The sequence below is a fragment of the Plecotus auritus genome, assembly GCF_963455305.1.
Source record: "Plecotus auritus genome assembly, chromosome: 9".
In the NCBI taxonomy this organism is placed as follows: Eukaryota; Metazoa; Chordata; class Mammalia; order Chiroptera; family Vespertilionidae; genus Plecotus; species Plecotus auritus.
In genome coordinates this window covers 60,796,065-60,940,243 of record NC_137783.1, presented here as the reverse complement: position 1 = coordinate 60,940,243, position 144,179 = coordinate 60,796,065, and the positions used below count along the sequence as shown (strand labels likewise).

The 144,179-nt window shown below is 45.4% G+C and overlaps 1 protein-coding gene and 1 pseudogene across 2 annotated transcripts; one reads left to right on the top strand and one right to left on the bottom strand.

The window, feature by feature from the left end:
• The first annotated feature begins 47,290 nt into the window (after nt 1–47,290).
• On the top strand, nt 47,291–48,019 carry LOC308233521 (small ribosomal subunit protein eS6-like; annotated as a pseudogene). Its single transcript has one exon. The product of its transcript is annotated as a small ribosomal subunit protein eS6-like (transcript).
• A 28,926-nt stretch (nt 48,020–76,945) lies between these two features.
• On the bottom strand, nt 76,946–127,332 carry PTPN20 (protein tyrosine phosphatase non-receptor type 20; the record flags this gene model as incomplete). Its single annotated transcript, XM_080640564.1, has 7 exons — nt 76,946–77,032; nt 77,852–77,914; nt 86,278–86,493; nt 90,176–90,510; nt 117,611–117,701; nt 120,639–120,787; nt 127,239–127,332. 7 exons carry the CDS (start codon nt 127,330–127,332, stop codon nt 76,946–76,948), a joined length of 1,035 nt encoding a protein of 344 aa, XP_080496690.1.
• Nucleotides 127,333–144,179: the final 16,847 nt, after the last annotated feature.

Genomic DNA, 144,179 nt, shown 5'->3' with positions numbered 1-144,179 from the left:
AAACAATTATAAATCATATCCTATCTAATAAAAGAGAAACATGCAAATTGATCATACCTCTGCTACACCCACAAGCCACCCCCACCAGCCAATAAGGAGCGAGTATGCAAATTAACACAACCAAGATGACTGTGGCCATGGAGTTGGAGCCAGCCAGAGGCTTGGGTTGCAATGGAGGAAGCCAAGCTTCCCGCCTGCCCTAGGCTGCACTGGCCTCCGCTCAAGGCTACAAAGTTTCAATTATAGAAGACTAGAGGCCAGGTGCATAAAATTCGTGCACGGGTGGGGTGTGTCCCTCAGCCCAGCCTGCACCCTCTCCAATCTGGGACCCCTTGAGGGATGTCTGACTGCCCGTTTAGGCCCTATCCTGGTAGGATTGGGCCTAAATAGGCAGTTGGACAGCCCTCTCACAATCCAAGACTGCTGGCTCCCATCTGCTCGCCGGCCTGCCTTTCTGATTGCCCCTAACCACTTCTGCCTGCCAGCCTGATCACCCCCTAACCACTCCCCTGACAGCCTGATTGCCCCTAACTGCCCTCCCCTGCAAGCCTGGTTCCCCCTTACTGCCCTCCCCTGCAGGCTTGACTGCCCCCACCCCCAACTGCCCTCCCCTACAGGCTTGGTCACCCCTAACTGCCCTCCCCTGCAAGCCTGGTTCCCCCCAACTGCCCTCCCCTGCAGGCTTGACCGCCCCCATCCCCAACTGCCCTCCCTTGCATGCCTGGTCCCTCCCAACTGCCCTCCCCTGCTGGCCACTTGTGGCAGTCATCTTGTGTCCACATGGGGCAGCCATCTTTGACCACATGGGGGCAGCCATCTTGTGTGTTGGAGTGATGGTCAATTTGCATATTACTCTTTTATTAGATATGATAAATAAATCCCAGATACCTGCTCCAGCCGGCCTGGCCTATGCTTGGGTCACCGGGGGGTGTGGCCGGCCTGCAAACCACCACAGGCCCCTCGCCCAGGCTACTCCATGCCCCACGGGAACCCCCACCATGATCTGGGACACCCTTCAGGGCAAACGAGCCAGCCCCCACCCGTACACCAGGCCTCTATTCTATCTAATAAAAGAGTAATATGCAAATTGACTGTCACTCCAACACAGAAGATAGCTGCCCCCATGTGGTCAAAGATGGCTGCCCCATGTGGACACAAGATGGCCACCACAAGATGTCTGGCAGGGGAGGGCAGTTGGGAGGGACCAGGCCTGCAAGGGAGGGCAGTTGTGGGAGGGCGATCAGGCCAGCAGGGTAGGGCAATTGGGAGGGACCAGGCCTGCAAGGGAGGGCAGTTGGGTGCAATCAAGCCTGCAGGGGAGGGCAGTTAGGGGTGATCAGGCCAGCAGAGGAGGGAAGTTGGGGGTGACTGGGCCTGCAGGAAAGGGCAATTGGGGGGGGACCCAGGCCTGCAGGGGAGAGCAGTTGGGGGGGGACCAGACCTGCAGTGGAGGGTAGTTGGGGGATGGGGGACCAGACCAGCAGGAGAGAGCAGTTAGGGGTGATGAGGCTGGCAGGGGAGGGCAGTTAGGGGGGACCAGGCCTGCAGGGGAGGGTAGTTGGGGTTGATCAAGCCTGCAGGGGAGGGCAGTTAGGGGTTACCAGGCCAGCAGAGGAGGGAAGTTGGGGGCGACCGGGCCTGCAGGGAAAGGCAGTTGGGGGGGACCCAGGCCTGCAGGGGAGAGCAGTTGGGTGGGACCAGACCTGCAGGAGACGGCAGTTGCGGGTGACCAGGCCTGCAGGGAAGGGCAGTTGGGAGGGACCAGGCCTGCAGGGAAGGGCAGTTAGGGGTGACCAGGCCAGCAGGGGAGGGCAGTTAGGGACAATCGGGCTGGTAGGGCAGCAGTTAGGCATCAATCAGGCTGGCAGGGGAGTGGTTAGGATGTGATCAGGCTGGCAGGCAGAAGCGGTTAGGGGCAATCAGGAAGGCAGGCAGGCGAGCAGTTGGGAGCCAGCAGCCCTGGATTGTGAGAGGGATCCCAGATTGGAGAGGATGCAGGCTGGGCTGAGGGACACACACACCGTGCACGAATTTCATGCACTGGGCCTCTAGTATTTTATAAAGGTCTTGTATTTAAAATATGTGACTATTACAACTTAATAGTAAAAAGACAAATAACCCAATTTAAAAATGGGCAAAGGAGCCCTGGCTAGTGTGGCTCAGTTGCTTGGGCACCATCCTCTGTCAGGGTTTGATTCCTGGTCAGGTCACATGCCTTGGTTGCAGGCTCAATTTCCAGTAGGGGACATGCAGGAGGCAGCAGACCAATGATTCACTCTCACATTGATGTTTCTCTTTCTCCCTCTCCCTTCCTCTCTCTCTCTAAAAATCAATAAAAATGTTTTTTAATGGGCAAAGAATCTGAGTAGACATTTCTGCAAAGAATATATACAAATGGCCAATAAGCTTGTGAAAAGATACTCAACATAATTAGCCATCAGGGAAATGAAAAGCAAAACCGTAATGAGATACCACTTCACACCCACTAGGATGGCTATAATTAAAAAGTCAGATAATAAGCATGTGCTGACAAAATTAGAACCCTCATAAAGTGTGGATAGGAGTGTCAAATGGTTCAGCTGCTATGGAAAATGGCCTGCAGTTCCTCTAAAGGTTAATCAGAGTTATCATATGACCCAACAAGTCCACCCCTAGGTATATACTCAAGAAAAATGGAAACACATGTCCACACAGAGACTTGTGTATAAATGTCAATAACATCATCTTTCAAGACAGCCAAAAGGTGGAAACAACCCAAATGTCTACCAAAAGATGAACAGATGGACAACATTTGGTGTGACCATGCAATGATACATTATTCAGCCATAAAGGAATGGAGCACAGTGTGGATGAACCTTGAAAGCATGATGCCAAGGGAAAGAAGCCAGTCTTCAGAGACCACATGTTGCGAGGTTTCATTTATGTGAATGGCAAGAACAGACAAATACACAGGGACGGAAGGTAATTTGGTGGTTTCCTGCAGCCGATGCGATGGAAGAATTATAACTTAAGGGGTGCAAGGGTGCTTTTTGGGGTGATGAAAATGTCCTAAAATTTATGGTTGCATAACTGTAACTATATCAAAACCATTGAACTGTACATTTTAAGTGGGTGGATTGTATGGCAGTGTATTATATCTCAATAAAGCTGTTTTTGTTAAATATCTGTGGTTTGCTTGACACTGTAATTACTTTGATCCCTCCCCAGCCCAGTTATAGATTCTATGCACTGAGAGCTGGCTGAAACACTCTGCCTACCCAGGCTTCTGCATCGCCAGCCCCTCCACCCTCCTGCAGTACCATTGCTTTTATATTGATTCTCTTTGCTTCCTGGAAGCCAAGCCAAGCCCACCCGAGTGGCAATAGCAGAGTGTGATGGGGTGCAGGTCTATCTAGAGGCCTGCCAGTAGCCCCAGTACATATCTGACCCCAGCGTGTGAGGGGAGCCTGTCTGAGGCCCACTTTTCTCTGCTCCAGCCCAGATGGTCAGGACTTCAAGTATGCCTGTGCCGAGGTCACATATTTAGGCCCTTTGAGCTGGCAGAGCAGGGGTAGATCTGCATCTCACTCGGCAGACAAGTTGCAATTCAAACCGCACGATTCAGGAAGGACCCAGAGGAAGAAAGCCAGGGTTGCATGACAAAGATTCTCTAGTATTTCCAGGTTAGAGCTGAGAGTTGGCACTGATACTCAGGAGCCACGCTTTCCCGCCCTGCGGATGCCAGTGGCTTGCAGAGTGTGCAGAAGAAACAGGGTTTGCTGACTCCAAGGAACCTGGATCGGAACCCGTGCCTGAGTTGCCAATGCAAGCTGGGCTCTCTTCTCAGGAGTCCTCAGCCTTTCCTTGCTCCACCCGACTTTCCACAATCCATCAAAAGACACCAGTCAGCTGCGGCCGTGAGGGAGCCCAGGAATGTCTAGACAGAGCCATCCACACAGCCGCAGTGGAGGCCGCACAGGGGCATCATCGGACAAATAACCAGAGGGAAGAAGGGAGACATCCGTTATGCTCAATTGGATAGTACGTCCCGAAATTCTGTCCTTGCTGGAATTTCAGAATGCAGCCTTATTTGGAAGTGTGGCTGTTCAGGGTGTAACTAGTTGAGTGTGCATGCAGTCACACTGAAGTAGAGTGGCCCTTTCCACAATACAGAAGTGTCCTACGAGGAGAGGACGAGACACAGAGAGACACGTGGGAAGAATGCCGGTGGCAAGAGACTAGGATTGGAGTGATCTTCTTCAAGCCAGGAACATGGAGGATTCCTAGCACCGTTAGATGCTGATTGAGAGGCAGAGGTCGGGGTCCCCGCCTGGGACCTCAGAGGCTGCATGCCCGCCACATCGGAACTTCGGACTCTGGCCTCCAGAACTGGGAACACCATCCTGCTGGCCCGGGCTACCCAGTCCATGTGGTTTGTTATGGCGCCTCGGAAACCATGGAATGCGTCTCTATTCCTGATGCCCACAGGTTTCTACCCCAGGATGAGCATAGACAGCAGGAATTACTGATTCAACCAATGCTGACGGAGCAGCCGAGAGTCAGGCTTGGGCTGGGCCCTGAGGACAGTGGTGAGCAAAGTGCACAGCATTCTGTCCTGACGCCACGACTCCGTGGGTGAGGCAGACATTGCATAAACAACTGCAATAGGAGGTCACAATCCATCCCTTGAGCTACACTGGACCTCATGGAGAGCACAGTGCGCTTCAGGCAGGGGGCTAGCCTGAGGGAGCCCCGCACTGCGAAGGGAGGGGGGCGCGGAGGGGCCGTGCAGAGCCAGGAGCAGGTGCTCTGTGCTGCGGGTTGAGCCTTTCCCTCCTGTAAGGTGCAGTGGAGCATGAAGGAGGAGGGCACCAGGTTAAGCTCAGGGAAGCCTGTGGGCAGAGTGAGTGGTGCGTGTGAACGACCCAATTGAGACAGAGCACAGATTGGTACAGTGGAGGACCTGGGAATCCCATTTAGCTGGAGGGCCAACAGTAAATTGGAGATGAACAGAGAGGCTGCTGAAGGAGTTAGGGGGTCAAAGAGACGTGGTAGGACAGGACCCCCTTCATCTACCCGCCCTGTGGTGATGGAGTCGGCCCAGGCCCTGCCCAGTTGGTGGGGCCGGCACGAGGGCCCCCTGTACCACACCGCCTGGGATAAAGGTCTGTGGTCCTTGGCACCTGCCACGTCAACACTTCCTGGTCGCTCTGACCTGCTGTATGGTGTCTAGATGTTCAACACCTGCCCTCTCCTCCCCACTGTTACTAAAAGGACTGTTTCTCCAGTTCACAGAGGCTGGGAGCACAGACGCCTTTGCTGTCCCTCCTCAGCACCCAGCACATGCAGTGCAGGCCCCTGAGCCCAGGCAGGGCAAAGCATGCCTCAGCAGACAGCACACGTGTGCCTTCCCTCTGCTGTTAGCTAAGCAGCTTCTACCCTCTCGGTTCCCTCAGAAGTTGGTCTAGGGCTGCTCTGACCACAGGGAAATAGCCCAATAAATCCAGGTGGACGGCAGCTGTACCTCGCTTTCCCTCTGAGCAGTTAGAGCTTGCACCCATCTCCTGGGAATGGGTGATGTCCCCTGGCTCGCCCCCTCCACCTCCAGGAGATGTACAATGCAGGCTTCGCTGTGGCCTCTGACAGACTCCTCATTGCTGGCAGATGAGAACTTTGTCTGCGATTCTTTTATGGTTAAACTATCAACAGTGGCTAATACACATCTATTGAGACCATGGGCAACAGATATGAATTCATTAAAGTAGCATCTTTCCAAATCCTGTATGTAAATAAATGTCACTCATCAATCTCCCACTAATCTCCCCGGCTGCTAGGCTATCGGAAGTAGCTCTCAGAGGAAACAACAGTTTTGCCTTCTCCCTTGACATGGAAAATCAAAACCAAAGCAACACTAACCATGCACTCTTCAAGGAAAAGCAACAATGGTCCACAATTGGAGCTGCGAGCAGGCCATGTTCTGTGCGTGGGGAGGTGTTACGCCGCACCTGGACCCCTTTCATTCCTGAGTCTAGTTATCATTCAGCACAGCACCTGTGGGAGCTGGACATGGCCTTGATCTGGTTGCTCTCTGCTGTGCCTGAGGCGGCTCGGCTGTGCCTGGCCTGTCTCCTGTAGTGGTTGTCACACACAGACGGTGCAGTTCAGAGTCTTCATGAACAACTGGATCCTTTGCTCCAGATTAAGCCGTCCCTCGGTCCCAGCACCTCCCTAAAAGGCCTTAGTGCAAAGAGGCCCCAATGGAAGGAGGCGGCTCAGAGCACTCACTCCCTTGATGTGAGCAATGCTTGTTCAGGCTTCCGCGCCAGGAGGCCCAGGCACCCTTCCACTGGAGGAACAACTCTCTCTCTTTCCTTGGCTTTGATTCACATCATAGGGTTGACCCCAAGATCTCAGGAGCCAATACCTGGGTCCAGAAGCTCCCCCACCCAGGCAGCCCTGCAGACTGGACAGCAGGAGCCATCCCTCTAAGGACAACATAGGTGTTCCCAAATCTCATATCCAGAGGACACAGGCTCAGTGCTCCCAGGCCCCATGCACAAAGCAAAAAACACTGATGGCAACTCAGTAACAGCAGCATTTCAGATTTGGAGGGTTCTCAAGAGACCTCTCAGACGGCCCCAGAGTCTTTCCCCAGGCCCAGCTCTGTGACCCAGAGATGAAGGACCAAGCTCTGCGAGCCCTCCCCTCAGGAACAGATGGAAACGTACGCTGGAGTGGCACCAAAGGACCTGGCACGTGTGTGAGAGGTGGCAGGTCCTCGTGGCAGGGCAGGCATGACAAGGGGCAGTTGAAGAGGCAGGCCGTGGCACAGAACAAGAGAAGCGGAATTGTTTGCTTATTTGTTTGTATGTTTGTTTTTATCTGTTTTCCATCACTTTGGATGTGAAGAGGAAAGAAGGAAGATTGAATTACTATCAAACGTGAAAGCTGAGGGTTGACAGAAGGTGTAAGTGGAGGTGGAGGAGGCAACAGAAAGGGGCATGGAAAAGACCATGGGATGGGATTCCACCCCACATCTCCCGGATGCACCTCAAAGGAGGGGTGCATCCCCTGCAGAGACAGGGCCTGAGAAAGGCAAAAAGGATAGAGACCCACTGAGGTTTGTGTTGGAGGGAAAGGAATCTTGAAGCCTCACTTTGACGGATGTAAATTGTTCACCAGTTATCACATTGAGCTTTCTGGAGTAGACTCCTTCCATTTCGTTTTGAAGTTTTCTCTGAACTTTCTATCCTCTCTCCAGTGAAAAAGATAGAAGAAAGGAAGAAAGAAAGAAAGAAAGAAAGAAAGAAAGAAAGAAAGAAAGAAAGGAAGGAAGGAAGGAAGGAAGGAAGGAAAAAAGGAAGGAAGGAAGGAAGACCACCTCCAAAGAAAATATCACTATCCCTTAAAATAGTTTGTACCCCTGGCACCATACGTAGTCATTACAATATTATTGGGGGTGGGGGAACACTGCCTAACCACTATGCTATACATTTGAAACTAATACAAAATAATCTTGAATATAAACTGTACTTGAAAAAAAAGTAAAGGGAATCTTCCATTTAAAAAATAGTTTGTGCAAATTAATAAGAAAAAAATTAAAAAGGAACTGCAAGACTTTTTAATATCTATGCATATAAAAGCCTAAGCAACTGAACAACCAGTCGACCAGTCGCTGTGATGCACGTTGACCACCAGGGGGCAGATGCTCAATGCAGGAGCTGCCCCCTCATGGTCAGTGTGCTCCCATGGTGGAAGCACCACTCAGCTGATCTACGGGCACCAGATGCAAAGCTCACAGCTGGCCGCCGCAGCCCGGAGACCACAGCGGAGTGGCAGCAAGTCTACTGAGCTGTGGCTGCAGGCACAGCAGGGCTGGGATGAGCAGGAGCGGCAGGCAGTGTTGGACTGCTGGTTTCAGCCCAATCCCCACAGGCTACAACAAGGGACCCCCCGGTGTATGAATCCGTGCACTGGGCCTCTAGTATATCTATAATAATCTATAATAATAAAAGTATAATATGATAATTAGACTAGACAGCCAAATGACCTTCTGGATGACCTTCTGGACAAAGCTGGGGCTGCAAGGGCTGAGCCCCTTGCACAAATTTCATGCATCAGGCCTCTATATATATGTACTAGAGGCCTAATGCATGAAATTCATGCACATTAAAAGGAAATTAATTAGAGGAAATATTTTAATATTGCTATTTGCCCTTTCTCTATAATAGAAGTGTTAGAGATGAAAGAAAATTAGTAAGATGTATATGAAAATATTCCTCCTGTCAGAGTCTGGCGTGTGCCATGGGACCCAGAGTGAAGTCCCCGTCCAACCACACGCACCTTGAAATCGCGCAAGACCCAGACCTGGCCAGCCCCACCCCCATTGGGCGAGATCCAGATCCGGCCAGCCCCACCCCCATCAAGCCCCACCGGGGGGGGGGGGGGGGTGCACAGCCTTAGGTCCCCATCAAGCCCCACTGGGCAGTGGGTACAGCCTCAGGTCCCCCGGTGAACACCAGGTGGGGGGCACAACCTTAGGTCCCCCAGTGCACGCCGGGTGGCGGGCGCAGCCACAGCTCCCCTGCCCTGCCCCAGCTCCATGCAGCTTCAGGTCCCTGCTGATGGCTCCTTACAGGAACCCTGCCTCTACTGTGGGCACAGCCATCTTGTGACGGTGTGATGGTTAATTTGCATATTACCTCTTTATTATATAAGATATGGTTTATTGATTTTTTTTAGACAGAAAGGAAGGGATAGGAAGAGAGAAAAACATCAATGTGACCCCCTCTACTGGGGATCAAGCCTGCAATCTGGGCTTGTGCCCTGACTGGGAATAGAACAGTCAGCCTTTTGGTGCAAGGGATGATGCTCAACCAACTGAGCCATACCTGACAGGGCAAAATGCAAGACATTTTTACAAAGAGGACTCTGTTTTCAGCTGTAATATGTAAAGAGCTTGGAAAGGTATCACTCCCTTTCTCACAATATGACAATCTGGACAAGCTGGGAATCGATGAGTTTTCTGGGACCCAGCAGAGAACCCATGTTGCAGGACAATCCACCATCGGGAATAGGGGAGACAGATGAGTCCAGGGTCCCCGTCGAGCTCTGTTCATCTGGAGCAGAAGCCACTGGAGCCGTAAGTGAGTAGCAAGGCTTAAGGGGGCTTTTGAACAAATTACTGGAGGCTGAGTGTGGATTAGAGTGAAAGTGAGAAACTCCTACAGAGCTGCAGTCTCGGGGGGACCATACTTTTATGAGCTTCACTTCTAGGGACCCCACCAGGTTGTTACACTGATGAGCTGAGAAAGCTTGCCCTGGCTCTGGCAGGGGCAGGGAACTGACTTTCTACCAAAGAAGTGACATTCTGTATGGAAAGGGAGGAAGAAGAAAAGAGGAGCCTCCCAGGGAGGAACCTGCCAACATCCCCTCAGCCAGATGTTCAAGGTCACAGCAACGTGATCAGTCATGTGGATAGCAGGTGCCCTTGAATGATGTGGCAACAACGGCTGGGTTTTGCTGCTTTGATCAGTAGAGTGGAGGTGACACTGCTGGTTCCGTCCAGCCTATAGGGAGCAGCAGGGTCTGCTTCCTCTCTCTAAGCCTGAGTTGCCACATGAGAGGTCTGACCATCTGGAGGTCGCCGTGCTGTGAGGAAGCCCAGGCTTGCATATGGAAAGAGAGGACGATGCTTGACCAGCTCTGACAGTTCCAGCCCCCAGCATTTCGCGTCTTCCTAGCTGAGTTCCCAGTCATCATCGACCAAACACAAGTCATGCTACTACTTTCTGTCCCAATTCCTAATCCTACAGTCACAACATGTAATAATAATAACATTGATTTTGGCCACTAAATTTAGGGGCAGTTTGTCATGCAATAATAGCTAACTGGAACAATTTGGGGTAAGGGGCAATAAAACTAGGAGGAAGGCGGATGAAGGTGTGTATGAGGGGGTGGTGGAAGGAAAGTGGGTGTGGTTAAGAAGGCAACAGGAGGAATGTTATACTGATGGAACTGTGGATACATGAGATAAAATTGCACGCGCGCACACACACACACACAGAAATTAATGGGCAGATAAGATCCTGGATTGCCTCGGTGTCGCTACACTGACTATAATACTGGACTGCAGCTCTGCAAGATGTTACCGCTGAGGACACTTGGGGAAAGGCACACAGGGTACGCCAGCATTGTTTACAACTACATGTGAAGCTACAGTTATCGCAACAAAAATGCAATTAAACCATTCTGAAGCACCACAGTCAAATCTAGATCACAACAAAACAAATAGTTTCAGTGGTATTTGAATCTCATCCTTCCATTTTGGTAAAAGAAAACCAAATCAAATCCCATGTATTTGAATTCATCTTTGGATGAGCATAAACTGCTAATGCCAGTTACCTAAGGATGCTGGTTGGGAGGTTCTCTTAAATATCTCTGTGTTGCTACATTAAGATATGGTTTTATAATAAAAAAATAAATGTTTAAAAGAGCTAAATGCAGTCAAATACTCTATCTCTAGTTGGCATACATATCTCCAAATGTATGCCAATTATCTATACAAATAAAAAGGTAATATGCTAATTAGACTGGGTCAACCAGACATCTTCTGGACGTCCGACTTCCTTCCAGACAAAGCCACGGTGGCAGAGGCCAAGGCAGAGGGGGTTAGGGGCGATCAGGCCGGCAGGGGAGCAAGCAGTTAGGGGTGATCAGGCCGCAAGGAAGCAAGTGGTTGGGGGCGATCAGGCCAGCAGGCGAGGGCAGTTGGGGGAGATCAGGCTGACAGGGGAGGGCAGTTAGGTGGCAATCAGGCCGGCAGGGGAGTGCTTAGGGGGCGGCGATCAGGCCGGCAGGGGAGCAAGCAGTTAGGGGTGATCAGGCCACAAGGAAGCAAGCAGTTGGGGGTGATCAGGCCCCAAGGAAGCAAGCAGTTGGGGGCGATCAGGCCAGCAGGGGAGGGCAGTTGGGGGAGATCAGGCCAGCAAGGGAGGGCAATTGGGGGCAATCAGGCCAGCAGGGGAAGGCAGTTGGGGGTGATCAGGCTGGCAGGGGAGGGCAGTTAGGTGGCAATCAGGCTGGCAGGGGAGTGGTTAGGGGGGCGATCAGGCTGGCAGGCATAGGCAGTTAGGGGCAATCAGGCAGGCAGGCAGGTGAGCGGTTAGGAGCCAGTGGTCCTGGATTGGAGAGGGTACAGGCCAGGCTGAGGGCCCCCTCCCCCCTGCATGCATGAATTTCATGCACCAGTCCTCTAGTATCTCAATAAAACTGGCGTTGGATAAAAATAAAGGAGTTAAATGAAAAAAACAAAATCATAAAAATTTAGCAAAAAATAAATTATTTTTACAACTTTAGGGTGTGGGTTCCCTTCCCCAGAAAGGAAGATTCAACACACAGAAGCAATAAAGGAAACAACTGACAGATTAATCTCAAAAAAATAAAAAAAAATTTCCAGTGATCAAAACACATAATACATTTTACAAACTAATAGCATGAGAATTTCTAACAAACAAAGGACTAATAATCAAAAATAAAAATCACAAAAAGAAAACAATCCACTAGGAAAATGGGTAAGGAGTTTGAGCAGATCCTGAGAGAAGAGTATTGCGTGTTGATGCTAAAGTGGGGCTTCGCAGCCGTGGTTTGGGCTGAGCCTCCAAAGGCCAAGGACAATACAGAAGGTGCCAACTAACCCCAGGGTTTAAATGCTGGACCCCTGATTCCGGCCCTGCTGAAGGGACATCTAGTCACTCACCTCCAATCGTGTGCGCCAGAGGGAGATAGAGCAGCTGGTCCCTCCTCCAAGTTCACTAAAATGATAGCAGAAAAGGGGGAAATGAGGCAAAAACTTTGATGGAGAAAGGAAATAGAGAGGAAGCAACAGTAACTGCACCTTGGAAACAGGGAAGCAGCTGCATGAGGGGTCATGATGCTGCAGATTTGAGGTGAAGTCTAACCAGGTGGGGGTAAGCCTGGAGGCCAACCCGAGGATGCCAGGGTACACAGGGACTGGGATTAGAGCAAAGGTATTTCTGTGGGTCACAGTGTGGGTGAGGCTGAAAGCAAAGGGTTGGACAAATAGTGCTATAAGACCTGGGCCCGTGGTCCCTTACCACATCTATCCAGGTGAGAAACACTTCCCCATCAACCTGGCAAAAGACAGGGCTCCGCTCTCTACAAGAGGGAGCCAGGGTGTCTGGACTCAGGACCCAGCCCAGGTGCAGGTGAGGGCACCAGGCTGCCAATGGGGGTGAAGTCCTGAAACCCACACACACCTCTCCATCACCCAAAGACTAGGAACCAAGCATACCATCCTTAAACAGGATTCTGCATGATGCTTCTTGGGGGCCACGCCAGCCCAGTGGGATTTATGTAGAGGCTGGCCTTTCTGCACCCCAACAATGCCCGACAAAGCCCCGCCCAGACGCAGAGCTGGCGGGGTGCCTGCAGAGACAGAAACTGTGAAAGAGTGAAAAGAGCTGGAGGAAACAGAGACACCTGAGGAACAGGAAACGGGGGTGTTAATACGAGTGCTATTCCAGGAGATAAGATAGCCCATCCATGAAATGAGAGCTGGCTGCTTAAAACGCAGTGACAGTAAATTTTAAAGGGGTCATTCCGAATTTTAAAAGTATTCTTGGAAATTAAAACAGCAGATATCCAAAACAATAGCATAAAAGAAACATCAAAAAAAGGTTAAGAGACATCTTCCAAAAGATAGGACACTACAAACAAAGAAATAGGAGAGAAGAGAGAAAAACTGCAATAATTAGAGTATCAGCCCAAGAGGTTCATAAACAGGGAGGCTTAGAATGGAGACCAGAGAAAATACATGGGGCGACAGGCGTTGTAGAAAATAATAAAAGAAAAGGTACCAGGTTGCGAGTAACAGTCAGGAGCCTGCCATGGGAAAGCCCACTGAGCCCCCACGTGACATGAGGGCACACAGCACAGATGGAAAGGGATCCCTGAGAGGTTCGGGGTGGGGCGGGGGAAGGAGGCGCCTCACAGAAGGAAGAGGGAAGAACAGCATCTCAGCAGCAGCTCCGATACCCAGCACACAGTGGCCAGGGCTGCAGAGGTGGAGGGTCAAGATGGCTAAGCTGCCAACCCAACGTGGGATGGTGGCTCAGTCCACGTGCAAGATCTCAAACACTCTGACCCTGACGCGGAGCATTTCTCAGGACACTGTTGGAGGGGGTGCTTCGCAAACAGGAGAGAAAACCAACACGGGACGTTGGAGTCAGCAAACAGAGACCCAGCCCAGGGAAGCTGGGCCCCCAGAACCCCAAAATCACAGGGGGTAGAGCGCAGAGATAGCCAGTCCCTATCAGACGGCGCCTGGAAGGGTGTTGTGTCCACAGGGGAGGAAGATGAGCCCACAGCCCACGTGGAGACCCCTCATCCCAAGCCCAGGAAGGAATGGGGAGCGAAACCTAAACAAAGGGGAAACTTGGCAGCCCTTTATTCCAAGCAAAACAAGAAGTTGTAGTGCATGGCGTGCTGGGAGCGATAAGAGCCTGGCCAGGATTCTGTAAGTGCCGAACACTGATTTGGCCAAAGCTGCTCTCTGATTACCATGAAGGGCTCCGGAGGCGCAGCAGGTGTGTGCAGAGGTGTGTGTGTGGTGTGTGTGTGTGGGGGGGGGGGGCAGGGTGACGGGGCGGGGGAGCACAGAGCTGGGCCCCTCTTCCATGGTAGGGGTTCATTAACTAGCATTAAACTGGAAAACCGAGGCATCGCAGCCTGAGCGTGTTATTTAAAGTGAGGAGGAAAGCACAGAGGAATCAGCCAGAAGAATTCAGAGCCAGGCCTCTGGAGAGGGGATCGGGCTCGGGAGGGAACGCTGGTTTTCATTATAAGCCTTGCACAGCCATTCAACTTTTAAAACTATGTACATGTATGACTTTGATAAACATAAATTAAAAAGGAAAAAAAAAAACTACCAAAGAAACAACAAGGAAATGCTTACATGGGTGAAGTCAGCACATTTCAAATCTTTAACCAGCATATCTCCAATGTGTGGGTAAGTCACTGTGCATTTGGGGCACAGACCAAAAGGGGCCGCATTCCACAGCATTCTTTGAAGTCCTGCTTATTATCTTTAAAAATCACACACAAGTTTTATTGCCTCATGACACATCGCTGTTTGTTTTTATAGCGCATGGCAGGGTTTTCCTTTCCTGCTGCCCCTCTGCCTCCAGGTCAGACGCTCACCCAGGCAGGACGGAGAAGGTGTGGCAAGGTCCAGCAGCCGCAGGATGCTGGCTGAGGAGGGGGCGATGCCTACTCATCTCCTCCTGCTCAGGGCCAATGCTGTGGAGACTCTGCTCCTGTCTGCTCCCTGTAAGGCCCAGGATGGTCCCTCTCAGCGGGAGGCTTGCCTGGCAACCTCCAGGTAAGAGCAGAGGGAGATAGGAAATGAAGGGGTGAGCGTGGGGGTGGAGAGGCATCTTGGTCTTACTGGGGAGATGAAGGTCCCCCCAGGCTAGACCTCAAGCTCCACAGCAGGGAGAGGAACCAGGAAGGCAAACTCTGTGGAGTGGAGTGGGAAGCCCAGCCTGTCCCCACATCCTCTTGTGAATTCTGCATCGCGCAATGTGACAGCTCCAGCAGCTCCTCCTGTGTCTCGCACCACGACAGGCATTTCAAAATAAACCATGTTTTCACTTAGTTACCCATTGCTGTCAATTGATGTGTCATGTTTACCCTGAGGTTCAGCACCCAGTTCTGTCTGACAGAGCAGCGTAGAGCTCACAAACAGGAAAACAATGAAATCAAGGGGTAGTGGATGGACAAGCCGGGGTGCAGGATGATAGACTGAGGTGTGACTTGGGGCAGCCCTATGTCCCCTCTCCTGTTCCGGACTTGAAGTTGACCTGGTGCTCCCCCCTCACGGGAGCGTTGCCAAGAGCAGGCAGCAGATCCCCCAGGGGTGACCCATTCCTGGCCACATTCTGTCCTTAGAGCCTGAAGGTGGGAGGAGAGGTGTCAGCTGCCAAAACCACAGGGCAGAGAGATTGCCCCCTGGGAGGATCAGCAGAGCAGAGCAGGGCCCGCCTGCCTTGCTGTCACCACCACAGGGAGGGGACAGGGCCATGAGGGGAGTGGCTGTTCAGGGAGCCCCACTCAGGCGCGGGACTACCTGCTCTGGCGCAGGTCTCCGTGACCCTGTGACCCCGTGACCCTGTGACCCCGTGACCCCGGGCTGGTGGGGAGTCAGCACAGCAGCATAGCGAGGGCGGGAGGGCTGCCCCAGTATCCTGCCTGTGCAGGCCCTCCCTCCCACATCTTCCGGAGCGCCCATGCAGAGGCGTCTCTGTAGCTGAGAGCGACTCCTTCCAGCCCAGCAGAAGCACCCAAATTAATAGGCCAGGGGTGCCTCCATGCACCTGTTCTCCTTGTTCCTGTGGCATCGCAGGCCGACTCCTCACCTGTGTGGGGCTGGGACCGGGGTTCCCATCCCCCACACACAGGTGCTTCAGGGTGTTGCTCAAGGTCCAGACATCGTATTCCAGAGGCAGCCGTCACAGCTGGCACTTTGGTGAGACGCACGGCTTCTGGAAGGTGAGAGTTCCTGGGACAGAGAAGAAGCTGAGGAGGGGGAGGCTGTGAGACGCACAGGGTGAGTGCCGGGCCCCGCTGTCTGGGGCTGAACATACACAGACCCCAGTGGGCGAGCTGCAGGCCCCTGGTGCTTGGTACAGGCAGTGTCACTTGATCCTCACAGCCCCGGGGCTGGGAATCCTTCCTCTGTGACCCTGAGCCTCAGGCGCCGGCTCCCAGGCCAGCTCTTCTCCTCTGGGCAGCTTCGGGGGCTCCCCTCTCACAGGCTGGTGAGGAGCCAAAGCAACACTGTGTGAGGCCTTTGCACCTGGAGAGCATGGAGCAAATCTTGGGTTCTAGATTTTGTGGTCTGTCACGTCGCTGATAACCCCCGCGGCTTCTCTTGGCTCTGCTGCCCCAGGGCTGCAGATTCAGGTGGTGATCCAGGCCTGCTGCCTCTTCTCAGACACACGTTCCCCTTTGATGATTTCATCCTCGGCATGGCTCCAATTACCATCCATCGCCGGGTTTATGCATCCGGCTAGACTGTGTGTGGGGGTCCCCCAGGCATGTCTCACTCACAGGCCCACCAGAACCACCGCATGCTCTTCACCAGGTCTGTTTCCCCCCCAGCGCCCTCTACCCCAGTCCCTGACGTGTCTTCCTGACACCGCCCAGTCTCCAGGCCTGAGAACATGTCCTGGCTCCATCCCCTTCTCCCCATCTGCACAGGCCAACCAGCTTCATGCGGGGTTACTGCCAAGGCCCCTTAACCCACCTCCACTTTCGCCCCATCAAATCCATTCTATGGACTAACTAGTAGAATAGTTTTCAAACACAAATCAGATCATTTCACTTCTTCACTTAAAGCCCTTTAAATCTTTGATACGTTTGGAAAGAAATCCGGATTCCTGGTGTGGCTCGTGGCTCCATGGGCTGGCCTGCCCTTGGCAGGGCTCTGGACGGTCCTTCGTGCCTGGGACCCCTCTCAGCACTCAGAGACCTGCTCCTTCTCTCTGGGCCCCTTGCATGTCTTTCTCTGGCCTCTTGTTCCCACTCTTTGACCTAAGGCCTTCAGCCACCCTCGGGCTCCCCCAGCCCTCCACACAAGCCGAACTTCCCGACTCCTTGCTCCCATGCAATCTCAGACTGAAAAAGCGTTTTGTTTTTTTTTTGTGATTATGCTTTTAATTTCCTTGTATTTTGGTGACTGTCGTCCGCATGATTATGGCCCGTGAACACAGAAATCCCTTCAGCCTATTCCTGCCTCTGCCCCAGGGCCTTGCACAGGGCTAGTATCTGGCAGAGTTAGAAATATCCATTGAGCCCTAGCCAATTTGGCTCAGTGGATACAGCATCGGCCTGCGGACTGAAGGGTCCCAGGTTCGATTCCGGCCAAGGGCACATGCCTGGGTTTCGGGCTCGATCCCCAGTAGGGGGCGTGCAGGAGGCAGCCAATCAATGATTCTCTCTCATCGTTGATGTTTCTGTCTCTATCCCTCACCCTTCCTCTCTAAAATCAATAAAAAAATATTTAAAAAAAAAGAAATATCAATTGAATGGACTACTTGGAGATGGCTATTAAGAGAGTTATAAAAACATTGACTTCATTGATTTTAATAGGCTTTTTTAGAGAAGTTTTAGGTACACAGGAAAGTGTAGTAGTGTACAGAGACTTCCCATATGCCTCTGACCCCAAACGCACGGCCTCCCCCATTTTCAACATCCCCCACCGGAGGGCTACACTTGTTATAATCATTGAGCCTCCACTGAACATCATGGTCACCCAGAGCCCATAGTTTACATTGGGTTCACCCTTCATATTGTACATTCTCTGGGTTTGGACTAATGAGTAATGACAAGTATCCACCGTCCCAGGTCCAGAGTGTCTCCACTCCCTAAACAGCCTCTGTGCTCCTCTCACTCACCCCAGAGCCAGCCCCTAGCAACCACTCATCTGTTTACTGTCTCCATAGTTTTGCCTTTCCCACAATGCTACATAGTTGGAATCATGCAGTATGCATATTTTTTACTCATTTTTTAAATCAGGTTGTTCTTTTCCTTTTTGTTGAGTTTTAATAGATCTGTGTATATTAAGGATATTGATAAGTCCTTTATTAGATATGTCTATAGAAATATTTTGTCCCAGTCTATGCTGAGTCTTTTCATTTTCTTGAATTATTGATTTTTAAAGAGTTTGTAAAATAGATAGGCCCACGGCCTTCTTCTTAGTTCTTGAACCCATGCACAGTCACAGATCTGGAGGCACGAGAGAGCCTCAACAGGAGAGAGCAGGTTTGTCAGACCTACGAGTATCTTCTCAGTTGCCCTGATCAGCTCAACAGTGAAAGTGTTCGAGCCCATCATGGCCGGCCTGCTAAAGCCACAGCTGCCCCTCTTGGGTCTCCTGGTCTGGCCAGTGCCCAGGCCAAGGCTTTGGGGTAGAAAGGCCAGAAGTCCTTTGGATAGAGACTCCACAGGGCAGAATGGGGCTGAATGGACCGCAGGGAGCACTGGGGGCCTTGGGCGTTTGGGATCCAGCTATGGAGAAATTCAGTTGGGAATACATTATTTAGACTATAATTTGGAAAAATGTTTTTAAAATGTTGCAATAAAATAAATGAGAAGTTATAGTTTTTGAATTTTGACAGAGATATGATTTTGTCCTACCTAAATTTTTAATTAAGAAACAGAAAAAATCAGATAAAAATTAATAAAATATAAGAAACTTTTAAAGATGGGTGATGGAATCAATAGAAATTATTGCTAATCAAGTTAAATTTTTAAATATTCACCTTTTACCATGAAGAGGAAGAGATAAATAGCTAATAAAAATAAGTAAGCTATTTGGAGTGTTTAATTATCTAATTAATTAAAAGGAGTGAGTCCTACAAAGATATTGGGAAGGTATTTAAATTTCTTGCTGAACTGACAATGAAAACACAAAAATCTAAAATCATAAATGCCATTATAACATGGACCTAGATTTGAATATCGTCATTGAGAGACTATTTAAGAATAATAACCATGCAGAACTTGAAATGCCCTAAAATCTTAAAGCTCAGATATCATAAACGCTTGATACAAGTGTTCCCAAAATATGATACTATAATGTACATGTCATTACCAATGAGCTATAAAGTTGAAAGCATTTTTTAAACTAACAAAAAAAAAGTTTAAATATTTTTGATCAGCCATCCCCGGAAGAAAGATTTAATTATCTTTTTATTATGACCAAAGAAAATTATTGTCACATGAAGAGGAGAATAAAGAATACACACTCAGAAATGCAAGGAAAACATCAAAGAAATATGTCTAAAAGTTAAATAAAAATAATATTTTTGAAAGGTTCTGTGATGTTTATGTTGTTTGTCAGCTGTTTAAAAATTCGTAATTTATTGTAATTCTTATCTAATTTTAAATGAATGATCACTTTTATACCTAATTTTGTATTCATACATTTGTGTTCTTTTTCTTAAAGAAGTCCCTCAAATGGAATAAGGAATACTAGAACCTAGGTCTGTGGTGACTGACTTGGAGACGAAGGGGGCTGAGAGCCCTTTTCATTAGCAAAACTGAAAAGCATCACCTGGGAAATCTTACTGCCCCAGACAGATGCCAGGGGGAAACTCCCCCCTGGCCAACCAGCCCAGGGACAGCTGTGGAATCGGACCCCTCCCTGTGGGCAGCGAGCCCTCTGTCCCTGTGGGGGGCCCTGCCGGGGAGCTCCTGCTTCAAGTGGACACTGGCCCAGCACCCAGCCATTGGATATCTAGGCATCAGACAACTGGAGTCACTTTCGGCCCTGAATCTTCTTTGAAGACCAAGGTGGGTCTTCACTCCTTACACTCCTAGATTGCAAGCAGTGGCTCCACTTTCTGGAGGACAAGTTGGCAATAAATACTCAACATTCGCACCTTTCATCCCAGTGAGTCCCCTGCCAGGAATCTGTGAACAGAGATGGTGAGAAATGCAGACAAGTATGTAAGCAAAATGAAGTCCCCATGCATCACAAGCCACCGTGGTGATAACATAGCAGCAGCGTGTTAATATCCCTCCGCTATGTGTCCTGCAGCTAGGCATCCATAACTGGAAGAAACTGACCAGAGTGTTTGCTAATGGCTTCTGAGTGATACAATTTGGAGTTGACTGTTAACTTTCTTCTTTATGAATCGGTGTGATGAACACAGATAACTGATAATCGGAAGAAAACGACTTTGGTGGATGAACAGTTGTGGAAGGGACTCAGTCAGACATAGGTGCTGACATACCTGCTCCCACAGGAATCTTAGTACCTATTGGTCGTTTTATTTTTTTATCCTCACCTGGGAATATGCTTTCATTGATTTTTAGAGAGAGGGGAAGGGAGAGAGAGAGAGAAAAAAAAAACAAACAAACATTGGCTTGAGAGAGAAAACATCGATCAGTGCCTCTGGTAGGTGCCTCGACCGGGGATCAAACCTGAAACCTTTGGTCTATGGGACGATGCTCCAACCAACTGAGCTCCCTGGCCAGGGTTGTCTTTCTTTAAAATAAATGGCTCTAGCAGACAAAGAAATGGGTCCACCTCCCTCCTTCCTCCAGGTTCCCTGGAGCCTCTGCTTAGACACTAACTTTGTAATGCTCTCCTGAACTTGGAGCAGACTTCTGCAAGATTCCTTGCATTCTGGTATGGGGGCACCACTTCCCAGAGAGGACAGGCTATTAGTCAAAGCCTCTTGGGCAGCCAGACCATCCCTTGTTTCTCATGTTGGCAAGAGCCATGCAGATGCCTGGACCAGGAAGTCTAAGAGGCCTACCCTGTGCCCTCCTCCAGCAGGGCAGCCCTTGGCCTGAGCAGAGAAACTCACCTCACTACTCTGCAAAGTGGGGAGATGGGAGTGAGAGATCCCTGGGGACCCTGGTTGTGCCCTGGAGCACCTCCACCCCGAAGGTGCGTCCCGGGAGCCACAGGAGGACCGGAGCCCACCCATCCAGTGTCATTGTCAGTGTCACTCACCCTGAAATCACCCTACATCCTAGAGTGCAGCATTCTATTCTCCTGGAGCCTCTTGAAATAAGCCTGGGATTATGGCAATGCATAAACTAAACATGACATGGAGCGTAACTTTTAAACAAAGATGAGGAAGGGGAAAGGAGCCAAAAATAGTACATGCAACTGTGCCCTGGTCTGTACATGGTGCCCTGTATGTGTGGGAGAAGCTGGCACTGAGTCTTCGCCTCGGAGCCGGGAGCAGGAGAGCAGACTGGGCCTCGGCTCAGGGCTGGGACTGGGGCTACCACCAGCACGCTGGGGTCCCAGTCACACCAGCCATTTGCAGGATCTGCCCTCACAGGACTGTTCCTGGGACTCGGTGCCACAGGAGTCTCCACTGGCCAGGGGAACCCTGGGTCCCAGTCCCCACAGCAGAGGGTCCCAGGAGAAAAAGGAAGGCCAGCAGAGGCCAGGCAGAGGAAGGGCAGCAAGTTGGGAGCACAGGGTGGGCTCAGGGCACTTCAGAGGCCACCAGCCAGGGAGGCAGCCCCCTGAACTGGTTGCCTGAACACAGTGGGCCCAGGTACGCCCCCCACTCCCCCAGAGGCTCTGCATCTACACCTCGGATGTCCCATAACTGGGCTTTTCCACCAACAGGTATGGAATGAGGTGGAGCAGCCGACCAGGGCTCTGCTCAGTCCGAAGCTGAGTTCGCAGGCCAGGTCCTGGCAGGGAGGAACCATCTGCTGCGGAGGCAGCTCTGGGTGCAGCCTCCAGCGTGCTGGGAAGATGTCCAGTCTGAGCAGACGGCAATGTCTCGGGGAAGTGGGGAATAGGAGATCGTGGGGGAGGCACCACTCACAGCATCGCAGTGGCAATGGTGGATTTGCAGAGCGCCGGGAAACCATGGTCATGTTTTGGTCACAGCTCTCATGGGGCATTTTCCCCGCATCACCTGTTCTTAAGCCTTCCAAACCACCCACTCGGACGCTACCCATCACCAGCCTACAATGACGTACACTGGGCTGGGTATTCCCAACCACATCTCCACCTGTGCCCAGCAGCCCCTCAGCCCAGGCCATGCCCACCTGAGGGCCCACACCGGATACATGAAGCCAATCTGCTGTGAGATGCAGGAAAAGTGGTATGCAAAGCTCTGATATTTATCACTTTCCAAATTCATCATGGCTTAGTCTTCCAACATGGAAAATATGGTTTTGAATTCATCGTTGATATATCCCAAAGCCCAGCTCATGGGTCCTGGGGAAGGGCAGGCCCCGCATAGAGGGCAGCACCTGAGGCCCACGGCCAGGTGAAGAGGGCTGAGTCTTCCTGCTGCTGAGAAAGGCATTGGCCTTGCCCTCCTACTGGTCATCGGCAGAAGTCCTCCCGGCTGTGGGGTCCTCTCCCTGCCCATGCCCAGGCTGCTGAGGCCTTCCTGCTGGCCTCCCCTGGCAGACAGGGCTCCATGGGCAGGAGACAGAGCAGCAGCCACTATAGAAAGCCTTTGTGAGCAGCAGGTATGTGCCAGCACTGTGAGCACAGGGCACTGGCCAGCTCCGGCATGAGTCAAGAGAGGCAGGTCCTGGAAGGGGAGAGGTGGTGAGAGTGGTCAGGTCTGTGGGGAGGGGACCCTCCCGCTGCTCTCAGGTCAGACTAGAGCCATAGGCCCCAGGAGCCCAGCTGCCTGATGGCCATCTGCTTCCTCGTTCTCATTCTCAATCTCTCTTTCTGTCTCTGTCTATCTCGGTGTATCTCTGGCTCCATCTCGTTCTCCTTCTACTTCTCTCTGTCTGTCTCTGCTTCTCTATCAGTTTCTTTCCCTCTGTCTGCCTCTATCTCCGTCTCTCTCCTTCTTCCTTTCCTCTTCTTCTCTTTCTGTGTCTATTTCACTGTCCCTCTCTGTCTCTCTGTCCCCTCTCCACCACCCTCACCTGCAGCAGTTGCTCTGTGCCCAGGACCACCTGGGGCCTGGCGGGGTGGGTCCTGCCCCCTGCTCAGCCCGCTCTGGAGCCTGAGGGTCCCAGTAGCTCTTCCTCGGACCCCTGCTCCCTGCCTCTGATTCTACCCCTGACCATGGTTCCCCACTCCCAAACAAGCCACATCCTGCTGGGAGGCCCTGGGGCCACAGAGCCGCTGAGAATGGAGGCCACAATGTGTGCTGGGTGTCCAGACCTGGGAGAAGCCCCCTGGCCTCCACGTTCCACGTGGCTCTTCCTGTGTGGATGGACTGGGACACCTTGGCTTGTTATAGCTTTCTGTCCAAACCTGGCTCTGATGCCTTCTCTTCAGGGTCTGTGGTGCCTTTCCCAGGGTGGAGCAGAGCTGAGGGGGCCAGGACCCAGGCTGCGCCAGTTGTGACATCTGTCGTGTTGTGAGCAGGGAAGATGATAAGGTGAAGACAACTTGTTAGGTAGGATCAGAGCTAGGTTACCACCTAGGGCCTAGGCGATGCCAGAGAGGAGTATGCACTCAGACATATACAGATAAGCATCCTGGTGGTTGAGAGGGTTCCCGGAGGCGGGTCATTTGGTGACAGAGCGCCCCCTGCTGGCCATGCCGACGCTTCTGCTCCAGGCAGGTACTCTGCTGCAGGATAGAGGGGCCAGGAGGAGTGCTGGGATGGGGGATGTACACTCAGGACCATTTCTCTCTGTGTGTGTCACACACACTGACACCTCTCTTGAGAACCCCATCTGCCCATTGGAACCACCAACAAACCAGTCACAGTCAACAAATTCCTAAGCACCTCCTATATGCAGACATTGCCCCGTGCTCATCCCGTCCGGGGGCTCACCCCGGGGCATTCATTCCTGCCTTCAATTTGCCATGGAGCCTTCTGTTCCACCTCCAATAGCCCCACCCCTCGGAGCTGGTCCTTTCCCCTGGCCCCTAGTGCAGGTCCCTGGCCCCAGGTCCTCATGCCCCCACCAGGACAAGTGACCACCAATAGCCCGACTGGGTGCCCTGCCTCTGTGCTGGCCTGTACCTGCCCAGCCCAGCCTGCACATCTCTTTACACTCCACACGCTGCCACTGCCCGCTCACACATCTGCCTCCTTGAGAAAGACCAGACTCCTCGCAATGGCAGCTAAAGCCTTGGGTGCTAAGACCAGCCTTGACATCTTCCTCTGCCCTCACACATCTGCCCTCCAAGCCAGCCACAGCCCACAGCACTACTTTCTGAGAAGGCTCGCACCTCCACAGACACCCCCATGGCTCACTCACATCTGCACAGGTATACTCTCCTTTACCCCCCACATGTGGCCCTCACCCTTCATGCCGGGACAGGCTCACCCCCATTTCTCTTCACCACACCTGTGTCACAGGTAACCACCCACTCACCTCTCCACAGGAGACCCCACTGAGACACACACCCCTGCCCCGACATGCCCACAGGCCCAGCGTGGGCCCTGAGCTCACAGCTCTGCGGGGAAGGAGTGCACAGGCCTTGGCCAGCTCCCCAGGAGGAGCCACTGAAAGGCACTGCACTTGCAGGACTCTGGTCCTCCTGGAGGGCAGCGGCGGGCGGCCAGGGCCACACACCTGGGGGCGAGATGGGGCAGCCAGCAGGACCATTGTTCATGCCTCAGGCTGGAGCCGGGAAGCTCTCCCCGAGAGCCCCTGCTCCGTCTAAGGGGGCAGTGGGAAACCCATGGTCCATTTAAGCAGCTCCCCTCAAGCAGAAGTTTCCCACATCGCCTTCCAGCCAGGCCACTGCACCCAAGCTTTCTGCCTCCTCAGCAATGGCAGCCTTGCTTGGCACTGTGTCTGGGCCCAGAGCACACGGGGAGGCAGGCAGGGGTGGGAGGCCACTTGGGCTGGCTGAAATCCTGGATGATGTGGCGCTTCTGTGTGAATCCCTCCAGCTCTCAGATGGTCCCTTTCCAGCGCCAGGAGACACCAAGGCCCACACGAGGCTTGGGGACCCATCGAGCTAAGTCCACATCGCTGGGCTCCTTCCAAGCAGCTGTGCAGCCCCAGGCAGAGAGAACATTTCCTGCCTTGCTTCCTCATCCCCTCCTTGCTAAGACAAGCTAGGAGGGCCCACCTGGAGCTTAGAGGAAATGTGTACAGGTCCAAAGCAGTGCCTGCTACCAGAGAGTCCTTTCTGTGGACACTTCAAAAGAAGATGATGCTTAATAAGCAGGGCTCCTGGTAGCTAATGGGGCTAAAATAAAACAACAATTAAAAAATAAATAAAAATAAAAAACAGAGTGAGCAGCCATTTCTAACCAGCAGCGGCCTCTCACACAAATTGCACATCAGGAAAAGCCAGTGCTGCACTGCCTGCCTGTACTGTCCTGCCCACCAAGCCAGCCCTTACAGAGGAGTTCCTGGAATCTTATTCCAACCAATAGGTGAGGCTTTCCCCATTTAACCTGAGCGGCGCAGCTATAGCCCCAGCAACTCTTCACCAACCAATCAGACCAGCTCCATTCTGACCAATCAGGACAGTGCCCTTTGGACCAATCAAACTGTGAGGATTTGGAGTTCTCATTTGAATGAAGACAGGCCAATCAGGGGCTTTAGATTAAATAAGTCAACACCCCTCTGGTTCTAAACTGAACTTTCCCTTCCCACCAAAGAACCAAGACTCCGAGGGCAGGATGGAGCCTGCAGAGCAGGGCTCTCCAGCCTAGAGGGGCTGGCCCTGGAGCAGCCCGCAGCCACGCTGTGCTGCTCCATAGCTGAGCTGCGGCACTATGGAGCTGCTCCCCCACCATGCTTCTCTCACAGCCTGCTGGATCCCAACTGAGCTGCATGCACTGAATAAGTTTCCTTCTTCACTGCACCCCAAACTGGGGATTCTTGTTGGTGACATCAAAGACCATCAGTTGACACTTCCAACAAATTCTCCTATACTGCCTTCTACACAAATTTGCCCCAATTTTGAGCTTCTTTGGGATTCAAAGACACCCTCCCCCACAAAAAAATGGGGTGGGCTGATCTTTTTTCCCATGGAAGTCCATTCTGGCTGCACTGGGCCCAGTGGGTGTGTTCTCTGGTCAGCCCAAGGTCCACCTCCCCCTTGGCCTGAGGCCTGGTGCTGGCACTGCATCTCCTGGACCAAGAGTCCACACCCTCTGAGTCCCACCCTATGTCCCACTCCCCCACCCCACCAGCCACCCAGCCCTCTCTGTCCCTCTGACAGGTTCTGCTGAGAGCCTAGGTCTCAGGTCCTCACACTCGGCCCTTTGGCAGGACACTGGCGTGGTGTCTCAGCGGGGCTGAGTGTGGGCACTGGCGCGGTGTCTCAGCAGGGTTGAGCACAGGCACTGTCCGGTGTTGGACATGCAGGGGTTGAACACAGGCACTGTCCGGTATTGGACATGCAGGAGCTGTCCGTGCTGCTCCTTGGGACAGAACACAGAGATCCCACTAGCAGTCCCACTTCTTGTCCCCAGGCCCCTTTGAGGGCTCCCCATGTGCTATCGTCTGTGGCCTGCTGTAACCTGCCACCCCCACCTCATGCTTCCTGAGCCTGTGGTCAAAGGAAGACCTTGCCACCTGCAGGTTATGCCGGCAGTGTCCTTGGAGCCTCATGACACGGTGCTAAGAACTCGGTGTCAGCTGCTGAAGTCCCTGCTCAAGGACCCTCTTCTCAAGCCTGGCATGCAGGTAGCTGTGCATGTGCCTGCACGGGTAGATGCCAGTTCCCAGGAACTCTGAGCTGCCCCACCTGCCCAGAGCTCACACCCATTGACCAGTGACCAGCTTATCATCAGGCTCCTCCTGGCTCCGGGGCCCCTGCTAAGACCTCTCCCCATTTCTTCTCACCTTTGGTTCTTCCTTCCTCCAGTGAGCCCCCCCACCCCCACCCCCACTGGACTCATCCCAGGATTTGCAGGCAGAGCCTTGCCCTCCAGCTCACCCTGTGCTGTACCTGGGACCTGGCCCTTTGGCCTTTCTGCCTAGTACAGACTCAGGTGGCGGTGGGAGCCAATGCAGGCCTCTCGCTACCCATTTCCTTCAGTCAGCGCTCTGGACAGTGAAGCGTTTCAGAGGACAAGGGACGGCAGACCTGCAGGACTCGGTGCTGGGTGGCATTGCTGCGCCTGGTGCCTGGCTCCTGGCAGGGGCTGGGCTGGGTTCCTTCCCTCTGAGTCCTGTGGGCTCCCGTTCCCATCCTCCACAAAGGCAAGAAGACCTGCTGGCCCCCACCCCACACCCCCTGGCCCGCATCCTGATAAGCACAAGGGTGTGCAATGGTGGGCTGCCCAGAAAGGCCCTGGGAGGAACAGGGGGGGCGAAGGTGGAAGGCTACTCTAATCGACATGGAAAAGCATCAGTGGGAATAAGAGAACAAAGAGGGCAAACACGAGACGAAGGATTGAGCAGGCTCTAAAAAGAATCCACGCTGTGGCCATGTCCAGAGGTTGCTGTTTCCCAGAAAGTGGAGCACAAATCCACAGGCAGCAGGACCAGAGCGATCACTTAGGACCAGAAAGGCAGAGAGACGGCACACAGGGCTGCTTCCATGGGGTGCCCGCTCTCTAGAGGCTCCATGAGGCTAAAGCCAGGGACACATGCCCTGCAAAGGGAAGGCCCACCTGCCTCAGGGGAAATGTGACTGGTGGGTGGCAGGGCATTGTGAACAGAGTATGCAAGCTCCTGGGCTGCTTCCCAAGACAGGGCTCTACCTCCCAGGCAGTCCACATCAGTCCCTCACCCTCCCAGAGCCCCTGCCCTTCCGTGGACCACCCCCTGCTCCTGCAAGGCCCTGTGGGGATCTGCTGCTGGGGATCAGAGTGCTGTCTGACATGACAGTCCCATTTCCTTCAAACCAGGGGCAGTGACTAATATGAGGCACTTCCCTGATGCCAAACATCTGAGTCCCACAGTGAAAACCCCAGGGGTTTGGATGCTCCCTAATATTCCCTGGGCACCAGGGAACTCAAACTTCCACATGAGAACTTCGGGTCCTGGAGCAGAAAGGCTCCAGGGTCATCAGCGGGGTGGCCCCAGTCAGCAGGTGGGTGTGTGTACCTGGGTCCATCGCCCTGCTTTGGGATTGACCAGGCTGAACGAGGGGTCAGTGGAGGGTTGGGACCCTGAAAGCCCCCTATGCTCCTCCATGGCTGCCAGTCACCATGACCAGTGCCGCCTGTGAGTGTCCACTGACTTGAGGTCAAATGGGGGGTGCAGCCTCCTGGCAGGCTTGACCTGCATCTGTGCTGCGCCCACATATCCTCCTGCCTCACCTGAGCCCGAGGAACTGCAGCAGGACAACCGGAGCTTCTCCCAGGGCCTCTGCCAAGCGGCCTGAGGCCAGAGCTGTGCTCCAGGGCACCCTGCCAGGTTCCAGCTCCTCATGCTCCACGCCCAGCGGGGGACCCTGTGCTCTCTCACTGCCTGTGAGACGGATCACATGGAGGAGAGTTGGCTCACATCTAAGATGAGCCTGTTTTCCCTACACACATTGTTTGGAGGGGAACAAATCATTTTCCTTCTTTTCCACGGGATGCTGGCGACAGGCTCTGGGGCATCTGCTCAAAGGCACCTGCTGCTAACGCCCAGGGCTGAGCGGAGCCCTCTGCCAGCTGCCCTCTGCCGCAGGCTTTGCGAGTGAAAAGAGAAAACACCACTTGGGTTCGCTAAAGGCCAGCGGCAGCATCTTGCAGGAAGCACTGTGACATTCATAGCGCCCTGAATGTCACACAAGGTGAAGGCCACAGTGCATGTGGCAGTGACAAGGCGGGAAGGACTGCTCTCAACTCAGCCAGGGGGCACCTCTCCCAGAGGCCCGCGTCCTACACTCCTGGGGGTTCTCACTCGGGTGAGGAGCACAGGCTTGTCCCCACAGGGCACACCTGCTGTGGCGGAGCCTCTGAGAACAGCCTGGACTGGCCGCAGGTATCACAGAGTGAAGATGGAATTGACCTGTGTCCCCAGGGAGCCTGCTTCCGTGGCCCGAGGGATTTGTGCTTTGTAGGTGAGCCATCCGTCACGGGCTCAGCAAGCATCCTATGGGAGCCTCCATGAAAGATGCCAGGTGCCTTTCAAGGGAAATCACACAAGAGCAACCCTGAGGGTCTCCTCAGTGCATGGGAGCACAGAGCAGGTCGCCACCAGGGCCCGCAGCAAGTGGCTTCGTGTCCGCAGGGAGTGGCCACTCACTGGCCATGCTATTGGTGAAGGAGCCCGGGACCCAGCCTGGGGCAGGGAGAGCCCCTAAGAGCACCTGCCAGGAGGTGCAGCTATTCCTTTCACGCAGCACTCTCCCTGGAGGGGGGCAAAGAGACTATGGGGTGCAGGATAGGTGAGCTTCCATTATTTTTTAATCTAAAAAGGAAGAAAGAGAATGATATGGCTCCACTTTACAGACCAGACCACGTTGGCAGAGTGGATCTAAAGGAATGTGCATCTTTCTCATTTCTAGGGCCGCCCTTACCCTCTCCTGCCGCTTCCTCAGCCACACTGCTCACCTTCAGGCAGGCGCGACCCCCTGGGCTTATGCTGGCCTCCCACCGGAACAAATGCTTCCTTGGTCCAACTCTGCTCCAGCCACTTCCCACATACTGATTCACCTCCTGTGAGGCAGACACCAGTGTCCCCACTTCCCAGATGGGAAGACACAGGTCCCAGAGTCAGTCCACCTGTGTGATCCAGGGCTTGGGCCAGTGGCCTCTGGGCCAAGCTGTCTAAGGGCTTGGCTCCCGGCTGTTGTCTCCCCGGTGCAGGCCCAGATCCCAGCAGCATAGGGCTTCATAAGTACTTGTCAAAGGAGTGAAGTTACTTCACCTCCCCAGCCCCTGGCATTGGTTTTATAACCCCCAACACACACCCAGGAAGCACTGAGCATATTTTGGGCCCATCTTTGAGGGGTGCCCACGGGCTGTGCCAGAGCCCTGAGGCCTGTGACGACAGGGCACCCACATCCCTGTGTGAGGGCTGGGATAGCAGGAGGCATCTCCACACCGGGCTGGAGGCACCTCGCTGCTCCTTCTGTCACCCTGCACACAGCTCTCCATTTCCCGGCACGCGGGAGGTCGCAGGCCTTACTGAGCAGACAATGCTTCTTACTGGAAACTTAGGGGCAATAGAGGGAGTAAAAACAGTCAGAACTGGGGTGGACTCCCACCTCCCCCTTAGAAACGTGTGATCTTAGCCAATGTTCCAACCTCTCTGAGCCAGATAGACAGGGCCGGGCCCAAGCCTGTCTGCTGTTCGAGGTTCGAGGTTCTGCCTGAGAAGTGACTTTCTAACACCATGATGTGCGCAAAGGTGGCCATGCTCCCCCAGCCTGTGTTGGGGCCAATTTTGGCCTGAGGACATTTCAGCCTGTTTCCCTGGATGATCCTTACCTCCAAAGCCCTCCTTGCCGCTACCCACCACGCCTCCTTCTCACCACCCACTGCACCTCCTTCTCACAACCCACCGCACCTCCTTCTCACCACCCACTGCACCTCCTTCTCACAATCCACTGCACCTCCTTCTCACCACCCACTGCACCTCCTTCTCACAACCCACCACACCTCCTTCTCACCACCCACTGCACCTCCTTCTCACAATCCACTGCACCTCCTTCTCACCACCCACTGCACCTCCTTCTCACAATCCACTGCACCTCCTTCTCACCACCCACTGCACCTCCTTCTCACAACCCACTGCACCTCCTTCTCACCACCCACTGCACCTCCTTCTCACCACCCACTGCACCTCCTTCTCACAACCCACCACACCTCCTTCTCACCACCCACTGCACCTCCTTCTCACAATCCACTGCACCTCCTTCTCACCACCCACTGCACCTCCTTCTCACAACCCACCACACCTCCTTCTCACCACCCACTGCACCTCCTTCTCACCACCCACTGCACCTCCTTCTCACAACCCACTGCACCTCCTTCTCACAATCCACTGCACCTCCTTCTCACCACCCACTGCACCTCCTTCTCACAATCCACTGCACCTCCTTCTCACCACCCACTGCACCTCCTTCTCACAACCCACTGCACCTCCTTCTCACCACCCACTGCACCTCCTTCTCACCACCCACTGCACCTCCTTCTCACAACCCACCACACCTCCTTCTCACCACCCACTGCACCTCCTTCTCACAATCCACTGCACCTCCTTCTCACCACCCACTGCACCTCCTTCTCACAACCCACCACACCTCCTTCTCACCACCCACTGCACCTCCTTCTCACCACCCACTGCACCTCCTTCTCACAACCCACCGCACCTCGTTGCCACCACCCACCACTCCTCCTTCTCACCACCCACCACGCCTCCTTGTCACCACCCACCGCGCCTTTTTGGCACTATCCACTGGACTGCCTGCAGTTCCCAGCAGGCCTCAGCACTTCCTTCTTGAAAAGCTCAAGGCTGACTACAGAAGTGTCTTTGTCCAGTCTGTTCCTACGACCTTACCAGACATCTTAAATGGAGGGACTTTTTAGACTTTTATCAGTCATTTCCTTAAGTCAATTGTTGTACATATGGCTCCAAATCTGAGGATGTTTTCTAAAATAAAAATTCCTTTCAGCCCCGGCCAGAGTGGCTCAGGTGGTTGGGTGGCATTCCGAGCACTGAAAGGTTACTGGTTTGATTTCCAGTCAGGGCACATGCCCGGGTTGAGGGCTCAATCCCTGGTGGGGGGCATTCAGGAGGCAGCTTATGGATGTGTCTCTCTCACATCAATGTTTCTCTATCTCACCATCTCCCTTTCCCTCTCTAAAATTAATAAAAACATATTGTAAAAATTCATTTCAGTTTTGGAAAGGCTGTTGTGAAAATTCACAGCAGGTGCTCAGAGGCATTTGGCCTTGACCAGCAGGGGAGTTTCCTCTTGATGAAGGATTTCAGATCGAGATGTGTCTCAATGGAAAGGAAAAAGGAAGAACTTCCAACACAGGCTTTTCTAAGGAAGCTGGTACCTGGGACATGAGGTCTATTTCACTCAGGAAACCAAAGTGTCTTGATAAGTGGAAATATTTTTCAGCAAACAACCTGCTTTTGCAAACCTGCTTTTTAAAAAGACACAGTTCCATAATCTGTTTCAAGTTCAGTGGTAACTTTATGAAAAAAAGAACTTCAAGTCGTGTCATCTGGTACCAGCGAACGCAGCATGAGTAAGTGTTGGTTTCACAAGTGAACTTAGATTTTTAAATATACACTTAATTTGTTAGTTAACAAGAAAGGAGTGAATTTCCTAAAAACCAAATAAAATTCAAAAGGTAAAATGTAGGGAGGTTGGCATAGATAACAGTTCCTGAGCGTGCAAAGTCTGCAGCTGTGTGCCGGGGGAACTACTACCTAGCCACCCTAGCTTCTTGCTCTGCGAATTGGGGGCAGCAGCACCTGCCTCCTAGGGCTGTTTTATTCTCCCGCCAGCATTGTCAGGACCTCCACATTCTGGGTGAGCGGGACCGGATGTCAGCACAGGTCTGTGAGTCCTTACCTAACACTCGGTGACAGCGCTGGCCTCCACCTCTGAGGACAGACGTCCCTCCCGTGACTCAGCAGCTTGGTGTTGAGCACCTAGTGTGTGCCCAGCTGGACACAGCTCTGAGGCTTGGTGATGTCACAGGAAGCAGAGGCCCTGTTCTTACATGCTTATGATCTAGAGTGAGAAGAAAAGTATTAAACACACAAACACACATATATAAGGTTTAATAAAAAATAAACGCAGCTTCAGGAAATAGGAAATTGAACAATTAAGTCCTGTCTTTTCCGTCTTTCCTTTTTTTTTGGGGGGGGGGGGTGGTTTAGAGAGAAACATCATCAACCAGTTGCCTCCCAAACACACACCGACCAAGAATTGGATGCGCCCCAGCCGGGACTGAACCTGAAACCTGGGTATATGCCCCAACCCACCAGCTTTTGGTGTAGGGGACAATGTTCCCACCAAGGTGCCACACTGGCCAGGGCCCATCTTTCCAAGAGAAAGAGTGCCCTCTGCATGCTTCCAACTCCCCCAGTCCCACGGAGCCCAGCAATGGGGCTGCCCACACTACTGCCTCCCTCCCTTCCCACCAGCCCAGGCAGGGTGCTCAGAGCTCAGGTGGGAATCCCGCAGAAGCATGACTCGGAATCTCACCAGCCTCCCAGACTCAGCTGAGGGAGCTCCATGGGCCCAGGGACAGGGTCAAGGCCCCGTGCAAGTCCAGGCATCTGAGCAGTTTCCCGGGAGAAGGTATAGTGGCAGGCAGGAGGGTGGAGAGAGGGGAGGGTCAGGACATGCCCATGCCCCTATGTTGGGGAGGCAGGTGCCCACCGCATCTGTGGGGCAGAACGCGGGGGCTGGATCCAGCTTCGAGGAGGGGTGTGGGGCAGCCTCACAAGGCCCGGAAGGGCTCACACTGCAACCCAACGGCAGTGCGACCATCGCCCTGCCAGCCCACAAGCTTGGCCCAGGAGGCCTGGCCTGGGAGGCCGGAGGCCGGTGCCCACATGCGCTCAGGACGGGGCTGCTCAGCACTCGCCCGATCAGGATGGCCCAGCACCATCAGACAGCAGGGCGGGCTGGGGAGCAGCAGAGCAGCCTGGAATGATGAGGACCCCAGGTCGGCCCAGCCAGCAGGGCCATCACCTGAGGCAAGCCCAACTTTCCCAAGTGGTGCTGAAGTGCACCTGTGTACCTTAGGTTCAAATCCACTCCTTCCCATCAGCTGTGTGACCTTTGGCACTTTTCTCACAGCCCAAGGGAAGGCGCCTAACCTGTCCCATGGAACCAGTGACAGTGCCTTGCCCGGCTTTCTTGGGAACTGGGGAAGTGGGGAAATTTACCCTCTTCCCCCAACAAGCGGCCGTGGGCTAGCAGGCCCTGGTGCAGGCTGGCTCCTCCCCAGCACCCCAGCAGGCCTGCTCACCTGCCATGGGCCGTTCATGTTACTGTCACAGCTCTGAAATGTTATCGCCGGGCCGTGATATTTCAAAAAAGGCGTCCCTTCCAGAGGCACGTTGCTCTGTCTATAATTAGCACACGTTTCCCAGAGCCTCACAAAGGGGCGGAGCAGCAGCCTGGGGAGTTGTTAGTGTCAGGCATTCCTGGGGCTTCTAGCAGCCCTTCCTGGGCCGCTCCACCCTGGCTTCGCTGGTCCCTGCCCTCGGCAGCCACCAGGCCCTCATTAAGGGATTAGCAATGTCGGCCATGCAGTGCCCTGGCTGAGGATGGGAACTGCTGGCCTCCCCGCTCTACCCCTTATCAGTGTCCCCAAGTGATGTTTGTGCTGGGAAAATCAAAGCAGGGCTGGGGCGGAATTATGGAGCGTTGGTGTCGCGAGCTAATTAAAGACTTGGGGTCAAGCATCAATCAGGGAGGGGACCAGACTTCCTCCCTCTTGGTCCCTCTGCTAATGGGATGTCAGAAAGCACCCGGGGCTGCAGGCTGGGGAAGCTCACGTTGCCAAGGCCCATGAGAGTGTGATAAGAGGGTGACATCTGCTGTGCCTCAGGGTGGGTGACGGGTCTTGCTTAGCCGAGTGCAGAGAGGGATGCTCCTATCTGGGTCCAGCGCCCAGGTCACCAGGGCATGGCTGTCACACCTGGCCACAGCTGGGAACACCCAGGCATCCGTCTTCAGTGGCCACTGCCTCCCCTTCCCAGGGGAGGCTGAGGACCGGGGGCTTTCTCATGTTTGTGGAAACACAGTTATGACCTGGTAGGCTGTTAGGAGAGTTCTGGGTGTCTAGACCTCTGCCATTGAAAAACCAGGCTAAAATTCAAGGATGATTCTACTCAGAAGAGCCAAACAGGTAAAAACAGAACAAAATATAACCCAAACAATCACTGCTATTGTTCCCTGTTTCCCAGGCTCTTGGCACACTAGGCTGTGAGCTCTAAGACGGCACTGGCTTTGTCCATATGATCCTTCTCTACTCCCGACCCCACAAGGCAGGTGCAAAGCAAGGTAGAGCTGTGGACACCTGAGTGACTGAGCTCACCCCCTTGCACGTGGGGGGAGATAACGTCCCCAGGTTTCAGTCACCCCGCCCTCTGCCTTCTGCACCCACTGAAGCCCTTCTCGTGGCCCAGGGGGTCTCACCAGGGTCTTCCTCAGCCTCGCCCCAACTCCTAACCTCTCCCTCAGCCTCACCCTCACCCCATCTCCTAGCCTCTCCCCAGCCTCTCCCCACCTCCCAGCCTCTCCCACAGCCTCACCCCCAGCCACACCCCAGCTCCCAGCCTCTCCCACAGACTCACACCAGGTCCTAGCCTCACCCCCAGCCTCGCCCAAGCTCCCAGCCCAGGGGTGGGCAAACTTTTTGACTCGAGGGCCACAATGGGTTCTTAAACTGGACCGGAGTGCCGGAACAAAAGCATGGATGGAGTGTTTGTGTGAACTAATATAAATTCAAAGTAAAGGAGTGGAGGGGAGAGCAAGAGAACCCTCCGCTCTTTCTGCTCCACGGGCCGGATAGAACAGCCGAACGGGCCGGATCCGGCCCGCAGGCCATAGTTTGCCCATGGCTGTCCCAGTTTCTCCCACAGCCCCACCCCCAGCCTCTTCCCCAGCTCCCAGCCTCTCCCCCAGCCTTGCCCCAGCTCCTAGCCTCTCCACCAGCCTTGCACCATCTCCCAGCCCTCCCCCAGCCTCGCCATAGTTTCCAGCCTATCCTCCAGCCTCACCCACAGCCTCTCCCCCAGCTCCTAATCTCTCCCCCAATCTCACCCCCAGCCTCGCCCCAGCTCCCAGCCTCTCCCACAGGCTCACCCCCAGCCTCTCCCCCAGCTCCTAGTCTCTCCTCCAGCCTCACCCACAGCCTCGCCCCAGCTCCTAGCCTCTGCCCCAACCTCACCCTCAGCCTTGCTCCAGCTCCTAGCCTCTCCACCAGCCTCGCCATAGTTTCCAGCCTATCCTCCAGCCTCACCCACAGCCTCTCCCCCAGCTCCTAATCTCTCCCCCAGTCTCACCCCCAGCCTCGCCCCAGCTCCCAGCCTCTCCCACAGGCTCACCACCAGCCTCTCCCCCAGCTCCTAGTCTCTCCTCCAGCCTCACCTCCAGCCTCGCCCCAGCTCCTAGCCTCTGCCCCAACCTCACCCTCAGCCTTGCCCCAGCTCCCAGCCTCTCCCCCAGCCTGACTCCAGCTCCCAGCCTCTCCCCCAGCCTCGCCCCAGCTTCCAGCCTCTCCACCAGTCTCACTCCTGCTCCTAGCCTCTCCCCTAGCCTCGCCTCAACTCCTAGCCTCTCCCCCAGGATCTCCCCAGCTCCGAGCCTCTCCCAAGCTCCTATCCTCTCCCCCAGATTCACCCCAGCTCCCAGCCTTTCCCCCAGCCTCCCCCAGCTCCTAGCCTTTTTCCCAGCCTCTCCCTCAGCTTTTTCCAGCTCCGAACCCCAGAGAGATGGAGCGAAGACTCCTCCTACTACTGTAAGCCTGTAAATATGAGACCAGTAAGGTCAAAATCCGGCAATTCCAGCCTGGCTGAGAGGGCTTAGCATAAATCCCTGCACAGAGGGTATCATACATCAGGGACTATCTCCAAATTATCCAATGGGCCAGGGAAAGGGCCACCTGGGCACAGCCCCACCTGACCAGGCAGTGCTGCAAGAGTCCAGCTCAGAGCCCCCCCTTCACCCACTATCCTGTGGGCAGGGCCCCAGTGGTGGCACCTGCATCCTGCTGCAGTGACGGTCAGTCACGACCCAAGAGTATGGAGCCCCCACCATGCACCCATATGCCCAGCCCCCATCTAGGACACCCTCCAACCTCCCTCTGGACCCCTGTAGAAGATGGGGTGTTGAATCCAGGCTGCCCATGGCGGGTGTGGTGTTCTGGAGCAGATGCTTCATGCTGCAATCATCTAATTATTCTCTGAGAAGACCTTCTGAGCCCTTCTCCCTTCTGCCTATCCTCAATGCCCACTTCTGTTGAATATGTTCCTCAATTTCTCTATGGTTCAATCCAGCTTCCTGTGACCAAAAGGACTAAAATTAATGGAGCACATACCATTTTCTAGGACAGGTTTCACCAGCTAAGTCTTGCAGGCCACGCCCAGCCAGCTGTCCAGTTTAGTCAGTCAAGCTTTATTGGAACACAACTGTGTCCGTTCGTTTACACATCATCTACAGCTGCTTGCAGGCCACAGCAGCAGCGTTGAGTAGTTGCAACAGACACCTCATGGCCCAGTGCCCTTCACAGGGAAAGTTCAGCAGCCCCTGTTCCAGGAGGTTTGCAAAATTACTGTTTAGTTGTATCCTCATAATCCCTGACTTCCACTTGAAAAGATGCCACTCAGGTCGAGCAAAGTCAAGTGGAACCCACAGCTGGCGGGGGGGGGAGGGGGAGAGAGTCTGAAGGCCACACTGTGGCCCTTGTCCTTTCTCTCATCCTTGGAGAACAAGCAAGGGAACTGTCTCCTTGATCCTGTTGCTTCCAAACCAGCAGAATGTCTAGTGATTTTCTTGTTGGAAATCCTGGTTCAAGCAAGACAAATGACCTTCTCCATCATTTCTCAAGATGCCCAATGTGAATCACACAGACAAGTAGCTCCCTCCCTTCCCCTGGGTTGGTGCCATTAAAGTCAATCCCTTAGCCTCTCCCTCCTCCCTCTGATCCAAGCATCTGGGGCCCCCCCCAGCCAGGTGGGTGAGGCTAACCCAAATGCCCACAGTCCTTTCTGGGACTGGCAGAACCCCTCCCTGGGCAGTGGGCCTAAGTGAGGAAGCTGGTTGTGGCCAGAGAAGCTGCTGGAGGTAGGGCCTGTAGTTACTCAGCTGAGGGCCTCTGGGTGGTGGGAGCTCAACAGACCTGCTCGCTAATCCTAGGATTCACCAGAGAGCAGCTGAATCGGCACCAGCTGTTCCCTGTTGTCCTTCTTGGCTGCCAGGCCCTGACGCCCCTCCATGCTTAGAGAGTGGACACAGCGTTAAGCTTGCTGACTCAGGTGAGGCCCTCTCAGAAACGAACTGGAAGAGGCGGGGCGCATTCAGCTTCCTGCTGCCTGCCCCACCTGGCCGTGTTCCCCAAGCCCCGTCATCAAGCAGTGACCTCTGCCAGGTGAGGGCTAAGGATGCAGCCAGGGACCAGGGGCCATCCCCCCACTGACCACTCCTGCCTGACTTCTGCCTATTCTACAAGCCTGTGCACCAGGCTTCTCTGTCGGTTGGCTGATCTCTTCCAATCAATCCCATTTCTAGCGGAGCCAGCCCAGGTGTGTGCAGACACTAAGCTTGGAGGGTTTAGGTGGTCTGTCCAAAGTGTGTCATAGTGGAAGGCAGATCTGGGACTGCGTCGGCCCTCTGGACCTAGCCGACCTGCCCTTCCCACCAGTCCCCACGGCCTCTCAAGGAGGGACACTGCTTGTTCTAGAAGCCAGGCACCACCACCTGCACCGCAGGACTGTGCCACTCCCACTCCCCTTGGTCCCCAGCCAGGGCCAGCCCAGTGGATGTCAAGGCTTCAAGAGAGCATCTAAAACTAACTCCTGACTTCTGAGGGAAAATAGTCAAATCCCTAGAGTGTCAGGTGCGCTCCAGAACTGAGAGTGAGATGTTTAATCACATGTGGAGCCTTGAGGAAGAAAGAGAGGGGTCTTGGGAGTTGCCCATCAGCTTGCAGGTGGGCAGCCTCACCCACAGGCACTCGCTGGGAGGCAGGGACCCGGGCCAGGTAGCCTTACCCACAGGCACTCGCTGGGAGGCAGGGACCCAGGCCAGGTAGCCTTACCCACAGGCACTCGCCGGGAGACAGGGACCCAGACACTGGAGGGCCTGAGGCCAGGTCAAGAGCAGAGAAAGTGAGCTGTTGGTGGCTGGCCTGGCCCCAGAGCAGGAGCAGGGTGTGGCCACCACGTTGGGATCAGGCAAACGGGGGCTGAGGGCAGCCGAGGCAGAGGGGCAGCTGAACGGGGTGGTGCCCAGAGCAGGCTCCCTGCAGTGCTCCAGCACTCCTGCCAATCCGACAGGAGTCTTGGCCACTCAGATTGTGTTTTCATGCCTGAAGTGTGACTCTGAGGCTAAGGCTGCATGGACAGGAAGAGTCTGGATCGTACCTCCTGCCTCTTGTTTCTGTGTCACCGCCTCCTTGCATGGCTGGATGATGGGCCAGACACTAGGAGGGAAAGGTTGGGGTCTCCTCAGTTCAGGACTCCTGGGCCAAGGGCAGCGTCTTTGTCCTTTGGCTTCCTTCTGACTGTGCTTAACACAGGGAGCTCACTCAGGTGAGCTGCTCAGCCTGCTCCTGGAGGTGCGCGTGGAGGGGAAGGGACTCAGGGGCTCCCTCCCCGCTGGAAGTGGGGGTGGAGGGGAAGGGACTCAGGGGCTTGCTGCCCCCTGGCACCCATGCTGATCGCTTCACCTCCTGAAGCCACGTGGGTGATCAGAGTATCAGATAGACATGTTTGTTGGACTTCTGTCTCATTTTAAGTCACAAAAGTGGAAATAAACTTTAAAAATTATTCGTTTTACTTGTTTTTTAAGACAGACTTAAGAAATTAAGTCACACTTTCCCAGGCCTCAAGTCACCTTTGAATTTCTGTTGAAAACTTGGACGGGGACTGGAGCTTCTGCGTGTGCTGTCCTCCTTGGCTCAGCATTGAACTGACATTGCGCTGAGCACCTGCCCCAGAGACAGCCCACAGGGAGCCGCTCCCACTGAACCTCCGCTCAGCTCAGCCTCAGCCTCAGCCTCTCAGGGGCTTGTGCAGGCGCCCTCTGTCTCCATCAGGGCCATTCTCCAGGCCTGACAGCTGCTCTGCTGGGAGGAGAGGGGAAGGTTGGGCCCCAGGCTGAGATGCTGAGGACAGCCATAGCCATAGCAGAATGCGGAGCCTGTGCCAAGGGATTTGTATTCATTACTGCTCTCCTAATCACTGTCCCAGGGTACAGAGTGCTGGAGGGCGGGGCAGCCAGCCAGGCTGTAAAACCAAGGGGACAGGAGGTTAGTGCTGGCGATGAGGCTGATGACAGGGACGGTGAGATGAGGCAGCGAGCGGCGGCGGCTGCTGCTGCTGCTGCTGAGCCTGCCACTTTGGGTGCAAATGCCATGGCCAGGTGTTGTGCCAGCCATGTGGCCTAACCCTGCCCGGGCCACACCCACAGGAACTCTGTGAGGGTGGATTCTTAGGTTCTTCCATTTTGTAGCCGAGGAAATGGATTGGCTCCTGATCCCTCACCAGGTCCTCTGCCTTAAAGCCCACAGGCAGCCTCTTCAGCTGCATGAGGGAAGGACCCGCCCCCACCTTTCTCCCCATCAGGACACACCCCTAGCTCAGTGGGCTGGCTGCCTGTGGCTGCTGTGCTGGCCACTGATGGTCAGGAGCCATCACCTCAACCACAGCTGTCCCTGTGGGTCCTCTGACTCAAACAGGGCTGATTACTTAGTGTATTAACTGTAGCCATGTGTGTATATGTGGGTGTGCATACATGTGTGCATGTATGTGTGTGCTTGTGTGTGTGTACGTGTGTGTGTGAATGTAAATCTGAATTTTAGAGCTAGAACATGAGGAGGACTGTCAAGAATGGAAAACATCAGGGCTCATGGGGTCAGCAAGAGCTAGGCTGGAGTCAGCCCTATTTTCAACTCTGTGATCTTGGGCAAGTCCAGGGTTGACTAAAGACAGCCTCAGAGCCACACCCTGGGATGGAGCCCCAGGCACACCTTCACCATTGGGGGCACAAAGTCCCCAACCTTCCAAGCCAGTTCCTTCCCAGGAGGAGCCACTTTCCACAATCAGCTCCAGTGTCCTGCTGGCCCTCCCTCCTAACTACCTCTCTGGCCATCCTTCCCTCTCCCAGCCTGTCCCCACTGGCCTGGTGGAGCCCTCATCTCACATCACTCAGGGAACAGTCCTGCTAAAATACATATGGCGCCACTTCCCTGAAAAAAGTCATTTAAGGGTCCTTTAGTCTAGTGGAGTGAAGTCCCTCAGGCCCATGCAGGTCCCCCAGCTTGGCCAGCCCTGTGTTACACCATTCCTCGCACCTGGTTCTGTCATAATCTGCCTGCCCAGGGGCCACAGTGCCTCCACTTCCTCACCATCTGCTCCGCAGCCTGCGGGGATCCCCTCTCTCTTTATCCATAACTATCAGAGCTGCCCGGAGCCCTGCGCCTGCTTTCTGTGCCCACTCCAACCAGTCCCCACGCTGACCCTCCCCCGCTCCACCTGCTGCTGCACTTGTGGCACTGTCACTCATCACCCAGAGCCCAGGTGCCAGCCAAGACTGTGACCATGCGTGTCTGCGCGTCTGCCACACCTGCCCTCGTGGGTCCCTGGGCACAGTGACCTCCAAGCTGCAGGAGTGACATTGGCATTATCTGTGCCCACCCCCTTCATCCTCAAATCAGTCACAGGGGCCCTGCCGCCCAGCTTGTGATTTCCTTTTCATATATGAGCTCCTACCAAAGCCAGAACCATAACAAAAAGGCAGGTGAATAAGGAAAACAGAGTCAAGTTGGAACCCGCCCCTCACCCTTCTGGGAGGCGCCTCCAGGTGTCCTCTCAGCGACTGGCATCCATGAGGCCGGGCTGCCAGGGCGCAATCGGCCTGTCCCCCAGCCTGCTCTGCAGGCAGATCCATCCCTCGCCCACTACCACAGGCGGTGCCAGCTCCCTCCGTTCCCTCTCAGACTTTTCTAGATTCACCACCTTCCTGGGATGTGAGCTGCCTCACGGAGGCCTCACCGCCTGGCTCAGGAGGGTCCACCTCCATGGCTGAGGGAGCAGGGACCTCGCCTGCACTGCGGGCAGCCCTGCAGCCCTGACCACACTGAGCCCGCCCTCCCCTAACCCTAACACTAACCCTAACCCTCCCCTCAGCCCATGCCCTGGAGCCGGGAGCTTGGCTGGGCCCCCGCACACTATGCCCGGGTCTTCCACACCGGTGTACTCAGGCAGAGCTGCCTGGGTGAAGGCAGGACCTCAGGGCAGCGCTTACACAAAGCCTCGTCCCTGGAGCTCCTCTGGCCCCAGAGCTGTGCCCCATTCCACACCCAGCAGCTCAAAGTCACCGTGTCCCACATGGAACTCAGCATCGACTCCTCCAACTCACCCTATTCCCGCCATAAGGAGTGACGTCACCACCCAGTCCCCACACCAGCTACCTGGAAGTCAGTGAGATGTCTGCCCCACCGAGAAGTGAGCAGTGGGAGCTGCATTTGTTGAACGTTGCCCCTGTCTTCCACGTCCTTTCTCTCACTCAGACTCTCGTCACCTTCTGCCTGGACTGTAAGGGCAGTGCCCTCCTAACTGGCCCTTCTAATTCTAGCTCAATCCCTTTCCATCCACCCTCAACACAGTTCTCCAGAGGCTCTTCCTAAACATCCAGTGTGATTCCAGCTTTAAATACATCGATGGTTCCTCATAAGCTTCCAGAAAACAGATGCGCTAACCTGCCTTGTGCTCGCTCCTCACCTCTCTGCTGTGCTCTCAATACCCTTTTCGTTTCCCGGGCCCCTCCCTCCATGGGCGCCCTTTGGCCTGCACCCGGGACTGAGCATACTGTCAAGGACTCAGGTGTGAGAGTGCTCAGAATCCCACTAGGGCTTGTGAAAGCCCAGAGTGCTGGGACCCCCACCTGAGTCTGGGGTGGGGCCTGAGAATCGCATTTCCAACTTTAGATTCTTAATGGTACTGATGCTGCTGGTCTCGGGGCCATACTCTGGGAACCGCTGCCACGGGGCTTCAATGGGCACTCAGAAAGGACTTGGTACAAGCCCGCTGAATGGCCAAATGACTGAATGAGTTGCATACACTCTGACCAACTGCAATCTTTGAGCCAGTCATGAAGACTGTTGGCCAGGTCTCATATGTATGAATAATCTTGGGTGGAATTTTTGAATACGTTACAACAGACAAAGCTGTATTGTTCCCACACCACAGGCCAGTGCCCATCTGAGTTTCCACGACTGGGGTCTCCATGCACCCGGAGGAGCTGGGATCCCTTCCAGGCGCAGAGGTGGTAATTGCAGGGCCTGGGCCTGGGCCCTCAGACTGCATTCCCGTTACATCATTTGGATTTCTTTATAGGCCAGAGAGCTTACAATATCATAAAACACACATTTCTGTGATTTTCCAACTACTCTGATTCCTGCTACCATGTCCTGTTCCCAGGCCACTGCCAAGCTCAGGGGACAAAAGCCAGCAAGCATCAGAGCTCTCAAATGCGCACAGTATTCCTTTTTCATAGAGGGGGTTAGAAAATGGGAACAGGATGTGAGAGAACCAGATGATGCTGGAGAAGGTGTTGCTGTGGGACCAATTCAGATGACCAAGTAGTGACCGTGAAGCCTCCCCATGCTCCATGGCCACGTTCAGTCTAAAGAAGACCCCGTGCTGGCCTCCATGGTCCCCTGCCCCAGTGAACACGAGCCTGAGCCCCAGGCTGATCCACTCAGGTCTTTGAAACAGTAGAACTAACTGAACGGCATCCGTTATCCCATTCCCCAGTTGATCTACCTATGGCCCTTCTTGGGGATCAGGAACTGACCCAGGGGAGAGCTGGGGTCACCCTGTGATCACTCACTCTCCCCTTTAGACCCACTAGGCTGTAAAAGAAAGATGCTCCATGAATCCCTGAGACCCATTTCTCTCTTGGGATGCTGTTAAGGGCTGAATTGTGAAATTCCTGGAAGTCCTAAAATCCAGTACTACAGAACGTGACTGTATTTAGAAATAAGATCTTAAAAAATTAAGTGAACACAAGATCTTCAGGGTGGGCTCCAGTCAAATATGACTGGTTTCCTTATACGTAGAGGTTTAATGCTCACCTCTGTGGGTGGGGCAGGGATTAGAGGGCCAGGGGTCTTGTCTGCCTGGCACCCAGCCCCACAGACACGTGTCTGGATGAGAAAGGGCACTAAGAGGTCTGAGGGGCTAGGCCTAGGGCAAGGGCCAGAGCAGGTGGGAGCAAGCAGCCTCCAGCCTGCCCAGTAGACGGGGGGGCTAGGCTTCCCCACCCCAAGGCAGGAGTCCCTCCCAGGCACACGAAGAGAGTGGGCTCTGGAGGCAGGTCTGGCCTCCTCCGTCTCCAGGCCCTGGGCCCTGGGCAGTTGCTAACCCTCTCTGACCTCCATTTCCTCACATGGCAGGTGGTTGTGAAGATCCAAAGCAGGAATGTGGGTAAAGTGCTGGGCACGGGGCCGACGCAGAGGGCCCCTTCCTCCCTGAAATCGAGGCGTACAGCCTAGGAGGTGGAATATTCAGCCCATATCAAATAGATTTTGGTCTGATGGCCCTGTTTTCCAGCTGAGGGTCATCTGTTGGCGACAAACTTCTGCCCCAGATACAGCAGAGGACACAGGTTCAGCAACTAGGAGTGGGTGGGTGGGTGGGAGTAGGAGTGGGAGAGCCTGCCTCCCAGAGCCCTCCCTCTGAGACTCGGGCTGCTGCACAGGCAGGCAGCGCCACCCAGTGGATTGGTCAGCTCCATGATCAGGACTTGGATGATGAGGGTGGGGGGGTGTCTTCTCCCTTTCTGTTCTCCCCACTCCCCTCCCCCTCTCCCTCATCTGTCTCTCTCTCTCCTGGGGGCCAGTTGGAGCTGGTTGTCAGTAGCCATAAAGCAATGCTTCCTCTCTCTTTCCAAAACCTGCTTTGGTGCCTGTGTGAGAACAGCCAAACTGTCTGACAAGAAACAGGGTGTGGTCGCATGTGCCAGGCATCAGTGGTGAGGGAGCTGTCACTGTCACCAGGAAGGTTAACTTGCCCAGCCGGCCAGCAAGTGACTGAACCCCACGCTGCACAGTGGATGCTTTGTCCCTCTGAGCACCACACGGCGTTCCATGGTTTAAAACGCCTGCCATGGGTCTGTAACTTCCTTCTTAACTAGGATTATTTTTAAAACAGAATCAATTTGGTCTATAAATCTATTTTTGGTCCTAAGATGATTTGTTATATGACACTAGGACCCCAATTCTCAGTAGTCATTGTCAAACCTACCCTGTTCTCAGCTTCCTCCCAGCAGTGGAGTGTATGTGTGTGTGTGTGTGCAAGTGCATGAATATGGTATGTGTGTGAGTGAATGTGAATATGTATATATGGTGTGAGCACATGGTCTGTGTCTGTAAGCATGTGTACATATGTGTGTGGTGGTGTGATGTGTGTGAGTGTACATGTGTGTGTGAGTATGCAAGTATGAGTGTATGTAGTGTGAGTGTGTATGATTGTGCATGTGTGTGGTGTGAGTGTACATGTGTGATGTGAGTGTGTATGTGTGGTGTGTGTGAGTGTGCATGTGTGGTGTGAGTGTGTGGGAATGTGCATATGTATATCGGGTGGGGTTGCCACTCAGGTGCTTCAGTCAGAGTGAGATGGAGTCTAACCCCAATTCTTGCTCCTGGTATCGTGGGTGTGCACCACCCCCTGGTGTTCACACTCTTATGTAATCCCACACCTTGGACATGGGCTCGCCTCATGACTTTTAGTGAACAGAATACGGCAAAAGTGATGTGCTGCCACTTCCACAATTAGGGGAGAAGAAAGAGGGGGTCTGTCTCTTGCTCCCACACACTCGTTCTAATGGAACCAGCACATGCTGTGAGCTGCCACGGAGAGGCCGCATGGCAAGGAGCCTGTGAGAGAGGCTTTGGCCAACAAGCAGCAGGTAGCTGAAGGCACCAATGGTCACCTACAACCAAGCATGAAACAGCTGAACCCACTGAGCCCAGCCAATGCTATTTGCAGACTGAGGGACCCCGGGCCAGGAGACCCTACTCAGCCAGGCCCCATTCCTGACCCACCTGCTGCATCCTCCCTCACAGCCAGGATAAATATGGAGAATTTGTTACACAGCCATAAATAACTAACACACTGGGCCTTTTCTTTGTTATTCTAAGCCTCATTTCCGTGCTGTAAAATAGAGATAGGATCGTGGGACATGCTTAACACAGTGGCTGGCCCCACAGAGAAACTCCAGAGATTTCCTTTCTCCTTTCCACAATAAAGGCAGCTCGCACGGTGCTCTTCCAAACAGCAGGTGTGGGGAGACCCTCAGTCAAGCTCAGTTTCAGGGCTGATGGAGCACCCACCCTCCCCAGCCCTGGCCCCTGGAGAATCTGAACCCTGAAGCTGGCTGGAGGGCAGATCTGATGAAGGCAGCTTGAGCACATGAAGTGTGCAGTGGCAGGGAGGTGGGGTGCTATTGACCTCTGCCCTCCTTATTCAAGGGAATAGGGCCCTCTCCAGGACCAAGGGGCTAGAGCCCCAACTCTTGGATGTTGGGTGTTCTCTGGACCAAGTCCTGACAGTCCCAAGGGCAAGTTGACTGCCTTTCTCATGGTGAGCCCAGGGAGATGCCAGCCACCACCTACGGCCGTGGGGAGGGGCACCCGGGCAGCTCCAAGTTCGTCCGTCTGTCCTCCTGTAGAGTGGGAGGCAGCTCCAGCTCTCTTCCTGGTGGCTCTCTGGCCAGCCCACCTGCCTCCCAGTCTGCGATCTCACTGGGAAGCTCCCAGGACCTGGCTCTACAGGATGGACCCTGGGAACAGTGTTCAGGGTGGGCTGTTGGGTCTCACCCTGGGCGGGGCTGACCAGGCCCCTCTTCTTCTTCTGTCCCTCAGGTCAGGCACACTGGCTCCCGGGCCTGTGAAGCATGAAGAACTCACCCTGAGACCCTCATGTGCGCCAGGCTCCACCTGGGTTTCTGCCTGCTTCCTCCTCCCTCAGCAACTGGGGAGGAAAAGTGTTGTGGACCCACTTTCTAGATGAGGAAAGTAAACCCCAAGGCTCAGAATCTTCAGCAGGGTCACACCGCAAGGTGGCAGTTCTTAAACGTTTTCTGACCCCAAATTCTTTGACCCTCCTCCCAACGAGAGGTGGTTCATGCCCTTTCTCTGAATCTGGGCCTGGGTGTGTGAACAGGAGAACACAGCAGGCCTGACACCTTGCCAGTAGGGGGTGGGCTGCAGGAAACTGGCTGTCTCTGTGTCCTGTCTCTTGGGACATTGCTCTTGAACTTGAGCACCATCCTCAGAAAAAGCCATACAAGGGCCCACCTAGAGAGGAACCAAGGCCCCGACCTCCAGCTCCGGCCAAGCGCCCTGCCTCCAGCCTGCCCACCAGGAGTGAGGACATCGTAGAAGCAGACCCTCAGCCCTAGTCAGGCTGCCCCAGCTGATGCGGGGGAGCAGAGCCATCGAGGCTGGGCCCCCAGGCCCAGGGTCCAGGGGACGTAGCATCAAGCCTGCTGGCCTCCAGCTGTAGGCTCCCAGACTTCCCATTGCAGTGACGAAGCCCGGCCTTAGTTAGTTGCAGTCTGGTGACATGGACAGTCTCAATTCCCTGTTTCCAGGACGTTCATGCCTCCCTCTCAGAGGACCCTTCCCACCCTGTACACAGCTGATTCAATCTGCTCCCTATGTAAGCCCAGCCTTCTCTCGTCTCTTACTTTCTCTGACCCAAATCCACAAGGACAACGCCAGAGTAGCGGCCTCTCTCACTGGTGCTTCATGCTCAAAGCGCCTCACCTCCACCCTGCCCACGCCTGGCCAACTCCTAGGAGGCGGACCAGGGCACGCCCCACAACCACTTCCTGGATGGGCGTCCGGAGGCTCAGCGCACTGATGCAGAGGCGGCATTTAGGACTCCCCCTCAGAGGGGTCTCTAGTGGCTTCACATCATTGCAAGTACTTGTTGGGTGTTCAAGGAGCGTGATTCTGTTCTCCTATTACCACAATGCCACCCCTCCAGGAAGAAGCCCACCTGGGACCACGAAGACAGCCACCGTGTCAGGTTTTAATTTACTTCCACATAAACTGAGAACACATAGAGATAAGACAATTAGTAAGAAAATGAAGAATCAAAACTGCATTCCCCCATTTTCACCTGATAAATTAAGATATAGTCAGGGCAGTTTTCTTAATAACACCTGCACATCTCGGAGGTGGTTGGCTGCTTCAGGATGAAACTGAGCGTCTCTTTCCCAGCCACTGGCGGCCAGAAACTCATTGAAGTGGACTATGAGCCCAAACTGTGTACCTCTCCTAAGAGTGTGTGGCCACAGCAGTTGCTGCTAATGCTCTGGGTGAACATGGAAGGGTTCTGTGGTTCAAATCAGTGGTGGGAACGACAAACAAGGCTTCCCCGTGAACAGGGTCCTGAGCCATGGCTTGTCTGCCTGCTGTTGAGGAAGGAGCAGCCCTGTTACAGACTACCGAGGGCTGGAGAGAGCAAGCACAGATCTGCACAGTGCCAAGCTCAGCGTTCTCACCTGGTCATTGTGGAAAAGGGGGAGAAAGATACTCCTGGTCTCTCAGATACCATTGTGCCTCTTGCCTGGGGCCCAAAAGAGCTAGCAGAACTCGCAAACTTTTCAGTTTCTCTAAGGAAGATGGTGTCTTCCATTGTGTTGTGAGAAAGCCCCTTGACAAAGAAGGTAAGAAACCTCAGACCAAAGCACCCAAGATTCAGCATCTTGTCCTGCAACACAATTGTTGGAAGATACAACGTACTAAGTAAAATAAGGAAGAGGCCGCAGAATATGCTGAACTTTGGGCTAAGAGAATGAAGGAGGCCAAAGGAAATTGCCAGGGACAGAAGGCCAAGGGACGTAGCCATCCTCTCTTAAAGCATCTGCTTGAAGTCTGAGTCCAGTCAAAAACGAGATTTTGTAAGAGTAACAACTAAGTAAGAACAGACATCAAAAAAACAACAAGCAATCAAAAAGCATCATGATTATAGTTTTGCAATTTCTTATAATTCTGTTGGGTTTTGCTTTATGCATCTTAAGGCAATCCTATATAATAAAGAGCTAATATGCTAACGGTTGTGACGCCTTCACACTGTAACGATCATTCAGCATAAGACTGCGTGCGCAGCGAGGCAGAGCTGCCTCGTTGCTCTGGAGACAGGGTGGAAGCAGGGAGGTACCTGGAGGAGGCATGACCATCCCATGGTGGGGAGGGCATAGGTGAGAGCCCATAGTGCCCCCCTCCCCAGTCCTTCACCACCCACCGCTTGCACTCAGCAGGCCCACCACCCACCTGCCAGGGGAAGGAGAGCAGCACTCAAAACTCCACAGCAGGCAGGAGGCTTCCAGGGTCTCCTCCAGTGCCATGATGGGGCGGAGCTGCTGCATTGCTCCTGAGACGGGGAGGAAGCAGGAAGGCACCTGGAGGAGGTGGGACCAACCCAAGGCAACTCACGTGACCAAGGGCGGGGCTTGAAGTGGCCAGAGAAGGCCAGAAGAGTCAGGAGCGGGGCCAGGCATGCTTGAGCTCTGGGTGGAAAGGTTAGGGTGTCAAGGTGGGGCCGCAGACGAGTGGGCAGGGTGTGCGTGAGTGGGCGGGACCGCACAATTTCACATCACTAGTATTTTATGATAGTCCAGGGCCAGATTGTTAAGTGCACACCCCTCTTAATTGCATGTTGCTCCTTTTAGAATAATGTATTGTCCCATATTATGTCCAAAATGTCATTTGCCTTACATTCTATTTTCTCTGTTATTAATGTTAATATTGACAAGTCAATAGGAGGAGTTTTTCCCCAGATCAATTGTTTGCAAGGACTGGTTGTGACCACTGACCACCAATCTCTAATTACCATGGAGTACCAGCTGTGCAGGGGCCCACCCCACAGAGTAGAACTTACTTCAGTGGAGCTGTGGTGCCCACTGAGTTTGTCACTTGTGGAGGTGGTTGGGTGGTGATTTTTTGATGTGGTCTGCTGGATGCACTGGCTCTGAGGCCTTCTGGGAGGTGTGGGCCAAGGTCAGCTTCCACCTGTGTTCTGCCCAAGGCCACCTGGCTTGAGCTACAAAGCTATCTGCTGATGGCTGCTACTTGTGCTGGGCTTGAAGGTGCCCAGGGGAGGCCAAACTGCAAACCACAACCAGCTGCTGCTAGTGCCAGGCCTGGGGCCACTTATCAAGAGGTATAGGGCATGTCAAGGCCAAATGTTGCTGGTTTGAGAAATTTTAGGAAAGTCTGAAGCGTGTGCCAAGACAGGCCATTTGTATGGAAATGCCACTGGAAACAGCTTGGGAAGGCCCAAAATTTGGGTGGAGTGGGGTCTCAGGGAATCACCAGGGCAGGGAAAAAAATGTTAGCCAGGTTGGTGGAAACTCAGATAGTGCCCACCTGTCTGCTTTGTGTGGGGAGGGTTCATCAAAGGAACCATGGCCTCTGCCAGCACTTTTGTGTGGGAGAAAGCTGCCCCTCCAGCTCTCACCCTGATGCCAGACAATTCTGTTTCTCCCCATATGTCCTTGGTGCCTTTCATATGCTATCCTGGCACTGGAACTCAAAGGGAGTGAGTCAAAGTAGGTTTGTGTACAGTCCCTTTAAGAGAAACTGCCTGGGACTCCAGAAGCCCTCTGTCTCACTCAGTCACAATCCCTGCTGGATTTTACTGCCAAAAGTTATGGGGACTTCTTGTCCCAGCCCTGGAACCCTGGGCTGGGGACTTGGTATGGGGCTGATACCTCTCCTCCTCAGTTGGGACCATCCAGTCAAGATATCTCTCCTGATTTTTATCTGCCAAATGTGGGTGTGGGTCAGCCTGTTCCACATCTCTGTCCCTTCTACCAGTCTCAATGTGGCTTCTCCTTTATATCCTTAGTTGTAGAGTTTCTGTTCAGCTAGATTTCGGGTTGTTCTGAATGACGGTTGTTCTGTAGTTCAGTTGTAATTTTGATATGATGATATCTATCTTTTAATAGGCAGGTTAATTTGCTATTCTTTTGTGATTATCAATATATTTAGACTTACTTCAGCTAGTTTATGTTGCAGTTTCTCTTTTCCATCCTAATTTTCCATTGCTTCTCTTTTAATTTTTCCTGCCTAGTCAATTTTTGCTTCTTTTATGGTTTTGGTGTGCATGAGTGGGTGGGACTGCACGATTTTGCGTGCCATGTCACTAGTGTTTTATGATAGTCCAGGGCCAGATTGTTAAGTGCACACCCCTCCTAATTGCATATTGCTCCTTTTAGAATAATATATTGTCCCATATTATGTCCAAAATGTCATTTGTCTTACATCCTATTTTCTAATAACCTGAAAGGAGGCTAGTTATTATTTTTCTGTTCTTGGAGTTGTTACCCTTGCAATTCCAAACTACATACCTAGCTACATTTTTCTCTGGGCAACCTACATTATTCATATCTCTATCTCTCCTCCCACCTAAGACAAGGCCTTTGCCCAACTTAATTGCCACTCATTTAGCCCTTCTCCTCAATTTGTTATTTCTTTCTGAAGTCAGTTTTGCTTGTTATCTTTAACTATGAAAAATAACTTTTAATTTTTATAATCAAAAGCAAAGCTTATCATAGTTTCTGACATGTTACATATTCCATACTCACCAGGTGTCCTGTATCTTAGTGGCCCCTCTCAGGCCATTTTTATTCTGTGAAATTTCAGGTAGCCCTCACTTTTCACAGTTCTGATATGAATGAATTTCAGTTGCCCTGATATCAAAACATTTCTTTGTTTCTAGTTTTCAGATTTTTTATACTATGATGCATCTTTTTGGGTGTGAATAACAGCAGTACATGGTTCAAATTTAAGTCACCATGATACATTACCTATGAGTATTTGCAAGAAACTGTAAACTTTCCTACTAACTCTCAGTCCACAGAACACGATCTGTGACCATGTGGTGTTTATAAAGCTCTATCGAGATTGCTCGCTGCATTTCATTATTCAATCCATGCAGACAGCAGAGCGTACAGTCGTGCTAATCCTAGTCTCCCAGTGACATTTTATAAAAATAGATTTTGAAAGGGAATCAAAATAACTGATTATAAAAATAACTGATTGGAAATCACAAGGCAGCACATTGACCAAAAACAAAATGAAAACTCAGGAAAGAAACAAATAGTGGCAAGGATGTGGAGAAAAGGGAACCCTTGTGCACTGTTGGTGGGAATGCAGACCGGTGCAGCCTCTGTGGAAAACACTATGTAGCTTCCTTAAAAAAATAAAAATGAAACTGCCTTTTGACCCAGTGATTCCACTTCTGGGAATATATCCTAAGAATCCTGAAACAGAAAGAATATATGTACCCCTATGTTCTTAGCAGTGTTATTTATAATAGACAAGATCTGGAAACAGCCCAAGTGTCCATTGGTGAATAAAAAAGCCATGGTACATTTAGACAATGGAATACCATGTGGCTGTAAAAAGGATGGAAATCTTATCTTTTGCAACAACATGAAGGGACCTGGATATCATTATGCTAAGTGAAATAAGCTAGTCTGAGAAAGACAGGTACCATATGGTCTCACTTATATTTGGAATCTAATGAACAAAGTAAACTGACAAACACAATAGAACCAGAGGCATGGATACATGGTACAGACTGACAGATGTCAGAGGGGAAATGGTGGGGCAGACTGGATAAAAGAAAGTGGAGAGAATAGCCAAAGAACAAATATGCATAGCCCATGGACATAGACAACAATGTGGTGAGGGCCAGAGGGAGGGGAGGGCAGAGTCTGAGTGGAGGTGGGTATAGGAGGAGGATGAGAAAAATATGTAATATTGTCAACAATAAAAATAAAACAAAATAAAAAAATAAACAAAAAGTGATAGTATACTAAACAGACTTTGAACAGGCAATCAATGTTCAAGTTACTCTTTACGAGTATCCCACAAGGACACTCCGTGCACCCTGCCTCTAGTAAATATATAAGGAAATGAGAAATATAGTGGAACTAGTACAATGTAATTGAAAATATTAGAAACATGGAGAATTAAAGTGTACCCTCTCGCAATCTGGGACCCCTCAGGGGATGTCGGACTGCTGATTTTGGCTCGATCCGCACAGGCTAGGCTCAGGGACCCTACCAGTGCACAAATTCATGCACCAGGCCTCTAGTATGCATGTAAGATCTTTGGTTAATCTCTTTCTGCCCTCCCCCTCCCCCTTCCCTCTGAGATTCATCAATCTGTTCCATGTTTCCATGCCTGTGCATTGAGTGTCTTCCCCCTGGTGGTCAGTGAGCATCATAGCTACTGGTCGAATGGTCAAATGGTCAACCATTCGCTTTTATATATATAGACTAGTGGCCCAGGGCACGGATTGATGCACATTGAAAGGAAATTCATTAGAAATATTTTAATATCGCTATTCGCCTTTTCTCTATAATAGAAGTGTCAACCAAATTCACAATCAACAATGACAGATGGAAGCACATGTGTGTTATTGGCACCAGTGAGAGCTTTATATGTATCAGGCATGTGCAGTCAACTTAGCCTTTTATAGATATAGAATAAACTTGCTTAATTAGACCTGCTTTCTGATGTAGCTAAACTTTTTCCAGCCCAGTGAAGCACCCCAACTTCTCTTCCAGTTAATCATCAGCACACAGCAATAAATATCAACATGAAGCAGATTATTATTATAGATCATGCAAGGAGAACAAAGGGTAAAATATGTATTTAACTGCAGCAGTGTTTGACTATATTCTTCACAGTGACAAAACCTGAAGTCATTTTCAACTTCCACCATTTCTGACTTCTTTTCAGTTGGGTCAAGTTTCTAAACTTTCGAAATCTCCATTTTCCAGCTAATGAAAAGAAAATAGGATTCCACTGAGTCTCCTATCTGCCTACTCCCGGACTTCTGTGAGGATCAAATGAGATGAGGCACAGGAAAATGCTTCACAGACATTTGGTTAAAGTGTGAAATGTTTGCACCTGGCTATAAAGCAAGTAGTGTTCTTGGGCTGAAGAACCTGCAAGGAGGCTAGCTGTTGCTAGGGAGAGGAAGCTGGGTGTTGCTATGTGACAGCATTACCTGGCGCCCAGGCTGGACTGGGTTGTGGGCCTCATTTTGCACCATGGGATCTCGGCAGCATTGGCTGCAATTTGGTGGGCTGTGGCTCCGGGGTGGTGGCGGGGCCTGTGTCCCACTTGGAGGAAGCTGAGTGTTGCTTTGTGGGTGCCAGGTCTGCGGTGCTGTTTCTCTGTGTGCATCATGGCAGATCCTGTGTTGAGTGTCTTCCCCCTGGTGGTCAGTGAGCATCATAGCAACTGGTCAGACAGTTGTATGCTTAGCATATTAACCTTTTATATATATAGATGACAAACAGTAAAAGTATTATTCAATGACTTCACAAACATTTTTAAAGGTAACTGAACAACTGAAGTTTGTTGCATTGGTCATTCAGACGCTTCTTCAGGAGTTCAGCTTGCAGGGCTATCTTTTGCGTCCCATGCTCCTATGCACAGCAAGGACTGAACATGTTTCAGTAATAGCTCTTTTTCTTAGCACCTGACTGACGTATCTTTTGCAGGTTTTGTATGTTTACTTCATTTTCCAGTTTAGCATAATATGAAAGTTGAGTAATAATTATTTTCTATCAGCATTTTGAAATTATTACTCCATTTGCTCTTAGCATCTCTTGCTGCTGGTGGAAAGTCTGTTGTCACACTGTCATTCCTTTAAAGGTAATCTTTTCTCTCTTGTACTTTTACCTTATTTGATTAAGTGAGTGAATGAGTGAGCAACTGAGCGATTTTACGTTTTTATTTTGAAGTAGCTATATATTTATAGACAATTGCAAATAACACAGAGAGGTCTCCTATCCCTTCACCCATCTCCTCAGTGGCTCAGCTTACCTAACTTCAGTACAATATCAAAATGAGGAACTTGATATTGACACAATGTGTGTGCAATAGCTGTATGCCATTTTAACACTGGTGTCCATGCATATGTCCACCCTGACAACCCAGATACAGCCAGTTACAGCCACAGCCACACACCTGCCTCAGCACTAACCCCTAGCAGCCATTCATCTGTTCTCTATCTCTAAAATATAATTGTTCAGAGAATGTTTTATGAATAAAATTGTCTTGTCTGTAACCTTTTGATATTGGCCTTTTTCATTCACTGCAATGTTTATTGTGTCTAACAGGCATTTCCCTAGTGGGTGGTGATGCTGGACATCTATCTGCTCAGTGCTTATTTGCCACGCATATATTCTCTTCAGTGAAATATGGCTTCATGTCTTTGGCCCATTTTCTGTCACTTTTCATTTTCCTTCTATTTTCACTGGAAATGAGCTCTGGGTTTTTTCCTTTCAGCACTTAAAGTGTGTCACTCCACTTCGTTCTCCATTGTCTCCAATGAGAAGTCCCCCAGAGTCTCATTGTCCTCCCCCTACAAAAGGCTAGTTCCTGACTGCTGCCAAGCTGCTGTTCTGTCTTCAGTTTTCATATTTTTTACTATGATGTATATTCTCATGGATTTATTTAGGTTTTCCAAGTTTTGAGCTTGCTCAGCTTTTTAATGTGTGTGTTTATGTTACAACTATAGCCCCTGATGCTCCTTTCTACCTCTAGGAACAGCTCATGGTGACTGCAATAACCACCCCCAACTCTCAACATCGTTTGCCCATCACGTTGGAGCTTTATAGTCTTAAATCCCACCACCTTTCCGTCTCCCCATCTCAAGAATACTTTATCAATAACTTACTCTATTACTCATACATATATTGCCCCATCACACACATTATTCTGTAAATTGGCACTAACACTTGGAACACTCATAAAGAAGACAAAGTTTACCTCCCATTTGAGAAAACCTCTCTCTTACTACAGCCCCATCATATCTATGTCCACCCCATGGTGGTGTCACCATATCATTGAAAAGCACTGACAGACAGTTTCCCCACCCGTCTTCCTCACGTCCATTACTCTCCTGAAGCTCCCTGTCTTCTCAAAGGCTGGAAGCCCCAGACCACTAGGACCCTTCTGACTCTGCCCCTGCCATTACTCTCTCAGCTCAGGTAGGAAAGGACATTAACCTCCATGCTGCTGACCTTCTGGAATGCTGCTTCCCAGACCCACTGGTGACCTCTGATTTCACTCTGTTCGGTTACACACATAGACACCTTATCACTGGGTTTCTTCACCACTCAGGAATCACTCCAGCTCTGAGGTCATGCCCTCTAATGTTGTTCTTGTGGCCTATACTCTTCCTGCTTGTCCACCTCTCCTCAGTCTTTCTTTACCTGCCTTTTATGCCCCTAAAGATCACGCATTTTTTTTTCATCCTGCAAGTCCCTCCTGAAATCATTTTGAACTCTACACCCAAGGACAGCTTCCAAACCTGGCCTCTCAACATTTTTCCATCTCTGCCTATCAGGCTCCAACACTGAAGAAGCCACCACCTGGCCTCCTCTCACTCCCCTAGGTCATGCAGCACTGCAATGGGAAGCTGGGTAACTGTGTGCCTTGGCTCCTGGACAAGCTTGTCTCTGCTATCCTCCCGGCCCGTCAAGGCTGCTGCAGGAGTCAGTTCTCCATCCCTCACTGGCATATTAGCAGACTCCCCAGCCTAATCTTGCTCCTCTCCCAAGTTCACAAACCCGCCCCCACTTCCTGTATTCATGGCAGATGAATGCACTTCATAATTTATTGAGAATTTAACTCAATAATGACATTCTCACCTTCTCTCCCCTTTTCCTCAGAATGTATTTATCTTCCCCTAGTGGATCTTCATTAAGAAACTAGTGGCCAGGTGCATGAAATTTGTGGATGGGGGGGCGGGGATGTCCCTCAGCCCAGCCTCCCTCAGGGGATATCGAACTGCCGGTTTAGGCCTGACCAACAGCCGGACCTCCTTCTCACAATCTGGGACTGCTGGCTCCTAACTGCTCACCTGCCTGCCTGCCTGATTGCCCCTAACCACTCTGCCTGCTTGCCTGCTTGCCCCCAACTGCCCCTACTGCCAGCATTCTCATCCCCAACTGGCCCCCCCTGCCTGCCTGATCACCCCCAACTGCCCCTCACTGCTAGCCTGCTCACCCCTAACTGCCCCCCCACTGGCCTGATTACCCCAACTGCCCTCCCCTCCTAGCCTGATCGCCCCTAACCACCTCTGCCTCAGCCCTGCCACCATGGCTTTGTCCGGAAGGACATTTGGAAGGTCTCCCAGAAGGTCTCCTGGTCTAATTAGCATATTACCCTTTTATTAGTATAGATATTCTTCTCCTTTTCAAGACAAAATTTCCCCCTGGACTCTGGATCCCTCAGCTTCCTGATTCCTGCTTGACCTGTTTCCATTTTCCTGTCCTGAAACTTCTTTGCAATTATTAGCTTTATTGAGGTATAACTGATATAAACAAACACACACATTTAATTTATACATATTGATGAGATTAGACATACGCACACACCTGTGATACCATCACCACAACCAAGACACCAAGGCACTAAGATATGCACCACTTCCAGAAATAATGTCCTTGTGTTCTTTTTTCCTTCCCTTTTTTGTGTAAGAACATGAGATCTATCCTTTTAACATATTTCAAAGAATATAATATCATGTGTTAATGGTATGTTGTATAATATCTCTCTAGAACTTATTCATTCTGCAAAACAGAAACTATACCCACTGAAAAACAATTCCCCGTTTTCCCTTTCCCCAACCTCTGGCACACACCATTCTCTTCCCTACATCTATGAGTTTCACTATGTTCATATAAGTGAGATTGTGTAGTATTTGTCTTTCTGTGACTGGCTTATTTCACTTGGCATAATGTTCTAGGTTCAATGTTGATGCAAATTCCAGGATTTGTTTTCTTTTCTAAGGTTGAATAATCTACACCACATCTTTATTCATTCATCTTGTTTGAACATTTGGGTTGTGTCCATATTTTGGCTATTGTGAATAATGCTGTAATGGACATGGCGTATAGACATCTCTTCAGGTTCCTGATTCCAATGCCTTTGGATATGTATCTAGAAGTAGGATTGCTGGAATATATAGTTCTATTTTTAATTTTTCAGCAACCTCCATATGTTTTCCATAGTGACTACACCATTGTTGGTTCCTACCAACAGTGTGATACCCTGAGGGTTAGAAATGCTGAGCACCTTTTTACATACCTGGTGGCCATGTGTGTGTATACTTTGGGGAAATGTCTATTGAAGTTCTTTGCCATTTTTTTAATTAGGTTCTTTTGTTTTCTGCTATTGAGTTATAGGAGATTCTTATATATTTTGGACATTAACCCTTTATCAGGCAGATGGTTTGTAAACAAAATGTCCTCTGCCACTCCATAGCATTATGTGGAGACAGGGTCCAGTTTCATCCATCTGCCTGCGGTGTGCCATTTTCCCAGCACCATTTGTTCAGGAGAGTCTTCTTTCCCATTGTATGTTATGTCTTGTAATGCCTCTTCTTCCACAAAACTCCTGAAAACCGAATTTACCCACTTAAAATAAAGCATGTCCTGTGCCTTGTGCCTTTCAGATTCCTCTCCCATCTCCTCCCTGCATCCCTTAATGATTAGGAAGCTGCATAGTGAACTATGTGATCACCACTTCCCATCTTGCCCTACATCAGCCCTCAGCCTTGGACATCTGTCCCCGATCTTCACACTCTTGGGAGAGCAGGTGCAGTGGCTCCTTCACAGTTCTCATTCTTGCCATCTTCTCCACATGTGTTATGCACTGACTTCCAACACCTCACTTTCTCTGATGTGACAAGTGCAGGCTCTCCTGCCTCCTCACACCAGTCATTTGTTTTCTTCCTAGAGATCTCTGGAATCCTGCCCTTGACCCTCCTCTCTTGCTACATTTCACCTGTGATTCTCAATGGGAAGGAACAGCTCTTTAAAACTGGGGCACTTTTGAGAGTGAAAGAAGTGCCATTAATAACTAGGTTGGGCAATAGGTGTTAAGCAGGACTGTCCCGGTCATCCTACCTGAGATCTGCTTTAATGTAAAGCATGGAAATGATTGTCATGAAGGGAGAAGGTTGTTATGCTCACAGATCCCTAGAATCAGGAGGCACAGCCTGTCATGCAGGGACACAAGAAGGGCCACACAGGGAAGCACCAGGCTCAGTCAGGGGGCGGGGGGGGGGAGGGCAGAGGGAGAGGGGAAGATGTGGGCAAGAGCCTTTATTGTGGTTTCCATGGGAAAGGTTGGGCGAGGAAGGGTGATCAAGCTTAGGGCTGGCCAGTTTGAATAATTTTAGCAGGCTCTGGAACACAGGGGTATCCCGAATTGTCTAGCACTTGGCCAAGGAATGATTAAGGCAGGGGAATAGTGACCCAAATTGTGAGAGCCAATAAAGGAAGTGGTTGAGGTGTGGGCTCTGAGTGGCTGGTTTGCATTTGAAAAGCACACTCTAGCGTGAGTTGTTTTAAGTTATTCAGGAATTGGCTAGTCCTGGGAGGGGCAGCAAGGACCCAAGATGTCAAAGCATCAGAACACAGAAAATAAAAGACATGATTTATACAGGGATCTATCCAAGTCACTGGTGAGACTTCCCACCCTCCCCATACCTCCCAGGAAGAATTAGCACCTTGTGAGCCAGAGCTACCGATGCAGATGCCACATCCCCACATGTGAGAACCACTGCTTTGCACACCATTACCCCAACCCCCACCTCATGCTGACTTGACACACCTCATACCTCAATTCCAATTTTTTATCTTAACTTCAGTTTCCCCTGTACCCCCAGTTGGAGTTTACCCTTCTGCCTGTACTGCATTTACTCTCATCCTTTCCTTCACCTGGAACCCTTCCTCCTCCCATTCCACCTACCAAAGATCCAGCTTTCGTCCAAGGTACCTCTACAATGCTGTTTCCTGGGAATGCATCTGGGTCTCCTCTCCCAGGCTGGGCAAGGCAGCAATAACAGTCCTCCTAGCACGTCCTCAGCTGCCTTTAGCCCAGTACATCTCTCCTGTCAGTGTGTGAGCTTCCTCTCTGGTTCATTGTGGGGGAGCAGGAAGCTGCGTAGCCACTCTGCTCTTAGACTGGATTCAGCTGCATCCCCCCGAGTAATGCATGTATTTTAATGTGCCAATGTGTTGCTTCCTGGCAACATATTGAAATGAGAACAGGAGACTTTGGGAAACATGACTTCTTTGCTGGTGTTTCCCAAAATGTATTACAGGAAACACAGGCGTCCGGGGGCAATAACAGGCATTATGTAGAATAAACAAGGGTGAATCTGGGTACACAAAGTTAGTTTTGCCAAACTGCAACACTTCTCACAGTTTCAGATACCCAGAAACCTTTAATAAAGACAATCCTCCCAAGGGGAGAAAAGGGGAGTTTAGAGGACTGGTCTTTTGTTTTCTTTGGGGGTTTTTGCTTGTTTTTCAGCTTACTTGGCCTTTTTTTCTCAGACTCTTGGGTCTGGTGGTTTTAAAAAACACCATTATCGTCTACGAGAAGGGCTCTCGGGAGGCTGGGGCCGTGCGTAAGCAGGTGGGGCCTCCCACAGCCTGCACGTCACATCAGCTGCACCATCACCTATCTCACTGGCGTGCAACAAGGTGCCTATTTCCAGAGAAGCGAATGTGTCCCACCTGCTCCTACTCTTTGGTCACCCCTGGGACATAAGCTGAGCCAGTCCTTCCCCCTCACTCTCTCTCTAGTCAAGCTAATCAGCTTGTGGTTTCCTGAATACAGCCTGCTGTTTCTCGCCTCTGTCCCTTTTTCACACTACTTGCTTCATCTGAATATATATATTATAAAACCTAATATATGTAAAGCATAGTATATGTAACCATATATATGTGGATATACACATGTAACCATATATGTGAAGTTTGAAATGCATGCATATTAGGAGATATATAGGAAAGAGTGACAAAGTGAGCCAAGTAGACACAACAGGGCACATGAAGTCCCCTGTGAATCCATTTTTCAACATCTGAAATGTCCGACATGAAAACCTACCATGGTTTTCTTGTTAACTTGCTCTCCTGCCCTCCAAACTATTTTCAACCCCCATTCTCCTGAAATCTCCCATTGCCTTCACTCCAAACCGATGACCCTGCCCTTACCTTCCAGGAGGAGCTCTCAGTCCCCACTGGAGCCCATGAGCTCAGCCCTGCTCACCCTCAGCTCCTGCCTCCACCCTCACACATCCAGTGCCGGTCTTCTCCCAGGTCCCCTCATGCAGCTGCTCTCCACGTCTTCTCCCAGGTCCCCTCATGCAGCTGCTCTCCACGTCTTCTCCCAGGTCCCCTCATGCAGCTGCTCTCCACGTCTTCTCCCAGGTCCCCTCATGCAGCTTGCTCTCCCATGTCTTCTCCCAGGTCCCCTCACACAGCTTGCTCTATGTACCACCTGTTGCAGGTGGCTTGGTCTCTGTAGGGCCGTCGGCTTCACCCTCAGCAAAGTTCCTCTTACTCATCCTGCAGATGTGGCTCAGACACCATGGCACTCACGAGTCCCTGAACCCCAAGAACAGACTGGTTCCTCTGCCCTAGATCCTCCTTGCACCCTCTTCCTTTCATACTTCTCATTTTTCCAAATAGTCATTGTGAGATTTTCACTAAATACAATCTTCCTGGTGAGTTTAAAAGCACCACGTGGACAGGCACAACTACTTCTGCTTATTAGATTGCCCTTGACACTTAGGAAATTCTCAATAATATTTACTAAATGAAAGAAAGGGAAAAAAAGAGGAAGTGAATGAAAGTTTATAAAGCTCACATTTGGAAATCTTGATCTGTGGAAGCTGTAGCTTTGCAAAGACTCCCTCCCTGAACAAACGTTAGTTGAGCTCCTTTGAGCCTCTTCTTTGAGTTGAGGCCTTGCCTTTGGCCTGCTGAGCCCAGTTCATTGAGACTTTCCCTCCTGACCCTCACGTTTATATTTAGTCAAGTTTCTTGTTCCCACCCCAACCCGCAATATCTAATTAAATGTCCCTCATTAATTTTCTGTTACTGTACCCTTTGGCTATAAATCTAAATTGCCAGCTCTCTTTGCTCTGTTGGGAGTTGAGCTCAATTCTATAGTGAAGTAGCTCAGCTAAAACCTGCCTTGCTGTTTTGACAAATGTCAGTTTGCTTTCCCTTTGACAGGCCAGGGGTATACACATTTAGACCTATAAGTCTCCTGTCGCTGCCTTGGGCAAGTCCTAGGCATTGCAGGTTATCGTCTTCATGTTAGTACATGGACATGCTGCTCACTCAGACATTCAAGCAAGGGCTTTGGTGAAGGATCAGAGGCGACTATCACCCTGTGATGCCCGGCAGTCAGGTCACCATGATTTATAGTGGGGTGTCAGCACTGTGGTCAGAAGCGTCCTCCTTCATGACTCAGAACTGAGGCTGGGCCCACACAGCCTGCAGTAGCCAAGTGTTACTGATCTGAGTTTATCCTGTTGGCCCTCGGGCTGCCAGAATCAAAGCTGGCTTCTCCAAAATCGGATGGCAAGGAAATTGCGGAGAAGAAAGGGAGTGAGCATGGGCCCAGCAGCTAGTGGCTGTGCATGGCTCTCGGCTAAGCACTCCTCCAATCCTGACAGCCACTTCCGTGAGTGTGTCTCATGACTGTCTCACAGCTGGTGCTCGCTCCACAGGCCTCATTGGCCCAGCCCAGCTCCTTCATAGCCTAGCGCTGGCTCCCCCAGAAAGTGGAAGCTGCCTGTCTTAAGGACCAAACCCAGGATTGGCTTACAATTGTCACTTTATCCACATTTTATTGATCAAGGCAAGTCAAAGATGCAGCCCTGAGCCAGTATCTGGGGCTGCTGATACTCTGACAGTGAAGCAGTGCAGAGGGAGGACAGGAACTGATGGTCGCCATCTCAGAGGACTTACTGCCCATTCGGAACCTGGTGGCTCCACCTTGGGAAAGAGTCCATTTCAGTATTCTGCTCAGGAAGGCAAGGAAACAGGTATCAGACACCCGTGTGACCAGGGACTGGAAATGCATTACACTACATACCTGAGCCAGGTACAGATGCTGACAGACTCTGAAAGTGATGAGAAGATTCAGTACTGACTTCCAGGACAAACTTACACTCACTTACAGTGGCCCACGCGCCACAAATCCAAGACACCCTGGAGAAGCACCGAGGCCTTTCCATGCTCTGGGTCTGGCTCCAGAGCCTGGCGACCTGCAGCAACGGCTGTTCTCCCTCTGAGCGTGCTAGTGAGGCTGGGGTGTGAGGACATGTTAGACTACAAACCGCACCTTCCAAGCTCCCAGAACAGAGCCTCAGAGGCGAAAACACCTCCTAGTTGTTCTCATTCCCCAAATGGCTGTGTTTTATGATGTGTTAAGTTTGGGAGAAAGAAAATTCCTCCAGCTGCGGAGTTGTCCCAGCTGACAGCACTGATTTATGGTCTGCTGAGTGCCAGCAGCATGCTCAGCTCCACCACGGCTGGCAGAGGAGGCCAGGGCACTGCACCCACAGCACAGGTACGGCCTTCTTCACGGCCTCCAGGCTGAGGGTCCTCCCTTGTGGGCCTGGCTCCCCATGGGCTGGACCTGCCTTCAAGCCCTTTGAGCTCTTGGCCTGCGGTCCAGTCATTGAGAGGCCAATGGCTCTTCAGAAGGTCTCAGAGCTAGGGCCCATTTCCTGGAGATTCTTTGGCTTGAGCAATGGCCTCCTAAGTGGGAAGCCCTGTGGGCACCTGTTCCTGGCCTCAGACCCCTGCCATCTGCCCCTCGTGGTGCCTGGGCCCAGGTGAGAAGGGCCTGTCTATCCCAGAGACTCACTCGGAGGCCTCAAAGGAGGCTTTGCCAGCTCCCCCACCTGCAGACCGGACGTGAGTGGGATGCAGTGGGAGGCTGGGGCAGGGCTGCATGGAAGGAAACCATTTAGAAGCATCTGCGAAGGGTCTAGGCCATGGCCACCACTGGTCTCCTGACGTGCACATCCCCCCTCAGCTCACTGCGGACCCTCTCTCACTTCCTGCGGCGTCCACCCCCACTTCCTGCGGCTACTTCCGGCAGCAGGGCTTAAGATCCTGAGCCGCAGCATAGGTGCTGGTAGCGGGGCTCTGGGCGAGTGCTGCCGGCTGGGGAACAGCAGGTGCCACGGCCATGGGAGCCTCAGTTTCCAGCTTCAAATCCAAGCAGAAAAGGACTCGCAAGAGAATGTAGCCTCCATACACCCCACACACATGGCCCTCACCCGCCCTCAGCCGTCCCAGTGCACCCAAAGGGTGTGTTGACACTACACTGTAGTCTATTCAGTGTGCAATAGCATTCCCTCTTTAAATAGTGCACAGGCCGTAGTTTTAACAATTCTTTATTGCTAAAACAGCGCGAACCATCACTAAGCCTGTTGGGAAAATGGCGCGAAAGGCTCTCTGGATGCAGGGTGGCCGCCGCCCTTCAGTGTGTAAAAAGTGCAAAAACGCCAAGTGCGCTTTTCATAAACGAATGAGGAATCCTCGCAGCGAAAGTACTTTTAAAATTGCGGGCGTTTTTCCCCTGGGAGGGTGGTGTGTGCCCTCTAAATTCACCTAGACACTCAGAGAGTCAGGAGTTGAGGCCTGCCTGGTGCCGACCTTCCGTCTGAAGGTGCTGCGGCTTAGAGAGAAGTATGTGACCAAGAAAGAGACACCCCAAAGCTCATCCCAGCAGGTAGGTGCCCGCACTTCCTTCTCAACAGCGAGCACAGGGTGGCGCCTGGAGATCCATGCTGCCGCCTCAGATCGCGCTGTCTGGGAGGGACCACAGCCGCCTCCACCAAAGGGAGCGCCGCCGCGCCGGACCCACCTGGCCGCCGTGGGAGGAGCACACACACAAACCACGCCCACGGAGGACCCTGTGTGCAGGGCCCCAGGCCACAATCCACAGCCAGGAGAACAGGGGGCCACCCACAGCAGGACGAAGGGGCCGGGGACCGCACTGTCTCTCTGTCCTCCCAGTCCCTGCGGGTTCTTGCTTCAGGTGGTTCTGGGGGGTGGGGGGAGCGGGGGACTGTCCCTGGCCAGGCTCCAGGGAGAGCGGGCTCTGGGTCAGGGCAGCCCTGGAGCTCCCTCCAGCGGCAACAGGGCGGGGATTCCAAACTGGCGCAACCACAGGGAGAGCAGAATGAGGGGCTGACTTGCACTGCGACTTACTTTATTTTTAACCAGAAACCTTTGGCTCATCTGTTATTGGCAGGAACTGCTAGGCCAAACAGAAACTCCAAAAGTAGAAAGGATTAGCTTAGCAGAGCTTTCCCCAGACACCTTATGCACACAGCAGCGGGAGGCACCATGGTGACATACATTCATTCATCACCACTAGTCCGCTTGTCTTGAAAAGTGGCCTGGGAGAGATTGGGGCAGCAGTGCCATCCCGCCTATCGAGTGCTACCTCCTAACAGTTCATCAGCATCACAGAATGAAATGCCAGTGTGTCTCTTTCCATCCCAGAAAAGGGAAGACTCCTGGACCTCTGGGAAGATGTTCAGCTTGGCCCTGTGGAGGCACTGGGTACTCTAAGAGCAAGAGTGTCTGTGGCAGCTGTGGCACCCAGACACTAGGGAAACGCACCGTGAAAACCAAGTACTGGCATTCACCCACGCATCCAGAAATGTGGACTACTTGCAATTGAGGAGCAGGGACCTGCTCAGAGGACAGTGTTGGTGAGAACATATTCAGAAACGACAGAGCAAAGTTCAGGCTGCTAGCTGATCCAGCGCCAACAACAGCGCCAGCGTTGGCTGCTGGACAGAAGGACTGGGTTTCAAAGGGGGAAGGAAGGACTGTGAAAACTAAAGATCCTAGAGGGAAGAAAGGAAAAGGCAGCTGAAGAATACTCACTAGGCGAAAATTAGGGTTTTACAAACAGGGACTAAATGAGAAAGAGGACCTCAAAAAATCAAACCAGCAGGTTATGGGAGAAGCAAGGGTGTTTAAAAGTGAGGCGGCTTTTGCGTCTGGACTTAGGAGTTGGTACTGTGTTCTTGGAACAATGGCGCTCGGTGTAACGAAGCTGTTACGTGAAGATGCCAAGATGCAAAGGAAAATTCCAAAAGTTATGGGAGAATATTTGCTGGAAAATTACCTGGCTAAAATCTGGCAGCATCCTGGGAGTTGATGAATACTAATGAAGCTGTGGATGTCACTGGCTGTCAGATTCATTTCTAAGACTAGTATTACAAGATTTACCTGCCTGTTGTATGGAAAAGGTGATCAGGAAAAGCTCTTCATTTTATGGACATGGAAAGAAAACATGCAGATCAAGATTATCTGGATAAATTTTTAGTCATGTCACACTGTCCTGGAGGCTCACAACCTGTTAACTAGTAGATTACATCCTAGCTCTGTTTCTAGGAGTGCATGTCAAACTAAGTGTTTGTAATGGAATTTTTCCCCCCAGTTAATGAGTCTTGTAATCAAATAATTGGATGAATGTCTTACCTTTGGTTAAGTATTTAAATGTAAAATGTGTAATTAAAGCTGAGTGAAAGTTTATGTTGTTTAAGGGAGATGAGAGCAAGATGGAGGGACAGCCTTTAATGGGGTGGGGGTATAATTGTAATTGGAAAGTATATTTAAACTAATAAATGGAGAGTAATGATGAGAATAAAGAGGGAACAGTGTAGCAGTTAAAGGAAGAAGAAGAAGAAGAAGAAGAAGAAGAAGAAGGAGAAGGAGAAGGAGAAGGAGAAGGAGAAGGAGAAGGAGAAGGAGAAGGAGAAGGAGAAGGAGAAGGAGAAGGAGAAGGAGAAGGAGAAGGAGAAGGAGAAGGAGAAGGAGAAGGAGGAGAAGGAGAAGGAGAAGGAGAAGGAGAAGAAGGAGAAGGAGAAGAAGAAGAAAAAAGTGAGTTAACAGTTTATGGGAAAAATTCTTCTTCCTTGATCCAACCCAGACCTTTCTGTCTTCTTGCTGTTCGTACAATTAATCAGTTAAATGAAACAATGAAATTCACTCACTATCATTTTTATAAGAATTATTTTTTCAACACAATAGATTCCCCCATGACAACATTCAATGCCAAGAGAAAGTAAGTGGGACGATGGCTACTAAACCTTCCAAGTGAGGAAAGCATGACGGGAACTTTATGCTTAGCCGATATGTCATAAGTGCACACATGCATTTTCAGATTTGCCAGAAAGCAAGGACTATAGCAGCGGTCGCCAACCAGTGGTCTGGGGACCACTGGTGGTCCATGAGGTCCGAAAGGTTGGTGACCACTGGCCTATAGGACCCATACATTCACCCAGAAAAGATTATTTCAGAGGATAAACTAATCAACCCAGTGGGCTTTCTAGATGCCCTCTAAAGACATAAAAAACAAGTTTGCTGTTACATTCAGATATTTAATTCACTCACCCTTCTTCCCACAGTCACAGCTTCACACCAGAGGCTGAGAGTGTGATGGCACTTACACATGCAAGTTTTCCTTAGGGTCCTTCAGATGCTAATCTGCACTGGGAACTCTAAGGGCATGTGGAATGTCTTTGGCAAGTACATCCCAAACTTCTTTGGTCAAAGAGCCCTTCTCTTATTGACTCTCTCAGGGGACTAGTTTCTGCAGAACATGCCTTAGCATTTCACGATAAAACCAATGCCCATGGTACGAGTAATCTTCCAAAATATGGGGATTATGTGGGGAGGAAGGAATCCCTTCTCTGTGCAGTCATTCTCCATTCTTCCTTCACTGAGGACCTCCCTGTCAGCATCCTGCCAGGTAAGAGCAATCAGAACAGAAAAAAACACAGGTGAGCCTTTGACAGCTCATGGAGAAGTCATCAATAATGACACGATGCTGTTTGCCTGGGAGCGTACACTCGCTGTGAAAGTATGTGTCTAATGCTTCACAAATGGGCACCTCCTTCCTAACTTTACTCATTTGCTAGGAGAGGGCCATGAGCGGAATATGACACTGTGCTTATGCCCTGCTCAGAAGGCAGGTGTGCGGTGGGGTGGGTGGAGAAGCTTCAGGAGATGCACAGCTGTGTGAACGTCCATGGGTGTGGGTATGAGCCACCAGAGACGGTGAGTGGGAGCAAAAGGAGAGACACTAAAAGCACATCTTTGTGACTTACCAGGAGCAGAAGCCACAGGAAAAGGCAGACTGTAGCCAAAGCTCCTCAGCCCAGATCTGTGCGGGATCTCCCGCTGGCTTCCTGCTCTGCTTTCCCTAGAGTTCCACTCTGCTTCCCCGAGGGAAACCCTCTCACCCACACCCATGGAGCCATCCTGTCCTCCTCATTACAGTGACGAGCCGAGGATGCTTTTCCTCAGTAACACCACGGAGGAAGCCCAATAGGGCAGTTGCAGGCTATTTGTCCTTATGATACTATTTTGCTTTGCTTTTCCAGTTTATCATTCCATCTATTCACTCTCAGCTTGACACACTTTTCCTGGAGGTCTAGGAAAACACAGGCCTCCCTGCCTGACCCCTTCCTGCCCACCTCGACAGTCTCTTCCCTCCCCGGGAGGGCTCTTCCCCACAAACCTGACCTGAGACATTAGGGGCCCAAATGCCATGGCAAGTAGTAGAGCACCACTTGGCTCCAGTGGGCAGGCCCCCATCCTGTCATCAGTGCTAGGTTTCTTCCTGCGGGAAAGCTCCCATGTGGCCCACTGACGCTGACTGGCCGGGCTTCTTCCTAGGGGCTGGCTGCCCATGACCAGGCACCTCCAGCCTGAGCACCGTGCTCTGCGGGAGATGTATTTGCCATTTCTGTTTGCTGTGCGAGGTATTTTTACACATGTTGGGTGTATGAGAGGATTGTTTCTGGATTGCTAACATCTCAGCAGTGATCCTGAGCAGAAAGCTTACTGACGGAAAATTCTCAGGGTGCTCTGTGGGGTATGATTAACCAAATCTACTCTGTCCATAGCTGAGAAAAACGTTAAGAATTGGCACCAGTGAGGAAGACCTGCGCTCCTGCAGAAGAGGACACAGTCGTCTCCTGGGCAGCATCCACGCCTGGCTGGCAGTAGACTCAGCCCCTTCCTCTCCCACCCATTTTCCAGAAGTCAAGGTAGGCTTGACCGCAGAGGGGAACAGCTTCACTCTTCAATGGCTGGCTGCTGTAAGTCTGCCCAACCTATCCACGAGCAGAGAAAGGCAATTCCCTTCTATTTCTAGTTTGCTAAGAACTTGCTTTTCTTTTTCAAAATCAAGAGAGGATATTACATTTTATAATAACTTTTTTCTGTATCTATTGAGCTATCCACAGGGTTTTCCTCTTTAATTCATTAGTGTGATGAATTACATTCATTGATTTATCAAACTGATTCCACATTCCTAGAAGAAACCCCAACTTGATCATGACATATCATTTTTTAACTGAAAAAAAAAAATTGTATAAAGCTTTGAAAGGGACCAAAAGGATTACTTGGTATTCTTAATAGAAAACAAGGAATTTTCTCATTTTAGTTTTTCTGATTTTGTGGGAATTGTGCCTTTCATAGTCTTTGAGCTATTTTACAATACTGTGAATTGTTGATAACTGGTAGCAATGCAAATGATCCATGTCTGTAGATATGCAGTTAACTCTGCCCAGTGAAGGGACAATTAATTCTTCCTAAAACCCATGGTAAATGTCAGTTTATCATCTATTTTTAAATTTAGGATTTATGTGTGGCTTTGAAATTTTTCCTGTGAATCAGTCATGGGTTTCCTCATTAACTGAGGAATTGAATATAATATTTGGTGTGTGTATGTTTAATACTATGAGTCATAATGATACTTTAAAAATTATCTTCTGGCAGTTTATTTCTGGATTCAATTTGCTGTACCTTGTTTAGGATGTATGCATACATTTTAGAGTGAGACTGACCTGCCATGTTCTCACAGTTTCCATTTGGGGTTTTGGTATGAACTGTTTGCTAAACTTTTTCATTTTTTTTCCAAAGAATTTTATAAGGTTGGAGTCCTAATTATTTTTTAGAACTTGCAGTGAAGCCACCTAAACTTGAAGTGTTTATTGTGGAATGGTTTGAATTATGAATTAGTTTCTTTGAACTTTTAGACCTATTATAGTTTTCTATTTCCATTGTATGGTTTTGGTATTTTTCTAGGAATCAGTCCATTTCAAATTTGTTGGCATACACTTTTTCATAAACTCTTCCATTTTCTTTTTTTAAGTCTTCAGTAATGAAATAAACTTTTTTTCCTCATTCTGCTATTTATTTGTGACCTCTCTCAATCAGCCCCACTGGACCCAGCTTTTATATATATTTATAATATATATATTTATATATATATTTATAATATATATAATATATTATATATATAATATTTTTTTACTAATTTCAGAGAGGAAGGGAGAGGGAGAGGGAGAGGGAGAGGGAGAGGGAGAGGGAGAAGGAGAGGGAGAGGGAGAGGGAGAGGGAGATAGAAACATCCATGATGAAAATCATTGACTGGCTTCCTCCTGCAGGCCCCCTACTGGGGATCAAGCTGGAAACCCAGGCATGTGCCTTGACCAGGAATTGAACTGTGACCTCTTGGTTCATAGGTCAACACTCAACCACTGAGCCACACGGCTGCGCTGGAATCAGCTTTGATGAAGCCAAGTCTATTCTCCATGTCGCATATTTGTTATCTATGTCATTGATTCCAATCTGAACTCTATTACTTCTTTGGTTTAATTTTTATATTCTTTAACTTCTTGAGAGTGATGCTTCTTTAGCTAATGATGTCCTTTTCTAATATTTATGCCTATAAATTTTTCTCTAAATACTGCTTTACTGTCTCAAAACATTTTTAAATGTACTACTATCATTACCAATTTGAAGCATTTTCATTTTGATTATATTTTGTCTTTGTCTCATTATTTATTTAAGTTTCAAATATATGGGGCTTTTCCAGTTATCATTTTGTTACTAATTTTTAGCATAATTGCACTTGATTTAGGAACCACACTGCATATTATTTCAATACTAGAGGCCTGATGCACAAAATTCGTGCAAGAGTAGGCTTTCCTTCCCCCACCTGCCAGCACCGGCTTCCCTCTGGCACCCAGGACCCAGGCTTCCCTCGCAGCCCCAGCTTCATCTGGAAGGACGTCCAGTCTACCAGTAATTAGCATATTATGCTTTTATTATTATAGATTTTTGACATAATTTTAAATTGGCTTTATGACCCCAAGTATGAGCATTTCGGTGTGTGGGGGCATTTGGAGTGTGTGGGCATTTCAGTGTGTGTCAGGAGAGCTGGAAAGGGACACTCTGCAGCAGGCGTCCCCAAACTACGGCCTGCGGGCCACATGCGGCCCGCCGAGGACATTTATCCGGCCAGCTGGGTGCCGCTGCCTGTCCTGCTTAGCAGCCGACTCGTCCCGGGCCCACAGTGCGCATAGGAATTTGTTCATAGTTTTTCTTTTAAACTATAGTCCGACCCTCCAACGGTCTGAGGGACAGTGAACTGGCCCCGTTTAAAAAGTTTGAGGACCTCTGCTCTGCAGTATCCCTCTGCAGTGTGTGCAGTGTTCCATATGTGCTCTTTGGTCAATTGGCACATGATGTTCTCCTGTAGTCTCGTTATTTTATTTATTTTATATTTTATTTTACTTTCTTTGGCTTAAACAACAAACACTTATTTTCTCACATATCTGGAGGCCAAGATCAAGGTTGCAGGGTTGGTTTCTACCGAGGCCTCTCTCCTTGGCTTGTGGATGGCCGTCTCTCCCTGTGTCTCACAGATTTTTGTCAGAGCTTTCTGTTAATAACTAAGAGAGATAGGTTAAAATCCCCAACTATTACTTTGAACTTGTTTCTTTACATTTTTCAATTTTTATTTATATGCTTCATTTATTTTGTATATACGCCTTATATATTTTAACATCTTATTGGGTGGACACAAATTCAGAATGGTCATATATTTCCAGGGAACTTCTCTAATGATGCTTTTAGCCTGAATTCCATTTTGTCTAAAAGTAATGCACCATACCATCTTTCTTTAGGCTAGCGTTGGAATCCATCTTTAGACTCTTTCATATTCAACCTTCTTGTATTCTTGTTTTAGATTTCTTGATATTCTTCATTTACCTTGAGCACCTGATCCACTTACAATGTATTGTAATTACTGATATTTTGGGGCTTCAATCTTCTTTATGTGCTTTTAATTTGTACCTTTCCTTATGTTTCTTTTTCTTTCTTGTCCTGCCCATATGTTACCTTTTCTTAGTGGAAATTATACACTCTTTTACTATTCTTTTAGCAGCTGTAATAGAAATTATAAGAAGCATTTTAAAGTTATTAAAACCTAATCTTGATAAATTTACCCTTTCTTAAATAACTCAAGGACCTTAGAACATTTTAAGCACATTTACATCCCTCTTGACCAATATGCCAGTTTTATAATGTATTTTAAATCAATATGTGTATTTTATTTTTAAAATATTTTAAAATTTTTTAACTTTATTTTTATTGTAGACACTATTACAGATGTCCCCATTTCCTCCCCTCAATTTTCCTATCTCCATCCAGCCTCTGCCACCCTCTTCCCTCTGTCTAGCACTCATGTAGTCTGTGTCTATATTATATATATAAGTTTCTTGGCTAATCCCTTCACCTTATTTCATCCAGTCCCCATGCCCACCTCCCCTCTGACAGCTGTTAGTTTGTTCCATGTATGCATGCCTCTGGATCTCTTTTGTTCATCAGTTTATTATGTTGATTAGATTCTACATAAAAGTGAGATTATATGGTATTTGTCTTTCTCTGACTGGTTTATTTCACTTAGCATAATACTCTCCATCCATGCTGTGGCAAAGGGTAAGAGATCCTTCTTTTTTACTGCTGCATAGTATTCCACTGTGTCTACTGATGGCTACTTGGGCTGTTTCTATATTTTGGCTCTTGTAAATAATGCTGCAATGAACATAGGGTGCATATATTCTCTCTGATTGGTGTTTTGGGATTCTTAGGATATATTCCCAGAAGTGGGATCACTGGATCAAAAGGCAGTTCCATTTTTAATTTTTGAAGGTATTTCCTTACTGTTTTCCACAGTGGCTGCAACAGTCAGCATTTCCGCCAAAAGTGTACAAGGGTTCCACTTTCTCCACATCCTCACCAGCACTTGTTGATTTACTGGTGGTAGCATTCTGGCAGGTGTGAGGTGATACCTCATTGTAGTTTTAATTTGCATCTCTCTGATTGATTAGTGATGTGAGCATTTTTTTCATGTGTCTATTGGCCAAACAAATGTCCACTTTGGAGAAGTGTCTATTCAAGTCCTTTGCCTATTTTTTATTGGGTTGTTTACCTTTTGTTGAGTTGTATAAGTTCTTTATATATCTTGGAAATTAGGCCCTTTTTAGATGTATCATTAGCAAATATGTTCTCCTGTATGGTGAATTACTTTTCATTTTGTTGATGGTTTCTTTTGCTGTGCAGAGCTTTTTAGTTTGATATAGTCCCATTTGTTTATTTTTTTCTTTGTTTCCTTGGCCTAGGAGATATACTGAGATGTCTGATATTTTACTGCCTGTTTTCTTCTAAGATTTTTATGGTTTTGTGACTTAACATTTAAGTCTTTTATCCATTTTGAGTTTATTCTTATGTGTGATATAAGTTGGTGATCTAATTTTATTTTTTTTTTTTGCATTTACTGGTCCAATTCCCCCAACATCATTTATTGAAGAGACTGTCTTTACTCCATATGTCTTGGCTCTTTTGTCAAATATTAATTGACCATAATGATGTGGGCTGATTTCTGGGGTCACTGTTCTGTTCCATTGATCTATATGCCTGTTCTTATGCTAGTACTGTTTTGATTACAATAGCCTTGTAATATAGTCTGATATCAGGTAGCATGGTATCTACAACTTTGCTCTTCTTTTTTTAAAATATATTTTATTGATTTTTTTTTTACAGAGAGGAAGGGAGAGGGATAGAGAGTTAGAAACATTGATGAGAGAGAAACATCGATCAGCTGCCTCCTGCACACTCCCTACTAGGTATGTGCCCGCAACCAAGGTACATGCCCTTGACCGGAATTGAACCTGGGACCCTTGAGTCCGCAGGCCGACGCTCAATCCACTGAGCCAAACTGGTCAAGGTGAACTTTGCTCTTCTTTCTCAAGATTCCTGAGACTGAGCTTCTGGCAAAGGCAATACCAAGCAACTGAGCTTCTGGCAAAGGCAATACCAAGAAAATTTTTTAGTAAAATTAGTGAAGTCTGAAAAGAAAAATATCCTTTGGCATCTATACAAAGAGTATGAAGAAAATAAAATCAGGTTATTATCATGTTTTTTTTACAATAACACTTTATGATAGAAAAAAGGAGTAATATAGTCAAGATTTTCAAGGAAAGAAAATGTGATTCAATATTTAATATCTAGTAAAATGTATCATGATGTACAGAGGGTGCAGATGAATGTCAACATGCAAGAGCTCAGAGATAACTGTTTCTAAGAGGCCTTCCAAGGGAATCTACTAGAAAACATGTTTGAGATATCAATGCTTGGAGAATTATTGACATAATGGTATTATATATATAATATATATAGTTTTATATAATGTTTTCTTATAAATATATGCATGTAAAAGAGTTAAAAGGGATAAATTATAATATGCAAATGATTATATTACCTAGCAAGGTAGATATACTCATTTAAAAATGGAGAAGAATGGTATAATCCAAGAAAAAAAAGTTTAAGTGTTTTTGGTAGTTGGTAATTGGTCTTTTATATTTAAGTGCAGTGTAACAAAATGCCACAAGATTAGTGGATTACAACAATAGAAATGTCTCATCTCACAGTTTCCTGAGTCAGGAGTCCAGATACAGCTGGCTGGGCCCTCTGCCCGGGGTCTCACAAGGCTAAAATCGTAACCAGCCTGCTGCATGCCCATCTAGGGCTCCTTCAAGGCTTGACAGAATTTTGGGCTTTGCGTTTGTGACATTGAGGTTCCTGTTTCCTTCAGGGTTGTGAGCAGGAGCAAGAAATTGAAAACCTATTTGAAAAAATAATGACAGAAAACTTCCCCTAAGTTTTAGACATACAAGTCCAGGAAGCACAGAGAGTCCCAAACAAGATGGCCCCAAAGATGCTCACTCCAAGACACATTATAATTAAAATGCTAAGGGTTAAAGACCAAGAGAAAATTTTAAAAGCAGCAAGAGAAAAGCAGTTAGTTACCTACAATGGAGGGCCCATACACCTGTCAGCTAATTTCTCAAAAGAAACTTTGCAGGCTAGAAAAGAGAGGCAAGAAATATTCAAAGTGATGAAAAGCAAGAATCTACAATAAAGATTACTCTACCCAGCAAAGCTGTCATTTAGAATTGAAGTTCAGATAAAGAGTTTCCCAGAGAAGAAAAAGCTAAGGCGTTTATCACCAGTAAACCAGTATTACAAGAAATGTTAAAGGATCTTCTTTAAGAAAAAGGAAAAGATAAATAATATGAATAATAAAATGGCAAAAAATACATATCTATCAACAATTGAGTCTAAAAATCAAAATAAGCGAACAAGGATTCTAATGAAAAAAATAAACTGATGAATAAAATAGAACCAGAGGCATGAAAACATGGAACAGACTGAAGAATCTCAGAGAGGAAGGGTGAAGGAGGGTGGAAAGAGATTAATAACTTATGTGCATAACCCAGGGAAATAGACAATGAAGTGGTGAAGGCCTGAGGTGGGAGAGGATCCTGGTGGAGGGAGGCAATGGGGAGGAGAGGCTGGAGACATCTGCAATACTCTCAACAATAAAGATTTTTTTAAAAGGAAGGAAGGTGGCGAGGGAGAAAGGAAGAAAGAATGGAAGGAGAAAAGAGAAAAAACAGAATGAATAAATAATACATGGTGGGAAAAAAAAGAAAAATAAATTACTAAGACTTATATGAAAATAAAGCCTACAATGTTTATATCTAAGAAGATTTGGTCCAATGCATAAGTCCATCAAGCACATAAAACTTTTAAAATATGTATTTAAAGTTGAAAGGTAATAAATGCATATATGATTATATTTAAATATTTTTTTAATTTTCCCCAAATAAGCATTCATATACTCACAAAGATGTCAATGGGAGTTTCATATTCATATCCTAGGCAAAAATGGATTTATTGTTGGTATGAAACTTAGTATTTTAATTAGTCAAAAGTTTTTAATTTGAAATCCACTTCCCCAAAATAAAATCAAAACTAATACAATCAGTATTCTCATATTTACTTATTTAATTTCCCTGACAAATGAAAAATTAGTCCAGCTATAAAAATATAAGGCATACATTAAAGAAAAAACATGTTTACTGTCAAAAAGTGAGAAATTTTTCTTTACAAGAATATTTTAAGGCCCAAGTAATAAAAATGCAAGAGACAATACATAGTAAATATTTCCATTTAAATAACAGCATGAAATACTCAGGAATACTGTTGTACATTATGTCTATTATTTTATAAAAACAGAGGGAAACATTAGGAATACAAATATTAAAGGCCAATCATCAAAATTAATGTTTAGCATAGACTACTATTTATATGAATAATGTAAAGAGGTTGACTCATCTATTTGACTTAATATAAAATAGATTTCTGGCATATAATTATTTTTAAAATGAGAATTATCATTTTAATTCATCCAATTCAAGTATTCATTCAGCCAGGGGAACAATATAAACCTCTTAAAAATTCAAAATCTACAGCTTAATATTAGAAATTTTCTTAATATAATACATAGAATATTCTGATCTTTACTGAATTACACTTTACAAAGATGTATATCAAGTGCTTTATAGCTTATAATAAAATCTAACTGGTCACTAAAATTCTTTGATAAAATTATCACTGTAATTGTATGAGGCAAAGTCCTATAATAAAATGAATGTAATAATGGCCACAATCTTTTCAAAAACAGAATATGGAAGTTTTCATTTTTAGAACTATGAATTTGGTTTTCCAAAATATGGTTCCCAAAGCCAGTTTCTAAATGTTACAGCAGAGGTGGGGCACGGGGTGGGGGTGGGGGGTTATAAAAAGAAATGATTTAATGGAACTCTGAAGAAAAAAGTAACTACTCTAGATCTTAGTTTGAAAAATATATCTGGCATAAGTGATTCAAAATTACATAATAATGCTTATATCAAAGTTTATTGGTTAGCTAAAGGGCAAAAACTAAGAAGCAAGTAGAATATAATATTTGCTTTCAACAAAGCAGACTTAGTAATATGTTAAGTGTTAGGGTGGGATAGGAAAGAACTCAAGCCAGGCAAAAATTTCCTCTTGGACCTTCTCTATAAATATCTATTTTAGTTTTGGACTGTTCCTCAGTGTGCTCATGTGATGGAGGGAGGAAGTCTGCCCACCCACAAAAAGCTCCCCAGACCAACAGGTCTTTGTCCAGTGGTTCTAGAAAGGCAGCTGGTCCTCTGATCTCCCTGGGGCTCCATGGGACTTCGAAGTATGGAAAAATGGAATCCAATTTGCATAACACATTAAACCACCCTAATAGGAATCTTCAGTGAACTGAGTTGTTAAAATGCCAGCTAATAGTATGATTCTAGCTAAAAACCATGGATAAGTATCTGTCTTGAAAATGCCTGTAAGAAGTCAGTTTACTGGTTCTAGGTCCTCCCAGAATCAAGGCTTCCTAAGGTCTGGGAAATTCTCAGCTCCCTTTAGCTGTCTTTCCAGATATAATCTTAATAAATATAGTTTAAGTCTTTTATTGGGCTCTGTAATCCCTTCAACCAAATAGGCTGCAGTTGTTTTAAGAAACTTTTATTTCATTGGAAAATGTGGGAGGGTATTTTGATATTATCTAAGTAAAATCAGTGGGTAAACGCTATTTACCCCAAACCAAATGATGCTGCCTTCAGGGAGTTGTCAGAAAGGAAATCAAATGATACACCAAGAAAGCACATGGTGCACAGAGCAGAGCCCTTCCTTCAGCACAACCTGTCATGCTCTTTCTGAGGAAGCTCCAGGACACCTGGTATGTCAAGTGTGAGGCAGTCTTTCTAAATCCAAAGTTGCAAGCTTCTGAAGAACTTCAAGCACAATTTTATAACAAAACCAATACTGCTCCTGTAGACATATATATGAAAAACAAAAGACTGTTAAGTAATTAATACCAATATCCACTTTCAGAGAACACATTTGTAATTTTCAGCCACAGAGAAAGTTCCTAAAGAGCACACATTTAACTAAGAACTTCTTTACATAAATATATTTTTTAAAATATCAGAAACATAAATGATCACAATATAGTTCTTGGTCTAGAACTAAAGGCTTAACTGAATAGAGGGGAAACTGACTCTGAGACTCATTCTGCTTATATTTTCCCTGGATCAATCACATTTTAAACTTTTTTTAGATATAGCCTCAGGTCTCTCAGACAACAATAGTTCAAATAAAATGCTCCATATTACTCAACATTGGCCTAAAAACAGGTCAGCCTGAAGATTCAGGGGTACCTGTTTTCATTATCCATACTTTCTTAACGCCCCCCCCCCCAAAATGACTAATAATTAACCTGTGACAGAAATGATAGTTTTATGACATGCTGATGACGTTAATATTTTAGCGGCAAGTAAATATCCCAGAATTGCTATCCATAAATTTATGAAAATACATTAAGACATGTTACTCTAACAAAGTTTGCGTGTGGGCACCAGGAGACTCGGTCTCAGTCTCAGCTCTTCCACTTGCTACCAGAATGAAGTGACCTCATGGAAAAGACTGCATTGCTCTGAACTTGAAGTTCTGCATCAGTAATGTCTACCTCAAAAGTGAGAACTCAGTGAGATCATGTGGGTGAAAGAGCTTTATAAATTGTAATATGCTATACAGTGAATCTTTATATTCATTATTCTTCAAATTAGAATTTATGATGTGAGAGCTTACCTTTGTTTGAACCATGCCATGACGTTGTGCTCTCATTTGGGCCACGATATCTCTGATGTTGAACTGCAACAGGATGACAGTAATTCTATATTATCCATATGGGGGGGAACATAAACCTACAGATTGCCAAATGAGTACTCCATACTGCTTTCCAGTAAAAAAGATGCAAAGATTTTTACCAGAAAGGTCTCATTTTCAGCCATAAGAAAATGCACTATTTTAACCTAGTCTAATGGATAAGCAAGACTTGTATAGTGGGTTTCCAGGAAAAAGCAGGAAGCAATTAAATAACAAGAAATGCTCTCCAAAAGAAATAACAACAAATTTTCCCCTGTGTATATTTTTCTGTTCTCCAAAGAGAGACCTTCAAGCGGCACTATAACTCTGGAAAAGTCTGATGCAAAGAAGACTTGTTCTGGCCACAATAGTAGCACAGCTGTTTCTCATAAAGAGAGTCCTCTCAACTCAAATGGAGACCCTGAGCAACAGCTGGCCCAATGCTAGATCCTACACATGTGCATAGAGAGCTGCTCTGCCCAGGGTAGTCGCTGCCTGGGGCAGGCCTGCAAAGGGCTGTTGCTGGGCCACCATGCGATGAGTCCAGAAATGAGCAGTAAGTTTTAGAAACTCTTATGGCAGTCTGCCACTGGCACAGGCTAAGAAGTGTCATCAGTGGAACACTATACGGCCAGCTAGGGCATGGATGAATTGTCCTGGAGTCACATTTGGTACAAGCTGAGGACCAGTCATGTGCAGCAAGACCATGCTGACACCTGAAAATTTCAAGATTTGTCAACCATAACCCAAAAGTATGTAAAAATCAGAGAATATAAGCATTCCTTTACTTTTATAACTTGTCATTTTTATAATAATTTAAAATCTAATTTAGCCTTAAAATTTTTATATTGAAATAATTATATATGCAAAGTAGGTTGCAAAAAAATGTATCGAGAAATCCTGTATATCCTTCACCCAGTTTCCCTAAGTTAAACTATCCAAGATAGCAGCAGTAGAACATCAAAAGCAGAAAATTGACATTGGTACAACCCAAAAAGCTTATTCAGATTTTGCCAGTTTTATATGTGATCATTTGTGATTGTGTGTGTTTGTGTATCTGTGGTTCTGTGCAACATTATCACATTTGAAAATTCATGTAATTGCAACCACATTCAAGATTCTTGACTGTTACACCACCAGATTTCCGTATGCTATGTGTTAGAAATACCATCTACCACAACCCCTAACCCTTGTCAACCAGGGAATCTGATCTCCATCTCTATAGTTTGTTCTTTCAAAAGGATTATATGAATGGAATAATGAAATAGCTAACCTTTTGAAAAGGACTTTTTTTCATGCAGCATAATTGCCTTGAGACCCATCAAAATTGTTTTGCATATTAATAGATCTTTCCTTCTTATTGTTAAACTAGAGGCCTGGTGCACGAAATTCGAGCACGAGGGCATGTGTCCCTCAGCTGAGCCTGCACCCTCTCCAATCTGGGACCCCTCGAGGGATGTCCGACTGCCAGTAGGATCAGGCTTAAATGGACAGTCAGACACCCCTCTCACAATCCAGGACTGCTGGCTCTCATCCACTCGCCTGCCTGCCTGCCTGCCTGCCTGCCTGATTGCCCCTAACTGCTTCTGCCTGCCAGCCTGATCACCACTAATCACTCCCCTGCCAGCCTGATCGACACCTAACTGCTCCCCTGTTGACCCAATTGCCCCCACCGCCCTCCCCTCCTGGCCCGGTCACCCCTAACTGCCTTTCCTTGCCAGCTTGGTCGCCCCTAACTGCCCTCCCCTGCTGGACTGGTCGCCCCCAACAGCCCTCCCCTGTAGGCCTGGTTGCCCCTAACTGTCCTCCCCTGCTGGCCCAGTCACCCCTAACTTCCCTCCTTTGCCAGCCTGATCACCCCTAACTGCCCTCCCCTGCCAGCCTGGTCACCCCCAACTGCCCTCCCCTGAAGGCCTTGTCCCTCCCAACTTCCCTCCCCTGTAGGCCTTGTCCCTCCCAATTGCCCTCCCCTGCAGGCCTTGTACCTCCCAACTGCCCTCCCCTGCAGGCCTGGGTCCCCCCCAACTGCCCTCCCCTGAAGGCCTTGTACCTCCCAACTGTCCTCCCCTGCCGGCCATCTTGTGGCGGCCATCATGTGTCCACATGGGGGCAGCCATCTTTGACCACATGGGGGCAGCCATCTTGTGTGTTGGAGTGGTGGTCAATTTGCATATTACTCTTGGTCTGGAAATGTACCAGGTTTTTAACCATCAACTTGCTGAAGGACATCCAGGTTGATTCCAGTTTGGGGCTGTTATGAATAAATCTGCAGTGAACATTTGTGTACAGGTTTCTGTGTGAATATGAGTTTTCATTTCTCTGGGATAAATACCCAAGAGTGCTATTGTTGGGAATATGCGATTAAGTTTAGTTTAAATTTTTAAAGAAACTGTAGCATTATTTTCCAAAATTGGTATACTGTTTTTAATATATATATATATATATATATATATATATATATATATATATATAGATTTCAGAGAGGAAGGGAGAGGGAGAGAGAGATAGAAACATCAATAATGAGAGAGAATCATTGATTGGTTGCCTCCTGTATGCCCCCTATTGGGGATTGAGCCTACAACCCAGGCATGTGCTCTAACCGGGAATCAAACTGTGACCTCCTGGTTCATAGGTCGATGCTCAAGCATGGAGCCACACCAGCTGGGCAGAATGGGTATACCATTTTACATTCCCACAACTAATGTGTGATCAATCCAGTTTCTTCAAATCTTCACCAACATTTATTTGGTGAAGATTTTTTATATCACTATTTTTATATTAGTCTTTCTGATAGATGTCCAGTGATATTTCAGCATGGTTTTAATTTAATTTTCCTAAAGGCTAATGAAGCTGAGCATATTTTCATGTGCTTATTTGTCTTCTATATATCCTCTTCAGTGAAATATCTGTTCATGTCTTTTACCTACTTTATAACTAGATTGATATTTTGGGGGGATTTTTACAATTGAGTTTTGAAGGTTCTTTATATATTCTAGATTTAAGACCTTTGGTGGATGTGTGACTTACAGTTTTTTCAGGTCTGCATCTTGTCTTTTCATCATCTTCATAGGGTCTTTCAGAGAACAAATAATTTTAATTTGCTTTCCCCCTAATGTCAGTGATGGCAAGATGTGTTCTCTCACCACCTACATTCAACACAGCACTGGAAGTTCTAGGTAGTGCAATAAGGCCAGAAAAAGAAATAAGAGGCATATGGATTGGAAAGAAAGAGATTAATCTGCCCCTATTTTTGAATAGAATGACTGTCTATGTAGAAAATACCAAGGAATCTAAGGACAAAACAGAACAAAAAAAAAAAAAAGCCTCTTAGAATTGAGTTCAACAAGATCACAGGATATAACTCTACACACAAAAATCAATTGTACTTCTACATCATAGTAACAATGAACATATGGAAACTGATAGTAAAAACATAATCCTATATAATAAAAGCCTAATATGCTAAGTGTCTGGTCATCCAGACATATGTTCAAGCAATCAAAGCGTAATATGCTAATGATATGCTAAGGCTGTTCAACCGCTTGCTATGACATGCACTGACCACCAGAGGACAGAGAGTCAACCAGTTAACCAGTCGCTATGACATGCACTGACCACCAGGGGGCAGATGCTCCAACTGGTAGGTTAGCTTGCTGCGAAAGTCCGGCCAACCAGGACTGAATGAGATGGGCTGGACATGCCCTGGAGGCCTCCTGTGTTCCCTCCTCAGCTGGCCAACCTCCCTCCCCAGCCCCGATCATGCACCGGTGGGGCTCCCTCGGCCTGGCCTGCACCCTCTCGCAGTCTGGAACCTCTCGGGGGATGTCAGAGAGCCGGTTCTATCCCAATCCTGCAGGCCAGGCCGAGGGACCCCACTGGTGCATAAATTTGTGCACTGGGCCTCTAGTACTCTAGTACTATTTATAATCACTCCAAAGAAAATGAAATAAAATAAGCTTAACAAAGCATGTACAGGATTTGTATGCTGAAAATGCCAAAATGCTAATGACAGAAATCAAAGAAGACCTAAATAAATTGAGCGATATACCATGTTCATAGATTAAAATATTCAACATAGTAAAGATGTCAATTCTCCCCAAACTGATCTAGATTTAAAGCAATTCCTATAAAAATCCCTGCAAGGTTTTCTGTAGACATAGAAAGCTATTGTAAAATTTATATGGGAAGGCACAGATCCTATAATTGTTAAAACAATTTCTAAAAAGAAGAATAATGTGAGAGAAATCACTCTACCTGATGTTAGGGCCTACAATATAACTACAATAATCCAAAGTGTGGCATTGGTAAAAGGATAGACACATAGATCAAAGGAACAGAATACAGAACCAAAAATAGGCTCATATATACATGCCCAATGATTTATGACAAAGATGCAAAATGATGGAAGAATGGCCTTTTCTACAAAAAATCTCTATATATAAAAGCCTAAGCGACCATTACGACCGAATAACTGGAACAACCGTAATGACCAGTTGACCAATTGTTATGATGTGTACTGACCACTAGGGGGCAGACACTCAATGCAGGAACTGCCCCCTGGTGGTCAGTGTGCTCCCACAGCCAACCTCCTGCAGCCAGCCAACCTCCCCCAGTCCCTTCCTGCGGCCACCAACCTCCCATGGTCCCTCCCCCTGGCCAGTTGGCCAACCTCCCACAGTCCCTCCCCCAACCCTCCCCCTGGCTGGCAGGCCTTGATCAGCCTGGCCCCAATCAGTCCTGATTGCCGGCCAGGCCTAGAGAACCCACCCATGCACAAATTCTGTGCACCCGGCCTCTAGTGCTGGAATAATTGAACATCTGTAGGGCAAAAATAAAAAGAAAGGAAAGAAAAGAAAGAAAGAAAGAAAGAGAGAGAGAGAGAGGGAGGGAGGGAGGGAGGGAGGGAGGGAGGGAGGGAGGGAGGGAGGGAGGGAGGAAGGAAGGAAGAAAGTCAACCTTGATCTAAACCTCCACCTTACACAAAAAATTAACCCAAAATAGATTATGGACTAAAATATAAAACATAAAACTATAGAACTTTCAGAATACAGCCGAGAACAAATTCTTTGGGACCTAGGCTGATGAGTACTTACACTTGGCACCAACAGCATGAAATCCTGTGGGGAGTTTTAAATTTATAATTTAAGGTTAGATAAACTATGGAAATATATTTGTATTTAACCTAAACTTACTGATGGCAGTACAAGCTCCTGGACTGGGCTGTCAGGAAAGCACAGCTTTCTCAATGGAGCTGCGGTGACTGACCATATGAGGATCATGGAAGTGACGCAGAGAAACAAAGGCCACAAAAGCTCATGGTAATTTTACCTGGAATTATAATTCCTTACATACTTTAGGGAGTTTTATAGCCATTATGTATTGTGAATTGCTAAAACCACACGTGTGTTATTATTTATTAATCATTGTATTATTATTTATTAGTATTAACCTACTTTTGCCTACCATTGTATGTGGCAAAAAAAGTTAAAGTACCATTTTCTAATGACACCATAGCTTAACAAGTTCAGGGACTGGTTAATGCTGTGGAGTGGTACTAATTTATGAAACAGAAGTAGCAAATCATTTACCATTGTAACTTAATAAACACATAGATAATGCTTACACAGTGATGCTTTTGTACATGTGGTATTTGAACACGATGAGATATGAAGGAAGAAGTCTTTCTTTCCTCAGTTTGATTACTGACAAACACAACTAGCTCTACACTGTATAAAAACGCAAAGTACAACGTCATCAACAAATGTTGCTCGGAGTGTAAGTTTTGTGAAGGATTATGTTCTGATAGTAGAGCTGCAATGACCAGAAAATAGTCGAAGGTAGTGACACAGATTAAGGAATTTATGCCAGAAGGCAAATCAACACACTGCTTCATCAAGACAGTGTTGGTAAAAAACAAATAAACAAACAAACAAAAAAATACCTGCTGGATTAACTAAACTGTGTGCTTAGTGGTGCAGTAAGAATTTGAACTACTCACTTCCCTATGTGATGGATAGCTGGTGACTCCCCGTGAGTGGCTGTACTGCTGCAGGTGGTGCGAGGGAAAGCTGTGTGCAGAATGTCTGAATTCAGAGCAACCTCAGTGTCCCCAGAGTTTCAGGGATTTTAAGAAGGCTTGATTAACAATGAAAATAGTCTAAAAATAACAATTAATGAAAAGAAATAGATGGTTACATATTCTCAGATGTTCATATCCTTTAGCATTATAGTAAGTTAATCCTAAATGTCAGAGGTCACACTTGTCCAGCCACATGTGGCTGTATGCAGCTTGCAACATGTAAGCCTCCCCATGCGAAGTCCCAGCACGCACATGGTCTGCACCTGCTCACGCAGCCAGCACGCTGCTCATGCTCCTAGAGTAGACCATATAGCAATGCACCAAACAGCCCTGAGTGCTTCTAAAAGCTTCCTCTCAATTCCTGTAAAGCAATTTCTGCAGATATCAAACATTCACAGACTGATGCTGGCCAATGCCACACCTCACGGAGCTCTGGTGGAAAGCATTTCTGAAGAGTAGAGAGGGGCATCAGTACGAAAATTTGACAGCTCAAGGCTTTATGGAAAACCAATAAGGAAACAATGGTGTATTTCCTATTTTTGAACCATTATATTTCATCAAATCCAAGGCATTCTTGATTGTAAAATGCATCATTTTATGCACATTGTCAATTAAACAGACAGATGACATTATAAAACATATTTAGGATTTAAAGAAGGTACAATGTGAGGGAAAAAACAGTGCTCCTTAGGGTTATGAAATAGAATATTTACAGTTTTACAGTTTCTATAAGGGATATAAAATAAAGATAAATATAAACAAACTACTTAAGAAATTATGATGAAAAATATATAAAAGAAAAATTATACTAATGCATTTTCTGCTAACAGGACAAAAGGTAACATCAGACTCACTTAGCATTTTTTAGAACATTTGTCTTTTTTTTTTGGCCAGCCAGTTTATATTCATACTATGTGATAAAGCCCTAATTTACTCCGGAAAACCATTCCTCTCCTATTCTCAACCTTAAGGCCTGGCACAGCCCTGACTGGCCTACACTAACCAGCATCTCCCACAGAGACTAGTTCAGGGAAGGGGCAGCCTCAATTGGAACTCAATCGGAAACAGTGAAATGCTAAGAGGAACTGGGCTGAAATTCTGAAAAGAAGGAAAATTGCTTGCCCCTGTCCTTTAGGAGTGACCAGGAGAGGTCATTTTCCTATCCTCCCACATCATGCAGCCTGAGGCTGGTGAGGTCCAGGGCCCAGGCGCCATCTGCTGTCACTGTCGGGTACAACTACCCAGAGTCTGAGGAGAAGAGTCTTGACACCTGCTCCAACAAAGACCAAACTGCAGCACTGTCTGCCGGGCACGCCCACAGCCCATCCATTTGGACTGAGCCGCAGGGTCACACTCCTGGTCAGAGTCCCGCCTGCTCAGTGCACGCATGCCCACCCTCACTGCTGCAGCGCAGAACGCTCAGCAAGTTGCCTGTTTGGCCACAGATCTAAAGTCACATTCCCTCATCAGTGTAACCAATAATAAAGGCAATAGTATAATCACCACATGTCTAAATTAAGAGGAAGGCAAAGAAATGCTAATGAAAAACACAAACCCAACAATATTATTATCCATATTTTATATATGAGCAATCTGGGTTTCAGAGAGGATGAACAATTTGCACAAAGTCACCAAAAGTATGTGGCAAAACTGGCAGTCATTCCCAGAGCCTCTCAATCGCTCTGAAGTCTACATTGTTTTCAAGGTGCTACATGCATGTCATCTGTCCATTCCAAAAAGGCACATGTCACCAACCTTCTCCAACAAGGCTGGGAAGAGGCCCCTGGGGGTGGAAGGCAGAGAAAGGAAGATGAACTCACACTCAGTGTGTTATGTACTATGTTCTAAGCCAGTGGTCAGCAAACTCATTAGTCAACAGAGCCAAATATCAACAGTACAACGATTGGAATTTCTTTTGAGAGCCAAATTTTTTAAACTTAAACTTCTTCTAACGCCACTTCTTCAAAATAGACTTGCCCAGGCCGTGGTATTTTGTGGAAGAGCCACACTCAAGTGGCCAAAGAGCCACATGTGGCTCGCGAGCCGCAGTTTACCAACCACTGTTCTAAGCCATTTGTTTCATTATGTACTTCAATCCTCACAACCACCTCCAGGAACCTGCAGCAGTTAAAGAGCAGGTACCCAAAGCTCGTGTCTATTTACTAAGTTGCTCCTAGTAACTAAGTTGCTCTTCATAGCTAACTAAACATTAGTCAGTCTTCAGTGTTAGAAGATTCTTGAAAGTGGAGTTTTACTGACTTGGGTTTATCTGCGTAATTCCCACACTTACTGCGAAGTTGTTCTCAATGGCACAGAACACCACGTCCACACAGATGAACACCCCAGTGCGGCCCACTCCGGCGCTGCAGTGAACCACGATGGGCCCTGTCAGGTGGCTGCTCCTCACGTAGCGGACATACTGTATGAAACCATCTGGTGGCGCAGGAGTGCCATGGTCTGGCCAGTTGGTGAACTGCAACTGTTTTATAAAGTGCCTAGTTCTTGTCTGTTGAGAGAGGGAAAGGAGGTAAGAGAGAGGAAGAGAGAAGGAAGGGGAGAGAGAGAGAAGACAGATATATCAACCTCTCATATTAAAGATATCATTTTAATTTCTAATATACCAGAAATAATAATAATAATAATGGCTATAGGTACTACAATAATAAACATAAGAATACTAACAGGTAACATGAATTGGGCACTTGTTATGTTCCAGGTACTGTGCATTATCACTTTTAATCCTCACATCAATGTTTGGAGGTGGCACTATTTATCCTCATTTTAGAGATAAAGAAGTAAGGATTAGCGTGACTGCTAGGTCAGAAGGCTCACAGGTCCAGAACTGAGACTATCAAGTAGGCCTCCTGAATCGAAATCTACTATCTTTCTTCTGCACCATGAGGTTACAGAAAAAAACAGGAATTCAAAGATGGCCCAAATGTTATGAATAATATAGAATAGCAATCTATCTTAGCTTAAATATCATTAAATTAATTAAAACAGGTATGTGCTATCAAGTTGCTTGATTGTCCTCTGGCAATGAGGACACTGTGCTGAGCTCCTGGATGTGGAGTTATGAAACTCCTCAAGACTGACAGGTTAAGCACTTTGAGTTTTCTAATCATCCCTTCCAAAGGGATCGCCCTCGTCCAGGGTCAGCCCTCTTTGTATTTCACTGGGGACCCACATGGAAAACTCAGGATGGGTTTCTCACTCCTCTCCTGCTGCCCTAGTGCATCATTTTTTCTAAGTTCCAAATAGCTCAAGTTTGAATCATCAGTACCTAAAAGTCAGTGATGAAAACAATCCTTGAAAATCCTGTGAAGGCATGAAGTTTAGGGTAACTCTCACCCTATCACATATTTCAAGGACTAAATCTCTCCTGCTGCTGTTGACCATGGAGAGTTGCTTTCCTGACTGACCCAGTGCCATGAAGACAGGCCGCTGATGCAGATTCTCCAAACAGAACCACATGGATCTGAGGCTTGTGGGACTCATCTCAAAGGCCACCATCCTGTCCCCCCTTGCCAAGACTCCGTAAGTGGATCCCAGAACTTGAGTCCGTGCAGACAGACCACGCATCTGTGTCTCCTGCCTGGCCTACATTTTCCAAGCATGCTGCCCTCTCCTGCCATGGCAGGCATCACACCCCATTTGGAACTGATGTGGCTGGTGTCTTCCTTCCATGCCAGCCTGCAAGTACTCTAAGACTTGAGACTGTGTTGCTTTATATCCCCAGCCCCTGACATGCTACCTGGAAGGAATCAACAGGTATCAGGGGAATGAGGGATCAGGCAAGTTTCCAGACACACAGAACAAGCTTGGTGCCCAGCACACAGCCAGCAAGCTCTGCATCCATGTCAGCCATTGTTATTCCTGACGTCTTGCTCCTCACTCTGGGCTCGGACCCTCCGCATTCTCAAATCTGCCTTTCCCATCCCTCCCTCCCTACTCCTCTTTCTCTCAACTTCTCCCTTTGCACTCAGGGCCACCATCCCACAATAATATCTTAGAAACCCTAGTCACCTCCCTAAATGTTTCTTCCATTTTCTTGCCTTGCCTTGCCTCCCACAGGCACTTTACTGTCTATGGCGCTCTGATGGAGGCCACCTGTCCTCCTGTGCCCCAGGTACCACAGAGCACAGAGACTAGGTTACATACGGCTTGCTGCCCACTCCCATTTCCAATTCACTATTCCTTCTCCTTGAAAAAAAAAAAAACCCTCTTTCTTTTGAGTTTCCAGACCTCCTAGCTTCATCTTCTCATTGTTATAACCCAATAGCTAGACCTCCTGCTTGATCTACTACATTCACGGAACATCCTGACCTTCTCCCTACCACAGGTTCTGACACCATCCAGGGCACAGTCAGGGTCCCCACAGCACCACCGACATTCTAACTCACAGCACCTTTATTTCTCTCTTGCAGAGGAGAGACTCCTTCCTCCTAGTCCTCACAGTGATGAGCACTCCCTGGACTTCCTACCACCACCTGCAATGTCAGGAATCAAAAATCTTCCAGTTCTTAAAATCCACCGTCACTGTCTGACCAGAAGCTTGTATGCTAGCACCTCATTTGTGCTTCACTTCAGTGCAACCAATGCACTCTCCTGTCCCTTGTGTCCTCCACTTACTCCTAGTTGACTGGCTCCTGATTCCATTCATCTCCCTAAATTAAGACTTCATGACTAATTATCAGAAACATTCTCTTACAAACTGTCAACTCCCTTTATCATTTGAATCTTGCCACAGATTACAGACAGTATCCCACCCTGGGCCAGTCCCATAACCGGTGGACAGAAATCCCATAGTCTGGCTGTGGGGAAGAAAATAATCACATAGTTGCATATTTTATTGCAATTAAAAATGTATAGCTTCCAACCTCAGCACCTCCAGAAACCCTTTTCCTAGTCATTATGCTCCAATCAAATCAACTTCTTTGGTGATGACTCCAAATCTCATCCCTTTTTTCAAGCTTCCTGTTTAACTCCCATCCCCTTCATTCTTGTGGAACACACGTATCATGCACCTGATAATCAAATCTACTAAGAGAAGTTAACTCATCACTTCCTCCTATAAATCATTGCTTTTCTATTTTCCGAGTCTATTAAAGCAAAAAATCTGTGAATTACTCCAGACAACACTTCCCAACAGAACTTTCTACAATGACGCAGATGTTCTATATCTGTGCTGCCCAATATGGTGGCCTCTGGTAACATGTGACTGCTGCAAGTGAGAAATAAATTTGTTATTTTATGTAAGTTTAAGTAATTTAAACTTAAACTTAAATAGCCACATGTGGCTACCATATTACATAGCATAATTTTGACCACTCCTTCTGTCACTTATAAGTCAAAAGTCCTAAGTCACATATAAGTCAATTTTATCTAAAAAACACCATAGCCTCTGCTTTCCATCTCAATGCCAACTTCCCTAGATGACAATAGCACTTTCTTACTAAAATTCTTCAATGTCTCTCAATTATCTTCATAATAAAGTTTGGCTCCTTCGCTAAAATCCAAGAAATTTCATGTCTGGCTTGCCCCTGCTTACTTTCTATAGCCTCATCTCATCTCTCATTACTCCCTGTTACTGCAATTTTATGTTCCAGAAACATTTAACTACTTATATTTCTTTATATATACCTTCTTCCATTTTATATCTTGATCATCTACTCCCTCTTTCCATCTTTTTCATTTGTGTAATTCTCAATTCAGATGCCACCACCTCCAGCAAACCTTCCCAAAACCACAAGTAATGCTAAGTACTTCCCTCCCAAGCTCCCAAAACCCCCACATGGATCTCAATATTACCACTGAGCACACCAAACTCTCCACCACTCAGCAAGCAGTGCCTGGCACATAACTAACATACCTTCACATGACTAACGTACCTTAAGGACTCATTACACATCTGTCACACTTGGCAGAAGCAGCCCAAGTACATCCCAGGATTAAGCCACTCACTCTCTCACTCCATTCCTCCCTTCCATTCCTTCCTCTCTCCAGCCAGAGTTTGATTAAGCACAAGTAGAAGTGGTGGGGTCTTAGTTTCTAGTGCCAGAGAGAAGTAAAACTAAGTTATTTAAAAAGTATCCCAGTCTATATGCTGTCTTACGCCTAACTTCTTGTCCTGACATGCATGCTTATATAATGAAATATGTATCTGATACTGATTTTTAAAAACTTACAGACTTCCTCACAACTTGAAATATTCGAATGATGAAATATGGAAGGATCTGGTAGTTCTCCAGGAAGATACGACAGTGTTTCAGTTCCAAAGGTTTCTTCATAGAAACGGGCCAGTAATGGTGGCATTTGGCAATTCCACCTTCTATCTCTCTGGTTATCATGACAATAACATTAGAGTTATGTTCCAAAATCATTTGCCAAAAGTCATCTGTGGTACTTGGCAGTGGCCCTTGGGTAGCGATATAGAAATACTCTTCTCCAGCATTGATTATCCTAATATAACTAGCATTAATGTAGTCCTTGTTTTCTCCAAGAGGAACACGTGTTGAATCATCTATTACAAAACAGAAACATCTGGTAGATAAGGAAAAGCAGGAGATGCAATATACCCAGATTTCCTGAAAGCATTTAATGCAGATAAATCCATTGATCTCTTTGACCAATAGAGAAAAGGTATATGTTTGAGTCCATAAATTTAAATTCTTCCCTCCCCAAAACCTACTGGCATGACCTAAGAAGTATACAATTAGGGAAGTTTTTATTTGAAATCATTTTCTACTAAACAGAGAAGGATGCCACCAGTATCCAGATACTGAGAGATTTCTGTTATGCAGGCACAGGTGGGATTAGGTCAAAAGAGGGGCCTACTAGTCTGCAACAGAACACAGCCACGGAGGAACCCTTCAAGGGAGCCAGTGGAGAGCAGCCCCAGAAATCTGGGGAACCTGCAAGCCCAAAACAGCAGAACCAGGGGAAAACTCAGCAACAACTGAGAACGGAGGTAGTTGACCAAATACAAACACTAGCATAACAGAATCCTATCAATGCCACAGACATGCGGCCAGCCCTCTGAATTTCCATCCTCAGTTTCACTGGTGAAGTGGCAATTGCTAATCAAAGCAAAGGGATTATGGGAAAAGGATGCTATGAAGGGGATTTGCTCCAAGCAACATGGAACTCGTCTGACATAAAGTATTACCACAAATATGAAAGGGAAAAGCAGTGACTTGACTCACTAACAAACTCCACCAGCCCAGGAGTGGAGATACAGTGACACCTGGAGCTCTGGCTCTCCCATGACTCCTCACAGAGAGGATGAAACCCTCAATAAAGGAGGGTTTTCATTTGTGTAATTCTCAATTCCAACCGGGAGCCATCACACCAGCAGTCTGTCCCTATGACCCCAAGTCATTGGGACCGCTTATTTAACAAATATGCTATGATAAGATAATTGGCAAGAGGCTTACACAATTTCCGACAGAACCCTTCTCAAATTCCAACACAGCAAGCATAAACCATCCCTTTTAAATATGGATAAATAGGAAAAACAATCACTAGGTATATAAAAATATACAGTACTTCACAAAAGAAGACCGTTCTGAGAAATCACAGCAAATGTCCTCCTTTCTGTAAGAGAAGAATGCCTTAAAAACTCCAAGAATGCCTTAAAAACACCAACAAGACAAACAACCAAATTTTAAAATGGGCAAAGGATATAAACAAACACTTCTCCAAAGAGGACATACAGATGGCCAATAGACATGAAAAGATGCTCAAAGTCACGAATCATCAGAGATGCAAATTAAAACCACAATGAGATATCACCTCACACCTGTCAAAATGGCTGTCATTGATAAATCAACAACAAGTGCTGGCGAGGCTGTGGAGGAAAGGGAACCCTAGCACACTGTTGGTTCAGACTGGTTCAGCCACTGTGGAAAGCAGTATGGAGTTTCCTCAAAAAATGAAAAATGGAGCTGCCTTATGACTCAGTCATTCCACTTTGGGGGATATAACCAAGGAAACCTGAAACACTAATTCAAAAGAATATATGCACCCCTATGTTTATTGCAGCATTATTTACAATAGCCAAGATCTGGAAACAGCCCAAGTGCCCATCAATAGATGAGTCGATAAAAAAAGCTGTGGTACATTTACACAATGGAATGCTACTCAGGCTTTAAAAAGAAGGACCTCTTACCTATTGGACCTGAAGATTATTATGCTAAAAGAAATAAGCCAGCAGAGAAAGACAAATACCATATCATCTCACTTTGTAGACCAGTGGTCGGCAAACTCATTAGTCAACAGAGCCAAATATCAACAGTACAACGATTGAAATTTCTTTTGAGAGCCAAATTTTTTAAACTTAAACTTCTTTTTATGCTACTTCTTCAAAATAGACTAGCCCAAGCCGTGATATTTTGTGGAAGAGCCACACTCAAGGGGCCAAAGAGCCGCATGTGGCTCATGAGCCACAGTTAGCCGACCACTGTTGTAGACTATAATGAACAAACTAACAAACCAAATAGAAACAAGTGCATGGATACATGGAATAGCTGACAGTTGCCAGAGGTGAAGAGGGTTGGGGGAGTGGATGAAAGAAGGTGAAGGGATTAAGCAAAAAAAAAAAAAAAAAAAAATATATATATATATATATATATATATATATATATACACACACACACACACACACACACACACACACACACACACACACATAACACATAGACACAGACAACAGTGTTGCTGATAGCCAGGGTGGTGAGAGGTGGGGTGGGCAAAGGGGGAGGGGGAACGAGGGAATGGAAAGAGACTTTGCGTGGGGGGATAGGCACACAATGCAATGTGCAGATGATGTTTTCTTGAGCTATACACTTGAAATCTGTATGGTTTTGTGAACCAATGTCACCCCAATAAATTCAATTTAAAAATATATAAAAAATTAAAACGATTTGTATTTTAAATTGAATCCAAGACAATTTTATTATTTAAAAGGATAATATATTTATATGTAGCGAGGTAAATATGCTACATTATTAAATTATAAAGGGGGTAATAAGAGCATTATCATGAGATCTTTCATCATATGCATGCATATCCTATCTAATAAAGAGGGAATATGCTAATTGACCCTCACACCATCGCAATGATAGTGGCACCCACAGCCAATAAGGAGGGAATATGCCAATTGACTGTCCCGCCCTCAATGATGGTGGTGCCCACAGCCAATAAGGAGGGCATATGCTAATTGACTGTCATGCCCTCAAAGATGGCAGTGCCCATAGACATAAGATGGCGGCACCCAGTCCCCTCAGCCCCACCGGGGCAGCAGGAGCACAGCAAGGCCAGCCAGGCCTTGCTGCACACATACCTCTGGAGTTCCCCAGTCCCCTCAGCCCCCCAGCCACCCAGGGCTGGCCCGAGGCACAGGCAAGCCTTGGATGGCGGCTGCCCAGATGATGCCCAAGGCACAGGCAAGCCTCAGATGGCAGCTGCCCAGCGCCCAGGGCCACCCGAGGCTCAGGTATCCAGGGCCAGCTGAGGCTTGCGCTGCCAGCAGTGGCAGCAGCAGAGGTGTGATGGGATGTTGCTTTCCCCTGATCGTTGGGTTGCCTCCTGCCCCTAAGGGCTCCTGGACTGTGAGAGGGGGCAGGCCGGGCTGAGGAAGCCCCCCTCTAGTGCATGAATTTTCATGCTACGGGCCTCTAGTATATGTATATATGTGCATAATATGTTGATTATAAATATATAATAAACAAAAGAAGTCCTGACAAGTATTCATCAAAATGCTAGTAGTGGCTATTTTATTATCTAATTTTTATAGAAACTATGTACTACTTTATGATAAAAAAGCCTTTTTTAATTTTCAAAAGGGAGCTAACAATAATAAAAGCTTGCTTTCAGATAAAAACCACAATAACTCAGAGGGTGATGTCAGCATCATAATGGACTGAGAAGACTCTTTTATTTATCTCCTTAAAATTACAAGTTAGACAATTATAACTCAACAAAGGACCCCCTGCTCAACACAAAAAGATACCTGACCTGAAAAAGCCACCTGTCAGAACATCTGAAGGTGGGCAGATTTGAATGAGCAGAGGGGTGGACAGGGATGGAAGGGGGCATTGCTGCAGATGCAGCCCAGCACCCACCAAGGCTCCAGTGAGGGCAATAGTGGAGGGCTGGCTGCAGGATTCACACTAGAGCCTGGAGTGTAAGAGGGACAGAACAGTGGTCTCCCAAGAAAAGGCATCACCTTTCCCCTCTCCCCATTACAACAGACCCCTTGCAGAGATAGCTGGGAAGCTTAAAACAAGAGCAACTATGATAGCCATTACTTGGAAGAGGGGTGGAGCCACACATGCCTCCATAGCCTCACCCATCCTGACAGAGCCCAGTAAAGAAAGCTGAGAAGACCTGGACAGGGCATTGTGCCCATGGCCACGGCTGGCAGGAGGATGGACCTGCAGGAGTTCGACCTTACCACCCTAGCAGAGCCAGATAGAGAAAACTGAGATGCCTTAAATAGTTCAATGAGGCTGTGATATCATGAACTCACCCCCGCCCCCCCCGCCACCCCCACCTCCACCCTACTCATCTTGGCAGAGCTCGATAGAGGCAGTGGAGATGCCTTCAAAAACACAGCCTGGCCAGGATCATTAGTGAGAGCTCATAAAACCATTTTCCACCACCTACCATATACTCCCATCAGGGTGGTAGTGCCCCATAACTAAGGTGAACGGGTGACACAAGGAACACTTACCTTCCCACTAGACATACAGCATTTTCCTTAAAAGTGAGGCTCAAATAGTGCAGGTAAGAGAAAACAAAACATGTGCTATACACTATCTACTGGAAAACAAAAGTAAGTACCCTGTATATTAGCCTGCTGAATTATTGAGAGCAAAAGAGTATCTAATGAAGAAAATAGGCCACTGCCTCAAATGTCCACAACAGAGAAACAATCCATCAAATAACGTGAACAAGCAAGGTAACACGGAAGCACAGAAAGAAAATGAAAAGTCTCCAGAAACCAAACTCAAAGTCCTAGAAGACTGTGACTAAAATGACAGAGTTTAAGATTGCAGATATGGAGGTGCTCGATGAGATAAAAATAGAACTTAGAGAAAAGTTCATTGAGCTCAGGAAGAAAACTAATGAATAAATGCAGTACTTTACTAAAGAAATTGTAAGTATAAAAGGAACCAAACAAACATTCTGGAGCTGAAAAACTCAATAAATAAGATGAGGAACATATTGAAGAACATTTGAAACAGCAAACCAGGTGGAAAAGAGAATTAGTGAATTCAAAGATCAATCGTGGCTTTTTTTTCTAGAATTAGCTGTGCTGGGTCCTGCTGCATTTGCAAGTTCAAGTAGGCACTGTTTCTAGTTCCAGTACAGACTTTTCAACAACTAGTGGGACGGAAACATAAAGGACTTTTAAGAGATGCTCTGTTTGATCCCATAGGAAGGCAACATGAGAAATAGTGTAAATAGTACTAGTACTTTCAAATCTTACACAAGTTTCTTCATTTGTCCTCTCCGGGCAGGATTTCATCCCTTATTGTCTTGATTCATTCCTAAAATAACTGAGTCCTCCCAATATAATTCTAATTCTAATTAATAGTAAACTAAGCAGTAACTTTTAAAAAAAATAGGAACTTGGATATGACTCAGGAGGAAGAAGAAAGTGAACTAAGAGTTTAAAAAATAATAAAGGAACTCTACCTATGAGAACTACCTTACTCCATTACAAAGAGCAACATAAGCATAAGGGTATGCCAAAAGAGAGCAAGTAGGGAACAGAGTGCAAATAGTCATACAAACCAATAGTCAATAAGAACTTCCCAAACCAAAGGAAAGAGCTATATCCTTGAATCCAAAAAGCTAACAGAAAACCTATTTTTCTCGATGCAAAAGACCTTCTTCAAGACACATTATATAAGAAAATATCAAAAGTTAATTACAAAGAAAAAATTTTCAAAGCAGCCAAAAATAACATATCCAGCAAAGTTATCCTTTTGATATGAAGGAGAAATAATAACTTCCCCATAAAATAAGAGCTGAGGGATTTTTACCACCACAAGACCTGCATTACAAGTAATATTAAAAGGAGCTCTTTGCTTGAAAGAAAAAGACAAAAGTATACAAAACTTTCAGGTGACAGACAGAAGCAGGAAAATGCAAAAATTTTCAGAATAGAGTATTAAACAATTAACTATAGCATGAAGGTTAAAGAGGGATGATAATTTTTTTTAGAAAAGTATAACTTCTGAAATTTCTAAACAAATGCATGGCATAAAAAGCCATACTTTATGACAACAAAAATAGAAAAAGGAAGGAAAAAAAAGGACTGAACTTGGTCGGTGAATAAAGATGACATACAATCAGAAGAAAAAGGACTAGTGTATATATGAACCATTTTTCACATAAACTTAATGGTAACCACAAAACAAAACTCTGTAGCTGAGACAGGTAACATAAAAAATAAAACGAAAAGAAAAAAAGACAGCCCTAGCTAGTTTATCTCAGTAGTCAGAGTGTCAACCTGTGGACTAAAGGGTCTTGGGTTTGATTCTGGTCAAGGGCACGTACCTTGGTTGTAGGCTCGATCCCCAGACCCAGTTGGGGCACTTGCAGGAGTCAACCGGCCAATGTGTTTCTCTCACATCAATGTGGTGGTTTTTTTTCCTCTCTCTCTCTCCCCCTTCCTTCCATTCTCTCTCTCTCAAAAATAAATAAATAAATAAATAAATAAATAAATAAATAAATAAATAAATAGAAAAAATATCCTCAGGTGAGGATTAACAAAAACACATAAATAAAAGAGAAAAAATTATACATGAACAAACAAAACTAAAAAAAGGCAGACAGAAACAAAAGGGAAAAGAAACAATGGAGACAGAGCAATAAGAAAACAAAATAAAAAATGGCTCTAGTAAATCTTCATATATCATTACACCCTAAATGCAAATAGACTGAACTCATGAATCAAGAGGCGTAGAATAGCAGGATAGATTAAAAAACAAGACACAACTTGCTGCCTACATGAGACCCATCTCAGCTCCAAAGATAAATACAGACTAAAAGTGAAGAGGTGGAATATGGTACTCTAAGCAAATGGCATCCAGAGAAAAGTGAGTGCAGTTGGACTTTTATCAGACAAAATATATTTCAAGATAAAAAAGCTAACAAGAGACAAAAAAGAACATTTATCAAGAAGACATAACACTCATTCATCTATAAAAGCCTAAGCGACCATTGCAACCGAACAGACGACCGAACAGGCTGCGTGGGGTGAGTAGGCCCTCTGAGGGGTTAGTGAGGGGTGACCAAACGACCGAGCAGCAGGCTGCATGGTGCAACCAGGCCCACGGGGGGGGGGGGGGGGGGGGGCGGCGTTGGGTGCAACCAGGCTGGCACGGAGGGGGCAGTAAGGGGGGACTAGGCCAGTGGGGGGGGGCAGTTAGAGGTGAACAGACTGGCAGGGGGAGGCAGTTGGAGGCAACCAGGCTGGCAAGGGGGGCAGTAAGGGGCAACCAAGCCGGCAGGGGTGGGCAGTTGGGGGCGACTAGACTGGCAGGGGGGCAGTTGAGGGTGACCAGGCCAGCAGGGGGGGGGGCAGTTAGGGGCAATCAGACAGGCAGGCAGGTGAGCAGTTAATAGCCAATGGTCCCAGATTGTGAGAGGGATGTCTGACTGCTGGTTTAGGCCCAGGATCAGGCCTAAACCGGCAGTTGGACATCCCCCGAGGGGTTCCGGATTGTAGAAGGGTGCAGGCTAGGCTGAGGGGACCCCCCCCCCCAACCATGCACAAATTTCGTACACCGGGCCTCTAATATATATATATTATATTATATATTTTATATACATATATATATATATATATATATATATATATATATATATATATAATCTCCAACCTTGAAGCTCCAAAATACAGAAAGCTATTACCATCAGACCTAAATGGAGAAATTGACAGAAATCATAGTAGGGAACCTAAATGCCTCATTTACAGCAATGAATAAACCATCCAAGCAGAAAATCAATAAGGAAATATTGGCTTTAAATGATACATTAGAGCCCGACCAGGATGGCTCAGTGGTTGAGCATTGACCTATGAACCAGAAGGTCACAGTTTGATTCCTGGTCAGGGCACATGCCCGGGTTGTGGTCTTGATCCCCAATGGGGGTGTGGGGGCATGCAAGAGGCAGCCGATCGATGATTCTATCTCATCACTGATGTTTCTCTCTCTCCTTCTCCCTTCCTCTCTGAAATATATACATACTGAGTGGCCAGATTATTATGACCACCCCATCAGTACTTCATTGGGCCACCTTTTGCCTTCAATACTGTGGCGATTCTTCTTGGCATTGACTCCACGAGATGTTGAAAGGTGATGCGAGGAATCTGACACCATGCCTGATGAATAGCACTGTCCAGTTCTGTGAGATTTGATGGTTGTGGAACCAGCTGCCTGATGGCTCTTTTAACTTCGTCCCACAAATGTTCATTTGGATTGAGATCTGGTGATTGTGGCCACCTAGGCAAGGTAAAGTCTCCCTCATGTTCTTGAAACCACTCCTGCACAATACGAGCACTGTGGCATGGCACATTGTCTTGTTGGAAGAAGCCATCTCCATTGGGATACACCAGTGGTCAGCAAACTCATTAGTCAACAGAGCCAAATATCAACAGTACAATGATTGAAATTTCTTTTGAGAGCCAAATTTTTTAAACTTAAACTTCTTCTAACGCCACTTCTTCAAAATAGACTCGCCCAGGCCGTGGTATTTTGTGGAAGAGCCACACTCAAGGGGCCAAAGAGCTGCATGTGGCTTGCAAGCCTTAGTTTGCTTACCACTGGGATACACCATCAACATGATAGGATGAACTTGATCAGCAACAATACTTAGGTATGTTGTGCTATATAGACCTTGTTCCACATGAATTAAAGGGCCCAAATCATGCCAGGAAAACATGCCCCAAACTATAACACTGCCCCCACCAGCTTGAAGGGTTGTATTCATGCATGTGGGGTGCATGCTTTCATGCTGTTTCTGTGAAATTCTCACTCTGCCATCTGCGTGATGCAACTGGAAACGTGATTCATCGGACCACATGACTTTTTTCCAATGCTCAGCTGTCCAATCCTTGTGTTCCTGTGCGAATTGGAGACGTTTTATCTTGGTAACTGCAGACAGCAAAGGTGTTCGAACAGACCTTCGGCTTCCATATCCCATACGATGCAGTGTACGGCTAATTTGCCTACAAATGTCAGGTGGTCATAATAATCTGGCCACTCAGTGTGTGTGTGTGTGTGTGTGTGTGTGTGTGTGTGTGTGTGTGTGTGTGTATATATATATATATATATATATATATATATATATATATATGATGACACATTAGACCATGTGAATATAATCAATATTGTTAGAACTTTGCATCCACAAATGACAGACTATACATTCTTCTCAAGTGCATACAAAACCATCTTAAGGATAGAGCATATGTTGAGGCACAATAAATTTGAAATAAATTTATTGTGCCTCAATAAATTTGAAAAGGTTGAAATCGCACCAAACATATTTTCTTACCACAATGGTATGAAACTGGAAATTAACTATAAGAAGAAAGGTAAGGGGAAATAAAGAAGGTGGAAAAACTACAAATTTGTGGAAATTAAACAGCATGCTACTGAAAAACTATTGGATGAAAGATAAAATAAGAGATCAAAACATACATAGAAATAAATGAAAATGAAAGTAATACATGCAAAAATTTGGGGGATGTGGCAAAGCAGTAATAAGAGAGAAGTTTATAGTATTATAGGCCTAACTCAAGAACAAGAAAAATCACAAATAAATAATCTAACATCACACTTTAAAGAGCAAGAAAAAAAACAAAGCACAAAATCAGTAGAAGGAAAAAAATAACATAAATTAGAGCAGAAATAAATGAAATAGAGAACAAAAATACAATTAAAAAATAATAAAACAGAGCTGATTATTTGAAAAGATTAACAAAATTGACAAACCTCTGGCTAGACTTATGAGGAGGAAAAAAGAAGACTCAAATAAATCAAATCATAAATAAAAGGGAAAATGCTATCATTGACACTACAGAAATACAAAGATTTATATAAGAATACTATGAAAGTCTATACACCACCAAATTTGATAATTTAGTAGAAATGGACAAATTTTTATAAATATATGTTTCCTAGACTGAACCATAAAGCATTGAAAAACCTAAATTGAAATAATAATAAGAAACTTCCCCCAAAACAAAAGTCCAAGGCCAGATGGCTTCACTGGTAAATCATACCAAATATTCACAGAAAATTTAATACCTATCCTTCTCAAACTCTTCTAAAAAATTGAAGAGGAGGGAACAATTCCTAACTAATTTTATAAGGCCAACATTACCCTGATACCAAACCAAGCAAGGACAACAACAAAAGGAGAATTAAAGGCCAATATATCTGCTCAACGTAGATATGAAAATCCTAAACATATACTTGAAAAATAAATACAATAATACATTAAAGGATCATACATCATGATCAAATGGGGCTCATTCCAGGATGCAAGGATGACTCAGTATCCACAAATCAATCATTGTGGTATACCACATTAACAAAATAATGGGTTAAAATGATAGGATAATATCAATAAATGCAGAAAAAGCATTTGGCAAGATACAACATCCATTTATAATTAAAACACTCATTAGTAGAGAAGGAAACTACTTCAACATAAAAAAGGCCATTAAGACAACCCCTCAGCTAAATGATGAAAAACTGAAAGCTTTTTCTCTAGGATCAGGAACAAGACAAGGGTGTCTACTCTCACCAGTGTTATTCAACATAGTTCTGTAAGTCCTGGCTATAACAATCAGGCAAAAAATAAAATTAAATTAAAAAAGACAGCCAAATTGGGAATGAACAACTAAAACTGTCACTCTTTACAGATGGCATGATTCTCTATATAGAAAACCCTAAAGACTCCTCCAAAATACTACTAGAAACAATAAAAAATATAGTAAAGTTGCAGGATACAAAGCTAATATCATTACAAAATCCATTACATTCCTATATACTAACAACAAAATATCAGAAAGAGCAACTAATGGGAAAAAATTACAATTGCAACAAAAAGTTTAAAACACCTAGGAATACACTTTAAAAAGGAAGTAAAAAACCTGTACACTGAAAACTACAAGACATTATGTGGGGAAATTGAGGAAGACACAAAATTGAAAACATAGTCCACATTCGTGAATTAAAAGAATTAACATTTTTAAATGGCCATATTACTTAAAACAATATACAGATATAATGCAATCTCCATCCAAATCTCAACGGCATTTTCCACAAAAATAAAACAAAAAAATCCTCACATTTACATGAACCCATATAGCCAAAGCAATCTTAAGGGGAAGGGAGGGGATGGAGAAAGCCTGAGGTATTACACTCCCTGACTTATAACTATACTACAAAGCTACAGTAATCAAAACAGTAGGTATTTATAGGACGTTTCATCCAAAAGCAACAAAATATACATTATTTTCAAGTACACATGGAACACTATCAAAGATAGACCATATGTTAGGACACAAAATAACCCTTAACAAATTAAAGAAGACTGAAATCATATCAAGCATCTTCTCAAGTGCATACAAAACCATCTTAAGGATAGAGCATATGTTGAGGCACAATAAATGTGCCTCACAGTGGCATGAAACTAGAAATCAACCACAATAAAAAACCTCAAAAGCATTCAAACACATGGAAGTTAAATAGCATACTATTAAATAATGAATGGATTACTAATGAGACCAAGGAAAAAAATAAAAAACTTCCTGGAAATGAATAAAAATGAACACACAACAACCCAAAATCTATGAGGCACAGTGAGAGCAATCCTGAGAGGGAAGTTCAGAGCATTACAAGCCTACTTCAAAAAAACAAGAAAAAGCTCAAATAATCTAATGCTACTAAGGAAAGAATCAGAAAAAGAATAATGAGTAAAGCCCAGAGTAAGTAGAAGGAAGGAAATAATAAAGATTAGACCAAAAATAAAAAACGTAGAGACTAAATAAACAATACAAAAGATCAATGAAACCAAGAGCTAGTTCTTTGAAAAGATAAACAAGAGTGATGAACCTTTACCCAGACTCATATATATATAAATAAATAAATAAATAAATAAATAAATAAATAAATCCGAAATAAAATAACAACTGATACCATCAAAATTGAAAGGACTGTAAGAAAATAATATGAACAACTATATGCCAACAAACTGGACAACCTGGACAAAATGGACAAATTCCTAGAAAAATATAATCTTCCAAAACTTAATCAGGAAGAATCAGAAAACTTGAATAGGCTGATAACAACTAATGAAACTGAAGCAGCAATAAAAAATCTCCCAGCAAACAAAAGTCCTGGAATGGAAGGCTTCACAGGCCAGTTTTACCAAATATTCAAAGAAAAACTAATGCCTGTCCTCCTCGAACTATTAAAAAAATTTCAAGAGGAAGGAAGACTTCTTCCAAGCTCTTTTTATGAGGCCAGTATTATCCTAATTCCTAAACCAGATACAGATATTACAAAGAAAGAGAATTACAGGCAACTATCCCTACGAACATAGATGCTAAAATCCTGAACAAATTAAGCTGAAGAAGCTTGGGAATAAAGTTTGAAACAGGTTAATAAAGTTATTTGCCTAGTATAGCTTTATTTTTTATTTCATTGACATTGATTTGTATACAGAAAGCAAAATTGTTTTTAGAAAGGTAATCATGGCATGTAATATGACATAATTTTTATGGAATTTTATTAGAGATTTAACATGGTAGTATCATGTAACAAAAGTGATATAAAGTTTTCATGTTTGAAAACGTCCCTCCAGTAGCCCTCAGGGCTTCCATGGTTTATGTGATGGGTGTAATTTTAATATGGGAATAGAATATTCCTTAGTGGGAGAGAAAGGTGATTTTTTTCTCTTAATGTTGTCTATATCGTATGCATATACTGAATGCCTTGGTATATGTAATTTTCTCTCATTTTATCCTCAATCTATGAAGTAGGAACTAGTTACTCCATTTAGTAAATGTAATTGGAAGTTACTTCAAAAAAGTGAAAATAGTTCATCCCTTCTGTTATATTCTATAAGATATTCTGTAAGATACCTGGGGGGAAAAAGTAGTAGGAATGTCACCTTGTCTTTTTTCCTTAACTGATAATACTAAATGAATAAAACTACTTTTTTAAAAAAAATTTTTTTTAATTAACATACAGTAAAATTGACCTGCAGTTGTAAGGATTTTAACACATACGTGTAATTGCCACCAGAACAATTTCATCATCCCAGAAAGGCTCCTCGATAATAGAGCTATTTAAAAATTCTGTATTAGCAATTACAATGTTAAAGCAACTTAACGATTTTACAAATGGCAATTGCCACAACCTGCGCAATGGGTTCAGGATGACTTGCAGGAGGGCCAATGACACAATGAATACACTATACAAGAAATATGAATTTTGGAAGGCATGGGGGGCCAGGTGGAAACCTCTTTTATGAAGAGGCTCACCAAGTTTGGTCAGTCTGCTTTTATTCATTTTGAATACACATTTGCCCTTTAGCAATCCATACAGGCAGCAAAGGTAAAGTTTGGTATACAATGTAAAGATTATCAGGTCAGGAAACTGCCTCGAGCCATTGCAATCACAGCAGGGCAGACTTGTGCTGAATATCAAAGTCCATTGGCTTTCCAATGTCTCTTTTGTACTTTTATGCTAATTGCTGTTTGCTTTAGCCTCTGGCATTTCCCCCTTTTTGTTTTTTTAATTAATCTTGAAAAGTGTATGCCCTCTGTAGGGCTTGAGTTTTTTTTGTTTTGTTTTTTGTTTGTTTTTTTTTTTAAGACTCTTCATTCTGCATGTGCAGACTAGAAATAAACATATAAGACCAACAATGAGACAGACAATAGTGGTTATGCTAAGAGGCAAAAGTAGGGAGATCCAATGAAAAGGATTGAGTTCTTTCATGTCTTTTTTAAATTGCTGCCAGGCATCTAAGGAACTAGTCTGTAAGTTTGCCTGGGGCTGCTGGAGTACTCATCTGTCTGCAGCCACAAGTACAGGTTGAGGCTCCAGGTGCAAGGTCCTCATTAGTTTGGTCAGTTCTTCCCGCGGATTCAAGTTTAATGTTCCTTGCAGAAATCCACGTGCTTGGAGGAGTTTTCGTGGAAATACACAAGCATATTCTCGACCAATGGTTAATAAAGGGTCGGGACCTTTCCATAAACCACACTCAGGATCCTTCCATTTGACCAAGCTTTTTTCCTTTGGCTCATTATGACACTAATGTAGCTCCATTGGTGTCTTGCCATCAGCGCTACAAGTGAAAAAATTTAAGGTAATTAAGGCTTGGTGTAGTCTACTTACAGGAAATTTCCCTAGTATCCCCCCTTTTGTTTTTCAAGTTGAGATTTTAGCCACTGATGTTGGCATTCTATAATTGCCTGTCCATGGGAATTGTATGGTATTCCCATGATGTGCTGAATTTTCCATTTTGTACAAAACTGCTGGAAATGACAGCTTGTGTATACAGGTCCATTATCAGTTTTAATAATTTTTGGAATTCCCACGACAGCAAAAACAGCTAGGCAGTGATTAATGACCTGTTTTGCTGTTTCCCCTGTAGATGCAGTGGCCCAAAGGACTTTTGAAAAGGTATCTACAGAGACATGCAATGCCCCAAAGCATCCAAAAGGAGTATAATATATTATATCCAATTGCCAGATATGGTCCCATCTCAATCCTCGAGAGTTAATTCCTGTATTAGGTCCTTGAGGCAGATGTAACATACAAGTGGGACATCCCTTGATAATATGTTTAACCTGCTGTTGACTGATTGAGAATTGTTTAGATAACATTTAGGCAGGCTGATGAAAAAGTTGGTGAGATTCTGTGGCTTGTTGTAACAAAGCAACTAATTGATTGGCATATGCATTTCCTTTTGTTAAAGAACTAGACAGGGTGTATGAGTCCCGATATCTATAATAATAAAAGTGTAATATGCTAATTAGACCGGATGTCCTTCCAGACATCCTTCTAGGACAAAGCCAGGGCTGGAGCTGCGGGATCGACAAGGGAGGGATCCAGACAGTCGCCGATGGCTGTAAGGGAGGATGGAGGCAGCTGCCTCGGCTGCGAGGGAGGGATCAAGGCAGCTGCCCTAATTGCAAAGGCCTACTCTTGTATGAATTTTGAGCATTGGGCCTCTAGTGAGTAATGTAAAAGGGATACTGTCTTTGCTGTACAATTTGCTGTACCTGTTTAAATAATATAAATAGACTTGGTCACTGAGTCATTTTAATCGAGCAGTCTCAATTCTGTTTACCAGGCCAGTAGCATAGGCAGAATCAGAAATAATATTGAGAGGCTCCTGGAAATCCTGCAATGCAGCCTTGATAGCTTCTAAATCAATCCTTTATACAGAAGTGTGACTACACTGGATGACGTGGTCTGAATTTACTGTCTGATAAGTAGCTTTGCCATTAGAGGAACTGTCAGTAAAAACAGTTAATGCTCCAGGAATAGGTTCCTGCCTAGTATTTTTTGGTATAATGATAGCCGTGTAATATAAAAACTGTAGTAATTTGTTTTTTAGTAGGTGACAACTAAGTTCCCCCAGAATATCCACTTATTCTAATTTGCCAATTTAAATGAGTCTGAAATAAGGTTTATTTTCTAACTTCATTTGTCCTTGGGTGTGGACAGCAAATGGCACTAATTGGATTTCTGCTATTAGTCTTCCTGAGTACATTGACATAAGCTATTTACCCTCTGTCTAGGGAGGCAAAATGCAAAGCATTTATTCTTAAGTGTCCTTGGTTTAGGGAAGATAGGATTTACTAGATGGCCCCAAACTGCTTGGCATCTAGATTTTCTAGATGGTTGCAAACTGCCGTTTTATGCTGTATTTGCCGTCTCACTGCTCGAGTGAGGCGAGCCATAAAATCAGAAAATGATTCCATCATCCCTGCATTCATTTAATAAAAGCTTCCTCAGGATCCATTAAGTATATTGAATAAATTTGTCATTTCTCCTATAGAGATTTTTTTAGATAAGGTCTTAACCAATTAATGTGCCATAATAATTTCTAAAAGTCATTTAAGGTCTTAAGGCAATCTTTTCATATTCCTACCTTTTAAGGACTAATACATTGGTTTTCAATTTATTTCCTAGATTTTTGAAGGCATTTCTCTCTGTATCTTTTCTGGAGAAATCTTTAAGCCCCATTTAGGGAGTTTCTTTTATAATTAGGTAAACATTGCTAAAGTCTGCTTTTCCTGTGGGCTTGCCATAAATTGCTACATTAAAGACCTTTACTTTATTTCAAACAGAACAACCAACTTGGTTGCCTTCCAGAAAAACAAGTAGGAGAGAGACATGCTGGCCAATACTGCAATGCATACATCTCAAGTAAGAGTAACTTTATTTTACTTACAGTGTCTAATTAATGGTGAGATTTAATGCTTGAGTAATAACTTTTAGTTTACTCTGTAAATAGTAGTGAAGGAGATTTTTAAATTTCTCCTTTTTTAAGCTTAAATTTACTTCTAAAGAGCATTCTTTTTGGCTAGTGTTTATTTGCATATATATGCAAATTTTACTTTGGACTTTATTAGAATCAATTGCTCATAAAATATTGGTTTCTCATATAAATGAGTTTATATGAAACCTTGATTATATTGTGAAAAGCTAACTTAAGTAATTAAAGTATACACCTTTATTGAAAAAGCAAAGTAAGCAAACTTATATATTTGATACATGAAGTACAGATGCCACCCCACCCCCAGCCAATCTGAAAAGCAGCTGGGTGGGGGTCTGAGGCATTATGTATGTTCCTGTTTTGAAATTCTGTTGCTGAATATTCTGGTTTCCTGTCAAGCTTAGAGGCTGAAACCTTTATAACATTTAAAATACATGTATATAAATAGAACATAGTTATTAATTTTTATTTGACAAACCTTCCCACGTGATTTCAAGTATATTAGATCAGCTTAATTTAGTTCAAAAATATTTCTTTTAAGAAGAGAGAATAAATCCTTGAATCATTCCAGGGCCCTTGAAATGTCTCAAAGCTATCTCTTGGTTACAGTCTTGAAATTTAAATTAATATTAAAAATTTGGTTTGGACCATAGAATTAATTTTTTTTTAAAATCAGGCCAATAACATATTATATCCTAGGTTGAAATTTTACCACACATAGTACACAGACACACATACACATAAAGTCTATAATATATTTTGAACTACTAATTTTTCCAGAGAAAATGCAAGAATTATTTTCCTCAAAAATGAATTTCTATACTTTATGCATTCTGTTATCACAACCATATAAATTCTCCCAACTTAGTTTGAACTTTTAACTTTCAGAAGCTTCCAATTTTTGGTGGTAAGTCAAATACTTAACATATTTAAGATTAGTAATATATTCAAATTTTAGGAGATATTGCAAATAAAATACAAGAAATATTCAATTAATAGATTTAATTCATCCTCTAGATTCTCCATATGAGGAAAACTCAGATTAATTAATGTTTCAGTATCCTTCCACTTCAAAATACCCAGATATTTAATAATTTTTATTATTTAATTCAGCAAACTCCAAAGTTTAAAGTTATCAAAGACTTTGGAAAACTATGTTGAGGCATATATAATTACCACTAAAAAAGATTTACCATATACCCTTTATTTTAGTTATATATATTTTGCCTAACAACTTTGAGATGTTAAAGCCAATTATTATTACCCAAGGCATTTTCCTTGGCAAATTCTGTAACAGAGATAACTCACTGGCTTTCAGTAGTTTAATGTTAGAGTACTATTTTATTTTTCTTTATAAAAAAACAGGAGTGACCCTGGGACCTGTGAGTCAACCTTGGAATGTGGTCCATTATTATCCAAGAACTGCCCAGTATCATGGAAACATTAGCCTTGTTGCCCAAACCCAGTCTGTATATTTTCCTTGTATCATTTTCACCAGCTTTCAAAGAAAAACAGTCTTGAGCCTATTCTATAGCATCCATGAAGAGATGGGGCTTAGGCCAAGAGGCCAACCAAAATAAGGTGGGGTGCACCTTCTCTTAAGCTATCCTTTTTCTCTTCATGGGTATAGAAGTCCCAGACGTGTCCCCAAATTGTGAGAAATGGCTCACTTATCCAAATTTCAAATGACAGATTAGGAAACAAAAACATGGAAAAAATGAGACTTTTAAGAATGCTCCTGAGAATGGGATCCCATTTTATCACAATAAAGGTGAGAGGCAAGAGACCTAGTAATTAATGGGCTGGGGCCTTTTTTAGCTATCTTTGCCTCCCTTTGTCTAGGGGAATTTTCCTAGGACCTGTGTTATCAGCCACATGTACCGCTAATATTCTCTCTCCACCCCCACATCCTGTTTGCTCTGGAGAAATTCAGTAATGTCCTGGACACCTATTGTTTCTTTTCTATGAAGATAAATTAGCGGCATGCTTCCTACAGGGGTGAAAATGGGGTGTAGGCATTTATTAACTTCAGAATAGTTCTGAGACAGTCTCTAAAATTTCTTACTAATTTCTATCTTTTCTGGAATATTTTTTGAATGGACTAAAAATAAACAAATTAATCCAAACAACAAAGACATAAAACAACAATCAACAGACACTCTTATATATGATATTTATAAGCACGCATAACACATAGGCAAGACTTAATAAATCAGAGTTCTTTTCATGGATCTTTCAGATGTTTTACATTGCCTGGACCTACAGCCAGAATGCAGCCCAGAGGGGTCCCAGGTGGGGTCCCAGTGAATACCCACAAATAGCCTGTTGTTTACAGATCTTGTCATATTCTGCTCCCCATAGTATTTACTGGAGTCTAAAGTCATTTTAGCTAAAATTTGCCAGTCCCAAGGCATCATATGGTAATTTTCAGACAAAGCATTAAGGAGTCCTTTTGTAAAACAGACTGTTAGCCCCATTTTCTCTAGTTCAGTGGTTCTAAACCTTTCTAATGCCGCGACCCTTTAATACAGTTCCTCATGTTGTGGTGACCCCCAACCATAAAATTATTTTCGTTGCTAATTCATAACTGTAATTTTGCTACTGTTAATGAATCGTAATGTAAATATCTGTGTTTTCCGATGGTCTTAGGCTCTACAGCAGCAGTTCTCAACCGGTGGGTCGCGACCCACCGGTTGAGAACTGCTAGCAGGTTCGCCACAGTTCACCTGCTAGATATCGGAACTCATACACCCTGTCTGATCCTTTAACAAAAGGAAATGCATATGCCAATCAATTAGTTGCTTTGTTACAACAAGCCACAGAATCTCACCAACTTTTACATCAGCCTGCCAAAATGTTATCTAAACAGTTCTCAAAATACCATCAGAAAACTCAGATATTTACATTATGATTCATTAACAGTAGCAAAATTACAGTTATAAATTAGCAACGAAAATAATTTTATGGTTGGGGGTCACCACAACATGAGGAACTGTATTAAAGGGTCGTGGCATTAGAAAGGTTGAGAACCACTGCTCTAGTTGATTAGCTTTCCCACACTGGAGGCAGAGGATTGGCGGCCTTAGGTATTACAGGTTTTACAGGCTCTACTTTGGGAGGAGGAGGGGGCGATGGCAAATCCTCCAGTGTTCTGTAGGCTTTTGATCCTCAATATGAAGTGAACAATATACAGCTCGAACAAGAGCCCATAGTTAAAGATGACAAGGAAGTCAACCTTGGAATGTGGTCCATTATATACAGGCTAGGTTTGGGCAACAAGACTAATGTTTCCATGATAATGAGCAGTTCTCATTTTCCTTGAGCCTGATTTCTCCTTAAATTCCTACCTACTTGTTCCAAGAGATAAAGTCTACAATAATGTTTTTGCCTTTTACTCGAATTCTTCCCCATTATAATCTGGCTGATTTCAGAAATGTCCCTGTCCACTTACGGTCATGACTCTGAAGCTGGCACAGGCTTGGGCAATCAGCTGACTTCCACTTCCACTTCCAATTTGTTTTCACTCAGGCGAACCTTCTCCTCAAGTCCCTGTTCCAGGCTCCACTTGTCGTGACCTGTGCAGCGGGTTCAGGATGACTTGCAGGAGGGCCAATGACACAATGAATACACTATACAAGAAATATGAATTTTGGAAGGCATTGGGTGCCAGGTGGAAACCTCTTTCATTAAGAGGCTCACCAGTCCCGTCTGTTTTTATTCACTTTAGAATACACATTTGCTCTTTAGCAATCCATACTGGAAGATCAAAGGTAAAGTTTGGTATACAATGTAAAGATTATCAGGTCAGGAAACTGCTTCGAGCCATTGCAATCACAGCAGGGCAGACTTGTGCTGATATTCAGTCTTGCTAAATATCAAAGTCCATTGGCCTTCCAATGTCTCTTTTGCACTTTTGTGCTAATTGCTGTTTACTTTAGCCTCCAGCAGGTAATTAAAACAATTATGTGTAATTTGCAAAAAAAGTCTTTATGCAGACATATGTTTCTATTCATCTTAATAGACAGGAGTAGAACTGCTAAGTCATATGGTAGGTAGATGGTTAACTTTATAAGAAACTGTTAAACTCTTCTGTAGTGGGGGGTAATATATTACTAGAGTTTTAATTTGCATTTTCTTAATAATTAATGATGTTGAGCATCTTTTCACATATTTGTCACCTGTATACTTTCTTTGGTGAAGTGAATGCTTAAATAGTTTGCTCATTTATTACTGGGCTACTTGTCCTCTCATCAGGTGTAGGAATTTTTATGTATATAAATGCAAGCCCTTCATCATATAAATGTTGACAATGTATTTTTCTCCAAGTCTGTTGCAAGCCCTTTAATTTTTATAACAGTGTGCTTTGGAGAGCCTTTTGTTTTCATTTGATGAAGTCAAATTTGTTTTCTTCTTTTACAGTTTAGGGTTTCTGTGCCCTTTTTAGAAAAATTTTGCCAAACCCAAGGACACTAAATTTTTCTGTTAGGTTTCCTTTATAAGTTGTATGGTTTTAACTCTTATCTTCAGGCCAAAAATCTATTTTGAATTAATTTTTGTAAAAGGTAAGGGTCATAGTTTCTTTTTTTGGTATAAGAATATGCAATTGTACAGAACTATTTGTTGAAAGACACTGGCTCCCTCCTCCTCATGTGACTGTAGAAAAGCATTCAATGAGACATATAAACGTCTCTGAAAAGTGGAAAACTCATAGAAATCTATGTCACCATTATTATTAGTCCTCAGTAGGCCAGGAGTCAGAGAACCTGACATGTGGTACATCCCCACTCTTTTATTAGCCTTTAAAATATATTTTAACCTCAGAGCTTATTCCCTCATCCGTAAAACAAGAATAGCAATATCTGACTGTTCTACTTTAGAGGGATTTTACACAGATTATGCATTTTTAAAGTGCTTCATAACTTGTAAAGTGCTATAGAAATGCAAGACTTTGTCTTTACACCTGAAGATTCCTGGACAACATGATGAGGCCCATTCTCACTTTTCAGGAACATAAGTGACTGCAAACTGAAGCTGTAAAAGAAAATGCTAATAGTCAAGGGTACAAATTATGACTGCCTTCTGAAAGTTAACATTCTCAAAACATTAGAAACCCTTTTACTGTTGGTTAAAAATGTAAGGGCAGTAGAAAAACAGCAGTAATAATTATTTAGAATACTGGAATTTAAAACATTAGAAATATTGAAAATCAGAGCAATTATTGTGTAAAAATAACTTATCAAGAGTAGTTTGCCTCTTCTTTCTGTTGCATGACTAAAAGCAGGCTGAGAGGAAACCAAGATAGCGGCATAGGTAAGCACCTAAACTGCTGCCTCGCACAACAATTTCAAAACTACAACTAAAAGACAGAACGGATACCATCCAGAACCACAGGAAAGCTGGCTGAGTGAAAATTCTACAACTAGAAGGAAAGAGAAAAGCTCACAGAGAATTGGAGGTACGGCAAAGGGTCTTTGTGTGTGCAGAGAGGAAGGGCGGCTGAGAGCCTGGCTGACTTTCTCTGGCGGAAGGGGGAAGAAAGCCCCCGACCGCATTGAACTCCAGTTCTGACTGCACTGAACCCCAGTTCCGGGCGAGCCCCTGGGGACCCATGCTCTTATGGGGGGAGTCTGGACTCTCGGGCGGAGACTCGGGAGCTGGGGAAGGCAGAAGTCTGAAGGCGCGCACGTGCCAGTGTGCACAAAGGCTGCGGAGGTTGCCACAGGCTTTCCCTAGTGGAAGGGAGTTGGAGGCTCCTGACTGCACTGAGCCCCAGTTCTGACTGCACTGGACCCCAGTTCCAGGTGAGCCCCTGGGGACCCACGCTCTTGTGGGGGGAATCTGGACTCTCGGGCGGAGACTCGGGAGCCGGGGAAGGCGGAGGACTGAAGGCGCGCGCGTGCCAGTGTGCACAAAGGCTGTGGAGGTTGCCACAGACTTTCCCTAGTGGAAGGGAGTCAGAGGCTCCTGACTGCACTGAGCCCCAGTTCTGACTGCAGTGAAACCCAGTTCCAGGCGAGCCCCTGGGGACCCACGCCCTTGTGGGGGGAGTCTGGACTCTCGGGCGGAGACTTGGGAGCCAGGGAAGGCAGAGGTCTGAAGGCACGTACCTGCGCGCAAGGGCAAGGCTGATGGGAAGCCAAGACTGAGACTCCACCCCATCCAAGCTGAGCACAGAGGCTATTACAATTTGGCAAGTCTAATCCTATAAGGCTGTCTCCAGCACCGAACTTCTCCCAGCATAGACACAGCTGATCCTTACAGCCAACTTGCCTGGAGGTCAATTCTTCCCAGTGATACCAACAACAATTAAGACTTAATTACACCAAGGCTGTACACACAGTCCACAAAGGGGTGCACCAAGAGTATCCACCTCAGGTTAACTGGGGAGACAGACCCACTGGGCCATATTGGAAACCTAGCACACAAATCTACCTTACCAACTTAGGGAAGCAGTGAAAGTGCGGCGTCAAAGAATCAGATCACAAACGAAAGAAATGGAGGAAAACAAATGACTGGATATAGAATTCAAAACCACGGTTATAAGGCTTTTCAAGAATATCCTAGAAAAGGCCGATAAATATAACGAGACCCTCGAAGATATGAAAAAGGACCAACTAGAAATTAAACATACACTGACTGAAATAAAAAATATTATACAGAGACCCAAAAACAGACTAGAGGAACACAAAAATCAAGTCAAAGAATTGAAATACAAAGAAGCAAAAAACACTCAACCGAAAAAGCAAAAAGCAAAAAAAAAAATTCAAAAAGTTGAAGATAGTGTAAGAAGACTCTGGGACAACTTCAAGCGTACCAACATCAGAATTATGGGGGTGCCAGAAGAAGAGAGAGAGCAAGATACTGAAAACCTATTTGAAGAAATAATGACCGAAAACTTCCCCCACCTGGTGAAAGAAATACACTTACAAGTCCAGGAAGCCCGCAGAACCCCAAACAAAAGGAATCCAAAGAGGACCACACCAAGACACATCATAATTAAAATGCCAAGAGTAAAAGGCAAAGAGAGAATATTAAAAGCAGCAAGAGAAAAACAGTTAGTTACCTACAAGGGAGCACCCATACGACTGTCAGCTGATTTCTCAACAGAAACTATGCAGGCCAGACGGGAGTGGCAAGAAATTTTCAATGTGATGAATAGCAAGAACCTACAACCAAGATTACTCTACCCAGCAAAGCTATCATTCAGAATTGAAGGGCAGATAAAGAGCTTCACAGATAAGAAAAAGCTAAAGGAGTTCATCACCACCAAACCAGTATTATATGAAATGCTGAAAGGTATTCTTAAAGACGAGGAAGAAGGAAAAAGTAAAGATAAAAATTATGAACAACAAATACATATCAACAAGTGAACCTAAAAATCAAGTGAATTAAAAACCTGAGGAACAGAATAATCTGGTGAATATAATAGAATCAGGGGCATAGAAAGGGAGTGGACTGATAATTCTCAGGGGAAAAGGGGTATGCGGGGGTTCATGAAGAGACTGGACAAAAATCATACACCTATGGATGAGGACAGTGGGGGGAGGTAAGGGCAGAAGGTGGGGTGGGAACTGGGTGGAGGGGAGCTATGGGGGGAAAAAGGAGAAACAATTGTAATAATCTGAATAAAGATTTATTAAAATAAAAAAATAAAAAAACAAAAAAATAAAATAATAGCAGGCTGAGCATTCCTACCCCTCGTGACCTGCCACACTGCGTCCCAGGCAGATCACATCCCCGTTTCATCTTCTGCCCTTATGCTGCTGTGGAGCAGCACCAAGAGCACCTTTAATGTGAAGCTGTTTGCCAGCATCACTTCCTCTAGGACACGCCCATCCTTTCCGTCACACTCTCTTCATTTATGCCAATGAATTCCTCTAGACCAGTTCCTCTGGCTTCATATCTGAGCTGTCTTCAGTGGTGGCCATGTCCTGGTCAGACATTTCTTCTGTAACTATTTCCGTTCTATTAGAATTTTACTGCCAGCATTACCACTTTTCCTTTTTCTGCCTCAGTGTCATCTTTGTTGGTCAATGCCATCTTTGATTATCCATATCCAGTAAAATGTTATGTTGGTTTATCATTGAAAGATGAGGAGGCAACACAACCACATGCTTTGCTGGCTATGCATGAGCTGAGTGACCAGCACACAGTGACCAAATGCTGACATATTTAAAATAAGTGACATGAGTCCTGGCCTGATGGCTCAGATGGTTGGAGTACCATCTCATTCACCAAAAGGTTGTGGGTTTGATTCCCGGTCAGGGCACATACCTAAGATTTCAGATTGGATTCCCAGTTGCGGCGTGTACGGGAGGCCGCCAATCAATGTCTCTCTCTCACACTGATGTTTCTCTATCTCTCTCTCTTTCTCCACCTGCCTCTCTTTCTAAAAATCAATAAAATGCATTTTATTATAAAAGAAGTGACATGATTGGTCACTAATCAGGATGTGTGTCTGTACTCACATAGTGATGTGTGGACAGGAGAGATAGAAGAAGTGAAGTTTACACCTTAGGCAATTACTCATAGTTAATATAGCGACACTACTGAAATTTGAATCATGCTTTTGAGGGGTGGTTGTTACCTAATGAAACACAGTAACTGAAATTTGTGCATCTTGGAGCCATGCAGAGTGAGGACCAACTTCACATGCCGTGTCCCAGGATGCATGAGTTCCCCATTTAGCTTTCTCAGCATTTGAAGAGAAAGGAAGATGTTATTTCTTTGGCTTTCTTCACGTAATTCTTCATGGACCTTTTCTATTACTTCCAAAAAAGTATGGTGAAGAAATCAAAGAAACTTTCTATGATTGTCACTGTTAGGTCTGATCAAATAATTGAATCGATGTCCCCTGGGAACTGACCTTTAGGCCACTTCACAAGGGACATTCCCTTTTGCTTAGACTACATTCCACTTCACTAAGACTTTATCCTTCCCCTCCGGACCTTCCTAGGATCCAGGCCTGCCCAAAGAATGCTCTGCCCAGAAAAAACCCACCTAGAGTTCTTTAAAATCTCTGACTCCCCAACCCTGGTGCTGGCACCATTTTGGAGCTCAGCCCATCTGGTTTTCCAGATGACCTAATACAGTCATAACTCTTTACCTCTTTTGGCCTCGTGCGTTCCTCCTTTGGTGACCCTAACAGTCACTTAAGTGAGCTTATTTTAAATTAAGTTACACTGTGGTAAGAGATAGACAAATCAGTGAACTTCAAAATAGAACTTGATCGAATAACACTTGAATTTGTTTTCAGAGAAAGTAAAAAACTTGTACATGATTTTCCTTAGTTTTAATCATTTAACTTCACTATTTCATATCTGGGCATCTCTTTAGTTGTCACTCTTTTTGTACCCAGAATAAAAGTTCAGTCAGATCAAATGTTAAGTGTACCCCTATCCCATGATGAGTTTCTGCTGCGATCCAGAGGCTCATTCAGGCCTGCAGGCACTCAGTCTCCTTGGGGTTAATGGCATGTATAGGGTAGAAATTATAACACTGGACCTCTAACTTCTCAGAGTAACACCAAATTGTTGGCATTATCTCTTAAACTGTCTAATAATGGTTCATCATCCTGATTTTAGAAATATTCATCAATGCACTCTGCACTCTCCTTATAGAAGATAGAATAAATTGTTTTTACTAACTTGGGAAGGTACTTATTACTTTTATAATCAGAAAGTTATTTTATATCTGAATGAACCAACTAAACATGAAGATATTTACTCAAGGATGGCAGATGCTGTGTTCTACTCTGATTTTTATAATAACCACCTCAGGCCTAGTGAGAGAAACAAGAACATAGATAGTTAATTAAATCATAGTTTGGTAAGTGGGGAAGAATAGTCACAAGATAGTAGAAACTTTCAGAAAAAGTTGATTGCTGGAAATTCAATACATTTCAATTTTCTTTAAAAACCCAGCTTTGAGGAAAATAAGGAAGGTCTAGTCAGGCTAGCTCTGAAAGACTGCAGGAATTACCTCAGCAAAGAAGGATGGATGGTTCTTACAAGAACCACAGGTGCAAAGGCCTGGAGATAAGAGAAGGAGAATGATGAATTCTAGAAACTAAAAGAAGTTCCATGGGAGAGCTGAGGCTAGAGAGGTAACAAGTATGCCATGATAAAGAACTTTGCCATGATAGGAACAGAGAGGCCAAGAGGTCTTAAAAAGAGAGTGCCCTGTTCTGATTTGCATTTCAGGAAAACCATTTTTGGAGTTACTGTGAATAGAGGGAGTGGGGGCAGTGCAGAGAAGACCAGCTGGGATGCAACTGACTCACTGGAAGTCAGCAGCCCAAGGAATCCAGAGATGGGAGAGGATTCTAGAGGTATTAACCAGGTAGAATCAAAAGAGAGTTGTGACTACTTTTGGATATTGCAGGTGGCTTGAAATTTTCTGATCTGACAACTTGGTGGTTGCATTAAACACGATATATAATAAAGGAAAATTAAATTGAAAGGAAATATGGTAATTTAATTTTAAAAATATTGACTTCGAAAGGAATGTAAGGCATAGAATGAGCTTGCCTGTGTGTTTTTCTGCTCTTTGCATGGCCTGAGACAGATAGAGCCTGTGAGGAACCAGCCGGGTGGGGAGGGATGTGGTACTACATTCACTCAGCACAGGGAAACAATGTGTAGGGCCCGTTGGATACGGGCAGCCTCCTATCGGCAACTTTATTTTCCAGGATTAAGACTATAAATAGCTCCATTTATTTGTGTGTCTGAACAAAATGGCTAGAGAGCCTGGTCAGGGCTTCTTGTACCAAAAGCGACAGATGTCTTAAACTATTAAACTATGTTTTAGATGGTTTGTGGCCTGAAAAGTAACAATAAAGGCATAAGAACAGGTTGAAGGACTTCTGTGAATAACCCTGTGGCTGTGGCTGGAAGAAGTACCTAGATTGAAAGACCTGAACTTTATCATGTTCTTCCATATCCAAAAAATATGCCCAGGACACCGACTACTCACTCCTCATTATGGTCACAGATCAAATTGCCTAAAAGCCATACAACCCACTTTTTATCTTTTCCCAAATGTAAACAGGAAAATAATCAAAAGCATTTTTAGCTTACATGGAAGGATGTCTCGATATCTGTTTTTGTCTCTGTTGCATGGTTCATTCCCACAGTTGAACTGATAATGTGGATCCTTATAGTCCAAAGCCTTTGGAGGTAAGAAGTATAAGTCATGTATTTACTATAACAAAAAACATCTGCCTTTGTCTACTGTTATGATCCTTAACACTCTATATGACATGACCTGATATTAAATGTGTTTTATGAATAATGGAGAAATCGAACCCCCTTTAAAAAGTACTATAGGAAATATCTCAAATTTCAGATATCAATAAACAAGTGGCTTTATAAGGAAATGTTAAAATCTTAGAGATTCTTCTTTTGCTGGAACTTCAATACATTTCAATTTTCCTTAAAAAAAAGATTATATAAAATAATCACTACTTAGGACCTATCCAAAATCTATCATTTTATAGACAAAAATAACAGCAACAAAAATATATAAGCATATAAACAGAAAGTATAAATAGTCTCACAATTTACTCCTTGTCCTGCAAAGAAATTATAGCTGGGACACTGATTAGAGAATTCTTCCTATCAAAATAATTTATTTACCAAGTATAAATCTAACAAACATTTATTGTATATTTAGAATGTATTTGCACTGTTCTAAACTTTAGAGTACAAAGATGAATCTGAATGTGAATATGGCTTCATCCTACATGAGTTACAGGGGAAGTTGAAGTGACGGACATGTGAACATGTACAAAGACACCAGTATGATTGACAGCACTAGACAATACCTGAAGGTATGGGGTTGGTGGGAAAGACATACAACATGACAAATACACTGGTATGAATGAAACCACTGGACTCTACCTGAAGGTATTCAGTTGGAGGGCAGACATGCGAACAAATACAAAGACACCAATATGACTGACAGCATTAGACTTTATCTTGAAGATATGGGGTTAGAAGGGTGCACATGTGAACATGTACATCAACACTGGAATGAATGACAGCACTGAAGGTATGGGAAGGAAAGCTCTAGAAAGTAATGAATACTTGAACTGAGCCTTCCTGAGTCATTGGAAGTTACTCACATGAAAGTCTGTGTATGTGTGGAAGAAAAGAAGAACAGAGGTGAGTGGCTATCATTCCAGGTAGGAAGACAAGAATAAAGGCATTGAGGTCTATATGTCCTCTCAGGGAAATAGTGGGTAGTACCCAACAAGAGCACAGAGCACATGATGTAGCCCAATGGGAAACTGAAACTACCTGGAAGGCCTTGTTTCATATACAAAAGAAATCAAGATACAGCTAGTCCTGTTCTATTAGAATATTGGTGGATAAAACCTATACTTTTAAAAGCTTTTCAGTAACTCCTGGGTGGCCAACTTGGCACCACCAGTCCTTAAATAGGTGTTAGCAACTCCTGCCATGGGTAATGAGGTTCAATGAAGGCGTTAAGCAGTAGGATAATATAATCAGATTATCCTTTCAATCTTTTTGCAAACCCATTTTAAATTTAACTTAGAAAAAAATCTGTAGGAAGAACCAGAGCAATTTTGTAAAATAAGAGTAATAAGGAAAGACTAGTCTTAACAGATGGTAAAAATACTATCCAGCCATGCTAATTAAAGGAGTGGAGAACTTATGGATATGGACAATAGTGGGGTGATTGCAGGGGTTTAGGGGTAGAGCTGGAAGAGGGCATAGAGAGGATACATAGTGATGGAAAAAACAAAAATAAATAAAAGATATCAGTATATTAATAAACAAATCACTGGAAAAAGTCCAAGAATAAATTAAAGTGCATGTGGGGCTTCAGAATACACTAAAGGTGGCATTTTATATCACTGAAGAGAAGTTTCCACATAATATTGAGACACCTGGATAGCTATATAATGCTGGGTGCCTACAAAATACCTTCTAATAAATTAAATTCTAGTTGGATCAAAGATTTACATTTGAAAAATCATCAAATTATTAGAAAAAAATCATGAAATAATTATTATGATCCTAGAGTGGAAGGGGAATTCTTAAAAGACACAGAAATCCCTAAAGTCCAAAAAGAAAAGCTCACCATATTTGACCACTGAAAATACCTGTATTTTCTTAGTCAATGTGTGTGTGCACACGTGTGTAACATAACAACAAAGTGGAAAATTTACCATCTATCACACATACAAAAGAGATCATTTCTTCATTACCGGAAAGCTTATTAATGGACTAGAGGCCCGGTGCACGAAATTCATGCACGGCGGGGGGGGGGGGGGGAGGATGGTATCTCTCAGCCCAGCCTGCACCCTCTACAATCTGGGAACCCCCAGTGGGATCGAGCCTAAATGGACAGTCGGACATCCCTCTCACAATCCAGGAATGCTGTTTCCCAACCACTCACCCACCTGACTGCCTGATTGCCCCTAACTGCTTCTGCCTACTAGCCTGATCACCCCCTAACCACTCCCCTGTCAGCCTGATCAACACTTATCTGCTCCCCTGCCAGCCTGGTCACCCCTAACTGCCCTCCCTTGCCAGCCTGGTCACCCCCAACTGAACTCCCCTGCAGGCCTGGTCACCCCTAACTGTCCTCCCCTGCAGGCCTGGTTGTCCCCAACTGCCCTCCCCTGCTTCAGGTGGTTACTTACCTGAATAAAGGGATGGCAGTTGGGAGGGACCAGGCCTGAAAGAATGAGCTGGAGCTATATGTGCTGACATTATATTTGGAAATTATATCTTCCATGGAAACTTATTTTTAAAGGAAAAGAAGGATGAATAGTAAATAAAGTACAAGCTAACAATTTTTCTGGAAGTCTGTATGAGAAGCTTAGCTAGTGGAAAGGGGGCCTAAGAAGTAAGGGGAGAACAAGAAGGAGACTTTATCCATTTCATAAGCTTTTATGCTGTTTGACTTTTTACCCTGTACCCCTGTGACTTCAAATATAAATTTAATATTTAAAGACAAAAACAATGTACTCAATCTTTAAAAAAAAAAAAAGGAAAAAAAAGAAGAAAAAACAATACTGGTAGTGATGTGGAAAATAAATCACATATAGACTTTTGTTAAGACAAAAATATTTACCATATACTCCTGGATGATTTCATGTTCTTCTACCCTTTTCTGAAGTACTTGAAAATAATTCTTGATGTCTGATTGCTCATGAAAACTGAATCTTAATGGCCGAATCTGAGCCAACTGAGCTAAATCCCTTTCAGAAATAATCTGTATACCTAAGGGGGAGAGAAATTCACATCTGTAACTTGTATGTATGTTTACCTGTATGTATGTGAAAGGAGATTTTATTGTTGTTGTTTTCTCTTAAGTAAATACACAGCCACTTAAAGATAATGGAAGTTTATATTTTCAGAGGTGATGAGTCTATTTGAAAGAAAGTATCCTTGTTTTGGAAAAATCATGACTATATACCTTGAAATTACACCAAACCCACTGCTCTTTGAGAAAACTATAAGTGCGATAAATGTAACAGATGCAGCAGACCTAGAAGTGTTCTGATTTATAATGTGAATTAGGTGTATGTACCACCAGTTATTCCAGGCAAGCATGTACAAGGCCTGGGTGGGAAAAACAGAGAACTGCCCCCTCCCTGGGGCCAAGTGTTTGGAAGTCCCTGGAATCTGAGATGAGAGGATGTGGAGTCCAACACATTTCTTATTAAAACGGATCAAGTGCACAGATGTGAGTGTATATGCACGCACGCACACACACACAAGAATAATATCCTATATAATAAAAGCCTAATATGCAAATCAACTGAATGGCAGAATGACCGGTGGAATGACTGGTCACTATGATGTGCAATGACCACCAGGGGGAAGATGCTCAATGCAGGAACTGCTCCCCACCCATAGGCTCTAGGCCAGCCAAGGCAGGTGCCAGCAGCCCTTCCCCCGATCACCCTGCCAGTAGCCTCACAGAGGGAGGTGACCTCCGGTGGCTGCGGGGAGCAGGGTTGGTGAGTGGGTGGTGCCAGGCCAACCAAGGTGGGTGCCAGTGGGGGCCCCTACATCACCCTGCCAGTCACTCCACAGATCGGCCCTGATCACTGGCCAGGCCTAGGGACCCTACCCATGCACGAATTTCGTGCATCGGGTCTCTAGTATGATATAATCAATAAAACTAAAAAATAGATATATTATAAATACATATAATTGACAGGTATTAAATAGTTATACACTTTAACAGAAGAGAATACTTTCTATTTAATAGTACATATGGAATCTTTTACCACATAGACAATAATCTAGGCCAAAACTCAAAACTTAATAAATTAAAAGGAATTCATGTACATATGACCATAATGAGATTAAACTTTCCAAATCAATGTTTTCAATACTACATCTGGAAGATCAATAACACATCTGGAAAACCCTCAAATATGTGGAAAGTAAAAAGCATACTCTAGGTGCATGCAAGACAGCTGCAGCCATGGACTGGACTTACAGTGGAACCACAGAGCAATCCACCTAAAAAACCCAGAGAGGTGTAGCTGCTCCGAAATATTATGTCTTCAGAGCACTGGAGCAGCCACAGGGAGACGGGTACCCGGAGGGATGCACAGAAAGGGAAAGACCTCTCCAGCAGGCTATGGTTGAGGGGCAAAGCTCCCTTCCTCTGGGAGCCTGGCATCTCAATGCCCCACAGGAATCCCCAACCCAGAGCAATACAGGCTGGAAGAGAAGCCCAGGTAAAACTCAGCAGGAGGAACCAGCGGAATTGGTCCCCTTGGGAGTCTGGGACTGCATGTCCCTTGAAGCAGCACAGGTGGCTGGAGAGGCAGCACAGCTGTGTTTGGGTCCAGCCCAGGGGTCTGTGGCTGCTCCCAGCAGTGACTTTAAGGGACCCACTACTTTCTGGAAAGGCACTGGCCAGAGCTCCATCAGTGACTAACCTGTGTGGCAAGGGAAACAGGATCAGCTCTCCCACCTGGAGTGCAGGGTCAAGCCCTCCTAAGGGATAGCTCTCCTCAGGTCTGGTCCTGCTGGAACAGCACAGGGGAGAGTGCAGGGTTTGCTCCTGGGAAGGCACAGGGGAGAGTGCAGGGTTTGCTGCTGGGAGGGACAGGAGAGAGCAGGGTTTGCTCCTGGGAAGGCACAGGGGAGAGAGCAGGGTTTGCTGCTGGGAAGGCACAGGAGAGAGCAGGGTTTGCTCCTGGGAAGGCACAGGGGAGAGAGCAGGGTTTGCTGCTGGGAAGGCACAGGAGAGAGCAGGGTTTGCTCTGGGGAAGGCACAGGGGAGAGAGCAGGGTTTGCTCCTGGGAAGGTACAGGGGAGAGAGCAGGGTTTGCTCCTGGGAAGGCACAGGGGAGAGTGCAGGGTTTGCTGCTGGGAGGGACAGGAGAGAGCAGGGTTTGCTCCTGGGAAGGCACAGGGGAGAGAGCAGGGTTTGCTCCTGGGAAGGCACAGGGGAGAGAGCAGGGTTTGCTCCTGGGAAGGTACAGGGGAGAGAGCAGGGTTTGCTGATGAGAAGGCACAGGGGAGAGTGCAGGGTTTGCTGATGGGAAGGTACAGGGGAGAGTGCAGGGTTTGCTCCTGGGAAGGCACAGGGGAGAGAGCAGGGTTTGCTGCTGGGAAGGCAAAGGAGAGAGAGCAGGGTTTGCTCCTGGGAAGGTACAGGGGAGAGAGCAGGGTTTGCTCCTGGGAAGGCACAGGGGAGAGTGCAGGGTTTGCTGATGGGAAGGCACAGGGAGAGAGCAGGGTTTGCTCCTGGGAAGGCACAGGGGAGAGTGTAGGGTTTGCTGCTGGGAAGGCACAGGGGAGAGAGCAGGGTTTCCTGATGGGAAGGCACAGGGGAGAGTGTAGGGTTTGCTGCTGGGAAGGCACAGGGGAGAGTGTAGGGTTTGCTGATGGGAAGGCACAGGGGAGAGAGCAGGGTTTGCTGATGGGAAGGCACAGGGGAGAGTGTAGGGTTTGCTCCTGGGAAGGCACAGTGGAGAGAACAGGGTTTGCTGATGGGAAGGCACAGGGGAGAGTGTAGGGTTTGCTGCTGGGAAGGCACAGGGGAGAGTGTAGGGTTTGCTCCTGGGAAGGCACAGGGGAGAGAACAGGGTTTGCTGATGGGAAGGCACAGTGGAGAGAACAGGGTTTGCTGATGGGAAGGCACAGTGGAGAGAACAGGGTTTGCTGATGGGAAGGCACAGTGGAGAGAACAGGGTTTGCTGATGGGAAGGCACAGGGGAGAGAGCAGGGTTTGCTGCTGGGAAGGCAAAGGAGAGAGAGCAGGGTTTGCTCCTGGGAAGGTACAGGGGAGAGAGCAGGGTTTGCTCTGGGGAAGTCACAGGGGAGAGAGCAGGGTTTGCTGCTGGGAGGGACAGGAGAGAGCAGGGTTTGCTCCTGGGAAGGCACAGGGGAGAGAGCAGGGTTTGCTCTGGGGAAGGCACAGGGGAGAGAGCAGGGTTTGCTGCTGGGAAGGCACAGGGGAGAGAGCAGGGTTTGCTCTGGGGAAGGCACAGGGGAGAGAGCAGGGTTTGCTGATGGGAAGGCACAGGGGAGAGAGCAGGGTTTGCTCCTGGGAAGGCACAGGGGAGAGAGCAGGGTTTGCTCCTGGGAAGGCACAGGGGAGAGAGCAGGGTTTGCTTGGGGAAGGCACAGGGGAGAGAGCAGGGTTTGCTTCTGGGAAGGCACAGGGGAGAGTGCAGGGTTTGCTCTGGAGAAGGCACAGGGGAGAAAGCATGGTTTGCTGATGGGAAGGCACAGGGAGAGAGCAGGGTTTGCTGCTGGGAAGGCACAGGGGAGAGTGTAGTGTTTGCTCCTGGGAAGGCACTGGGGAGAGTGCAGGGTTTGCTGCTGGGAAGGCCCAGGGGAGAGAGCAGGGTTTGCTCTGGGGAAGGCACAGGGGAGAGTGTAGGGTTTGCTCCTGGGAAGGCACTGGGGAGAGTGCAGGGTTTGCTGCTGGGAAGGCCCAGGGGAGAGAGCAGGGTTTGCTCCTGGGAAGGCACAGGGGAGAGAGCAGGGTTTACTTCTGGGAAGGCACAGGGGATAGAGCAGGGTTTCCTGATGGGAAGGCACAGGAGAGAGAGCAGGGTTTGCTGATGGGAAGGCACAGGGGAGAGAGCAGGGTTTGCTCCTGGGAAGGCACAGGGGAGAGAGCAGGGTTTGCTGATGGGAAGGCACAGGGGAGAGAGCAGGTTTTGCTGATGGGAAGGCACAGTGGAGAGAGCAGGTTTTGCTCCTGGGAAGGCACAGGGGAGAGTGCAGGGTTTGCTGATGGGAAGGCACAGGGGAGAGTGCAGGGTTTGCTGATGGGAAGGCACAGGGGAGAGTGCAGGTCTGCATTTGGTGCTGGCAGAGCTGGGGATTTTGGCCCTGCTTTGCTGAGAATAGCAGTCCCCTGCAGGACTGTTTTTTGCCCAGTCCTGCTTGGTTTGGTGGCTCAGAGGCACAGGTACTGAGGAAGAGCTGGATTTTGGAACTTTGTCTCCCAGGGAGGCATTGAGGGAGAGACAGGGAGTACACAGTGACTGCATGGTGGGGAGATAGAGTGAACTTCTTGGGAGTTCCAAGCACAGCCAGTGAAGGAGAGGTGGTGCCCATCCTTCCTTACCCTCCACCCCCACCCCAGCAGGCTGTGGGCACCACCCCAACAGGAAACTGGTTCATCCATGTGAATTCCCAGATACCCCCACTAGGCGCAGTTTTTGGGGAACAGGGGGGCAGCTCAGAGCAGAGTGAGACCTCAGAGGGTACTGTGGGGGACTTGGAGGAAGTGCTTAGCCCTCCTGGGGGCTGGGCCAGCAGCATCCTCAGTGAGAGGCTCAGTGATTCCTGAGTGCAGGGCAGCTGAGCTTGCTCCTCCAAGACAGCTGGCCATACCCACCTTGAACCTGCAGCAACTCCCTGAGGGGGAACTAGCATTGGGACTGGCAGAGACTGAGGGCAGGGACTCACTTTCCCCCACTGAGTGCCTGATGGTATAATCCCCAGGCAGGGGCCCACTAGGAGCTAGGCTAGCTTGGGCAACCCTACTGTCTCTCTTCAGAAGCTCTGGAGGAAGAGCATGCAACCTCAGCCAGAAGGCAAAGTGGCTCACAGGTGGAGGCCGGCCCTAGGGAGCCCCAGTGGGACAGCCCACCGATCTGGCCCCAGATCTGAGTTGGAGGAGCTGACCCATTTACACAGACTGGCCCCTCCCATGCACACACAAGTCTAGCAGATGCAGACACAAACACTGAACAGAGTAGTAGCTACAGAGTGGTAACCCAAGCCAGGTACACACAAGGTCTGAGAGTGACCTGCATCTGAAACCCATCTAAGAAGACTCAGAACCAAAACCACCAGTTTCTTCTCTTGTGCTAACTGCTTGGCTCTTGCTGTGGTGGGTTCACACCACACCAGAGCTGGAGCCAACTGGCCACACAAACGGCACATGAAAGGGGATCCCAATAGGCTCCAGACCCTCTGGGAAGCACCCACCTCAGGGGGAAGTGTCTGTGCAGCGTCTCACACCTGGTGCTCAAGGTTTGCCTCTATAGACACCCAGGAGGAGGGTTAACAATTGTGTCACTGACACCAACAGAATGTGAATGTTGTAGTGATTTTATCCATAATTGCCAAAACCTAAAATCAACCCAAATGTCCTTCAACTGGTGAATGGCTAATAAAACTGGTGTAGTCATAGTGTGGAATGTTATTCAGCAGAGAAAAAAAGTAAATTCTGATGAATGCAAAGGCATGGATGAATATTAACAATACTATGCAAAGTGAAAGAAAGTAGACTCAAAAGGCAACATATATGTATGCTTCCAGTTATATGATTCTGAAAGAAACCAAAGGAAACAGAATGAAAGCATTGCTGGCTGCGGGTGCTGGTGGTCAGCTGCGGAAGAGCACAGAGACCTGCGGGCAAGAACAGCCTCTGCCTGGGGTGGTGGCAGACCTCTATCCAACCTCAGAGAACTGTGTGCCAAAAGGCTGAGTTTCGCTCTATGTAAATGAATTTTCAATATTTTAAATCTATTTTTTATCAACTATTTTTGTGAGACTTGTGTTTTAATAATTGCAGTGTGATATTGCCTTAATTAGATTTGACATTTTTAAAATAAAAAGTCATTAGAGAAGGTAATCTGGCACTTGATGGGAGGTTGAAATGAGTGATCTCTAAACTCCTCTCAAACTCTAAAGTATGCATGGGACCCTCTAACTTCATACACAAAAGTTTTATATATGTATAATGAATATATCATTCATGGTTTTATGTAAGTTTATATTATATATACTTAAATATATATAAAGAAAATACTTGGAATATTCTTCAGTATTATTATTTTATTATACATACTTATATTTTCTTTATTCTCCATAATATGTGATTATGTGTAATCCAAAATTATTATTTTATTTACAAAGTACATACTACGCAATGAATCAACATTAGGTGAATGAGGAAGGTCATATTCAAGTCTATACAAATCTGTAATTCCTAGTTTAAGAAAATATAAAATAGCTCATTTTAATGTCATGTTTTATATATTAAAATATTTAAAGAAAGGATAGAAATTCGCCCTTATGAATGTGGAGTGTGCAGCAAGAAAATCCCCCAAAATATGTTTTCCCATTTTAAAAAGTCTGCCTAGCTCTCTCCTGCATCTGTGTTAGAAAAGCCTTTGTGCACGGCTCTGAAACCAGCCTGCTCAAGAACCTTCAACAGAACGGGGAGCAGTCATACCGTGCACAGTCGGGGAGACAGCCTGCGAAGGCCCTGCAAGCTCATCCTCACTAATCCACTTGTCTCTGAGGTAGGTGTCATTGGCTGTCCACATACTGTGTTCACTCTCACTAGAAAATAAATGTACATATTTGTTCATGGTATCAAAGAACTTAAGCATTTAAGAACCTCTGATAATCTACAGTAATTATTAATTGACATTCACCGGCATTTCTGTTCCACCACCTACTTCCATTGTCAGCACCTGGAGCTGGCCCACTTCCAAAGAGATAATTCCAAAATCCCAGTGTCTGATCACAAACCCTATTTCCTCCAACTTTTACCTGGCTTGCAAACCAGCCACCTTGGACCTATCCACCTTATACCTTCTCTCCTCCTTTACCAAGCCAGTGGTCGGCAAACTGCGGCTCATGAGCCAAATGCGGCTCTTTAGCCCCTTGAGTGTGGCTCTTCCACAAAATACCACGGCCTGGGCGAGTCTATTTTGAGAAGTAGCGTTAGAAGAAGTTTAAGTTTAAAAAATTTGGCTCTCAAAAGAAATTTCAATCATTGTACTGTTGATATTTGGCTCTGTTGACTAATGAGTTTGCCGACCACTGACCTAGGCTGTGGGAGAGCAGTACTAGGGTCACTTGGTGTTCTCATATCAACAGAGAGCCCTTTGGAAACACTGGTATATCACTGGTTTTCTCTACCATCCCTCCACTGTAGCTAATCCTGAACTACCAGCCGCATGTAGTTCTGATCTTAACCCTCTGCTGTAGTAAAAATGCAGCCACTTCTAGAAAATGCAGGCCAGAAAACCAGAACTCTTTCAACTTACTTTTAAAATGTGTACTTAGATGCATCAACATTCATTACTCCTTACTTTCTTCCTGTTCAAAATTCATCCTTCCACATTCTCAACTACAATGCCTTCTGTCTCCTGAGGCATTTTTCTAAAATTTCATATATATGTAAGTTTTATATATATAAAATCTCTCCCTACCTACAAATTCTTTAATATTATAAGGATACTTGATTCACCCTAATTGTAAAGATAGAAAACCCTTCAAACTTTCTATCCCAATCTAACTCCTGCTCTATTTCTAACAGACTTTTCAAATATAAATCCACACTCATTTCTGTTTGCTTTCCAACTTCTCACTGTGACTCGGTTTCTTCTCTTGTGCTATCTGCTTGGCTCTTGCTGTACTTTCACTTACAACCCACTTAACAGAAGCCTCCTATTATTTGACTTCTGGGTCTAATCTTTAATGTCTAGAAAAAAATCCCACTAAAATTCAAATTTTATTATACCTGTCTACCAACTTCAGGATAAATGAAGGCTCCTTCCTGGACACATAACTTTAGCATGTTGGCAATGTGGTCCCTGTCTCCTCTTTTTTTTTACAGTTTTTTTTTTTAATTGTTTGAAGTATTACAAATAGTAGTACATATGTCTCCTTTTTTTTTTTCCCCATTGACCTCCCCCGGCCTCCCCCCAGTACAGGCCTTTACCTGCCCCCCCCACCCAGTGTCTTTTATCCATTGGTTATGCTTATATGCATGCCTACAAGTCGTTCGGTTGATCCTCTTTTTATTTTTTTAATTAAGTTATTTATTTTTTCTTTATTGTTGAAAGTATTACATATGTCCGTTTTCCCCCATTGACCTCTCCCAGCCTGCCCATACCCCCTAGCCCAGGCCTCCATCCCCCTATCATCTATGTCCATTGGTTATGCATATATACATACATGTTCATTAGTTGATCTCTTCCCAACCACCCACCCTCCCCTCTGAGGCATTCCCTCTGAGGTTTGACAGTCTGTTAATGCTTCTATGTCTCTGGATCTATTTTTGTTCATCAGTTTACATTTTTCATTTCTGTATATCCCACACTAGAGGCCCGATTGTGCACCAGTGGGGTCCCTCGGCCAGGCCTGCAGGATCGGGCTGAAACCAGCTCTCCAACATCCCCTGAGGGGTCCCGGGTTGCGAGAGGGTGCAGACCAGGCCGAGGGACCCCAATGGTGCACAATCGGGGCTGGGAAGGGATGCAGGAGGTTGGCCAGCCAGGGAGGGACTGTAGCTCTGTAGTATAACTAGATATCTGGTATTGCAATCCTCCAACTTTATTCTTTTTTCTCAAGATTACTACAGCTATTTGGGGTCTTTTTTTTTATTCCATATAAGTTTTTGGAGAGTTTTTTTTTCTAGGTCTGTGAAATATGCCATTGGTATTTTAATAGGAATTGCATTGAATCTGTAGATTGCCTTTGGTAGTATGGATATTTTAATGATATTGATTCTACCAATCCATGAACACGGTACATTCTTCGACTTGTTTATATCTTACTCTATATATTTTTTCAACATCCTGTAGTTTTTGTAGTACAGGTCTTTTACCTCCTTGGTTAAGTTTATTCCTTAATTTTTTATTGTAGTGGAAAATGGGATTGTTTTCATAGTTTCTCTTTCTGTGAGTTCATTGTTGGTGTATAAAAATGCCATAGATTTCTGGGTGTTAAATTTGTATCCTGCTATGTTGTCAAATTCGCTTATTAAATCTAGTAATTTTTTATGGAGTCTTTTATTTGCAAATATTGTACCATCCTTGCATCCCTGGAATAAATCCAACTTGGTCATGGGGTATGATGTTTTTAATATATTGCTGGATTTGCTAATATTTTGTTGAGAAATTTAGGATCTATGTTCATCAAGAATATTTGCCTGTAATTCTCTTTCTTTGTAGTATCTTTATCTGGTTTTGAAATTAGAGTAATGCTGGCCTCATAAAAAAGGCTTCGACATGTTCCTTTCTCTTGGATTTTTTTGAATAGTTTGGAGAGTATAGGTGTTAGTTCTTCTTTGAATGTTGGGTAAAACTCTCCTGTGAAGCCATCTGGATCAGGGTGTTTTGTTGCTGGAATTTTTTTTTATCACTGCTTCAGTTTCATCAGCAGTTATCTGCCTATTCAGGTTTTCTGATTCTTTCTGACTGAGTTTTAGAAGATGGCATTTTTCTAGGAATATGTCTATTTTGTAAAGGTTGCCCAGTTTGTTGGAATAGAGTTGTTCACAGTAATTTTTATGACTCTTTGTTTTGCTGTGTAGTCAGTTGTTACTTGACCTCTTTTGTTTCTGATTTGGTTTATTTGGGTCCTTTCTCTTTGTTTCTTGTTGAGTCTGGCTAGAAGTTCATCAATCTTGTTTATGCTTTCAAAGAACCATATCTTGGTTTTATTGTTTTTTTGTATTGTTTTCTTTGGTCTCTATGTCATTTATTTATGCTCTGACCTTTCTTATTTCCTTCCTTCTACTCACTCTGGGCTTTTATTGTTGCTCTCTTTCTAATTCTTTAAGTTGTTGGGTTAGATAACTTAATATAAATTTTTCTTGTTTTTGAGGTAGGCCTGTAGTAGTATTAACTTCCTTCTCAGGATTACTTTCACTGTGTCCCATAGATTTTGGATTGTTGTGTTTTCATTGTCATTTGTTTCCAGGATTTTTTTTTTTTGGTTTCTTCTTTGATCTCTTTGGTAACCCATTCATTGTTTAATAGCATGCTGTTTAGCCTTCATGTGTTTGATTGTTTTTGAATGTTTTTATTGTAGTGTATGTCTAATTTTATAGCATTGTGAGCTGAGAAGATGGTTGATATGATTTCAATCTTCTTGAATTTGTAGAGACTTAGCCTGTGTCCTAACATGCGGTCTACCTTTGAAAATGTCTCATGTGCACTTGAGAAAAATGTATATTCCATAGCTTTGGGGTGAAATGTTCTGAAGATGTCACTTAGTTCCATTGTGATCTAGTGTGTGATTTAGGATTTCTGTTTCCTTATTGATATTTTGTCTAGAAGATTTATCCAGTGATGTCAATGGGGTATTAAAGTCCCCTACTATGATTGCATTGCTATATATCTCTTGATAACTTCCCGGAGTCTTTTAATGTATTTGGATGCTCCTGTATTGGGTACATATATGTTTGCCAGAGTTATAGCCTCTTATTGTATTGATCCCTTTAGTATTATGAAGTGGTCACCATTACCTCGTTATAGCCTTCATTTTGACATCTATTTTGTCAGATATAAGTATTGTTATCCCAGCTTTTTTTTTTTTTTTTCATTTCCATTTGCCTGAAATTTTTTTTCATGCCTTCACATTCAGTCTGTGTGAGTCCTTTGTTCTGAGGTGGGTCTCTTGTAGACAGCATAAGTATGGGTCATGTTTTCTTAACCTTTTGACTACCCTGTATTTTGATTGGAACATTTAATCCATTTATTTTTAAGGTTATTATAGATAGGTACTTGTTTATTGCCATTTTTATTCTTTATGCCTGTATTTCTCCCTCTCTTTCTATTAGTCCTTCTTAAAGCAGTCTCTTTCGGATTTCTTGCGTTGCTGGTTTGATGGTAATAAACTCTTTTAGCCTTTGTTTGTGAAGCTCCTGATTTCTCCTTCAATTTTGAATGGTAGTCTTGCTGGATAGAGTGTCTTGGATTCAGTCCCTTGCTTTTCTTTACTTTGTATACTTCCTGCCACTCCTTTCTGGCCTGATGTGTTTCTGTTGAGAAATCAGCTGATAGCCTAATGGGATATCCCTTATAGGTAACTTTCTGTCTCTGTCTTGCAGCCTTTAAGATTCTTTCTTTAGTCTTTAACACATGGCATTTTAATTATGATGTGTCTTGGTGTGGGTCTTTTTGGGTTCATCTTGACTGGAACTGTCTGTGCTTCTTGGACTTGTGTGACTTTTTTCTTCCCCAAGTCAGGGAAGTTTTCTGTCATTATTTCTTCAAACAGGCTTTCTATTCCTTGTTCTGCTTCTTCTCCTTCTGGCACCCCTATTATGCAGATGTTGCTTCATTTCATGTTGTCCCTAAACTTCCCTAAACTCTCCTGCTGGTTTTTAATTTTTTTCTCCAATTGCTGCTCTGATTGTACGTTTTTCTCAACCTTATCTTCTAACTCGTTGATTTGGTCCTCAGCTTCTTCTAGTCTACTGTTGAAACCTTCCACTGTGTTATTTATTGCAGGCATGTCATTCTTCATTTCCTCTTGATTCTTATCCATGTTGGTGTATTTTTTACTCAGCTCCTTATAATTCTCATTGAGCTGCTTGTAATTAGTAGGCAGATGTTTGAGCATCCTTAAACCATTACTTTGAATTCTTTATCTGACAAATTATTTGCCTCCATTTCCTTTTCTGGCAATTCCTCTTTTCTTTCTTTGTCTCCCCATTTTTGTTGTCCCTTTGTATTTGTTTCTTGTTGCTAAGCCACCTAGTTTTTTTTTGTTGTTTTTTTTTTGGGGGGGGGGGTGGGGGGAGGGTAGTCCTATATAGACAGTGTTTTGTGAGACCCAGTGGTGCAGTCTCTCAGATCTCCTTGGCTGGGTGTTCTAGGAAAACCCTTACTTGAGTTATTTGGATTATCCTGATGTATTTGGGTCTTGAATATTATTGTCCCATGCTGTCTAACTATGTGCCTCACCCTCAACCTCATGGTGCAAGTTGTTGTGGATGTGCTGCTTGTTCCAGGTGACCCACTGATCTGCCACTGGTGTCTGTCTCCACAGACTGTGGCCACAAGCAAGAGGGGCAATCTGCCCTCTAATGTATGCCTGTTAGGCCCATGGGGCTCAGGGCTGGTTCATCCAAGTTCTGCTGGCTCCCTGGGCTTTGCCTCTGCCCTCCTTTGCCTGTCAGCCAGCTGTCAATCTTAATCACTCAAAAGTCTGTTTCTGACAGGGCTTTAGGAGGAAGAGATGATGTTTAGATTTCAGAGAATATGGTGTATGTGTTTTCCTATCCCACTTGATTGTTGATGTCCTATTGGTAGGAAGGATTTCTCCTCTGACTTGCTACCAGTGAGATTGTAACTCGCTGGATTTTGCTCTGATATTGTTGAATCTGGTCCCTTGGTATCTATCCTAGGTCTCCTGGAAGCTGCTCTAGTGCAGGAGAATATGAGTCGCTGTCTGTTCTTTACCCTGTGCAACTTGATTGAGATCCGAGAGGCTGAAGCCCCTAGTGGTCCAGGGGTCATGGAATCCTTAGCCCAGAGGCTAGGTCTACCTTGAGTCTCACGCCTTGATTGTCTCTGTTCTGAGTTGTACTCCCTTCCCTCACTGATCTGGTCCCTCAGGTCAGCTGCAGATGGCAGGGTGGCATGCACACTGTCCCTTTAGTGTGCACTAATTGCATGGTCCCAGAGTCTGGGCAGGATGGCGCACAAGGTCCTCTGGTGTGCACTCACTGCGTGGTCCTGGAGCCCACTCACTGTGGGGGTCCTGGATTCTGCAACAGAGGTCTCTTGGGAGTTCCCACTGACCAGCGGCTCACTGCGTGGGTCCAAGGTGGTGTCCAAGGCCAGTCTGGTGATGGTGAGGCTGTGCTCCTAGCCACCACTGCTGCCCCTTTCAAGATGTCATGGTTTCTGTGTTAGAGCCACGCCTGCCAGGGAGTGCCTGTGGCAGTAGCAGGGGTTCTTTGTCCAAGAGAGCCTGATCCACCAGCCCCCGAGACTACTGTGAGATCTAACTGTCCCTCACTCACACACACACACACACAAATACACACACACCACACACGTCCACATACACCCTGTCACTCCCTTACTCACTCACACTCTCTCCCTCACTGCAGTCCTGCTCCCTGTCTACATATTCATTGTCACCTCTACTACTTTCCTTCATGTATTTCAACCTTTAACTTTAACAAAATAAATGCTTTCTTCTTTTGCTTCTGTGAATAATTTCAGATTTCTTACTTTTTCTCCTTCTCCATTCCTTGCCTGCTATCTTCAAAAATCTTTTCTTCACAGAGCTGGTAAGGAATGCCTCCCTCCATAGTTCTCTATCTTCTGTACGCACCGTCCTTGGGCATTGGCACTATGATTTACCACATTGTATTTAAATTTGTCCTTTTATGTGTTTCCCTAATTAAACTGTAAACTGCAATATTTTGTATTTTTAAACACTGCTTAGCATATAATTAGTACCTACTGCTTAGAACATACTATTAGCATATATCTTTTTCATTTAATGTACTTCTGAAAGTTGAACATAGAAGATTTATACTGTACACATTATTATGAGTATTATCCCAGTGACTATAGGTAATATTACTTAGCAATCTCTATGGAAGTATGACTCAATAAAATGTTTCTTTATTTGGTATGGTTTTGCATATAACACCTAAATCTGAACATTTTATGAGCATAAGAGCTGCTACCAGTGTTTCTTTGTTTTTCTTGATGTAAATTTACTTTTCTCTTGGTTCTTTAATTTTTTTTCATACAAAGTACAAAGAATTCACCAAGCTGAGTCGTATTGTTTCTAGCATATTATTTTCTTTATAGAATGAGCCATAATTTCTAATAAAATGTCACTGTGTACCAAGCTTTACCTTACCTTAGGAGCTCCAGACACATTTACAAAAGCTTGGGAACCATGGAATTGCTGAGATGGTAGAGAAATGAAATTCTGAAGGCATATCTTTTTCTTGTGTTAATACCATATTTATGAGGTCGTAAATACATTCTATTTCTAGCCAAATCAGCTTGTACTTATTACAAAGAGCTGTATCTTGAAATATACCAAACATTTGAGGTCCATTATTCACTATCTCCACTCACAGGAGGTATAGCTATTAACAGGAATAAACAGAAAACTAAATAAGCTCGTTAGTCATACCTTTCTGTAGGTTCTTGAAAAAGGTCCACCAAATCACTATGTTTGAAGTCCGAAAAAGAGAATATTACCTTATCTAAGTTAACTTGATGTGTAAAAACCTATAGGAATAAGAAAGAATAGAAAATTATGGCTAAGATTTCAGAAACATGTAGTTTCAAATATGACTTCTGTAGCTTCTTAAAATACAACAAGAAGTACAAATTGACTGTTATATGAACAGTCAGGAATGCAAAGTATAGCATAGGATATACAGTCAATAATATAGTAATAACTATGCATGGTGTCAGATGGGTACTTGATTTATCAGGGTGATCACTTTGTAAGGTATATAAATGTCTAATCACTATGTTGTACACCTGAAAACTAATTCAATATTGTATGTCAACTATAATTTCAAATTTTTTAGATATTTTTTAAACTAAGGTCTCAAATAACAGAATTAAAACCATAATCACATGATTTTTACTCCTAGAAAATCACTTGAAATGTGTCTCTCCCTAGTAAATATTTTCCAATCTGTCAAGAGAGACTGTAGAGTACTATGCATATACGGGTGATTTTTTTTGAATCACCCAAGTTATTTTCCAAAGTAAATAAAAAATAAGTTCATATTTCTTTTCTTTCTTTTCAAAAAGTATGTTTTCATTGATTTTTTTAGAGAGAGAGAAACAACGATGAGAGAGATACATCGATCGGCTGCCTCCTGCACAACACCGCCCACAACCTGGGCATGTGCCCTGATGAGGAATTAAACCAGCAACCTCTGGGTGCACGGAGTGACACTCAACCAACTGAGCCACACTAGCCAGGTTAAGCTTCATTTAAAAAATAATTATGACTTCAGCCCAGAAATTTTTACAATGAGTGTTGAGTTTACTGTAAATATAAAATTCCCAACATTATATTTATCTTTATTTTAGAACTTGCATAATCTAATACAGTAATTCTAAGAATGTCTCTGCCATGAGAATTTGTACTGCCTGGTGGTCTTTAAGTCATTTTGTAGCATTCACAGCCTTCCAGTACAGTATCTAGCCCACCAGTAAACAGAACTGAATATAATGAAAGGGGAAAAGTCATTAAAATTAAGATTCAGTAATCAATATTTTGGCCCTCAATTCTGTTTCAATTAATCTATTCATTTGACAATTCTTTTCTGGAGGCCTATGATGTGAATACACTGTTCTAAATGCTCCCGATGAAACACTGAACAAGAGAGGCTTGTGTCCTGCCCTGTGGAGCTACGTATTCCCATGGGGAGAGAGGAAATACACAAGCAAGCATGTAAAATTACAGCTGGCGATTAGTGTTAATGCAGTAACAGAGTATGGTGATACATAATAGCAATGTACCTAAAAAATACCAGGAAGGGCTATGCAAAGAAGCATCCTGAGCAGAAGGAACAGGCCCAGCATCCAGGCAGCCTTCCCTGGTGCGGACACTGCCTAATTTCCCACCCTCACCTCATGTCTATTTCTCATGCAGCATATCCAGCCACAGCCTGTGTTCTGTCTTTTCATCTTTTTAAAGTGCTATTTGGTGACTTTTATTTTTTTAAAATATATTAATTTTTCCCCTTTTGCAGGTGTATGTGTTTTGATTGATTCCATAAAACTTCCTAGTCCTGGAATACCTCTTGTGGGCATGTATACAGCCATCATTCCAGAACATGAACCCAACAAAAGAGATTTTAAAACTAAGCACATTAATGGAAAGCTATAAACAACTACCTAGCATTCCCACCATATACACACTTTTCCTTCCTTACCTAATATTGTCTTACTTAATCTTGGTGTTACGTTTTTCCAAGCTTTTAAATCAGCCAGTCAAATCATATGCACACACAAACACAACACAAGCTTTGAAATTATGAAATTATTGTTGTTTAAATTGAGGATAACTATTATCTTTATTATATTAAGTCTTATTATCCATTAATATGATATAGCTATTGTGATATTTTATGATATTCTCAATAACAATTCACACCTTTTCTTACGTTTACTCCTATATACTTACTAGCTGGTACCATTGTAAATGTAATGATATAGATTATACCATTATTTTGCTAACCACTGCATAACGAATGAGCAAACAAGTTTTCATATATAATTTTGTATTTATTCTATTATAAATATTTTATAAATCCTTTGTAATTTCTTCTTTGACACATGAGTTTAAAAGTATGTGTCTTTAAATTTTAAATGTACATTTTACCCTTTTGTGGTTGACTTCTTACTGAGTTTCTTTATGTCAGAGACCACAGTCAGTACTATAAGATTATTTGACATTTGCTGAGAGATATTTTGATTTGATATCTGATTAATTTTTATAAAAGACCCATGTATGCTTAAAAAGAAAGTGTATTCTAAACTTAACTAAGGAGGTAAAAGACCTATACGTGGAAAACTACAGGACAATGAAAAAAGAGATAGAGGAAGACGTAAGCAGATGGAAAAACATAACATGTTCATGGATTGGGAGAATCAACATCATTAAAATGCAATCTATAGATTCAATTCACTCGCCATTAAAATACCAACGGCATATTTCACAGACCTAGAAAGAACTCTCCAAAAATTCATCTGGAATAAAAAAAAAGACCCGGAATAGCCACAGCAATCCTGAGAAAGAAGAACAAAGTAGGTGGGATCTCAATACCAGACTTCAAGCTATATTACAAAGCCACTGTTCTCAAAACAGCCTGGTACTGGCACAAGAACAGACATATAGACCAATGGAATAGAATAGAGAATCCAGATATCGACCCAAACCACTATGCTCAATTAATATTTGACAAAGGAGGCATGAACATACAATGGAGTCAAGACAGTCTCTTCAATAAATGGTGTTGGGAAAATTGGACAGATACATGCAAAAAAAATGAAACTAGACCACCAACTTACACCATACACAAAAATAAACTCAAAATGGATACAGGACTTAAATATAAGATGGGAAACCATAAAAATACTAGAGGAATCCACAGGCAGAGAAATCTCAGAGATATGCCGAAGCAATTTCTTCACCAATACTGCTCCTAGGGCAATGGAAGCTAAAGAGAAAATAAACAAATGGGACTACATCAAAATAAAAAGCTTTTGCACAGCAAAAGAAACCATCAACAAAACGACAAGAAACCCCACTGTATGGGAGAACATATTTGCAAATGTTATCACTGATAAAGGTTTAATCTCCAACATCTACAGACAACTTATACAACTTAATAAAATGAAGATAAATGATCCAGTAAAAAATGGGCAACGGACCTAAATAGAATCTTTTCAAAAGACAGAAGGTAGGCCAAGAGACACATGAAAACATGCTCAAAGTCACTAATTATCCGAGAGATGCAAATCAAAACGACAATGTGGTACCATTTCACACCTGTCAGAATGGCTATCATCAACAAATCAACAAACGACAGTGCTGGCAACGATGTGGAGAAAAAGGAACCCTCATGCATTGCTGGTGGGAATGCAGACCGGTGCAGCCACTGTGGAGAACAGTATGGAGTTTCCTCTAAAAACTAAAAATGGAACTCCCATTTGACCCAGTAATCCCACTTCTAGCAATATATCCCAAGAAACTAGAAACACCAGTCAGAAAGGATATATGCACCCCTATGTTCATAGCAGCACAATTCACCATAGCTAAGATTTGGAAACAGCCTAAATGCCCATCAGCAGATGAGTGGATTAGAAAACCATGGTACTTGCCAAAACCGGTTTGGCTCAGTGGATAGAGCGTTGGCCTGTGGACTGAAGGGTCCCGGGTTTGATTCCGGTCAAGGGCATGTACCTTGGTTGCGGGCACATCCCCAGTGGGGGGTGTGCAGGAGGCAGCTGATCGATGTCTCTCTCTCATCGATGTTTCTAGCTCTCTATCCCTCTCCCTTCCTCTCTGTGAAATATCAATAAAATATATAAAAAAAAAAAAGAAAGAAAACCATGGTACATCTACACAATGGAATACTACGCTGCTATAAAAAAGAATGAATTTTTACCATTTGCAGCAGCATGGATGGACCTGGAGAGCATTATGTTAAGTGAAATAAGCCAGGCAATGAAAGAAAAATACTACATGATCTCACTCATTTATGGAAAATAAAGAACATTATAACCTGATGAATAAAAAGATACATACAGAGGCAGTAAAGCACCAAACAGACTGTCAAATTACAGCGGGAAGGCTGGGGATTGTTGGGGAGGGAGGGAAATAGATCAACCAAAGGACTTGTATGAATGCATATAAGCACACCAATGGACACAAGACACTGGAGGGGGGTTGGATGAGGGCATGCAACAGGGGGTAGGGGAGGCTGGGGGAAGGTCAATGGGGAAAAAAAAAGGAGACTTATGTACTAATATATGTAATACTTTAAACAATTAAAAAAAGAATGTGTATTCTTTAATTTTAAAAGCAAGTTCTATTTATGTTTATTATACCTAGCTTGCTAATTGTTTTTGGTAATTTCTACACTCTTAACTAATTGTCTAATCTATTGATAGGATATATTTTTAAATGGTCTACTATCATAGTAAAGTTATTATTTCTTCTTGTAGTTCTGTCAAATATGAATTTATATATTCTGAAGCTGTAATTGGGTGTTTATAAATATAGAATTTTATGTCTTCCTTGTGAACTAACTCTTCCAGTATTACATAGTGACCTCTTAATGCCTAAAGGTTTTTGCTTTTGACTCTTTGTCTGCTATTACTATAGTTACAACAGCTCTCTTTTCTTAGTGCTGCTTTGTGTATTTTCCTTATTTTACTTTAAAATATCAAGGAAAAATGTTTCCCAAGGATTTCTTTTCATTAAACTATATGGGTGACTAATAAATTAAATGAGTTCTATAGAGTTAGCCTAGTCCTTAAAACTAGTTTATTAATAGTAGTTTGTAAAACAAATCCCTAAAAATTAATTTCCGAATAATTAAAACAGAAATGTGGAGATTGTGAATGCAACAAGATAGAAAAGTGAGGTGGTGCTATCACATCAACAGGATCCCTCCCATCTCCAGCACAGCACATTTAAAAAGGCATTTGCATACAGCTCATTTACTCAAAGAAGTGACATCACCTAAGAAGTCCTAGCACAATTTAAACCCGAGACTTACTGTATTTCAAGTCATGCTTCAAAGTCAACTTGAGTACATTTATCAAAGAAGCAAACTGCAGTTCAGACTGAAGGCTCATTAGGGCTCTAATACGTCTGATGAATGACATGTGACTTGGCTAACAACGTCAAGAAGGCACAAGACGCCAGATCTTCTCATAGATTGTTCACCAAATCAAATTAATGTCAAATTAGAGAAAAGGCTGGATAAATGTTTCTGACCAGGTAAGTTAGCTTTTCTGCACTGCATATGCCAAGGATTTTATGAAAACAAGGTAATTCTATAGGCTAGTATGGTTTCTAGGCTTTTCTCCGTTATGAAGAGCTGTATGTCACAGATGAATCATTTCAGTTCTCTCTAGGACTTAGTTTCTTCACTCTAATATAAATAAAAAAACTTAGTCTAAATTTCAAATTTAACATCTATACGTCTATACATCTAGAAAACTCCTAGGAACATCATCACAACTGAAAGACCATCAAGTGGCTATTTCATTTTTTGTGAAATATAAAAAAAGCAAATTCTGATTTAAAAAAATCAGCTGGCTTTCCCAGCATACTCTAAAAGCCATGCAGAAGTGTACTAAGATACTCCTTTCTAAAATGAAACTTTAAAGTATATCAAAACTCACTTTAGGTAAGTCAAGTAAAAATAAGTAAGTAAGTAAATAAATAAATAAATAAAATGTACTCAGTTGTATATTGCAGTTTTCCAAAGATCCACTCAGGATATTCTGTGAAATTATTCACTTCCAAATTGCCATTCAGATCAGAGACAAGTATCAACAGTGGGCTGAGAGCCCAGCAGCACACTAAGAGTCAGACACCGCTGGTCAGAGATGCACTGGTGTCGTTGATAAGGCCACCTGACATGTCACACAAAAATCTACCAATCTTTGAAGTTGTTTTTCAAAGAAGCAGCACAACTGTCATCCCTGAGGGGAGGTGGCAGCCAAATTGGAAAGTAAGGGAAGCAGTGCTTATTCTTGATACTAATTTTTATCTCTATTAATGCTGGAATTTACAGGAAGTGACTATGAGGACCGCAACATGATGGAAGTCCTAAAGCTCCAGTAGATGAGACAAGAGAAAAATGCAAGGCACCCACCAGATGAAAATTTCCCTTTTTTTACTCTAAACCTGGTGGTATCTCCACAAGGAAGGTAATATATCAAGGTGAGAGTTTTTGCCCCAGATTTTTTACAACCATAGTTTGGAGACACCATGCCATGCTTTCTCTATCAACTAAAAATGTCATCATCAATATATTTAAAGTTGCTTCAAATTTTATGTGAAAGTTATTTTGTATCTGTTACTAAAAAAATGAAATTGATACCCAAATAAATAAAATTTCCAGAACAGCATCTAAAAGAGTTTTCTTTAGAGTTTCTAAAAGTCCCATTCTTTCAATCCCATTTCTTAGGGAACTTAATCAGTGATTTGGGTACTAGCCACAGTTAATTATCAGAGAAGCCTCTTTTTCTAGTTTTACCTCATTAGTCACTGATCTATGTGTCGTTTCCTGACTCGATGAAGGCAAATGCATCCAGGAATTCAGGTCTTCCGTGGTAGAGTCATCTTCCTGCTGATCTTTTCCTGAACAAAGAGAAGGAAAGAATTGATCAAATGCAAAGGGTTACACAGAAGGGAAAACTGAGTCTGAATGAGAAAAGTCAACCTGTGTGAAGGGAATTTACACCTACCTTCCCTATTTTAGATTTATTTCATCTTTATCTCCTAGGTTATAATCACTTTTCTCCCTACTTTGAAAAACTAGCATAGCAAACATGACCCTTCTTCTAGGATTATCCTCAGGAAATTTATTTTTGAGGAGTCCCTTTGTTTCTACTTCTATATTATTCAAGAAAGTATTCTTTAGGTAAGTCCTAAATATATACAACCTACAGAAAATATGCATTGGAATCTATTGAAGAATTTTGTTTCAGAATCTACTTCTTAGATAAAAAAAAATGTTATATACATCTCACATAGTTAAATAATGTTTTGTATTATTACTAATGAATTAGCAATATGTAAATGTATATAGAAAGCTGTTATAGTCTTTATTGAAAAACATCCCTACAGCCCTAACTGGTTTGGCTCAGTGGATAGAGCATCAGCCTGCGGACTGAAAGGTCCCAGGTTCTATTCCAGTCAAGGGCATGTACCTTGGTTGCGGGCATATCCCCAATAGGGGGTGTGCAGGAGGCAGCTGATCGATGTTCCTCTCTCATCGATGTTTCTAACTCTCTCTCTCCCTCCCTCCCTCTCTGTAAAAATCAATAAAATATATATTTAAAAAAAAAAAAGAAAAATATCCCTACAAAACCCATTGCTGGTTTTATTACAAGAGTGTTGCCAATTACCCTAATTCTTCTGCATAGAATTTTCCAGATAGAAGCCCAGAGAGAGATTTTTCTCTGATCTTAGAATAGAGCATTCAGAGTACTGTTTCCCATATCATGGCAACCTTAAATATTATAATTTAGAAATGTTGTAATAGCATATTACAAAATCAATAAAAATATAGTAAACAAATACTTTGAACACTAAAAAGTACATTATTGAATATGTTTAAAGGGAAATAAAATAGAAATTATAAACTATTATAACATATACATCTGTATAAGTATATATATTAAGAAATGTCAATGAAAGGCTACAGTACTGAAGGTTGGAAGTCCAAGATCAAGGTGCCAGGAGGTTTGGTTTCTCCTGGGGAATTTATCCTAGGCTTTTACTTGTTTTTTTTTAATTACAATTCTTTATTGTTTAAAGTATTAGATATGTCTCCTTTTTCCACCATTGACCTCTCCCTGGCCACTCCCAACTCCCAGCACAGGCCCTCACCCCCCCTTATTGTCTGTGTCAATTGGTTATGCTTATGCATGCATACAAGTCCTTTGGTTGATCTCTTACCGCCACCCTTCCACCCTCCCCTTTCTTCCCTCTGAGGTTTGACAGTCGGCTTGATACTTCTGTGTCTCTGAATCTATTTTTGTTTGTCAGTTTATGTTGTTTATTATATTCCACAAATGAGTGAAATCAAGTGATATTTATCTTTCTTTGACTGGCTTATTTCGCTTAGCTTAATGCTCTCCAGGTCCATCCATGCTAATGCTAATGCTTAGAGTTCTTTCTTTTTTTACAGCAGGTAGTATTCTATTGTGTAGATGTACCACTTTTTTTTTAATCCACTCATCTGGTGATGGGCACTTAGGCTGATTCCAAATCTTAGCTATTGTAAATTGTGCTTCTATGAACATATAGGTATGCATATATTCTTTCTGACTGGTGTTTCTGATTTCTTGAGATATATTCCTAGAAGTGGGATCACTGAGTCAAATGGGAGTTACATTTTTAATTTCTGAGGAAACTCCATAATGTTTTTCACAGTAGCTACACTAGTCTGCATTCCCACCAGCAGTGCATGAGGGTTCCTTTTCTCCACATCCTCTCCAGCACTCATCATTTGTTGATTTGTTGATGTACCCATTCTGACAGGTGTGAGATGGTACCTTATTGTCATTTTGATTTGCATCTCTCGGATAATTAGTGACTTTGAGCATGTTTTCATATATCTCTTGGCCTATTTAGGTCCTTTGCCCATTTTTGGATTGGATTGTTTATCTTCCTTTTGTTAAGTTGTAAGAGTTCCCTATAAATTTTGGAGACTAAACCTTTAAGTATATAACATTGGCAAATATGTTCTCCCATGCAGTGGGCTTTCTTGTTTTGTTGATGGTGTCTTTTGCTGTGCAGAAGCTTTTTATTTTTATGTAGTCCCACTTGTTTATTTTTCTCTTAAGTTTCCATTGGCCTAGGAGCTGTATCAGTAAAGATATTGCTACAACATATGTCTGCTATTTTGCTGACTATAGATTCTTCTAAGATTGTTATGGTTTCCCATCTTATATTTAAGTCTTTTATCCATTTTGAGTTTATTTTTGTGTGTGGTGTAAGTTGGCAGTCTAATTTCATTTTTTTGTATGTATCTGTCCAATTTTCCCAACACCATTTATTGAAGAGACTATCTTAACTACATTATATGCTCTTGCTTCCTTTGTCAAATATTAATTGAGCATAATGGCTTGGGTTGATTTCTGGGTTCTCTGTTCTGTTTCATTGGTCTGTATGTCTG